The sequence below is a fragment of the Cavia porcellus genome, unplaced genomic scaffold, assembly GCF_034190915.1.
Source record: "Cavia porcellus strain 051 isolate PalLab524CR breed Dunkin Hartley unplaced genomic scaffold, mCavPor4.1 scaffold_21, whole genome shotgun sequence".
Lineage (NCBI taxonomy): Eukaryota > Metazoa > Chordata > Mammalia > Rodentia > Caviidae > Cavia > Cavia porcellus.
Genome location: NW_026947504.1, coordinates 16,068,072 through 16,208,724, shown reverse-complemented (window position 1 = coordinate 16,208,724; position 140,653 = coordinate 16,068,072). Strand labels below are relative to the sequence as shown.

Sequence of the window (140,653 nt, the reverse complement as noted above, 5' to 3'; positions counted from 1 at the left end):
AATTGGTATAATGACAGTACTTACCTTTAGGATTCTTGTGTATGTTAAAATAGTGTAATGCACGTCAAATGATGACTTGATGTTTGCTAATCAGTATTACCAGTGCCTCACACCTACCCTTAATTCTGTCATTTCCTGCTTAGGGAGTTCTGGGCTTTCCCACAGGATGGTGGCGTTAAAAATACACCTCTGAATTATCCAAATGTAAGAAACTGACCCGTTCTCCTCCTCTAGGGCTCTTTTTAATAATGCATCCTGCTGCTTGCCAGGGAATTTGGCTCTTAGGAGGGACTCCTGGCCTTGCACCACTTTAAAAGTTTCAAGTAACTTCCACTGGGGAAGCAACCTCATTTCCCTCACATAGTTATGTAAGGACTGGAAAAAAAGGGTTAAGGGAAACTTAAAAAGCTGTCCCCATGAGGATGTCTACAACAATCGGAGGGGAAGGATGCCGGAGGAAGCTGCGGGTGGGGCTGTGGGGTCTGGGCTGTGGAAATCATCAGGGGAGCTTCAAGCCTGGGTTCTCTCCTTGCAGGAGCGCACGGACTGAGACTGCAGGGCGGAAGGCCCCTTTGTTTGGAAGTTTGTTTTGGACTTTGAGACTCTAGATGGAGATAAGTAGTATCTACTCCAAAACAGGCAAATAATCCCATTTGTTGGAAGGCTGTGCGGTCCAAACATTGGGAGACAAATTCTCTACCTTCTTTGAGGGGAAAGAGGAAGGCTTTTGGGATGAGCTTCACTCTGTGTCCACTGCCACAGCCTGCCAGATTGCTGCTAGGTTGTCCCCCATGCCTCTTCTCTGCACGAACACGCCGCTCCCTCCTAAGGGACTCCCCACGCCTGACCATGGCGTCTCCTGTTCTCTGCACTTTGGGCCCCGCTGCATTGCTCACACTGACTGGCATAGCCTTGGGCCCTAACTTTTCTCTCTGTCCGTCTTGTCTCCTTCCCATCCGGCTGCATCCCACACTTTTCTCTGCCTCGTCAGCTGGGCTTCTCAGCCTGCCCTGTGCTGCTCCTGATGGTTGACATGTGTAGTTCTCATTCATCCTGATGATCATATGACTCCTTCCAGGCTCTCGGTGTGGGGACAGTGAATGGTGCTTGTGAAATTCCTCTTGTCATCTCTAGACTGTTCGAATTCCTCATCAAGAAGGAGGACTTCCAATTTTATTTTTGAAAGAGTATTTAGCTAACAACATAAGATGGATAGACATATGGCATAATAATCATGATGTGTGGTTATGTAAGAAAAGAAAACAACAGAAGAATGCATACAGTATCTTTTTAAGGGTAATTTATATGTTATATATAATGCAATACTGTGTATAGCATACATATGATATACAAAGTAATTAAATCATTTTTCTCACAAATGGAATTCGATATAGATACCATATGTGTAGATGTTTTTCTGTATCTAAGAGTTCCACATCTACTGATTCAACCAACTGGAGATTGAAAAAATTTGAAAAATATTGCATCTGTATTGAACAAATATGGACCTTCTTTCTTGCCATGATTCCTCAAACAGTGTAGTAAAAGAACAATTTGCATAACATTTAAAATGTATTCAATATTGTAAATATTCTAGAGATGATTCGAAGTATATATGATGACATGCCTAAGTAGTATGTAAACACTGTGCCATTTCATTTTATAAGGCGTTTAAGTACCAGTGGATTTGGGTGTTCAGGGGAAATGAATAGGTATTCAGGGCTAGACCCATGCCCTGCTCATGTTGAGGAATGACTGTCTATAACATGCAGTAAGAGACCCTGACAAACATATCTCTTATTACCAGACCCTGGGATCAAGGTAAATTTCTGGGATACAGATGTAAGGTTAACAAAATCACTTTTACAAGGACAAGATTGTGGTGATATTGGCAGACATCTGAGGAAGAGCTATGGTATTCCTTAATTTTTTTGTTTATCCTCCAGTCTTTAATTGAGCATCTTTTCTGTGCCAGGCTCTGTGTGCAAATGTGTGGAGAAAGAGACAGCGCATCAGTGAGCACACAGACCTAGGACTACCATCTGCACCGTAAGTGAAAAGAGACAGGGATAGATGCTAAGAGCAGAGTACCTGCCCTGAACAGGTGACGTGTGAGTTCAAATGATGAAGGAGAAGGAGCAGCCGTTTTCAGAGCTGGCTCAGGGCTAGGGATCAGCGAAGGAAGACGCCACGGAACTAAGGGACAAAAGAAAGATCCACAGGTCAGAGGGAAGGCAGGACCTGACGCCCTGATGGGTGATGGCTCTGTGTGGATTATGGTTGTGGAAAGCCACACGTAGGTTGATTGGGCTTGGGATCGAGATGGTTTACAGGCTGGGAGGTCTTACGGTCCCTGTGCTCAAGTGGAGAGGCAGCCCTGGCACAGCAGGATCAAATGGTCTGGATTAGAGCCCTGTCCGCTTCTTCCAGCTGTGTGACTTTAAGCAAGTGACCTAACCTCTCCAAACTATAGCTCCTCGCCTGTGAAAAAGGGATCTCAACAATACTTCCCTCCCTGTGAGTACCAAAAGCCTCAACAAGCACAGGGCTCAGCGCGATGTTAGGCCTCTGTTTGTCAATACAGCTACTCTTTGCAGTGGGACAGCCTAATGGATTACAAGGTGACCTTCTTTGGGCCTGAGTCTGCATAGAAATAAATGGAGGCTCAACTAGATGACTCCTGGGGCCCTGTTCTCTCCAGTGCTGGCTGTAAAAATCCATTAGCAGCAGCCCTGTGGCTGGAATTTGGCAGAAGAGCTGAGCACACTGCAGATTGTCTGGGGACCTGCGCTCCTCTGAGGGTTCCACTGGTTTCTGCAAAGACCCAGGCTCTGAGGCATTGGGCCCCCCAGGGGATGGTTTGCCTCATGCTTCCTAATTCCATGCTTCCCCCTCCTGCCAAGGCGAGCCTGGGATCTAGGTGGAATGGGCAGGGCCCACCCTCTTTTTTCTTCAGGAAATAACTTAGTGACAGAGCTCTGTTTTTCCTCTTGTTCCTCACATTGTTTGGTGGACAAATGTTGAAAAAACAAAATCAAAGTGGTTCCCAAGATGGTTGGGAGGCTGCTGGGGGTTAGGGGGAGGTGGACAAAGAAACTGGCTTTGAGATCAGAGAGAGTTGGGGGCTACCATAGGGTGCTTTGAGCAGACAGTCCTGCTGTGAGGTTCCGCTAAGGTCTCACACGTGTTGGTCCAGTGACTCAGCTCCCTTCCTGACAGCCCCTCATCTAGTGTGAGGAAGAAGCTGGGTGCCACCAGGTGGAGATAGAAATGTGCAAGTCCTGCCATTCCTTTAGCCCACAGTCTGCAGCTCAGATCCTTCTTGGTTGAGCCCCTCTGAAAGAATGTCAAGAATATTCTGTCCTAGTCATCTGGTTGACCAACTGAGAGATGAGTCCTCCTCCTCACTAGCTGACATCTTACTTTCTGCCTTCAGTTTTTATTTTTCTTTTCCTTTTTTTGAGGTAGGGTCTTCCTATAGAGTTCAAGGTGGCCCGAAACTGCCTATGCAGCCCGAGGTGACCTCGAATTCATGGCGATCCTCCTGTCTCAGTCTCCTGAGTGCTGGGATTACAGGCGTGTGCCACCACACCTGGCTCAGCCTTCAGTTCTTCTTGTACTGCTCTTGGCTGGTTTCCCTTGTGTAAAGCTGGGCATTTCCTTAAGTTCCCCCAAGTCCCACTTCTCCTTGAATCCCTCCTCGAGCTCCTCCAGCCCAGACTTGTAGGTTAGTCACTAAGGGTCCTCACTTTATCTCATGCCCATGCCCCTTGGCTCCCTGAACAGAGGAAATTCCTGGCTTTCAGTGACTTTGTCCCTCTTGGAAACTGCACACACCGTCTCTTATATGTGGTTTGGCCTTTTTCCTGTTTCTTTTTCAAGCTGGACTCTCCTCATCCCTAGGTCCTAGTTCAATTGCCACTTCACTAGAAAGACTTTGCATGACTGTTTAGTCACAGTTCCCTGCACAGACTCTTTAGTCAGTAGAGTACAAGCCTCGAAAGCATGTGGGCTCTCCCCATTACCTAATAGTTAATTAGTCCCATGCCCTTTTCTCCCAGGTCTGATTCTCTTCCCTTTTAGTCACTTGGATATTCTTTAAAACCAAAGTATTATCTCTAAATATCATCTTCCGTCAAATCTGTTAGAACTGCTGAGGGGACATCATGCCTCCTGGTTTTTCAGGGTTACAAGTGTGTCTCTAGAGCCACAAGGCAAGGAAGTTCAATATGGCCCTGTGCAAGAGACAAAAATCAGGTCCAGAAACTCTGGCTCCCAGCAGGCCCTCATGCATTAGCCATCTGACCTTGGGTGACTAGTGTGTCCTTTTTGTCGCAATCTACTTGACTGTGATGAATGACAGTACTTACTGCACATTGTTAAAATATCTGTTATAATTGTCCCTTTTCTGATATATCCCAAGGCTGATTCAGGAATTAAGTAATAAACTGTGGTTTGCAAACTAAAGTAGATGCCTTTCATCTCATTATATATCAACAATACAGGCTAAGGAATTTATAATTCATATAGAATTTCCAAAAGTTGACATCATACCCTCTAATAGTCAGGAAAGGCAATGAAAAGGGTGGGCAGATGTCATGGCTGGGTACAGGTAGTCATTTCCCAGGGACGTCCTAAAGACACATCCCTCTGATTGGAGTGGTGCATTGCGATCATGACATGTTGCATCATGCAGCGCTTCCCTCTCACAACTTCCCTCTAACCTCTGAAAGGGGATCAGCCCTCTGCTTGTGAGAGAACCCCACAGGTTGTAATACTCAAGAGTTTTAGGGTACAAGCACTGTAAGTGTTCCTGGAGTCCATCAAAACTAGGTTCTCCATTATACACAGCATCAAAGGAGTTAGGAAACGGCTAAAGTCACACTGTCAGCCCAGTGATAAGGACTAACATCTAGACAACTGGGAGGTGCTTAGAGAGTTTCATGGTCAATTCAACTTCTGTTTGAGAATTACATTGAAGATTGAATCTTCTACCTATTAGAGAGGAACTTTGTACTCACAGGGGTGTGCAAAGAGGAGATGCCATTGTAGCACTTTGTATAATATAAAAAGAACTAAAAACGGTTTGCATTGCAATTCCTGGGGAGATGAACTGAGAAATATTACCCAGCAGTTATAAAAACGAGATGGGTTTGATGTAGCTGGACAACCATTTGAGGCCTGTTGCCTGGTGAGGAGGAAGAACTGGTTGCAAAACCGTTGTGAATATTTGCTGCAGTGTATTAAAGCAAGCCCAGAAAAGTCAGATTATGTTTTCTAGGCGTGCACACGAATGCATTTTAAGGCATAAGAAATGGTCAGGAAAAGTATCCACCATGCTGATAACAATGGAGTTTAAGTCTAGGTAAGAGAGAGGGGTTGATTGGCAAGATGACCAAGGTTGGGGGAAAGGAATCTAAGGGGACATTAGGCACAGGGACCATATGTTGTTTTTATTTCTATTTTTTTCAACAAAGTGCACTCATAAACTCCTATGTAATTAAAATTAATTATAATGTTTGAAAATCAGCCTAGGCTGTACTGAGCCCTTCCCCAGGCTGCCAGGGCTGACTCACGGTTGATGAGTTGAGGTGGCCAAAGGGAAGGGAGGGGCCCTGTCCATCTCAGTTCAGCCTGTGTGCTCGATCTAGATTGGGGCGCCCTTGGCCTTGGAGGCTCTGTGAACACGATGTGTCCAGGGCTTGGTGTGGCACTTGCCAAATTCATCCTGGTGACTCAATGCTCTTTGTGACAGAAGGGCCTGCACAGAACAGTTGACACAAAACCATAAGGGCCCCAAAGCTCCAGTTCTCTCCAGGTCCCATTTTCCCCTACCAGGCCAGGGAAGGCCTGGGAGAGTATGCAAGACCCAGTAGCTTGCCTCTCTCCCGGCCTCCTCGCTTACTCTGTTCCACCAACGGGCTCCCCTTGAACTCATACTGCCTTCCATGCTGGCCTGTGGTGCCCACAGTCACCATTCATTCTGCCAGAATGTCCTCCCTCTGAGTTCCCGTAACTGGGTCCTTCTCCTTTGTCAGGTTTCAAGTCTGGGTGATGTCACCTCCCAGAGTGGCCTTCCTAGTCTTCTTTTCCCCATTGGTCCCCCGCTGTCACAATGCACTGTTTTGTTTCTCTGCGAACACAGGCACTGTCTGGAGTTGTGTTTATTCTGTTTTGCGTTTGCTTATTGACTGCGTTGTCCACGTCAGTGTAAGCGTAGAAGAATCAGGCCCCTGCCCTCTCCTTCTCTGTAGCCCAAATGCCAGGAGTGGTTGGTGGCAGGTAGTAAGTGCTCAGCAAATGGTACTTGAATGAACAGATGAACTTTACAAGTACAATAAGAGAAGTTCTCTTGGAGAGAATTCCAAGATTTCTTGTAGTCATGTAGGTTGGTAATGTAACCTATGTGTCAGGAAGGATTGGTGGGAGGGTCAATCCATGGCTCCTCTACCCAGCTTGGCCACTGTAGGCTGAAGGGATGGGCCCTGTCACTAAGTCATTAAATACTTTGATTTGCTGATCTGTAAAATGGAGGATGTGGACTAATGTTTCTTTTCAGCTCCAAACTTTTACTATGCTGTAAAGTACAAATGGTTTCAGTCCACATGTTCAAATTAAGGTACACTTTTGAGCTTACTTTTTTGAATACTGTACTAATATCAATTTGGATTTTTAAAGCCCATTTTTCTCTTTCTCATAAAAATGGAATGTGCAGTGTGTGGCAGTGTGGTCTCTGGTGCACTGTAACATGAAGGCTTTTATGCAGAATTCATTATTGAATCAAAGGCTGTGACTTCCTTTGCTCCTTCCTTTCTTTGCACTCCAAATAATTTTCAGCTCCGACACCTTGCAGCAGACACAAATATTAGGCCTCTTGTTGTTGGAGCCGCTCTCTGAATCTGACTGTGTGGCGTGTGGAAGAGAATATTTATTCCTGGACTCCTCGTTCTAGCATGCAGAGCAGAGACTGAAAGAGGTGAGCTCCTGATTTTCCATCCAGCACAAAAGAGTTGGGTCAGCTTGGTCTCTGGGGCCAGGTTCTGATTTCAGTTCTGCGTCTCCACCTCTCTTTGAGAGGTAACTGATCAAGTGTTGATCTGAGGGCCAGAGGCCAACAGCATAACACTGCCTTCTTTAGCTGAGAGCTTGCTATCTGCCAGACACTGGGCACAGGGCTTTGTGAACATTACCTCATTTAATTTTAGTTATTTTGGGAGCCCTGTGAGTCAGGAATTGTTACTGCCATTTTTCAGAGAAAGAAACAGAGGCTTGGAGAAGGAAATTCAAATGTCTTAGCTGGTATAGTGTTGGAGCCAAGATTTGAACCCAGGCTGCGGGATAAAGAGCTATCATTCTTCTACTATATACTAGTACTTGTACAGTTACCGGATGCCGTGTGTTTCCTGGAATGTGAGTCTGCCTCTGCCAGGAGATGACATAACTAGTAATAGCAATCCCTAATGTGCAAGTCTTTAATCAACATTTATAGTAGAATTCGCTATTAGATTTAAAAAGAATTATGCTGTAAGTTAAGCACTGTTCATTTCTTTGGTGAGTATGTGAGCTCTGGCTATATGCCAAGAGAATGTGTATACCTTGCTCCAATGGAGACGATCCCTTTCTTGGGACTTACAGTCATTTGATGTTTGAGAAAATTAAAGCTGAGAAAGTTTGAAACATATGCCCAGACCATCCAGCTTGAAGTGTCCAGTTTGTCAGTGTCCAAAATGACATTCAAACTCTTCCATTGAGGACCCCAGCTACTCAATTTTCCTGTCCTACAGAAAGCAAGAACCCTCAATGGTTTCCCTTTTGAATGGCTGGCCTATCTGTCATCTTTTTCTTGATCTGCAGAAATGTTTTTAAAAGTCATTCAGTACAGTGCCAAAGACACTGATGAGTATGAGGTAGACGGGGTACAGCGGGATGATTCCACAGTGGCTAATTCCTTGTCGTGGGCCTTGCCTTGTGTATTGTGGGATGCTTAGCAGAACATTTGGTTTCTTTGTCTATTAGAACCTAGCTGTGATAACCCGAAGATATTTTCAGATGTCCCAAGGAAGCCCTATCTTCCCTTGCCCAGGACTCCTGCAGTAGAGAGATTAGAACAAAGAAAAATGCTTATAAAAAACCTTCTCAGCTCCAAATCAATGATAGTTCTGTCTACATGTGACTCCTATTGTACTAGGGTTAGAAGCTTAAAATTTCTTTTTTTTTTAATTAAAAAAAAAGACAAAGCGAAACAAAAAAAATAGAAACAATACAGAACCTTAACATTTCAATTAGTAAAAATAATTCTTGGAAGGATTTAGGAGCCTGGAATTTTGGAATGGTCTTCAGGTGAGTATGAAATTAGGTGACAAGCTTGGTTTATGGTATGTACAAAAAAATGTGTCTTTAAATACAAGTTTCCTTCAGGAAAGAAGCTAAACAGTGAGAGGCAAAGAATTAAGAGTAATTACTTTTCTCTTATTGTTCTATTGCTGTTGTGACAAGTGCTGGATGCCCAATGTGAAGCAAGGGAAGGTTTATTTCCTACAATTTTGGAGGTGTCAGTCCATACTCAGCTGGCTCCAAGGCAGGGAGGCAGGGCAGGTCAGCCATTCATGGCCACCACAAACAGCAAGAGTGAACAGGGCAAAAGAGAGCAAAGCACATCTTCTTCCCACCCTTACACTGGCCAGCTCTACCCCTGGGCAAGTGCAGCACGCACACCACCAATCCCAGCACCAGACAATGAACCAATCATGAATGCCAGGCTCAGCCGTGTCCATGATTACATGAAGCTTGGGAGGGCCATTGGAACACAAACCATAACAAATCTACAGCTCCACTGCCCCATCTCATGCTAACGTAGGGCCTTCCTCCATGGAGAGGAATGGCAGAGGTTACACGGTGACACAGGCTATGCCCTCACTATTCAAAGTGTGATCCATGACCCAGTGGCCAGACATCTTACAGAGGAGCTTACTAAAAAAACATAGAAACTGAAACCCTGCCTCAATCCATAGAGATTCAGAATCTGCATTTTAATAAGTTACCCAACTAATATGTATACCATTTAAGGTTTGAGATGTAGCATGTGTGTTATTAAAATATACTTTAAGAGCTGATATGAACTCACCTAGGTATTTAATTGATCCTCTCTCACTTTCATTCTTGATGGGACATGTAAATGTGTGGATCGTAAATTTCTCTCACTTCTTTGCACGACCTCCATAAAATGTGGTTCCGTGTAGGTTAGAAATATCCTAGTCTTCCCTTTTAAGCAGAGTTGCTGAGGGTGGAGGTGAGTTGGGAGTTAATGGTGTGCTGTGCTCTGTGCGTGTGTTTCTGATTCATTCTCTCTATTAAATTTTCAGGGGTAAATTGCTGTGTGTGATTCCTCCTCAGTCTGCTCCCTCCTGGAATGTGTGGGACGCTCTATCTCTGCCAGTTATAGGATTAAAGGTTTAGGGAAGTTGCTTGACTTCTCTCAGACAGTGTGTTCTTCCCTTACACCAGGGTGGAACACCTCCTTCGCAGCCATGGGGCAAGGAGGTAGTGAATCACAACTGCAGGAGTTTCATGCACAGAGGCCTTCCCTGCAGAGGTGGGTGTTTATCTGTGACCACAGTACAGCAGTAGTTGTGAGGAGTCACAAAGATCTCTGTGGCTTTTCTGTGCCGCCCAATTGTCCTGCCTATGCTGTCCCCTGCTGGTAAAGTGTTTAATTAATTTCACTGGGGATCACGATATGAAAGGAAGCTGGCTTTGAAGACCCCTGAATTCAATACTATCTCTCCTCCCTGTGAAAGGAACCCCTGAGGTAATCTTTACTAATATTTCAGCTAATCAGAATCATGTGGGAAGTAGATAATAAAATTTCCAGGCACCCTTCCTCCGGGAATTCTGGTTCATGGGGTTTGGCAAGGTCTGGGAAGATGAATTTTAAAACACTGCACAGATAAGCTGGACGCGCAGCCAGTTTCAAGGGCAGAGCGCATGTGTGTTTCTCCACATCTTGGGGCCATCTCCCAACTCACAGGCGCTGGGAGTCACAGGTGACGGTGAGTGAAACAAGGGAGGCGCCAGTGGCCTCCAACTGTGTATTCAGTGCTCCACACGCGAGCCCCAGACCGCAGATCTGGGCACATTACTTGCAGAGGGACCTGGCCAACATCTTCCAAGCAGCAAGACCAGAATTGTGCAGAGACTCACAGGTATGTTGTATAAGGAAAGATGAATGGGAGGGGCCGAAGAGACATGTTTGAAATGCTCAGCGTCACCCATGGAAATTTATTGCTAAAACTCCAGGAAAGGAAGGAGACGCACCTATATTTTCCTTATCATTAAAATACATTGATTAGCCAAGTATGGTGGCACACACTTGTCAGCCCAGCACTTAGGAAGCTGAGGCAGGAGGATCTCCATGAATTTGAGGTCACCCTAGGTTAAAAAATGAGTTCAAGGTCAACCTGAACTGCATAGAGGATCCTTGTCTCAAAAGGACAAAAATCAAGAACCAAAAACTATCTAAAATACACTCATTAGTCTATGCAGTCTAATATCATAATGATGAAAAAAAATTGAGGATATAGTTTCAGTTTTACATTCCTAAAGTAACTTTCAGAACTCAAGCTTATGAAAATTGCCACCCAATTCAGGAGGAAGAGGAGAGAAATGTGGCTAGGCTGCCCTTGGTCTGAGGCAGCTGAAAGAAATCTTTCTGTCTCTGAGAACAGGCAGATCTGGTTTTACTTGGATGTGTTTCCGTGTAGGTTTTCTGGTTGGAACTGAGATTTTTTATCTCTGCCAGGGCTGCAGGCATATCCTGCTCATCTGGAAACCTTTTCCTCCTCACTGCCCTGTGTGTTCAGCAGTCACTGAAGCCAGCAGAAGGGGATGCATGTATGCAAACTCGTGTGCAATCTGTGCACAATTAACACATCCCAAGCATTTGCAACACTTCTTTGAATCCTCACACACATTCTCTGAGATATGCCTTTTTATTGGCTCCACTAAATAATAATAGCAATAATAACAGTATTTTTTATTTACACAGAAGTAAAGGACTGTAGCTTGAAACTGAGAGAGATAGCATTTGAATGGAGACTCTGACTCCAAAGTTTTTGACTCAGTTTATAGTAGTACGAGGAGGAAGTTGGGCCAGCGACAAGATTTTCACTAGCATATCAGCCAGAAGTTGACTTTGTAGAGTTTTCTGTGCTGTCTAGGACACAAATCCGTGGCCAAGGTGGGAATCAAGTTGGAGCGGTGACCCTCTGTGTAATCTGTGCTACTGCTTCTTGTCATCTGCTCCTGGATAGTCCGGGGTGGGGTTGGGGGGCTGAGTGCGGCTTCATGGAGTAACAACAAGGAGGGGTCCTATGGGTCGATCTCCGCAGAGGACTTGGCTGGAAGTGACATGTGGTCAAAGAGAGGGCAGCATGGAGGCCGGGCCTGCAGGTGACTCTGACCTTCCCGGAGGACAATGGGGACATTTCAGGAGATACGCCCACAGCGCCCCTCCACATTCTGTAAGGGTCAGCAGGAAACCGTGGGAGATGCTCATTCAGTACATGCTGATTCAGCGTGTACTTGTTGCAGAAAATATAGTGTCTTTTGATTTCCTTCCTCTTCCTTTTCAGATACCGTGGCCCTTGTGCTTAGGATGGGACATTGGCACTGGTCTATGGATGAAGCAACCTAGGAGGAGCCACTCGGTCACCCTGCCACCAGCACCTCTGACCCTCTGCGCCTGGCAGTGAAGTGCTTCTCCCCCTTCTCTTCTTCCAGCAACTTCTTATTTCCTTATACATTACATATTTATAAATCTGTAATGATGCATACACAAATAAATTACTATTGAAAAAATTCAGATAATCCAAAAAACCTTCTAAAAAATGATAGTGTCACTGAGCGTGCTGGTGTACCACTGTAATCCCAGGACTCTTGGGAGGCTGGGACAGGAGAATCACTAGTTTGAGTACTGCCTAGGAAACTTCTTAGCGAGACTTGGTCTCAAAAGACAAACAAACAGCAAAATGGCTGGGGATGTAGTTTGGTGTAGAAGCCCTGGGTTCAATTCGTAGAGGAAAAAAGCCACACACTGTATTTCTTTTCCCTCTCCTCCCTCACCAACCAGAGACAGCTGGGTGGTCCCGCAGCCCTCTTCCCAGCACCAGAGGCATAAGTGCATTGCTGTGATCAGGCCGAGACCATCCTACACACACATGCACGCACACACACACATGCTCAGTTAAGATTCACTGAGTGGATTCACTTCCTTTGTTCTTTATTTTCCTTTTCCTCCTCATTCATGTAATGATATGTCTTAGGATTCTCCGTGACCCGTTTCTGTGTAGCTCTAGGTAATCTCTTCCCACTGCAGGCGTCGCCATGCTTTGCCTCTCTCACTGTTCCCAGTGGTGCTGCCCTTGGCCCCCTGCACAGCCTCTGGTGCCCAGTGTGAGCGACTCTCCAACAGGTGCCGAGGGGGACTCACGGGCTGCATGGGCCGCGCCTGCTTATGCCATTTTCTAGGCCGGATGCCTGGAACCTCAGTTTCTCTGAGAGATCCACTGAGCTGAGAAGAAATTCCTTTGCCTGGGAGGGGTAGGGAGTGTCAGGCCTGGGCCTGGGTCATGAACTTGGCAAACACATACACACACCCTCCTATCCGGCCTGCTCACCGGGGAGCCTGACTCTAAGTCAGGAACTGATCAGCATCAGCGTGATGTGTGGATGGATACACACCAGCCTGAGTTCCCAAGGCTGAGCTCTGGTATGGGAGGGAGAGCTTTGCCCCAAGAATTGCCCAGAAGTGTTGAAGAAATGATATGGTTTATGGGCCTCAATTTCTCTATCTTTAAAATGGGGTTGGGAGAGGAAGAGGACTGGAGGGGGAGGCTGGCCACTGTTTCTGGACACTTTCAGTGCTAATCTTCCAGGGCGAGGCTTTGGCTGCATGTCCCTGACCCTGGCTTCACTGTGGGAGCCAAGACTGGGGACTGATGTTCTTGGGGAGGTCACAGACAGAGCTGGGTGCATTCTTCCTCTTAGGCAGCTCTGCTTCCTTGCTGGAGCTGCTGGTGCTGGGTCCTCAGTGATCCGGAGAGAGTACATGACCTGTTCCCTCAGAGGGAAGCCTATGGCTGTGGCTCAGCAGCCTGCATGGCTGCTGGTGGCTGGTTTTCATCCTCCAGATGTCCTTGTGCCCAAGGAGTAAAGCAGGGTGGCGAGGACTAAGCCCCTGAAGTCATGCTGCCCAGGTGTCCGGCCTCCTCTACTCTACCCTGGTGGCTCAGTCGGGTGGGCAGATCACTGACCTTTAGTTTCCTTTTCTTTAATCTGGGATCTTGTTAGTGTAGCTCTTACAGGTTAATGATTTTTTAATTGAGTGTATAAGTAGTGTTCAGTTAGGAGAAAACAGCTCCTAGACAAGCAAGTGGTCAATAAATATGTATGAGAAATGACAAATATGTGAATTAGGTGGAGAACTAGGTCCGGATTCTGCCAATACAAGCCAATGCCCTGATACTGGCTGACCATGCTTTCCACTCCAAATGCTGTCATTCTGACCTGTCTCCACGACTCTCCCATCCTGACAGTTCCCCTCTGCTTCTGTAGCTGCACTCTCCAGCTTTCTTTGCCTTGCTGGCTTCCCCAGTAGAGTGGCCACAGGAGCCTGTGAATGTTCACAGCCGGCAGGGATGGGGAGATGGTTTTTGAAAGAGTCCAGGCTATTTGTCCTCCAGTGCCTTCCCTGCCATTCCTGGTCATGGTATGCTGTGTTCTCTATTAAGAGCCATAGCTCTTCTACAGGCAGTATCTATCAGCACCCTCTCCTGCACCCAGCCTTTCAGTACCAGGAAGTTTGCTCTCTGCTGGCCCCTTCTGGCAGAACTGGCAGAGCTAAAGGCATCTGATGTCACCACTGTCAGCACCTAACCTGGTTGGACCAGCTCTCAGGTCCTGACTTACAGATCTACTACATTAGTTTCACTTTATGTACTATCAAGTATTATTATGTGGTGAAATATTTTCAAGTACATCTGGTAGTTTCACCCAGATAAATCCTATTCCAGACCAGAAAATTAATCTTTAGTAGTTTACAAGGATGAGAATAATACAGATACATTTTGACGATTATAGAATTAGAATAGAGACAAAATGCAGAAAAGATGCAGGAGAAAACTGAATAATTAGAAATCTTAACAAACAACAACATCAATAACCTATACTCTAACTAATTCATGGAAGATAAGGAAAATTCTAAATCATTTTGAGTTAAATGAATAAAAAGATAAAATATAAAAGTAAGTGTGACATAGCCAAAGATATGTTTAGAGGGAAATATGTAACATTAGTTACTTAGAAGAAAAATTTCCGAGTTATTATTTTAGTTTTCACCTGATGACATTACAAATACGATTAAAAACAAAGCATGAAAAAAAAGAGGTAAAGATAGGAACAGGAATCAATGAAATAGAAAATAAAAGCAACAGAGGAAAATTTTCTAGCTAATTTGACTAATTAAAAAGGAGAAGGCTGCAAAATAGAAAGATCTATAGATAGTCTAGAAATTAAAAGGATATGAAAGGAATTTACAAATAAGATTATGACAATAATTTGAGATAATAATAAAATGGACAAAACATTTGAAAGCCAAACTCCCAAAACTCACTAAAGAGAGAATAGCTCTTACAATCCTGTATATGTTGGAAAAATTAAATTTGTAGCTAAAAACTTTCCAACAAAGAAAACGCCTTGTCCTTAGGAGTTCACTGCTAAAGTTTACCAAACACAGCAGGAAATAATAATTCTATAGAAAAATTTTCGCAAAAATGGAATAGGTTAGAATATTTCCAAACTCACTTTATGAGGCCCGTATTAACCTGCTGCTAAATCTAGAAAAAGATGCTACGTGGAAAGAAAATGTCCCTTGTGAATGTAGAAAAAAAGTCCTTGATGAAATATGAGCAAATCAAATTTAGCAGTGTAGAAATGGATAACACGTACTGTGATGACCAACTAGGTTTAGTCTATAAATGCAAAGTTGGTTTAGCACTTGAAAATCAGACATTGTAACTCTTATCAGTGAATAAGAAAAGAAAAAACCCTTCATGATTACCTCATTAAATGCAAGAAAAGCATTTTAACAGAAATAAGCACCCATTTATAATAAAATCTCTCAGGAAACTAGAAGCTGTAGGGTGGTCTTACAACACAATAAAGATCAGCTGCCGCAAAGCATGTGTGCCCTCGTCGTAGGTAATGCTGGAAGCCTGGGTCCTTTATTTCTATGCCAGAACAAGGAAAAGACTGTTCACCACCCCTATTCAAAATTATGCTGAGGAAGAGAACAAGAAACAGGTGCCCTAAGATTGGAAAGGAAAGCATAAAAATAGCTATTATTTACAGATGACAAGATAATGTTTAGGAGATCCTAAAAACAATTTTACAATGTTCTTTACGACTCATCCAAAATATGAAATACAAAGACATAAGCCAAATAAGATACATTGCAAAACCCATGTGCTGATGAGACAGTAAGCAGAAATGAGAGAAATGGAGCTAGACTTTTAAAAAATCAAGAGGTACAGTATGTCTGTGACTTGGAAGCCAGGGCATTATGATGTTCGCGCTCCCCAATGATCTGTGAGGTCATTGTGATCCCAGTCAAAGCGTCAGCGTCTGAGTGTGAACCAGTGTGTGTTGGGAAAATCCTGATTCCTCTGGTGAGATCAGCCCCTGGGCCATCCTCAGCCCTGGAGTGGGCCTCCCAGAATTTGAGCAGAATCACCTTGGCGCCTGCTTTAAAATGCTCCTGAGGCTTTCAGGGAAGGTGGAGGTTCAGTCTCCAGGTGGCAGGTGCATGCATGACATAGCTCTCTACCTTCCTCCGAGGAGGGCTCCGGGTTTGTTGATAAAACTTCCATTAGATTAGATTAATAGAGAAAATTCTTTTTTTTCCCCCAAAAGCAGTTTTATGCCTGTAATTTTTGCCCTGGGTTAGGCTCCCAGACGCTGTGGTAGTACAATCTCTCACTGTGTTCAGATCACATAAGCAGGATTAGTTCCGCTGAGTTTCTCTTGTGTTTACCAACGTCCTCTGCTATCTTATCAGCTGATTTGCTGTCCTGTGTTATCAGCTGCCCTTTTCTCAGGTGATAATGTCTATTTTACTAACTGATACCAAGAGCTGAATGCGTGATTCCATCAGCTGGCCCAGGACTGAGCATCCCTAATCTCTAAATCTACAATGAGAGAAGCTCTAATATCTGAGACTTTCTGAGCACTGCTGTGATATTCAAACATATTTCGATTTTGTTTTATCTTGAATTTTCAAATACCCCATAGGTGAAGTCTAGGTACCTATATCAAAATCTGAAAAACTTCAAAGCCTGGAACACTCTGGTCTTGAGCTTTGTAGATAAGGGCACTTTCCCTGTCCAGCAAGGTTTGCTACCTTGCTTTCTTACACAGCCAGTCTCCTGTGGCCGAGGCTGCACCAACCTTTGGTGACCACATCTACTGCTTGGAGCTTGAGGCTGCCTACAGCCAACCTTGTGTTTGTTTTGGTCATTCATATGTGTGCGTAACATGGCATTTTATAATGCATTTTGAGTTAAGATTTCTGTATTTATTTCATCCTTTTTTATCTTAAAGTGTCATTTCCTTCAAGATTTTTGAGGTCATGGTGAATTCTGATGGTCTTCCAGTGTAGCCTTTGTCCTCTATCATCAATGGTTCTGATCATCTCCTGTCCAGAGAGCCTTCCCCAAGTTTCCTAGCGGTCTCTCAATAAGCTCACCTTGCTTTATGTATAATATTACAGATTAGATTACACTACCTTCATCTAGAAGTAGAATTCTCATCTTAGCTAATCCTACACACATTTTTTGCCTGACTCCTGTTTTTCTCTAAGCATAGTCTATTTTTACCCCTAGCCAATTGCCAAAAGCTTTACAAATTTCTATTGGTCATATCCTTTTGCTTGTTTGTTTTTGGTACCAGGGATCAAACTCACAACCTCGCACTTCTCAGGCAGGCACTTGTGCCACTGAGCTGTATCCATGGCCCTCATACTCTTTATGTAGCCCCAGCTCCATACGTTTGTCATTCATTCACTCATTCATTATTTCTGAGTATCTACTACATGCTCAAATTTTAGGTACTGGCGTGTGGCTAGGAACAAAAACAGTCACAAATCTGTTCTAGCTGTGAAGACCCTGTACCCTGAGCTTCTGGCCTTCTGTCCTCTACACAATGGTGCTCCCTTCAGCATCCAGTCCTCCTAGAGACACACTAGCTCCTTCTGAATTCACTCTCCTTCCACGTGGTCTATGAAAATTTCTGCTTCTTTCAGGCATTGTGTAGATGTCACTTCCATAGGGACCTGTTCTCAATTCCCCCTCCTGGATGCAGCTCCTATGTTATAAACCCTCTGGTACCACCCTTCTCCTTGTCTCTGACCCTGACTGCACAGAAATCAGCGTCCTAGTTGACCTCTAAGTCCCCAGGGGATTGTCAGGTGTCCTGTTTCTACTCTGCAGCCTCACTAGGACCAAGTACAAAGAAAACACTTATTCAACGTTATTTAAAAGAGTGAATTTGTGCCATCATCCAAGACTTTGTTCATTCCTAGAAAGGAATGACAGCTGAGACGAAGAATTTGCTCAGACAATAACATCAAGGAAGCATGAAGTAATGTATTAGTTTAAATCAGTCATCAATCTGTCTTGCTTTCTTTGCATTCAGCTCCTATTTTTTTCATATCATTTATGTGGTCTCATAGCTATCTGTTTTAAAGTTCAATTCCCCTTGTCAAACGCATTGCCCTGCTCTGCTGCCTGTGCAAAAAGCAAACGAGGTGACTTTAGTGTGACTAGAATCTACATCTACCTATAACCTTAAGTGGATTTGTTCTCCCAGCTCCTCTGTAAAGTGCGGGGTGATGCTGGGTGATATCCTGGAGTCCTCCTCATCAAGACTTAGGGAGGCAGAGCTGGGGACTGGCACATTTATCCAGGGGGAGCTGGCTTACTGGCGCAGCTGGGGTTGGGGGGAGATGCTGTGTTTGTAGCTCTAGCATCCATAAGCCATGGTGAGTGTTTGCGGAGAAGAGCTGAGGGTCAGTTTTCAAGGTGTGGCAGAATTGAAGGAAGCCAAGGCAGACTGTGGTGGTGGTGGGGAGTATGACCAGCTGCCTTGATTGCTGGCATGCGCTCTTCCCTCCTCTCCTGCCCTGACAGCCTCCATGAGAACCAAACTGTGTATCTCTAGCAAACTGGGCAGACTGCAAGGATGTGCCATAGCCTGACTGGCGTGAAGCAGTGTTCAGGGGGAAAAAGAGGACTGGGCCGCCAGGCAGAGGCCCGACTGCGCATGCGCTCTGCTGCCCTTCCGATTTGCTGGTCTCTGGGGCAACCTGGAGAATCCAAGGCTGGGTTTTGCACTGGGCCAGGCCTCGAGTCTTTCTGTGTCTCACAGGGACCCTGTTAGAAAGGCGTCCCCACCTAGGGTTATGCTGGCTTCTGTTCCACAGCTTTGAATCTTAGATGGACGATGGGAAGGTGCATGGTGCCCTGGGGAGCAGACTCTGCCTGGGGGCCCAGGTGACTTTTACTCAAAGACATCATGCTTTGGTTTCATTTATGTTCTCTACATTTTGTTTCATTTCTATTCGATTTCTGCTCTTATCTTTATTGTTTTCTTTCTTCTTTGTCCTCCTTTTGAGTTTAATTTGCTGTGTAGATTTTTGCTTTGAGATTTTCTTCCTTTCTAGCATTAGCATTTTTATGTTAGAAGCACTCTTTCTTTTGCATCACCCTAGTTTTGATGCACTATATTTTGATTTCATTGCATTCAAGCCGCTTTCTAGTTTCCCTTATCATTTGTCCCCATCCCATGAGTTATTTAGGAATCCTTTAATTTACATGTATTTGGAATTTTCCAGATATATTTTTTGTTATTAATTCTTAATTTAGCTGCCTTTGATTAGAACATGGTTTTCATGATTTCATCCTTTTTACAGTTATTGACATTTGTTGTTCACCTCAGAATATGCTTGATCTTGATGGCTGATTCTATGCATTTGAAAAGTGTCTATTGTGCTGTTTTTCTCTGAAGTGTTCTATAAACACCAACTTGTTCAAGTTGATTAAAGTTATGACTCAAATCTTCTGTATCCTTACTGATTTCTTTTGTCTACATGTTCTATTGATTACTGAGAGAGAAGTATTGAAATATCCAACCTAAATAATACATTTTTCTATTTCTTTCATTTCTTTTACTTACTGCTTCAAGTATTTGAAGTACATTAAAATATGCAAGAAGCAGTATTACAGTGCATTGCCAAAGGCTAAGTTTGGACAATAGAACAGAACAGGATGGAACAGAACAGAACAGGTACTTCCTTTTAGAAAGTAAGTCTAGACTCAGGCAAATATCAACAAGAAAACAGTGATCATAAGTATGATTAAAAACTACAAATTAATGGTTGTTATGGACAACAGTAGGGAGGTTCCTCAAAAAATTAAATTAAAAGTTGGGTGCGGTGGTATATGCCTATAATACTAACATTCTGGGAGGGTAAGGCAGGAGAATAGTAAGTCTGAGGCTGGCCTGGATAACTTAGTGAGACTGTTTTTCAAAATAATAGCATAACATAAATAGGCTGTGGATTTAGCTTAGTGCAAAAGCTCTTGGTTCGCTCCTCAGTACTAAAACCAAACAATGAACCAACTAACCAACCTAAAAATAGAACTACCATGTGGTCCAGCAATCCCATTGTTGGGTAGGTGTTCAGTGGAAAGGAAACCAGTATGCTGATGAAAAAGCACTCCTGTGTTCACTGCAGTATTATTCTCTGTAGCCAAGATGTGGCATCAACCTCCATGTCCACCAGTGAATGGGTGAAGAAACAAAAATGTCATACACAGACACAATGGGTGACTATTCAGTCTATAAAAGAATAAAATCCTATCATTTGGGACAACATTGGTGGAAATAGAGATCATTATGTTAAGGGTACAGAAACATAATACATACATACATAAACCAGGTATAGAAAGACTAGTACCACGTAATCTCATTCATTCACAGAACCCAAAGAAATTGGTCTTACAGAAGTTGCAAATAGAACAGTGGCTACCAGCGACTGAGAGGGAAGGGGGCGAGGAAATGTTGATCAGTGGGTTAAGGTTAAATAGGAATAAAAGACCTTGCATGATGCTTTGTAGTAGGGTAACTATAGGTGACCATAATGTATGTACATTTCAAGAAGCTAGAATAAAGTACGTTGAAAGTTTTCATCATATAAAAATAAATATCTGCAGAGATAACATAATTAACCTTGTTTAGACACTATATAATGTATACATGTATCAAAATGTGATATCCTATTAGTATAATTTTTATGTTTTTATATTTTATTAAAAGTAGATTTAATTTTAAAACAATCAATTATTTGAGCTCTGTGATATTAATCCTGACATGTCAATTATTAAGAAACATCTAGCAGATTAGTAAAACATGGACATGGGTGTTTCTGCTTGGGTCATGGAGAGGTGGGCTCGGATACTGTACATGGTCCCTTGTGTGATCCTCTTGCACCTGCTCTGCTTTCTGGCCACCATGAACTAAGCAACAATGCTCCATGTGCCTTTCTGCTTTGATGCTTCTATCTCGGAGCCTGCGGACCGTGGGCTGAATTAAACCTCTCTTTTCAATTGTGGGTATTGGGTACAGAGTCTTAGTGACTAGAACTAACTAGTCACTTAGTGACTAATATAAACCCCATGGCTTCCAGTCTGCTTTATAAATGAAGAAAGCTGTCAGGAATAGGAGGAGAAAGAAGGGAGGCCTGGGGGAGAGTTGAAGTAAATCCTGACTCGTATTCAGGCTGTACGTTATCCAGTGTATGGGAACCTGAGCCCATAGCAAGAGAACCTTAAGGGAGGTACTGGGAAATGGTGTTCAACCTTTTTTGGAAGATGCTTGTCTTGAATATTTCAAAAGAGAGTAAACTTTGTTTGGGCAGTTCCCTACAACATGTTGATAAACATAAGAATGATTTGAAGCAACTCCATAGCCAAACTAATGCTCAGGGAAGCATGTTGATTCTAGAAATGTTCTAGCTTCTCTCCCACCTGCAACTTTTGCAAGTTCTTCCAGGCCCATCAAGTGGGTCAGGCTGGGGTTGAGGTCTGGGAGAGTGGTAGGTCCTGGTATTCTCAGCCATCTGCCTCCAGGGGAGGCCCTGGCATGGGACTCCAGGGTGCAGCTGTCCAGCTGGCCTCCCTACACTTAATGCTTCCCATCAAGGCTACTCACTGTGGGAAGCTCACACAGAGACACTTGTAGTTGCCAGCTTGGTGGAGGGCGAGATCCAGTGATGCTGGTCCACCTGCAGAAAACTTAACATGAGGATCAATGTTGGCCAGGAGACCAAGGAAGGACTTTCTGTTCTTTCCTACTTCCAGGCCAGAAGGGCTGGTTTTGAGGCACAGAATCATCCACTGATCAATCAGTAGCAGACGGCCAGTCTGCTCCACCCACTTTGTCCTGGGAAGAGCGGAGCTTGGGAGCACAGCCCAGTCTCCCTAGTGTGACACCTGAATTAAGTTTTGCATAAAACAAGATATCTTAACAGACGTGAGAAGGAAAGTGACACTGAAGGAGTGACACTGGAAGGGAGACTGAGAGGTAGGTTCCAAGAGGCCCTGGTGCAGCAGAGCCCTGGGAGGACCCTCCCAACGAGGAAGATGGGGAGGCCATGCCAGGTCTTCCTTTGTCTTGCAGAGAATGGGAGCCACAGAATGTGTCTCCGCTAGGTGGGCAGATTATAGAGTGGGGTTCTCCAGGAGGCTAAACCTGGCTTGGGGGAGGCACGCAACATGGTGGAAGTGGTCACCGCAGGAGACGAGATCAGTGGTAGCAATGGAGAGGAAAGGCTGCTGCTGATCAGCCAACAGGAAGATCAAGATTCTGGGAGCTCTGTAAATATGAAAAGCTGTGCTCTGGCCCCAAGGGCCCTTATCTTACTGCTCTGGGTGAAGCCTGGGCTACACTATTTATAAAAGCTCCTCAGTAGAGGCTAATGGGCAGCAAAGTGAGAACCATTGCTTTGAATCAACCTTTTGTCTTATATTAGGGGAATGTGAGGGCCCCAGGAGGGAGAGAGCTAACTGTGGGTGCTGGGTCTAGAACACCGGACTCCTGCATTAAATCCAGCAAGTTCTATGACCAAGGTCCTAGTGAAAGAGAGAAAGAATAAAGAGAATGGCAAACAGGGGTGGTATGAGAGGACCTTGGAGGGAGTTTCTTTTTCCAGAGCAGAAGAAAGAGCATAGCAAAGGAGGCAGAGCCGCTCCCTGGAGGAAGGAACCGGCCATAAGGGACCGGGGTGGGCAGTTACCTGCTGTTGGCCTCGTAGGTAAAACAAGGCTCAGCCACTGGAAGGCTGTTGGGAGACAGCACAGCATAATTGTTTGCAGAGTGCAGGGGTCAGACCCCCCAAAGACATCTATAGCCCTGTGAGTGCCTCCTGTGTCTCCATTAGCTTGTCAGCTCTGTGACGTTAGCCAGGTTGATTTTGTTCCTTGTGCCTCAGTCTTTTCCTTAGTTAAATGTATGCAGTAAGTCCCCAGCTTACGAACATTCTAGTTGTGAACTTCCAGATATGAACAAACCTCGCATTATAAATGTCCACCATGCTAGTAAGTGGCGGAAGAAGCTCACGTGTCTGCCGGGCACTGTCACAGTCATGCTGCTGTGTGCTCACTGTGCCATGCGATAATGCACAGCAGCGTAGAGCTCATTCAGAGCCCAGGCTGTCCGGAAGCAAGAGAAAAAGCAATGGTGATGTGGCGGGAATGCTATGTCAAAGGTGTGTAAGACTTACTTCGACTGACTTAAGAATGAATTCGACTTACGAGCGCTGTCCTGGACTAGAACAGAACTCATCTGTGAGGCAGGGACTTACTGCCTGTGTAGTATTGTTACTTGCAGACAAGCTTGCCACAAGTTGAAACGAGCTATACATGTAAACCACATACAACAGTGTGTGCTCCAGGGTGTGCATGTATGTCAATATGCATTTGATTTTATTATTGTGGTTATTATTGGTAGTGTTCTTTGCAAGAACTATAACTGAAAGGTAGGGGAAGTCAGTTTTTGTAATGTTCTCACACCTGTGTTTCCTTGCAATACTGTTACTCTGTTTTTAAAAACCGTAACAAGAACATTTAATATGAACTCTATTCCTTTAACACTTGTGAATTCTGTCACTCCCTCATGTCCAACATTGATGTACTGGTTGATTCACTCTGCTGGTTTTGTTTCTCGATAGTCAAATTCTTGTGTGAATTATCTCTGTGGTTTGAACTACTCATCAGTGTATCGAACAATGGTTTCTTATGAATGTTGCACTGTGAAAGAGAGCCAGGAAGCAGGGAGAGGCGGAAGCAGGACAAGGTGGGGTGCTAGATCCTCACATAACCCTGAAGCACTCTCTGGACTGCGGGTGTCCCTGAACCCCAGTTACTGCACGGTGGACTTTGAGCTCAGAGGAATGACTGCCCAATAACTTGATCAAGCAAAGGGCAGGTGCTGAGATCTCCTGCGTATTGTCCCTGTGCATGGTTCCTGAGGCTGCCACTGGGTGTCACTCTGACTCTCTGCTCCTTTGTAGCATTTGCTGAAGTCTCTATCCCTTAACTGCAGGTTCCCTCTCTTGCAGGTACATTGTCTCTAGATGTTTCACTGAGCATGTGACTTACGTTGAGAATGAAATCATGCAGAAAGCTGACACATGAGAATAGCCTGCCTGTCAAGGAAGCCAGGAGAGTCCAGCCTCAGGACCTAGTGCTCCAGTGACAGCACCTTGGAAATGAGCCCTTCACAGAGTGACACAGACCTTGTGATATTAATAGGTAGAGTATGGAGTTTGGCTATGGTGGGCTTTTGAAGGTGACAGAACCTGACTTTTTTGGTCAACAGTTATAAATACTTGATATATAGTCAGATATGGAGGTGCACACCTGTAATTCCAACACTCAGGAAGCTGAGGAGGAGGTCTGTGAGTTGGAAGCTGGCCTGGGCTACACAGTGTGACACTGTCTCAAAAAATATTTGATAGACAAGTGTGTTTAAAATTTGTGTCTGTGTGTGTGTGAGCGAGGGGGTGTGTTTGCTTTTAACGTTCTCCTTGTTCATGTTCTCTTCCCCGCCCTCTGCAGATGCTCTTTCTTCCGGCAGTGGTGGTATCTTTCCAGTCCATGTTCTGATACTCTTGTTAAGTGTGTATGTGCCCCAAAGTAGTTAACAAAACTGCTTTGCATTTAAAAACATTTGCAAAAATGTTTATCTAATAATATTGAATAGTACTGAGTTGTGCTTTCTCATTTTTTATCCACTTTGCTGATCACTTTGCGCTCAACTTAACCATCATTTTGTGAGAGTTACTCTTTTCTTTTGGTACCGGGGATTGAACTCATGACCTCACCCTTGCTGGGCAGGCACTTAGCCTACTCCTTGCCTGCTGTTTGCATTGTATTCTGAGAGAAGGGTCACTTTTTGCCACTAGCTCCCCCTATGGGATTGCCCATGTGCTGGACAGATTCAGCTGTTGTCCCTTCTCAAGGAGCTGGCCCGGATAGTTGATACTCCCATGCATGCCTTAGACAGGTGCAGAACACCTTCCGTGCATCCTTGCGAGATGGACTAGTCTTCCAGTTTCTTTGTGATGGAATAGCAATTTCCCCACAAAGCTTCTGGCTTTAGGAAGGGAGCAAATTTCTGGCTCCTGGGTTCACATGGTCCCAGCATAGTAGCTAGTAGCTGAGTATTATGGGACTGGCTCCCAGCTCTGACTATTCAGGTTGAGAATCCAAAAGGTCCTTGGAGAAACTGCTCGTATCTTCAGAGTTTGCTTTTGTTTTCCAGTTAAATATTATAATGTGTCTCACAATACCTCAGCCTTAACCATTTAGTTTATTTTCTGACACGGTTATTTGGGCTGTGGGGGAGAAGGTAGGTGTAGGACTACAGGTTCTCTAGCTACAGCTTTGTACTCGACTGTTTAAACAGGGCAGCTCTCCTATGACAGTCCAGGTGTGCAACTCTGGCATGTACTTTATCTTTCTAAGCCTGAGTTTCTCCTCTTGTGATGGCTGGTCCTGTCTTGCAGGAGTGTTGCATGAAATGATGTGATCCACACAAGAACTCGGAGAACTGCATAGTTCCAAATAGACTCTTGGTTAGTGATTGGTTGTGGTCAATTTTTAAGCTTCTGTATTTCTTTCAAAAATGATTCCAAAATGAGTAACAGTGTCATTTTAGATTTAAAAATTGTTTTTAAAATCTATGGTCTTTAAACTGGATCCTTTCTAAAAGACTTAGTTTTAAAATTCTTTGTTATTGTACAATAGAAAACTTAGTTTCAAACTTGAAGTCCAACAGGGTGGCTATAAACATCTTTATTGTTTACGAATAATTTTTCCCCAACCCCGTGATATTTCTTCCATCCTGTTTCCCAGCTCTTAGCAATTATATGCTTTCCTTAACGGCTGACAGTGAACTTGTGGTGGGTCATGCAATCAGATCTTAATGTCTGTGCAAACTTTCTTCTAGTCAAAGTCAGGCTCATGTCCTGGTTTGTCCATGCTGTGTCATCTGTCCCTAGATTATTTTTGGTGATATCACTTAACTGTAAAGGGATTTAACTGAGTGGGCTGTCTCTAACTTCAATGTGGACAGTGACCTCTTCTGAATTTCCAATGAAAGTGGGGCCCCCGCACTCCCACAGGAAGGACAGGAGTAAGGAAGGTTTTGCTGTTCCATGACAGAAAGCAACTTTTATAGGGAGAAGCATTTCCACTCCGCTTTGACCTACTCCGCAGGTACTTAGCCCACTTTTGCACTGGTCACCTGGTGAGCTGGTGTGCAAGTTGGGAGTATGGCTACTACAAGCGTGTACGGGAAGAGAAGGTAAGTGGATTCTGCAATGGAGAATAAGCATTGATAATGATCCCCAGTTTTCACCACATCCCAGAGAGAAGAGCAAGTGAGGACAGCTCACAGGTCTGCACCTACTACCTTTCCCCATGCATGGCCTTTATTTGGGTGCAGAGATTCTGCTTTTCAGCGATAGTGTTAGATGACTTCTTTGGTTTAGAGAAGTGACAGGAAGAGTCGCCCCCTATCCAGGTGCTGCTTCTACAGACAATACCACCCAACCGCCTACTGCGTGTATGTTCCTAATATCTTCTGAAGGCCCAAGCCTCTCAAGGCCCATTGAAGATTTTTAATTATTCTCTTAGTTACATTCTTGGCGGTGAGACAAAATACTCAACACTACAAGGTAAAAGAGGATAGGTTTATTTCTGTTCAAAGTTTGTAGTTCAGTTCACAGTCAGCTGGTTCCAAGGCAGGCCAACGTGGTGGGAGGGGATCACACAGGAGAAACAATCCATGGCAAAGCAGGCAGGAGACAGCAAGCAGCAAGCCTTCTGCACTGTTATCCGCTCCGGTTACAAGCCCATTAGATGGTGCTACTCACACTCAGGGTGGGCCTTTCCATTATTCATACTCACATCTACACTAAACAAATCAGTGGAGTAATTTAGTTACCATACACCCTTAATCTACCTTCATGAGTGCATGAGACTGGGGGGACAGTTAGATAGAAACCATAATAACAGCACTCAGGTGTGAAGTGGTATTACACTGTGATTTTAATTTGCATTTCTTTGATGGCTAATGATGTTGAATATCTTTTCACAGACTTATTGGCTATTTGTATATTGTGTCAGCTCATTGTCTCAGTAATACAATACCATAGATTAGGTCAGATATAAAGAAAATATGCTTATTTTGGCTCATGGCTCTGGTCAAGGTTGATGGACTCATTAGCCAGTTGCTTTTCTGATAGCAGAGTCACAAGATGATGTAGAGCACCTCATGGCAAGAGACAGGGAGCGTGCATGTGCAGACTCCTCTTTTGTAGTCACCAGAACCAGTGACAGAGGCTCCCTCCTAATCGCCTCTCAGGGACTCCACCTAAACACCTAGTGGTATTAATACTTTACACTCAGGGCTAAACTTTAGCTTGAGTTTTACGGTATTAAAACTGTCTTTAAATCACAGCATATATGTTACTAGGAGAAACACCTATTCACATTCTTTTGTCCACTTTAAAATTAGTTGCTTTTTATTTATAGGGGTTTAAAAATACATTGTAGGTGCAAATCTCATATCAAATGTAAGACTTGCAAATATTTTCTTCCTTCCTTTGGGTTGTCTTTTCATTTTCTGGACAGTGTTCTATTTAAAGGACAAAAGTTTTAATGTGTCCCATATGTCCAGCTCTTCTTTTGCTGCTTGTGCTTTTGGCATCATAATGAGGAATAAACTGACAAATCTGAGTTCATGAATTCATTTGCCCCTATGTCTGCTTCCAAGAATCTTAACTATTATATTTAGGCTGTTGATTCCTTCTGAGTCAATGTATATACATGATACAAGGTAGAGATACAGCTTTACTTGGCATATGACCATCAAGTTCTCCCAGAACCATTTGTTGAAAGCCTGTTCTTTTCCCATTGAATCAGTTCCCATATCCGAACTGATCATTGATACATGCATTTATTTCCAAACTCACAATGCTTTTCCACTGATCTATCCTTTCTCATTACCAAATTAAGAGTGTGAGTTCTCCAATTTGCTCCTTTATTTTCAAGAACCATTCTGGGTTCCTAAGACTCCATATGAATTTTAATATCAGCTTGTAGATTTCTGAAGAAACAAAAAACAAAAACAAACAAACAAACAAACGATGCCAGGATTCTGATGAATTAGTACAGAAACTATAGATTAACTTGTGGAGCATTGACAGCTTAAATGTTGTCTTCTAATACACAAACTCGAGATGTCATCCCATTTATTTAAATCCTTCATTTTACCGTTTTCAGAGTACAAAATTTACACTCCTGTTAAATTTATTTCCAAACGTTCTATGTTTTTGGTTGCTACTGTAAATTGAGATGTTGATTTCAGATTGTTCACTGTTAGCGTAAAAAATGATGTAGGGCATCCCGTGCAAGTGACAGGGAGTGCATCTGCAGATATGTGTTCATTCTGTCTCCTCTCTTATAAACTCACCAGAACCCAGTGACAGACTCTCTCCTAATTGCCTAATACACATTTTTATGTGTGTGTTATTGTCTTGCAACTGTGACGAACTTTATTTTAACCCTTTTTTATTGGAGTCTTTAGGATTTTCACACCCATATTATGCCACCTGAGATTACAGGAAACTTTCCTCCTTTCTAACCTGAAGGGCATGCTCTCTCCCCGCGCCGTCCCCTCTCCGTCTGCATGGAGTCCCGGCCTTGAAGGCCACCGGACCCACGGCGCAGGTGAGGGCGGCCAGCAGGGAGGCGGGCGGCACGCGGCGCCCCGGGCTCCCCCTCCGGGCCCCGAACCCCGAACCCCGGCCGGCACGGCGGCAGCGCCCGCTCCGCGCTCCGCGCGCCCTGCAGCCCGGCGGCCCGACCGAAGGGGGTGTGGACCACGAGCGGGAGGCGGGGGCAGCGCGCGCGTCCCCGCCCGGCCTGGGAGCAGCCACCCGCCCCGGGACCCACCTCTCGGCCCGCGCCGGGCGCCAGAGGCCCCCGCCCCGGCCCCCGCGGGCGGCTCATGGATGCCGACGGCCGTCCGCGCTGCGGGGCTCCAGCGCGAGCGCCGCGCGCCGGCAGAGCTCGCCAGCCATGCTGAGGGCTCGCGGGGGCAGCGCGGGGGGCGCGGCCGCGCGCTGGCGCCACCTGCTGGACGCGCGGGCGCGAACCCCAGGCCCCGCCCCGCCCCGCCGGGCTTCTGCCTGGTCCTGGGTGTGGGGGAGGGAAGAGGGGACCCGGGGCCCAGGGCCACAAAGGGCTGCTTGGGCGCCCTTCTCCCTGCGAGGGTCTTGAGTGTCTGTGCCAGACGGTGACGGGAGAGAAAGTTGTGGCTGGGAGGAGCCGTGGAGGAAAGGTTGGCTTTGCAGGCAGAGAGTGCCCCCCAGGCCTGGTGCTGAGCAGGGGTGCTGTCTGGTCCCCCTGGACTGTGGAGGGCAGCGGCTGGGCCAGTGGGTGAGATACTGCGCATCCCTCTATCCCTTCATGTTCTATCATTTTGCTCTCCCATCACCAATTAATTTGTGGTTTATTATCTTTTTCTTCTGCTGGAATGTTAGCTCCATGCAAGTGTGTGAATTTTCCTACTGTTCTCCTTTTCCCCTTCCAACACAGAGAAATACCTGTCCAAGAGCTGGTGCTTAATAAATATTTATGGAATGAATGTATGGTGTCACCTTTGGAATTTCTTCCGAGGCTCTGTAAATGTGTATTGCATCATTCTTCGTGAAAAATCAATAATCAGGGAAACTTGATGGTTACCGGCTCAAGCATTTGATCTCCATCCCTGGGTAGGTGTTTGACTTCTAGAAGTTTACTCTGGTTCCCAGAAGTCAAATTTCTTCATGGGTGACGTGGATGTAATGATAGACAGTTGTATTTCAATGAGCAGCTCCATTGCAATTCTAGGTATAGAGGGGTCATAGAGAGCCCCGGATGTATGTTAATCGTCATTACTGATCACTTAACATCTGCCTTCTTTGGCTGACAAGCACATCATTTCTCTTTCTACTTGTGTGGCTGTTTAACCCTTTCTACTGCACAGTCCAGTGGGTCAGCATGTTCCTCTCTAGGATCACATGGTGCACTCTTGGATTTCAGAGCAAAGTCCTTCCTCTGGGTAGGACTGATTGCAACGATGCCAGGTACAGCAAGCCTGGGTTCTTCCTTGCTTCTCCTCCAAGAGAAGTTCTGGGGCTTCTGTTTGCTTCCTTTCTCAGTTTCCAGTTCAACCTTTACGAATGGAGTAAGAATTTAACTCTCCGTCCTTGCTTCACAAGCTTGTGGGAATGTGAACACAAGTGCTTTTAAAGCAGCACAAAGTCACATGTGAAGATGACTTAGTCTTGAACCCTTTCCCTTTGTTCTGGAAATATTTCTAGTGTTTTTCATTTAGTCCCTTGGCAAAGTACTTGGAACAGAGTTACATTCCATTTCCTAGTTGAGGAGAAGCTGCTCAGCTGTCCAGCCTCCCAGGGAGGCCAGGGCAGCATCTGGGCTTCATGTGGGCCTCGACCCTCTCTGTGTCTAAGGTTCTCTTCACCTTGTCCAGGTGGGTATTGATAGAGTCAGCTCTTGGGAGAGACCATTGAGTTTGGATCACATAGAAGCCTCCAACAACTTTTGTCAAGAAAAACAAAAGCAAAAACTTCTTTTCCATACATGATCATCAGGGCATGAAGAGAAAGTCAATAGACGTACAATGTTACACCCACGAGGGTGTCCACAACAATCGATGGCCAGCAGGAGAATGGAGAGGATGCTGGGGTGAATTCTTTGTGGGGCTTGTCTAAGCACAGTTAGGAGAATAGAATCTTGGCTTATTCTTCTCAAAGAGTTGGAGTTAATAATCAAGAACAGAGATTGTATAAAGTTTACATTGAACTTCTTTAGACTTTGGACTTTATCTGGAAAGAAGGAATTATTTTGAAATACTGAAAAACAATGTATCAAAAATAACTTTTTTGCTTTTACATAGATGGAAGTTTTCTGGGTCAGTGGGCTGGCTCTCCCTTGGGCAGTTGCCCCTGCAGCTGCCTTCTGATGGGCTCTTTTCTCCTCAGGAGCTCCTGTCTTTCTCACGTGCAGGCTTAGTAACAAATCAAGTTAAACAAGTGACAAGTGACAAGTCAAATCCATTGTCACTCTTACAATGTGGGGTAGCTTCAGTGCTAAAGATGAAGTGAGGAACTTTATATGTATCATAGTCTGATCATAGTATGATATTCTGTGTATATAACCTTATAGAAATGGGATCACATATATGTTGTAGAATGCAGACCTGAAAATCTGAAAGGACACTCAGAATTGCCTGCTGGTGCCTTCAGAGAGGGCACTGAGCTTTGGTCAGGCGTAAAATAGTTTGAAAGGGTCCTGATGTCTTTATTCAATATCTAGTTTCAAGCATATGTTACTACTTATGTAAGTCTATTTTTCAGTACTATGGCAAAATGCCTGGGGCAGGCTACTTTGTGAAGAAGCTTAGGTTGATGTATGGTTCTGTAGATGCAAAGGTGAGGAGCAGCATCTGGCGATGGTCTTCTTTCTGGCAGAGCTCAGAGGTAGCCCAGGGTATCCCATGGCAAGAGACAGGGTACATCCAGATGTCTGTCTGTTCTCTCTTCTTATAAAGTTATCAGGATTCATTTCTCTCTGCAATAGTGAGTTTATCTAAGTCTAATTACCTCCCAAAGACTCAACATGTTCAGTGGAATTGAGTTTCCATCCTCTTACTAGCTCCCAATGGAGATTAAATTTTGATACACCGAGTCTTGGGGAACATTCACACTGCATCCAGACCATAGTGTCTAATATACATGCACATTTGAACCAGTAGCATCTGTGGCCTTGGCCCCTGGCTTTCCTGCAGGAGGACCCTTTCCTCACCCGCTCGGCAGGGTCAGGGCTCCTCCTTGTGCTCCCCCGTCACAAACCTGATCTTAGACATTGCTTCTTCTTCCTTCAGCTTTCTGGCCCTGCCCCACTCCCAGCTGCTGAAGTCTTCCTGTGACCTTTAAACGTGGACTGTCCTTGTTCCATCCTCTGCCTTCTTACCCAGCTTGATTGTAGGTCAAGCCTTGCAGTGCTCTCACCAGCCCCTGGTTCCTCCCACTCATTGTCCACTGGCCACATCTGCTTTAGCAGCTGTTGACTGTCTGCTCCATTTCAGTGAGCCAGTGGAGCTTCATCTATGGGAGTCCCGGGACGCCTGTGAGTGGTGACAGAGTTATCTGTGGGTGCTAATCTACGAGGCACTAGAGACCCCTAAGATTATTTTCACCAACAACCAGAAAGTCCTACCTATGCTGTCCGTGCTGGTGAGTTTTTCATTACTCTGGTGGGACAAGAAGGTTAAGAAAACGATGTCTGGGAATTCTGACTCCTATAATCTATACTTGAGTCTGTCTTCATCCTTGAGAAAGAAACTTCTGGGACATGTTTGCTGGAATATGTTGGAATTATCTGGGATGAGTTTTAAAAAATATCTTCAAGGACTCTATCTCCAAAGACTTTGATTTAGTGAGGCTAGGAAAGATCTAGTCACCTGAATTCTATAAGTCTTTCTGAAGGAATAGGATATGAATTGTCTCTTGACCCATCAAGGTGATGTAAACTCGGGTCCATTAATGAAAGTATACTAAGTGTTATGTAGGAGACAGAACTTCCAAACTGTGTACTGAATTTAGTGTTCAGGAGTGACTGGATATGTATTTGGGCATTCCCAGAGAAACTTGAACAGTCTTCAAAAAAGTAAGACCTCAGTGGTATGAGGATTCAAAGTTTTATTTGTGTCACTATGAGGAAGAAAGAAAGCATCGCTGATGAAACATTTGACTTGCCCCCAAAAATTAACTAATGAAAACATCTAGAAGATCATCTATGGCCCTGGTACCTGGCTTTCCTGCAGGAGGAACATTTATTTAACACATCTCCCCTTGGGTTAAATAGATTTATTAGACCACAAAGCCAAATATCATCATGATGACCTGGCTTGCTGGGATGCATTGCCTTTGTTTGTTGATTGAACTGAGATTCTGTCTGTATTACAGCTGGCTCACCCATTCTACCTGTCTGTCCATCTCCTGCATAGTCCTGTAGTTCCCAAATGCTTGAAGAATATGTTTAGGGCAAGTACATGATTACAAACACACACACACACACACACACACACACACACACACACACACACACACACATGCCCGTGCATGATTTGCACAAGCAAAACCAGACATCTGTAAATATAGAATCCTCACAGCCATCTTGTGAGGGAGAGCATTTTTTTTTCTTTTGTACCAGGGATTGAACTCATGACCTTGGTTTGCCAAGCAGGCACTTACGCCACTGAGCTAAACCCCTGGGCTGGAAAAGCATTTTTGTTCTCTTCATTTAATTGTTATTGTTCTTATTGGAGAACATATGACAACTTGAAACTAGCAAAGCAAGGATTTGAATTCAGGTCTGGCCACAGATATAATGCTCAAATTGATCACTGGGAGCTGAAATACATCCAAGTGTATTTCTGTTGCAGCATTAGCCCAAAGTTTGTCTTGTCAGTTCCTCTTCCTGGAGAAGACAAGATTAAGGATGGGGAAGGTCCTTCCGTACAGTCACAAGACGCCTCCTCTGATGTCCTTTGGGGCCCAGAAAGAGCATGGACTTGGAACGGATTGTTGGCTATAATAATAAGTTTTGCATAACTGTAACAGAATGCTTACGTTAGGCTTCTGAGACAACAAAGAGGTTTATTTATCTCTTGGTCAAAATATCAAGCCCAAGACCAAGTGGCTTCATTTCTTTGGGCTTCTGGTGAGGACAGATGAGATAATGGTGGGAGCACTTGGTGGAATGAGCACCACCTTGAGCCAGGAGGCAAACTGACAGAAGGAGAGAATGAGGTTCCACAATGTCCTTTGAAGGCTCATCCCCAGTGACCTAGGAACCCCATCAGACCCCATATTTTAGAGGTCGAGAGTAGCTCCTAATAATTCTATCTGGGGGCCAAAACATTACATGCGGACCTTCGGGGGAACACTCAGATTTCACTGATGGGGAGAAGAGGGTGGAGGTCATGTCCGGAGGGCAGTTGCATTCATGGGAGCTGGCTCTGCTGCTTTCATAATCCTCATCCTAAAATGCTGCACCACCAGCTGCAGGCAGGGCGCTATGAAGCCTTGGCACACTGGGGACGATGGAGACACCAGCGGTGGCCGGCACATGCCTAACTCCAGAATGTTTCTTCACTGCGGTCCTGCTTCCATGATGCTGTGGGGATTGTGTTCGGCACTGGGGACTGGGATCATCCATCTGTGATGCTTGACACGAGGGACCATCCCTGGAGTCAGATCAGGAGAGTGACAGCCTGAGGAACACCCAGACCCCCCTTTCAAGTGTGTGTACCCCTTGCCTTCATGCTGACATGAATTTTGCCTTTTCTTCTTTTTCCACTTCTCCTTTGCCTTCAAATATTTTTGTATTTATGACACGATCACAAAACAGTGTGGTTGGAAAATGTTCACTACACAGAGGATCATAAAATAGTGAGTATCAGTGTCGTCCCTAACCCCATCCTACCTTGCGCCCTTGTGCAGCTATGAGAGGCAAGGTGCACTCGACACACGGTGAGCAGGATGTAAGTAAACCTGTGCACATGTGGGCACATGTGTACCCAGGGCTATTTTAGTTTTATGTGTGTTTTGCATTAATAGAGTCCTAGTATAGGCACAGTGCTGCAGGTTTCTTTATGTGTTGTATAACAGTATGTCTTAGGATTCTCCGTGACCCATTTCTGTGTAGCTCTAGGTAATCTCTTCCCACTGCAGGCGTCGCCATGCTTTGCCTCTCTCACTGTTCCCAGTGGTGCTGCCCTTGGCCCCCTGCACAGCCTCTGGTGCCCAGTGTGAGCGACTCTCCAACAGGTGCCGAGGGGGACTCACGGGCTGCATGGGCCGCGCCTGCTTACGCCATTTTCTAGGCCGGATGCCTGGAACCTCAGTTTCTCTGAGAGATCCACTGAGCTGAGAAGAAATTCCTTTGCCTGGGAGGGGTAGGGAGTGTCGGGCCTGGGCCTGGGTCATGAACTCAGCAAACATACACACACACACCCTCCTATCTGGCCTGCTCACTGGGGAGCCTGACTCTAAGTCAGAAACTGATCAGCATCAGCGTGATGTGTGGATGGATACACACCAGCCCGAGTGCCTGAGGCTGAGCTCTGGTATGGGAGGGAGAGCTTTGCCCCAAGAATTGCCCAGAAGTGTTGAAGAAATGATATGGTTTATGGGCCTCAATTTCTCTATCTTTAAAATGGGGTTGGGAGAGGAAGAGGACTGGAGGGGGAGGCTGGCCACTGTTTCTGGACACTTTCAGTGCTAATCTTCCAGGGCGAGGCTTTGGTTGCCTGCCCCTGATTCCAGCCTCACTGTGGGAGTCCAGACGGAACTGATGTTCTGGAGAGAGCAGAGGGCTGGTCTTGGAGAGGTCACAGCTGGAGCTGCTTGCGCTCTTCCCCTGTAGGCAGCTCTGCTTCCCTGCTGGAGCTGCTGGCGCTGGGACCTCAACGACCTGAAGAGAGTACGTGTCCTGTCCCCAAAGCGGGAAGCCTGGCTGACCCTGGGGCTGTGGCTCAGGAGCCTGCATGGCTGCTCGTGGTCAGGCCTTACCCTCCAGACGCCTGCTTGGGTCTTTGTGCCCGAGGAGTAAAGCAGGGTGGTGAAAGCAAAGTCCCTGAGTTCACAGTGCCCAGGTGCCCAGCCTGACTCTGCGCTACCCTTGTGTCTGAGTCATGTGGGCAGATCACCTTAGTTTCCCTATCTTTATATAAGTGTGTGTGTGTGTGTGGGGGGGGGGAACACGACAGTTTTTCAAGTGAACACATTGAAAAAGCTTGAAGGTATTTAATATAACTTTTTTTTTAGTATTTAATATAATCAATGTCCACGACAAAACAACTTTTAAGGCAAACAACAGTGTTAAATGAATAAGCAGACAAATATATGAATGAGTAGGAAATTAAGAGCTATATTGTGATCATATCTGTGCCACTGGCTCCCTTTAAAATCAGGCACACAGCTATTTCGAATGAAAAGATGATTCTGCCCCACACTCTCCTAGGGCAGGTCCTAGCTTGAGGCTAAAGGTTTAACCTTAATCAGGATTCTCTCACCTCCTCTTCTTTTTGCCTGTCAAAATTCTATCGTTCAGTCTCCTCCAATTCCCTGCTCCATGACGCTTCCCTATTTCCCCTTTGAGAAGTGCTAACCTGCTCCTCAGTCGCCACCGTATCTTTGAACTTTCCTAGTCCAGTGTGCTGTCATCTTAACCAATGGCATGTACGGCAACCATACTTTCAAAAACAGCCACATTCTGAGGTCCTAGGTAGGGATGAGAACTTAGTGTATACATAATTTTGGGAATAAAGTAGTGAGCAAAAAGCAATATGGCTTTCACTTAGTGGCGCTTGACAATCACTGGAGAGACAAAACTAGACATTAATGGAAGAAAAATGCCCATCAATCAATGCAGAAAGAATTAAGATAGATGGAGTTTTCGTAGCCTGAGCAGTCAGAATTTACTGGTGCATTGGCTATAGGGAATCTCTCTATATATAGTAATATATATTATATATTGTATTATGATAGGATCTTCTCAGTTCTATAGATCTATAGTTCTCAGTTCTCAGATCTATAGTTCCTAAAACTATAGTACTTAAATTATTACTACTTCAACTAGAGAGTACACTTTCCAAGAAAAAGTTACTTGTACATCTGAAGTGGCAAACCTGCCACTCTTGGACTAGATTTGATTTGCAGGCACGTTGTCTACCCTGTATAACAGCCGTATAGGACCATAGATCGTTTTTAAAATTAGTTTGTGAGCCTTTCAGAGTCGGGAGGTTTACGCACAGGCTGGATTTCTGGTTCACGGGACTCTAGTGTGCCCATCACCCCTGTTGTTGCCTCAGCCTTGGGACTGGCTGGCTTCACTCATTTCCATCAGTTGCTGACTCTTAGAGCGTTTAAGCACCGCCGAATGTTAAGGAAACAGAAACTATTCGGTGGCGATGGTGATGGTGTGAAATGAAGCCTGGCTGCATTTCCCCTTTTCTTGTAATATACACTGTGAAGTCTGTCTGCTCACTCTTCTCTGTGCGTGGCCTGGCCAAGACGTCTAGTAGTCAGTTCTCTACCTACAACACTGGCATAGCTGATTCCTTCCTTCTTTGAGATATTTTCTTCATTTGACTTCTGAGACACTCTCTGGGTTTACATCTTCCCACCAGCCACTGCTCAGTTTCTTCTGTTGGTTTTCCCCCCTCTCTTATTTCTATAAAGACTAGTGTGTTTACATAGTTGAGTCTTGAGACGTCCTCTATGATCTTTCCTTCTGACCCTCTCTTAGATAATCCCATCTAATCCCACGACTTTTAAAACTGTCCACACATTGATAAGCCCCCATGCAGCCACCTCTGGCTGACGAGTCCCCCTGAACTCCAGACTCCCTGGCCTCTATTCACTTGCATGTACTGAGGTCTCTGAATGTTCTAGGTAGAAAAGCAAACTCTTGGTTTCAACAGACAAAGCTTCTCTTTCTCAGAGTTCAACTTTTCAATAAAATAGATTAATTATTGGATCAGACAAAACTTAAAATCTCTTTCATTGGATTTTTCTCTGTCATACATTCTGTATATGAATATGTCTTTTGTGATGGTTCATTTTATGTGTCAAGTTCCCCAGGCCATGGTACCCAGCTGTTTGATCAAATACTAGTTTAGATGTTGCTGTGAAGGAATTTAGGAGGGAGCAGATCCACTGTGATATGACAATGTCATAAACAGGCTGGCGGTGTGGCTAGGTGTTACAGCATTCACCAAGCATGTGCAAGGCTCTAGGCTTGAACTCCAGTACCATTAAAGAACAAAGAAAGAAAGAAAGAAAGAAAGAAAGAAAGAAAGAAAGAAAGAAAAAAAGAACAAACTGTAATGCACTTAATACACCTAATCTGCTGCACAATCTAATTTAACCATACAGTGTCCCGTTGGGGATGGACTGTTAATCCTCGTGGTCCTGTGGCCGACAGGGAGCTATGGCTCACTGCTACTGCCAAGCATGGACACTGTCACAATTTGGCCTGCAGCTGCTGCTTTCACTGACCTCATCTCAATGTGCTTCCCTGGCTCACTAACCTCCTTCACACGCCAAGTGACTTCCTGCCGCAGGACCTTTGCTCTTGTTGCCTTCTCTGCCTGGAATTTGTTTATTTAAATAAATCAGTCTCAGTTATTTAAAAGCAGAGCTGCATTGGTTTCTTGCATCTCAAGGTGAGCAGTGATTTCCTCAGTAAGGAACTCTTTGTTTTAGACTTGCCCACATGTGCACGTCAATCCAGTAGCTCACACATAACATCCTCTATGGCAGCTGGCCTGCGGAATCCTTCCAAAGGTTGGCCTTGCCCATGTATAGTTTCTGACTGTCCCTGCCACCATAGATGACGCATGTGCAAACATATCAAGAGAAATGATAAGTCTGAGTACCTGTTTGCATGTGCAAGTTAGACCATGGTTTCTCATCTCATACATTTCTGAGTTTTGGGATGGTTCTAATGGAACACTTAGTCTTCCATCTGGGGCCCATGCTATTCAGCTGGGCTTTCATGAGGGAAGGCCAAGGGACATAATAAATAGATGTGCAAAGAGTAAACATCACACCATAGTGTGATCAGTGAGACCCCCAACCTTCCCTACTCGGATCTCTTCCCTAGGGCTCCACCCCCAGCCTTCCCTACTCAGGTCTACAAGTAGCCATGGGCTCTGAGGCCTCAGTAACGGACCACCCAGGCTTTCCATGTGCATCCTGGTAGTCGCAGGAAGGAACCCTTCTATGAGAAAGGTGATGTTCCTTGTCGTAGAGTCAACTAGATATCACTCAAGTGTTGAATCTGATATGTGTGTGCATGTACATGTGTGCATGCCTGTATGTGTGTGTCCCTGAGCCTGGTGTTCATAAGGAGAGGGGTGAGGGGTTCTGAAGCTGACATTGGTAAGTGTGTGTGTGGGGAGTCCCTGAACCTGACATCATAAATGGGAGAGTAAGATAAGTTAAGCCTTCATCCATTCCCTCAACCAAGAAGAAACCCTGCTGCCCACTGATGGGGCCATTATGCATTTACATAAAACATTGTATAAGGAGTGCCCGGCTTATGCTAAACACTACATGCCTGCAATTCAAGATCAGTCAGCATCAGAAACGTAAATCTATTTCTGATACCCAGCCCTGAGGCTGCACCAAAGTGAGCTGTGAATGCTGCTGACTCTTTGGATGAGTGTGACTCTCATCCCGTCCCTCTCATTGTGACCCAGTGCTCCTCACCGAGCATAACTCAACCAGACCACTGCCTTCCTTAATGCCTGTGAGACTGACCCAGGCTCTGCCTCCAGGGAGCCTGCAACCCAAGCTCATCAGCATCCCGCCTCCTCTGACCCTCACTTTATGTTGGGGCTGCTCTCCACCAACCTTTGCTCTGCACCTGCAGGGAACGCAGAGTGAGCAGGGATCCTTGAGCTTGGCTGTTGGATCGGACATGCCTCTGTGTAACCTTGTAAGGAATTGCTTGTCCTTTGAGTGATCTCCTTGGAGATTTTTCTGAAATTCAGCCACACTGTGTCAACTGCATTGCCTGCTTCATTGCCCGTCTGAAACAGAAAAGAGGTTAGTCTTGTGAGACCAGTTTTTCATACAAACCTGTGGCTTTAAATATATTTGGTTCTCCAGTCCCTTGTCTGTGCAGTGTTGAGCTATATCAGGTGATTTCTTGGATTTCTACCCACCAAGGCCTTTGGGAGCCAGCAGCAGGGGGACAGCGTGCTCTCCAATGCTGTGAGATGCTGTGCCCTAGCGTGATAGCCAGGAGAGGTGTTTGCAAGGAAGGGATGGGTGGAGATGACTTTCCAACTGCTCACATGGGAATCCACCTCTGGGCCAAGTCAGTCAGGGAGCAAGACCTTGATTTCTGGGATGCTCTCTGCCTTCCTCCCCCCTGCCCTGACAGCCCCCACAGAAAACAAACTATGTATCTCAACCCCAGAATGTAAGGAATGTGCCATAGCCTGATGGGGATAGAGCAGTCCACAAAGCAGCAGGGAGGAGCTCAGCTCCCCAGGCTGGGGCCTGACAGTGCAAGGACTATCAAGCCTGCAGGCTGGGCGGCCCCTCCCACTCTCCCTCTGCAGCCCGGATATCAAAGGCTGCATTGTGCACTGAGTGGCCTTGGTCCCTCGTGTGCCAGAGAGGAGGCGGGAGGAGGGACGCCTATGAGAGCCTCCTCAAGCTCTTTTGGCTGCTGTTCCCAGGGGCCTTGGCCCGGGGAGGATGGTGTACACATGGGTGGCTGCTTCTGCATCCCCGGGGAGCGGAGTCTGTCCTGGGGCTCAGGTGAGTTTCCTGCAAGGTTCTGGCCCGTGCCTTGGCTAAGCTGGTTGGGCTGAGGAAGAGGTCCTTCCAAAGATGAAGAGACCTCTGAGCTTTATGATGGCCTCTCTTCCTTCCCTAGGTTGGACGTGTTATCCTGGCTTTGTAAAGAGGGAGCGAAGTCTGGCTGGGAGGTGTCTACTTCTGAGGAAAGAGGCTTTGAGCTTGCTCTGCCAAGGGGGAGTGAGGCGGCCTTGGCTGCTGCTGTTAGGGTGTGACTAAGCCCTTCCTTCCTTTTCTCCCAAGATTCCCTAAAACAGGAAGAGGGTTTCAGCAGCGAGTTCCTCTGCGACCTATGGGTGGACATAAATCTGGCCTTAGTCACTCAAACCTATTTTTGTCGGTGTTACTCCTGCTGGAGAAAAATAGGCAGTTTCCTGCCTCCTGCCTTTTACAGTGGTTTTCGGCATGTCAAGCTGAAGGCGTAGGGGGCTTCTGCTCTGAGAAGCTATCAAGTCGTTTGAGACTGGACACAGGTGGTCAGCTACCCTTATTTGCCCAGGACAGGGGGCTTTCTTGTAATGCAGTCAGACTAAACTTGACAGTCACAAGCAGACTAGGATGATTTGCCACCTTGATCTAAACTCTGTGATTCTTTTCACAGCAGAACCAGGATGGGGTCTTATGGTCTCTTACAGGATGTTTATCAGGATGGGTGGTGGCTTTGGGGGAATGTGGGAATGGATTAGAACAGGACTTGCTAGGGAGATAGAGGAGTATTCCTCCACAGAATCACCCCACATCCTAGTTGGGATCCTGTGTCATGCTGGAGTGCCACCATAGTTCCTGAGAGCCAGCATAGGAGCACTCCCTGCCATGGGCTTTCACTGTCTGATGGTTGGCTTTGCCCTATAGACTCATAATCAGGGCTTTAGAAGGCATTTGCAGTCCTTACAGTAAACACCTTACAAGTACCTAGGCTGGAAGTCTCAGCCTGGGGACCTTGGCACCCACACAAGGATTGCCTTCCAGAGCAGCCCCATGCCTGGACCTAAACTATAAAGAAACCCCATATAACAACCTTGGCACAAAAGTTATGAAAAATATCTTAGCTGTTGTTTCTCTCATTTTCTGGGATTTACATGCTTTTCAGACCCTTTCTCTAAATCCTATTGTATCTGTACCTCACGAGACTGGACATAGTGTGGGGAGGGTGCAGGATCACTGGCCTGGAAGTCAAGGACTTGAATTGTGAATCTGGCTCAGTCTACCTGCAGGGTCATCAAAGTTAATAACCTGGTCTTTGGGGCCAAAATAATTGGGTTTGATCTCGGTCCTTTTACTTGCCTTGAGTCATTTATTTAACTTCTCTGTGCCTTTGTTTCTTTCTCTATAGATTTTACAAAATAATTACGCTTTCTTAATAGGATTGTGGTGAGGTTAAGTCTGCATGTGATATGCTTGAAGCAGCTTGACACACAGTTAATTAAGCACAATGAATGTTAAGCCTTGTTTTTCTATTTTTCTGACCCTAGCAAGCCACATTCTTTCTCAGCGCTTCATTTAGTCATCTGTTAAACTCAGGGTGGTTCACTGCTGGTGAGGCTGCCTCAGGGAGCTCTGCTCCGTCACCTCACCCCAGTGTGACAGAGACTGCATGGAGAGCACGGTTCTGCAATGCAACACAAAGGAACCAATATTAAAGATGATGTCTTCTAATTACTTTATTCTTTCATCTACGTTTTGCCACTGGCAACTGGTTGGCCCTCTAGATTCGCTTTGTCATGAAGAGTTGGCTTATTATTTATTTCTGTGGAAGCTTCTCACGCCGATCCCACGTTGCTGTCCAAGAGCATTAGGTCCTTTCTCACGGGGCTGGTAGAGGTGTCAGTGTTCTGAGGCCAAGTGACATCAGCTTCCCCAATCTAGCTCCTCCTGTGTGTTCCAGAGAAATGGGACAAAGTCTGAGCTGCCTGCTGGGGTGACTAAATAATTGTGTGATCTTGGGCAAGTCTCACACACGCTGTGAACCTGAGCTCCTATGGCTGTACATGGATGGGGTGATAGTCCTAGCGCAGGAAACTTTTGTGAAGATTAAATGCGAGAATTCATTTCATGGACTTGGCACAGTAATTGATGGCAGTTTTTTGGTAGCTGATAGAGACCACACCCACTTCCTTTCTTCCCAACTCCTGACTCCACTGGAGGAAGAGCTCCCGCTCATGCTCCTGTGGCTGCTTCTGGCACCGTGCCTGCTTAAGTGGGAGTTAGGAGTGCCGACCAAGCTGAGCATTCTCAGAGGGAGGCGGGACGGGGGAAGGCTCGGGACAGCCTGCAGCTGGGACAGCTGCCTGCCTGGCTTGTCATGGTGTGGCAAAGGTCAAGGTTGGCTCTGCCCACTCAGGCAGGCTGCATTCTCATGTGTGGACCCTGTTTGTGGCGTGTGTTCCTCTGGTATCTCTCGTTTGCTCGGAACCTCCCATTTGCACATAGTAAGAGGGTGGGTTTTTGGTCAATGGCCATTACCTCTGACTCCCCTTTGAGTTTCTTGCCATTGCTTTTGAACTAGAATTGGTCACCTCAGGTCACAAAGAAAGTCCTGTCAGAGTTCCTTGGACAAAGAACTCCTATCTTATCTGTAATACCTTCCTGAAGGTATTGGCAGAAATTCTTAAATAAAATATGTGAAGATTCATTTGTCTACATGGATCACTTATGTTCCTAACGTTCATTTTGGTGAGTGTAATTATTAGTAAAGTAAAGAAATCAAGGGCGATACTGACAAGTATGAGTGATGCATCACGTTTATAATTTAAAGGAATCTTGAAGCATTTTGAACCCAGTGGTAATACAGAATATTAGAATAATAAATCCACCATCTACTTTAATGGATTTCTGCTTTCTACCATCTTGGCTTGAAGAACTTGTTTTTTTTATCGTGCTTTTTGAAGGAAAAATTTACAGATAAATTAAGATAGTCTAGCTCATTACAATCTTTTTCCTCTTTCACCAAAGTTAATCTCTTTTATGAATTCAGTAATTCTGTGCTCTTGCTACATATTCATGTACTTAACAATCGTTTTAAAGAATTGTTTTACAGACTCTTTAACTTCAGGAAAATGATACCATTACACAGTTTGATTTTTCATCTCCTCAACATTATGATCTGAGATATATCCCTGCGGATAGATTTAGCAGTAGTTCTGATTTGATATTTGCCCCAGAAAGGAGAATGTGGGCTTACATTATAAAAACTTCTGTGGTATGCTTGTTGGGCCAAAGCAGAAGAAATCTGTAGGTGGAGAAAAAAAAGATAATGTTCACTGTTTAGTTTCCTTCTTTAAGTGGGGCGTGGAGGTGGACAAGTAGGAACAGAGAAGCCAAGAAAGGAGAAAAGAAAGCAAATTCTCACTTCCAGCAAGTTTCTCTATGTGGGATGCTGTCCTGACCTTAGTCCTTAGAATTCCTAGGTCAGATAGTGAGGTGGAGACAGCAGTCTGCACTCAATGATCTGGACGAGCTCTGATTCGTGCTCACTTGCTGTGTGGCCTGAGTAAAATAACACTCCTTTGTGGCTCTGAGTTTCTCAGCAGTGAAATTAGGAGTGGAACTGATGATCTCTTAATCCCTCCCAGTGGGCATTTTCTGTAATTATTATCTCCTTCCTACTTTTCTGTCATTTTCAGTATCAAGAAACTTTCTCTTTTCTTACTTGATTTTAAAAATTTTCTTGTTAGTATGTGTTTGCAGTGCATAGTGATGCACTTATCATGGGAAGTTGGTACATGAACATAACACATCTTAAGGCTTCTTTGGGGGGGCTCTTCTATTCCTCCCATATCTCCCTGCTCCTCCCATCTCCTGTACCCCTTTTCGTTTGAAAAAATATCTCTTTTGCTTTTTATATACATATTTTTCTAGTTTTTCATAGATGAGAAACCATGTGATATTTCAGATTGTGTATCTGATTTTTTTCTCTTACTATTGTGGTCTTCATGTGCACCCATTTATTTACAAACGCCTCAAGCTTATGCCTGTCTATGGCAGAGTAGTACTTTGTTGTCTGTGTCACACAGTATCGTTTACTCTGTTCCTCGCTTCTCATTGCTGAGATCACAGTCCACAGTAGCTTTGCAGTTGGCCTCTCCCATGTGTCCTGCTTCCCGACTGCCCCAGGCCAACCTAGAACACCCACTGTTACTGTGCCCTTCCTGGGCTCAAGAACAATTGCACTTGTTTGTAAAAATTTACCACTCGTACAAACAAGTGCTTGGAATCTCACAGCATGGTGAATTCTCACAAGGTGAATGTAGGCATCCATATTGTTTTATGCAGCTGTAATTAATTCATACTTCTTGAAGGATGTGTTTAGTTACATGTAGCATCATATGCTTGTCCTTTCTAGTGTAAATGGGCATTTGGGTAGTTGCCAGGGTTTGCCAGTGCTTTCTGAATATTTTGGTAGATGTTTTCTGAACATATGTATGTTATTTTGGGGGTATATATGTAGGAATGGAATTGCTGGGTTTTAATGTATGTACATTTTCAGCTTGAATTGATACTGCTGGTTTGCCAGTGAAAAAATTTTGAATTTGTTCTCTCACTTGCAGCATATGGGATTTCCAGTTGCTCTGGATCCTTACAAATATTTGTTATTACCTATTCTTTTCATTTTAGCTTGTCTGTGTGGCAATGTTTCATTGTGGTTTTAAATTTTATTTCTCTGAATTAAGCAAATTTTATATATTTATTGACTACTTGGGTACTGAGTTTCATGAAATATGTATTTAAGCTTTTAATTCCTTTTTCTAGAGGATAGTTTATCTGTTTCTTAAAGATTTTAGCATTGTTTATACGCTCTAGGTTCCAGTTCTTTAATGCCTATATGTATTGTTAATATTTTCTCCTATTCTGCCACTTGATTATTACTCTCTTAATTTCATCTTTTGATTAACAGAAGTTCCTAAGCTGAATGTATTATAATTTATTCATGATAATATTATTATTTATATATTTATAATTATTTATATAATTATTTATTTATTATAATATTATAATTTATTCATAATTTTTCCTGGTTAGGAAATCACTAGCAATTTCTAGTCATGCAGGTTGCCATCTGTACAAGTTCTCCAGGTTTCAAAGTAAATTCAAGCCCCTGGGTTATATAAAATATTTTGATTTTTAAGTGAGATTAAGCACTTCAAACTAAAATTTCACAGCGTGAGAGGAAACCCCCCCAGATGAATTTGCTGTAGCCTCTCATCAAATTCCCTCCTAGAGAAGGGAGCAAGGGAGTCTCCAACTCTGGGCCTGGAATCTGCAGCAGAAGCATCCTCTGAGAACACACTAGAAAAGCAGAACCTTGACTTTTAATTACTGATGCAGAGAACAAACAAACAAACAACTACCCCCCCAAAAAAAACCCGCTAAAAAACCAAACCAAATAAAGAAACCTATGATCACACTATACATTACAAAAATCAGAATATCTGGACATAAAGCCTAGGCATTGGTATTTTTAAAAATGCAACCTTGGCAATTCCAATAGGCAATGAAGGTTCAGTACCACTAAGTTAGGACAGTCTTTCATTTTTAAATAAATGAGTACATTTAAAACCCTTTAAGAAGCAAACAGGCGCAGTGTCTTGATTGAGGTCAGTTACTGTAGGAAGATCTCACTTGTTCACATTCTCCTCTCTCGTGGTGCCCAAGCCAGTGCTTTTTGCTTCAGTTGCTTCAGGTTCCTGGAGGGCAGAACTACAAACTGATGCTATTCAACCATAGCTCATGACTGCAGCTTTCCAGCTAAGCTGCTTAGCCCTCCGCCTTGCACATCTGGCACTCATTGGATCAAGATTCCATGAGCAGATGGGTCCCTCCTTCTGCCTATTCAAGCAGACATTTATTTCATTCTCCCTGTGTGCCTCCCTGCAAAGTGCTAACTCTTTTTACTTGAAGAATGGGAAGCACCTCCTCTCAGATGTCAAAATCCCCCTGCTTTGTCACAGTGGAGACTGAGCCTCCTGACAACAGGGTAAGGATTGGGCTCAGCACTAACCAGCAGTGAGGGCCACTGCTTCGTTCCTGAGGTGCTCTTGGGCTGCGTCACTAGAGCAGAGGTGCACAGGACCTGATCGTGCTACTTACCTCTGACCACAGTTTTCCCAGAAACTGGGGGAATTTAATTCTTGAGCAGCTTCATGATCAAAAGGACCAATTCCAGCAACCAGCATTAGTGTGTTCAGAAGCTGTGCTCTCTTATATGTCGGGGATAATGCGAAACTGTGTTCCCGTGTATTTTGGAGATAATATGAAAGAGGCCCACCTTCTATAGCTATCCTTGTGAAAGCTCCGCATTATTTTTTATCAACTTCCTTGAATTTTGGAGCCACATTCTTTTTTTTTTAAAATTTTTTTTTATCAGTACCGGGGATCGAACTCATGACCACCTGCTTGCAAGGCAGGTTCTTATGCCACTGAGCTAAATTCCTACCCTAGAAGCCATACTCTTGTTTTCAGCTTTCTATCATCAAAATTACACTGCCCTCAATCTCCCTCTCTAGCCTGTGTCTTAATCATCTTTCTTGTCCTTTTTTTATCTCTATGCCTGCAATGACAGGAACTTTTTGGAGAGATAGTAGTTGAAAAAAGCAGTCCAGAGTCAGTCACTCATGTCAGGGCCATTGCAACCCTGCCTGTTAGAGTCTCTCTAACAATGCCATTCCCCAAAATTCTTCTCTATGCCTCCTGTTGCTCAACCATTGGGCTTAGACCTTGTAGTCAGAACCATAAAGACCTGTGTAGGCTCCAGCTCCATGTACGCTGAACACCTTTTGGGTACTATACCATGAGGTTTGGTTTGGTCTGTAGATAGGAATTGACACCCAGGCTGCTGCATAGTTAAGAGACCATATAGGACAATGCTTTGAAAATAGCTGGCTATATGCATCGATTTAAGGCAATGATGATAAGCATGAGAACTTTTCACCCATCAGTCCTGGAAGAAACTGGCAATTGATCAAAACTTTGAGTCCATGTTTTCTCCTTGCTTAAACTCTTACAAATTGTCTTTCATCTCACCTTCTCCAGGCAAAGAAAGTCCTTCCAAGGATCCAACCATATCCAGTGAGTGTATAGCCTCTCCTGAATCTCGGGGAAAATGTTTCCTGCCACAGAACATGATACCAGGTATCTAAACACCAAAGATAAGTGCTACATGAACAAAAATACTTCTCTTGGAATATTTCAATAGCCTTATTATCTCTCCTATCTGTAGACTCCCTCTCTTTACCTTTGCAGGGTACTGTCACCAAATGTGTCTTTGTAACCACAGCTTTTTCTTTTTTATCAGTACCGGGGATTGAACTCATGACCACACACTTGCAAGGCAGGAGCTTATATACTTGCTAGCTTACAAATCTATTACTTTCCATACCCAACAATTTCAATTTAAACTTTCCCCAGCTTGTATTCAAAGCTTTTCACTGTCTGCCACATATTTTGAGTTCCATACAAGTTTTCCAGACTAGAGAAATTTATCATCATTCAATTTTAAGATGGTTGGATTAATTTTTAAAAATTATGTATTTAATATTGTACTTCAAGGAGTTGTTTATATTTAGTTGGTGCTCAGGAAATGTTTGATAGGTACATGGATGGTTGGATGAATATGTGGTAGTCACATTTATATTCTCTACAGTGTCTATACACTACCTTCCTTGTTGTAGGTCCTGAATAAATATTGCTATATAAATGAGTAAATGAACCAAGGGTTGAATATATAGGATGAGGCTTCCCGAGCAGAAAGGCATTTAAATGAATTTTTCAAAAACAGAAAAAGATTTGGAAGGCAATGAGGGAAAAATCTCATTTTCAGTATGTGTCTCACACGAGGTCCCCTTTAGAAAACTTCAGTGAATCTCATGAGAAGAGAGTTGTCATTAGAGAAAACCATGCCTGGGCTGAGTTCTGCACCAGAAATTCTGAGCACAACTCTGTAGAAGGTGTGGTTTCTGTCATCCAGCAGTGGGGACCATTTCTGAGGACAAATCATGTGTCCACCATTCGCTTCCATGTTCCTCCTACCTCGGGGGCTCACCTCTTGTGGAGGCACCTGGATCCTAGATAACAGGTGTGAACCAGAGACCCTGAGAGCGAAATGACTTAATTGTCACACAGGTAGTCTGTGATCAGCAAGAAAGGGGTTTGAATCTTGTTTGTAACCACCATGCACCGTTAAAGATAGGCTTTCATCTTCTAAGAATATACTTGTCCCTGCAATATAAAATATAGACTTGTGAAAAAACTGCTAGACTTTGAATCTTTAAGCAATACAAACCATGTAAACAGAGATGGTATAATTTTGTCATGCTAGGTTCTTTTAGTCCCAGTTTCAAATTCTGTCAAACTGCTTGGTTGATAATGAGAAAAATCATATGCTTTGCTCTTTTGCTATTGTGTCAGTCTGCTTCTCATCTGTCAGCTTGGGATATCCCTGAAAAAACCTAAATTGCCATCTGTTGTTTGATGAACGCAGAGGAGTCAGCGTTTTTTGCCTTATGAATGCATGAAAGCCAGTGAACACGGGACATCTTTAGGTGAAGCTAAACTGGCTGAAGGCTGAACTTGTTCCTCTCAGCATTTTCTGCCACGAGGCTGATTCCAGGATGGTCAGGGTGTGAGAAGGAGAGCCTGGGTGCTAACTGCCAACCTTTCCTTTATGCAGAACAGCAGGGACAGAATTAGGTAGATGCATTGTCATGAGTACCGGCTTCCAGAAGATTAAAATATGGTGCACTAAGTTCATACTAAAACTCAAAAGAGCCTGATTTCCTGCTGCATTTGGTGTTGAACGGGGTGGGTATGGTAAGGTCCTAGCTACACAGACAGAGGCTCTGCTCTGAGTGTCCATCTCACTGGCTGGGTTCTCAAAAGCAGTTTGTTTACCCACACAAGTCCTTTTGGTTTTGTTTATGTGGATTCACAGGCACAGCAGTGAGATTCATCCCATCAGGGCTACCAGGTAACGAGACTATTCCCAGAAAGACTCTAAGAGGGATTTGGATCGGATTTTAGGAGGAAAGAAAAATTTAGCTTGGCAGAAAGAAATCGCAGGGAAGTTATCATCAAGGTCATGATCAGTTGAGGACAGTCACAAGCAGTTTGAAAGCTGGGTTGGGATGGGGAGGAGAGAAACAGCCGATGCTCAATGTGCATACTGAATACTTAACATGTGCCACACACTTAGTAAAAAGTTTACATGCATATATGGCCGAGTAAACCATTTAAGCCCCTGTACGCTAAGCCCCAGCAAAGCCATTTTGCTATTAGAGAAAATCAGGTGCAGGGTGGTGGTTAATTGTTCTGGACATTATTGAGGGGCAGAGCCGAGACTTGAACTCAGGCCTGACTTCTCCCGGGGTTTGTGTTCATGATGGGCCTCTTCCTGAAGGTCAGTATGCAGTGATGCTACCAGATTGGGGCTGGGCAGGCGGCTGGAGATTGCGGAGGACCTGAGCTGGAGAAACAGCCACTGACTTGCACATCAAAGTCATTTGAGCAAGTTGTGGGGAGCTCCTGTATGCCATAGCCTTCTGGGCCCTCTAGATCACAGACAGGCCTTTAAAGGTGAGAGTTGGGGTGCTCTGTGGACCCCGACAGGGCCTGTTTCTAACAGCTCAGGAATTTGTGAAGTTCCCGGGCAGTAGGAACCAGAAGAGACCTCTGAAAAATCATCATGTCCAGTGTGTTCTCTGATTATTGTGTTGGATAGTTGCTAAGGAGATTGCTGTTTGTTGTCTGAAGAAGACACATGTGAACAGGGCAGTCCTGTGTAAGGTGAACTCCGCAGTGTGGCACTTTCTAGCACAACTCTAAAGGCATCTGCCCTCCCACAGCTGCTCTGTGACTGTTTCTTGACTCCGTATTTCTTATTCATAGCACTTTCTCTATCTGAAATGAATGTGCTTGTGGAATTAGTTATTTGCCAAGTAGAATTCAAACTATATGAGAGTGAAGTCCACGTCCACCTTGCTCCCTACTGTAACCTCAGCACCTAAAGCAGTTTCTGAATTTGGGGCTCTCAAATGAATATTTATTAAATGAATGTGCACTCTAAAGAAATTGAAGATAAAACTTTCACACATTAGACATTTATTCTGACAAACATCAGTAAATGAAACAAGTGCAAAAGCACGTAGGTGTTCAATGTTTGTGGGTGTGGCTCAGTGGTAGAGTGTGTGAGTGGGGCCCTGGACTGATCCCTACTGAGGTAAAAATGACAAAACCAGGTCAGGGAAAGTATATTTGTGTATGTATACGGAGTAAAATATGCAATTTCTATTACGTACTATATATTTGAAATATAAATGCATATTCTTAATTAAGGATAAAGTAGTGTTCATTCAAAACTTTCACAAATCGTCTGCTGGAAACAATATAGATATCCTAGTTGGTCCTTGTTAGCACCAAAGCGGAAATAACCGATACCAGTTAACTCCGGGCTTTCCTGAGCCCCAGCGGGGTCCATCGTGCCCCTCCCTGCACCTAGAGAAGGACAGTAAAGCTGTGCGTGGAGGCTCTTTAAGTCCACACCAGTCTGCGACTACTGAGGACAAGAAGTTAGGATTTAGCTAGACGTGGCGAAACGTGGAGGGGTTTTCTAATGCTCTCTCCTCTTGCGCTGCATGAGCGCGTGCAGTCTGCTGCTTCTCCTTGCTCTCTCTCAGATCTGACGCTGTCCTTCTGCGTGAAGAGCCGCTCCCGGAGGTGCGTCAACGGAGCCCTGCAGGAAGCTGCGTGCAGGCGGCTCTGGGCGCTGGAGAATGAGGACCAGGGCGCTCGCACGCTGTTCAAGGTGAGCGCGGAGCAGAGAGGGACCCTCAGCGCTGAGCTCCTGTCTGCCTGCTTTCCCTGAACCTAGGACAGGGCCTGCAACAGAGTGAGTCCTGGAGAGAAAACACTGGGCTGACAAGGCTGGCAGAGAGACCAAAGGATTGCCTACACGTCCTCTGAGCAAACAGGTGCTGTGCACTTCTTAACAGGAAGGACCAGAAACTGGGACCACCTGGAGTTGCTGGGTCAGAGTCAAATCTGCCACTGTTCGTTTATGACCGTTGCAAGTTATTTAAACTCTGTAGAATGAGACTCATAGAACCTCATAACGTGCTTTTTTCTAATGTAGTAATTTTGAATTTTATTTTTGTTACTGAGACACAATCTACGTAACATAAAATTTTCAGTTTAATCATCTAAGTCTACATTTCACTTATATTTGGTACACTCACAAACAATACACTCCAGAACTGTTATATCATCTCAAAGTCAAGCTTTGTACCCAAAAACAATAGAGTCCTACAGTCTCTATTTTCTCCAGACTCTGGTAACCACTAAGCATAGATTTTATTCCATTAAAAAACTGGTTTTGGTAGTGCCTGGAGCTTCACACATGGTATAACCAAGTGCTCTCTGCCTGAGCCACACTCTGGCCTGCGTTAACTGCTCTAACTGTTCCAAGGAAAATTCTGTCTCAAGACCCACCCCTGCCATCCAGCCCTGAGCTGCTGAGAGGACAGGGAGGGCCCAGCCAGATTCACATCAGGGATTCTGGTCCTTGGGGCCTCACTTGAGCAGGACGTTTTAACTCATTCCCTTTTGGATGTTTCAAAGGCCTCCTGAGCTTCCTCTGGGGCAACTCTCGGGGTGACAGAGGCTTTACATTGCCATTGCCATTGGCCACGAGTTGCAAGATGGAAACGCACCCTTAGTGTACACCTCTTCGATGGCTGTGTGCACAGAGGCACACCGGTCATCTCCAACTCCAGCCCCACAAGCACCAGGTCCGCGCTGAGGAGCGGTGCAGACACCCTCCTGGATGGTGCTCTCTGCCCCTGTGCACTTGATGGAGACTTCTGGTCTGCTCCCCAGCAGGACCTTTCAACTGGTCATTATCAAAGTGACCACCTGGCCTAGTCAAGGTCCTCCTTGAAGACCTTGTACCCCGGCGAGATCCCACTTGGCCAGCAGGCATGGATTCCCACAGAGTGGCTCCAGCAGGTCCCTTCTCAAGGGTGATACTGTCAGGAAGCTTGGAGCAGAAGTCAGTGTCACATTTGCAGAACATTTTCCATCATGGGGTGGGGGTGGCAGAGAAGATGGGGTGACAGATTTCATCTGCTGATGTTTCAGAATTCATTTGTTTCTTGGAGGTAGGGAAAGCCCAGGCTCTGTGGCAGTGGTTTTAGGTGCTTTACCAGCGACACCGCTTTCATGACTGTCCCCAAGCCTTCATGCTCCGGTGCCATCGGCTTCTTCCCAGTAAAGCCCTCAAATCCACCCACTGCCAGCAGAGCACATCTGAGTTGCAGATTCCGACAACGCACACCTCGTGTGGGCCTGGTTCAGGGCTGGGAGAGTTCTCCAGGCCCCTGCCCCTGGGTCAGTGCCCCACCAGGGGCAAGTTTTCAGCTCAGCTGCCACAGTCATGTAGCTCTGGGGCTCCAGGTGGTAGAAACTGGAGTAAGTGGGGCTCTGCAAGTACAGATTGACAGACTGATTGATTGCAGTACTAGAGATTGAATTCAAGGCCTTCATACTGAGCTACATATAAAGATCTATATTATATATAGATTTTTTACAGCAACAAAATTGCCAATCAAAATCCAATAACTACACATAGCAGGAAGGGAGGAGAAAAAAACCAATAAATTAAATGGTTTCCTCATTTTTCATAGTGGGTAGATAATATCTTTGATTGTTAAGCTGGGAAGAAAGTTATGACCAGTGTTTGCAGTTCAGGAGGTACTAACTAGAAGAACTAAAACCAGAAATGGGTAGAATTTGTTGCAACTAGCAGTGGGAGAAGGAGAATACTGCTTTACATAGTGAATTGATATGTTCTAGTTAATTTTATAGTGTCTGCATTAATTGTATAAAATGAAAAGAAAAAAAGTGCCACATCATGTAGCAAAAAATGTTTGATTTTTCAGGAAATGACAATGAGATAGTATTTATCAGGAGCTTGGTATTGTACTTGGGTGGTCAATATGTATACTATAAATAGTAGCTAGGAGTTTAATTTTTTATTTATGATGTTTAATCCCTGGAATCCAGGAATGTGAAGGCACTGGCTGCTGATCCATGCAATAGATTTTCCTTCATTTGGGCCACTCTGGGTGTGGGCGGGGCTTGACTGAGTCAGCCAACCCAATGGGCCAAGCCTTGAGCTGGGTGTGTGTGGGGATAGGGCTAAGGCCCAAAGTCAGCTTGACCTAAGAGATGGTCAGAGCTCCGCATTTTACTTATTGTAAGTCACACTGGGCAACCAACTTCATCTCTCTGTGACCTAGCGTTCTTGAGTATAACATTACAATCATGTCATTTTTCATTAGGTCTAGTACATCATTGATAATAAAATGCTTCATTATTTTGTGTATCTCCAAGAGAAAATAAATGTTGTGAGTTAGATACGATGCCATGCTTCTTTACTGTTTGTTTTAGAAGTGATTAAAATTACAAAACATATATATAGTTACAAAAGCATATATATAGAATGCATTAACTACTATAATAGTATTCTCTTCATAGGATTATTGTGGGAGTTAAAGGAGGTATTTCTTTAAAACTCTTGGCAAAGTGACTGGCATGTAGTAAATTGTTTGCATATAAATTTTTACCCAGCAACCCAGCACTCCCAGCACATCCCAGATACAGGATGATAACACCTGTATCAGCCAAAGGTTTGGGACCTTCTAGGATCTGGTATGAAGGAAACTGATACTGGAGTTTGCTCTTTTTTTTTTTTTTTTTTTTGTCTTTTTCCTTTTTATCGGTACCGGGGATGAACTCACGACTGCCTGCTTACAAGGCAGGTGCTTATGCTGCTGAGCTAAACCCCCCTTGTTTTGGGTCTTTCTATCCCTTCCTTTCCTCCCTAAGTTTCCCTCAGGATAAGGGTCTGGGATTGATTTTGACTGGAGAACCTGGTCTTGGGGATTTTCTTTTTCCTTTTTAAGTAAGAAAGGGTTGTTATTATCATTTAGCCAATAAATAATTAATTAATTAATTAATTAAAAATAAAAATAAATAAAAAAGTACCTTTTTGAGGGACCTAAAAGATTTGGATAAGTGCTTGTCATTTGAGTTGACTACTGGGAAGTAAATCCTCATACCCAATAAATTAAAATATCAATCTTTTGTTATCTTACCAGACTTGGTGGGGCTTATTTTTCTCTAAGAAGGCCTTAAACCCTAAGGGCTCAGAGTTTAAGAAACCTTTACTGATTCCTTTCATTCTTTTTTTAAAATTTTATTTTAAAGAGGATAAAACCAAAGAAAATAAAACAATAAAATCAATCAAAATAAACTAGTGTAAGTGATACAGGACTTCAAACGCTTATGAAATCAGCAATAGTTACCATAATGCCTTTTGATGTCTTCAAAATAGCTACAAATACCTTCGGACATAACAAAAATCGAACAGAACAGAAGTACAGTAGAGTAGAGTAGAAATAATAATTTAAAAATAATTTAATAATTTAAAAAACAATGACTGCAATAAAGAACTTCAAAATAAGCTAATAGTAAATCCATAGTGGCTATCATAATATGTCTTGCTATCTTTTAAAAAGTTGTTCCTGCCATCAGATTTAACATAATCAAACAAAACAAAAGAGAATAAAACCTAACCCAAGAAAACAATGAAAATGATATAGTTTCCAGGCGGGGATCACCTCCTGGGAAGGCCTGGCACCCCACCCCACTGCAGTCCACAAATGGTGCTGACTCAGGGAGAAAGGCTTGGGTGTGGCTGTCCCCACTCCCGCATGCACATGGCACTGGTTTGGGGGGGTGTATCACCTCCTTGTGGACCTGGTTCTCTACCCCTTACAGTCTGTTAAACCTGATTCCTTTCTTTAGCAGCCTCCAAGAACCCTAGAGTCAGTACTTTTGTGAGGTGGGTTCTGACTGTCGTAATTTGATCATTCAATTCCCATGGAGAACAGAGAAGAGTTTAGGGAAAATCAAGACTGGGCAGTGATTCAGGCCTGTTTTTTCAAGTATTAAAAAAACAACAGACTTGTGGTCCTCTTTCTTTGCTTGTGACTGGAAGAAGTTTTCTGGTCGGGAAGGCCAGTGGACGCCTGTATTTTGGGGTGGAAAATGTACATGTCTTTGCATTTTCAATTGCATTCCCTGCAATTACTTACGTCAAAATAGTTAAGGAAATGCACAAAGATTTAACTACAAGGATGTTCATCCAATGCCATTTAAGATATTAAAAAATGCAAAAAGATCCAAAAGTGAAATCACCAGAATATGATAAGAACTCATTATGTTAATGCAACAATGGCAAATAAGTAGCTACCGAACATACCTGAAACCATCAGTGACATAGGCAGTGGTTCACAGTATTTAGTTTAACAGAAAAAAGAAGATTGTGAAAACAATTATGTACTTTGTTTCCATTTATATCAAACAGTTAAATGGAAACTCATGAAGAAAGAGTCACAGTTCACAAATGAAGACATTAACACTGATAATCTCTAGGAGGAAAGATTATGGATGATTTTGCTTTTCATGTACTTTGGTTTTCTGACATGTCTGCTTTATAAAAATAACCAGCAGTCATAGATCCACAGTCAGATTTGCTTGCAAGTTTCTTCTATGATTTATCCTCTGCTCTCCTAAGTATACCTTTTTCGAAGCATAAAATGCATCATCTTCTGCATATAGTTTCATATTCTGGCTTCTTTTTCTTACATGTAACTGTGTTGATTTGGAGCCTCTGTCAGTACACAAAGGTCTCCTTTATTCTTTTTAATACTGTGTAATGTTATAATATTTCACTGCATAAATGCACCATACTCTATTTTAACTAGTTTCTTAATGATTACTATTTAGGATGTGTGTGTTAGAGTTTTATTTCTTATTTTGTGGGGTAAAATCAATACCAGAACCAAGAAGTTCATCTAATGTGCTGGGTCCTTAGGTAAAGTAAGCTTGTTAACATGACGCTGTTCTAGGCTGACTTCTTGCTCTTTGTTCAGGATCTCTCTGCAAGGTTGGTGATGATCCAGTCCCAGAGAGCACAGTTCCTGATCACGTTTAAGACCATGGAGGAAATCTGGAAGTTCTCTACCTACCTGGATTTAGGTATAGCATGGATGGGGTGTGAAGTTGGGGAGGGACTCACCTTGCAGTTCAGCCAGGTTGTAGGGGTTGATTCTAAAGCACTGGTCAAGTCCTGATAATGAAAAGAAATAGAACTCTAAAGGGAAGACTTAACTTTTGAAATATCACAAACTTCCTTAAACTAAATCTAAAGCAAATAGTAACTACTACTGTAAAAAGTCATGTGGGGAATTAGTTTTCTTTTGTTCAAGGAGAGATCTAATTATTCATTGACTAATCAATCAGTTGACAAGTAATTTAGCCATCTATTAATATTGAAAGTATTGAGATAGATATGAAGTTGATTTTTTTTTTAAAAGGGAACTTGTCAAATAGGATCAAATAAGTGCTCAAAATATTAAGGTTCTAGGTTTCTTAGCTCATGTATTTTTAAAGCAAGGAAAAGGGCGGGGACTCATCCACTACGGTGGTATCAAGACAGCAGAACTTTCTGAAAGGCAGGGAAAGATGTCTGAGTGGAGTGGAGGAGCCACTGTGGTGGCACATAGTTCAGAAGAAAAACTCACAGTAGGAATCTGATGGCTTCAAAGCCAACTGAAGCCAAGCCAAGGGAAACGCTCAATTTGATGAACATCTGATGTACCCCAGAAAAATGCTGGGTTCCGTGCAGATGTCCATAGGGAGAGATGTTGGGCAAGGTTGGAGGGGTAAGGCTAGAAGTGGGGTGGCTTTCTGCTCTCCCTATTATATACCTTCTTTGGACGCTAGAGAGCCTTAGTATTCAGACTGTGCTCCGAGGATTAGCTGTACTAGCATCACCTATGACCTGCAGAAAAGTAGAATCTCAGACTCCAAATCAGCGTGTATGTTTCAATAAGATCTCCAGGTGTGTGCTTAGAAGGTCAAGAAGTACCATGGTAGAAGCAGCCAGGCCTAAATCAGTATTATAGGCCTTTCAGAAAGGAAAGAGGGTTTTGCAGTGTTAAGAAACCTCAAGAGAAGCAAAATTTTAATATGAACAACTCATGTTTCAAAGCATGTTGAGGTACTACACATAATTATTTAAATTTTATTATTTTCATATTTTTAAAAAGGCAGAGCTTACTGAGCACTCACTGGACAAACCTCAGCGTCAGTGCAGGGAAAATGGAAGTAGATCCTACATCTTGTGACTGTGGAGAATCCCTTTAGTCACTCTCTTGTTTGGGACACATGAATTTGAATTACAGGTCGAGAGAACTTAAGGGGGAGACCAAGAAGCCCTGGAGAAAACACGTTAAACTTAAGAGCTTCCAAAGCTCAAAGGAAAGAAATTTAGGTTTGGTCAGTTCATTATGCACTTACAGAGATGCACAAGATGTTACAAATGGTAAATGTCATTTAAACACAACTTATATTTTTAAAAGTATTCTGAAAATATGTCTGTGGTCCTCCAAGAGCAGAACCTTCTGTGATCTGAGGGTGGAGCCTACCTCGTTCAGGAACCTTGTTGGCTTAAATTCTAGGCTATGTGTCCACATGTCTAGAGCATCTCCTCTTTGACCACAAGTACTGGCTTAACTGCAGATTGGTAGAGGATACGGAGATTCAAGTTTCTGTAGATGAGAAACATCTGGAAACCATGTATCTGAGTCTCCTGATACAGGAAGGTAAGCATGGCTAGAGGTGGGGGTGGGGGCTCATCTGAATATTCACCAGAATGCCTGGACTCATCAAGACACACAGGGAAGCAGAAAGCATTTAAACATGCAGCATTCCAAATGAGCCTACCTGTCAGTTATAACAGTGCCTGAAACCTCTCACTTCAGACTGACATCGCATGAATACCTGGGCCAGTTTGCCTCACTCATTGATATTAGAGCTGCTTGGGCAGTTTTAAAAAGATGTCCATGTCAGGGATCCATATTGGCCAATGAAATTCCTAAAGGTGGGACATTCCTGCCTTTTTAAAAGTTTTCCACATAATTCAGATGATATCCAAGATTGAGAAAGGCACATATAAACAAGCGACATAATTTGATTGTAAAATAAAGTTGCAAATCTTACAAAACCTGAGGTATTTCCTGAGAGTGAGCAAAGTGATGTTGATATGCACCCCAAGTGAGGATGCGCTTAGACTGACCTAAAAGATGCATTGGATTTGCATAACATATTTTCACAAAAATGATTCTTTTTGTGATAGCTTTGCATGAATCATATATGAAAGAAGGAGTTTCCTGATCACTTCTTGGCCTTTTGGCTAAGATCAAGTGTAAAAGGAGTTTCATGTTGTGCTATGATAAAGCTTACGGTACTTACATTCACCCAAATCAATTTATTTTTTTGTTGGTTCTAGAATTAAGTGTGAGGTTGCAATTATAACTGAAGTTCTGTTAAATGCAAACATATTCTCTTCACTTTTTATATAATATCTTCTTCAAGATAAAGTTCCAAGTATGCTTTTTGTTCACAAATTGCTCAGAAATGTTGGTGTCTATTTTAAGCGAATTCCCTCTCAGTGGCTTTTTCTTGCTGGTTTTCCTGGGATCCTAAGGACTTGGTGGAGTGCCTCCTCCTGGACAGTCTGCTTTACTCCTAGGAATAAGTGTCTCAGGATGCTGGAGAGAAACATTACCTTGTGTGATCATTCCTTTTCACTTCCCACTACACCTCGGAAAGGGTTTTTCTCATTATCTGCAGGTCACTTCTTCTGCAGAGCCACGTGCTCCGTGGCTCAGCCAGCTGAGAAGGAAGGGGAGTGTTTGGGGCTTTGCAAGAATGAATTAATTTCCGTGAAGACCTCGGAAGGGGAATCGGCGTGGGAAGGCGTGTCCTTAGTGAGTGGCCAACGGGGCTTGGTTCCGGTGTCGGCCCTGGAGCCCCTGCCCGTCCCTTTCCATCAGTGAGTAGCCACCATTTCCTGCAGAGGGTCCTAGAGCCGGATAGGTCTGCACAGAGCAGAGCAGGCTTGCTGTCCGATACCCGCCCAGGCACCTGCATGAGAACAAAATGCAGGTGCTTTTTAAAAATTTATTGTTTTTTTTTAACAGCCAAGATTTGTACAATTAATATGGAGTGAATTAATTTGTACAATTAATTTGGAGTAAATTTCAGATGGATATTTTACCCAGGCAGAAATTCACCATGTGAATACCAGTGCAGCGTTTCTTAGGATAGTGACCTGAAATTCGTATCACTTAGGATTTTACCAAAAATCCAAATGCTCTGGCATTTCTCAGATGCTCTTGAGGCTGGGCCCAGGAATATGGGCTTTAAATAGGTTCCCCAGAGTTTTTTCTTTTTTAAGTTTGAGAATCCCTGCTGGAAAACATTGTAAATTCAAATATGTAGAGTGACAGTAAACATTACCGCAGAGCCTATGTTTGGTGCTGGCAGAGACTCTGAGGGATAAGGATTTGCAGTGATCTTTTGTGGATCATTTAACTGAGAAAACCCAGCTGCAGAGCCAGCATACACCCCAGGTCTGCCGAACTCTTCTTTTTACAGTGTCTAGCATAAAATAAGTTTTCACCAAGTGTCTGATATCATGAAAATAAGCTAAATAAATCCTTACTGTAATCATCCTAGGTATTCATCATTTTTATAACAGACTGTTTTCATTGTTTTAAGCTTTTGAAATTCATGTTTGCAAACGTTCTGTTTCCACTGGCAGATGGTTCCTAAAGAATTATCCAGGAAGCTGTGGTCTTTCCAGGAAGAGGGATTGGACAGGCTCTTATCAGATCGGTATGGCTGGGTTGAAAATGTAGTTAGGGAGATAATGTTGTCCTGCCTCCTAATTTTATCTGCAGGCTTGGAGTCGGTTGATGGGAATTTCTGCCTTGCCTGTGCTACTGACTGGATTTGGGGAAGTCATTCGCTGTCTGTAACTGTGATGTGAGAGGTCTCAGTCCAGACTGCAGATTCAGGTTCCTGAAGGGGCAGACAGGGCACTCAGATATGTGCCGGGCTCTGTGGGAGGGCCCGAGGCCACAGCAGGGATTTAAAGATAGGTGAGAAAAAAGCCCAGTGTGGGCCAAATTAAACCTTTTGTGAGCCAAATGGGCCTGCAGGCTGCCTGTTTTAATTTCTGGCCAAAATATTTTCTCATTTCCCTTAAAGCACTGTGTAACTAGACTTGAATTTAAGAAGAATATGAATATTTGACACAAGGACAAACAGTAAAAGTTTTTGACCAAATGAGTGAAGTTTATACACACACACACAGACACCTATATGTATGTCTACATATTCATGTATATGAATGCCTACATTTGAGATGTTTTCCATCTGAATAATAATGTGTACGTATGTGCACACACACCTGTATGTACACATGTATCTACTGGATAATAAAGGATCTAGAGTATGCCTGCCTTCTTCATCCTTAGCGCCCTCCCCATATCCCTATACCCTGACACAGAGCCTTCAAAAAAGTGTAACTTTACCTCTAAGTTCAAGTGGCATTTTAAAAAAAGAGCTAGAAAGAATTATGGAACCCAGACACGAGAACTAATCAAAATTGATGGTTAACAAGATATTTTGCTTTGTAAGGTGATGTAACCTGATGGGAACAGGGCTTTGAAGTCCATTTTGGTTCAGATGCTGCCTTCACAATTTAACACCTGTGTGACCTTGGTCACCCCCCTGCCCTCACTGTGCCACAACTTCCTCATTAATAAAATGATAATAAAGCTGACTTTAAATCTTGTCGAGAGAACTAGACACTATGAGATCTAGAAGTCTCCTAGTACTATTCTTCTCAGTGTAGATTTCTAATGTGTGGTCCCATAAACCTACAAAACAATGGGAATTTTTGCTCATGAAGACATAATCGAGAGAAATTTGGTAAAAATGTTTGAAAAAAATTGAACCAAAAGTATGAACAGAGGAGCAAAAGTAAATATAAAAACAGAGACACATAAAAGACATTATTTCCACCAGCACAGAATTAGTGGGAAGAAGGGTTAGTGAGAAGACCTAAGTTCGGGGTTCAGTTTTACTGACTACAAGCTCCTGGGTCAGCTCTTAGTGGTTCTTCTCACTCCTAATCTATGCAAAGAGGATTCTGATGGCTGCCCTGCCTGCGAGTTAGCGTTCTCGGAAAAATCTGAGGAAAGGGCTAATTTGTAAACTACACAGAACAACATTATAAATGTCATTATTAGATCTTAGGCAACTTATCAAACTGAATAATTACCATAGACAGAAGCAGGCTCTTGTAGATCCCTCTGGGGCAGCAGCAGCTTCCATTCTGCTAATGCTGACCAGGCACCACCTATGGAGGGCTGACTAGGTTCTGGGCATTGTCAGTTTTGTCCCTTTGATTCCTGTAAGTTATGAACATCAAACATTGTGGTTATTCCCTCTGTACCGTTGGGGAGGCTGAAGGTCACAGTGGTCCAAAGCAGATGGAAAGACACGTAGGGATCTTTTGGTGGAGAATGGCTCATCTCACATGCTGGTCTGTGGATTTGTGCCAACCAGGACCAAACATTTGTATAACAGTGGCAGAATCAAGCTAGGACAATACTGAGCTCTCCAGTTTTCCATAATCTTCATTTATTAAATTTTGAGACATAGTCTATATTCTGGGAATATCTTTCTTAGGCCTTTAAAACATCTTTTCTATTACAAAAGGATGATGAAAGTGGGTTGCAGTTCCTTTTTTTTGGAATGTCCCAGTTTGACAATGTGAGAAGCCCATTACTCTATCTCATTTCAGATGGTTTACTTTTTCAGGCCAGGAGGGGATCTCGCTGGCCTTTAGTATGAAAGCCTGGGATGCCCTCCGTCTTTATTACACTGGCAGGTGGGGATGCTCAGCGGACGCTGCTGTCTGCGTTTGACCTATGTGCTGTTTCCCACAGGCAGAGGAAGATGTAAGGCCTCGAGGGATTATGAACAGGAAGAAAAGGATGAACTGAGTTTCCACCAGGGAGAAAGCATCGAGATCATCGGCTTTGTCATACCTGGACTTCAGTGGTTCATTGGGAAGTCAGTGAGCTCAGGAGCAGTAGGCTTTGTCCCCACCAGGAGCATAGATCCTGATTCCTACTCCCCAGTGTGAGTACGGCAGTGAGTCTCTCCTGGAGCTGGGCTGCCTCTGCCCAGCTGTGTGCATGAGCTGTGCATAGGAATGCTCTAGTTATGACAGCCAAGGCACACGGAATGGGAGGGAGGACGGGTGGGTGGTGAGAGAACAAATGAGCTTGTTTCATACAACAGTGGATCATTGAAACTTTCCTCCGTGCAGGGAGAGTTAGCAGTGCCTCAAGAAAAAAGGTCTACTGTTAGGCACCAAGGGTGTGTCTTTGGTGTTTGGATCCTTCCATGCACCCGTCCAACCCAAAGCCTCATTAAGGGATGAAAACACACGAGGAGCACAGATTACCAGCTTGGTTCATGGACAGTCCCCTCCCTTGTTGGTCAGAGAAACAGGTTCCGTGTAGGTTACAGATTTGCCATTAATGCTAAGCATTGAATGTGGGAGATCAATATTGGCTAGGGGAGCAAAGTGCATCTTTTACCTTTTTCCTCCCTAACTCTAGGAAGGCTGCTTGTAAGAAGCAGCTTGGTCCTCTGGACCCACTGGCAGATGTCCAGCTTGCTCCGCCCATTGTGTCAGTCATAGGAAGGGAATCTCAGCCTTGCACAGTCCCTCTGGGGAGAGCTTCTTGCAGATGTTAGAAAACAGTAGAAAGCCTGGGTCTAGAAAGTGTGAGGCGAGGCAGAAAGTTTGTGCCTCATGTTAGACATACAGAGAAGTTGTGGCTCAAGGAGTATATGAGGCTCCCAACATTCAGACTGGGATTCCTCTTCCTATGGGAAAGAGTCAGTGAAGAGTGAACTGAGGAATAGAAGCTTCCTCTATGTGTTACTCTTCATGAGGAGAGCAGATAGAGGACCATCTTCCCTCTGCAGAAATGTACCACCCAAATCCCACAGAACAGGGAGACCACTCACTGAGCTCCTGAGAGGTGTGGAGGGCTACGGGGACTTGTAAGGAAGACGAGAGTATGGAGAAAACATTCACAAAGGGCGATGAGTTAAGTTTTGCACAATGTAAGATTTTAACTGATGCAAGAGGGAAGGTGAGAGCTACTGACTCATGACCCTTGGAGGCAGGTTTCAGGAGGTACAGAAGGGTGGCTGCTGGACACTAGAGACTGATGGTGGGGTTAAGGGCAGCACCTCGTGGGAGGAGCAGGAGCAGAGGGGAAAGGCTGCTGCTGGAAGATAAAGATTTGGGGAGCTCTGCAAATGTGGAGAGCCGAGTTCTGCTCCAGAGGCTCTTATCTTGTCTAGGTGGATCCTGGGCTATGATATTTATTAAAGCTCCCTAGCAAAGGCTGTGGCTATCAAGGTGAAAACCAGAGCCCCTTATTTTTTTGCAGTGGGAAATGAGGACCTGGGAGTGAAGGGGCTGAACTAAGTCTTTGGGTCTGGAAGCCTAGAATCTTAATGTTAAATGTGCAGGTCCTTCAACTGGTTATAAACAGAACGGAGTTTGTGGGGAAGAGCCCATTCCAGAGCAGAGGAAGGACAAACATAGCGAAGGATACAGAGAAGTTTACTGAGAGGAAAGAGCCAGCCTTGGAGGAGGTGGGAGGTAGATAATATTGTCACTGGCCTCAGTAGGGAAAGCAGGGCCACCTAATAAGGAAAGGGTGGGCCACTGGAAGGTCATGGGAGGAACACAGCTTAGTGGTTTGCAGAGTTCTGGGGTTAGATATCACCCAAAGCATTTATGACCATGTGAGTACATCCCATATCACCATTAGCTTATCATCCATGTGACTTTGGACACGTTGAGTTTCCTCTGTGCCTCGGTTTTCTTCTCTGTGAAATGTGTATAATGTGATGCCTGCCTAACAGGACTGTCATGAGTGTAAATGAGCTGATACACAAGGCACTTAGAATGGTGCTGGCATGGGTACATCAGTGTACCTTGGCTCTGATTCCATTCTTGTCATCACTGTGAGTATTTTTGACAGCTGATTTTAATATAATATTAGAAAGGGAATTAAAGTTTACAAATTATATTTAGAATTTTTTCTTCAGTCAAATTTTATTGGTACATTTGAGATATACAAAATGATCACATTCATCATAGAGTCCGTGATCTTTGGACTTTTACACCTCACACATTGTTCCAAATGGCAAAACTCAGTACCACTAAGTCAATTTAGCCATAATGCTTGAATAGCTTAGTTGCACGATCTTACACTGAAGAGCAGCATCATGTGAGGTAGTGATGCCACTTTCTCCTTATCCACAGTGGAATCGATAAACCTGCACCGGTGGGACTCATTGCAGCAGGGGCTGTACAGTTGGTAAGGAACAGGAAAGAGAGCCAGGAAGCAAGGAGGGGCGGAATCAGGAGAAGTGGGAGCAGGGTCCTTGTGTACCCTAGCACTCTCTGGACTGCAGCTATTCTTAAACTATGGCAATTTAGGAGCAGATGCAGAGCTCCCAGCACTCAGCAGGCAGGGACTGAGGTTTCCCAGGTCCTTCTGCACTGTGCCCGGGACTGGCCACTGGGTGTCGCCCTGAGTCTGTGTTCCTTTGCTATTGGGTTCCTGAGGAAGGCCTCAGCCTTTGCTGAAATCTCCATCCTCCTCCTGTGAGTTCTCTCCCTGTGCTGATAAATTCTTCCAAGAAGTGCATGAGTGTGAACATGTGTCTGTGTAGGTGCACATGCGTGTGTGCCTTCAAAACTACACTCACAGTATCCGATGGAACTTCTCCAGAGGCTGCTTCGTGCAGCTGATTTAGCCTGTGCTTAGTAACACACAAGAAGGTCTTGCCCAAGGAGCAAATTTATGATTTCTTTTCTTTGGCACAGATTTTAATGCCAGCTACCTAGTTTAACACAAACTTTTTAGCAATGCAGCTGCAAAGCTAGTTCTTGAAACTTTCAGAAAGCATTTTGTGCAAATAGATATAGTGCTGTTTGGGGTTAGCCTGAATGATTTTGGGATCTCAGAGATTTTGAGTTTTGATGTTCAAACTAGTGTGTGTGTGTGTGTGTGTGTGCACACATACACACTATGTCTATTCGCACAAAATGCTTTGGTATTTATCTTTCTAATTCTTATTCTGATACATTTTAAAGACAATTTTTATTTATAAACAAATGACAATGATGTTATGTATTTAAAATTATATATATTTCTTTCATAACTGGCTTTTTTGGTGAACATTGTAAATTTGGATTTATTCACATTATCGCAGATATAGTAAATTTTAATAATGTGTTACTTAAAAGAAACTTGTACATGTCTAAATTAAATAACTAAATTAAAAATAGGCATGGCCGGGGGCTGGGGATTTAGCTCAGTGGCATAAGCACCTGCCTGGCAAGTGCAAGGTCATGAGTTCGATCCCTGGTACCAAAAAAAAAAAAAAAAAAAAAAAAAAAAATAGGCATGGCTGATTAGTGCCCTGCAAAGCAGAAAAAAAGCAACATAGGAGAAAACAGTATTTCATAGTATTAAAAGTTTTAAAACTCTTTTGCTATACCCTTTTTATTCTTCATATTGTTCCCATGTCTTCTTTATAATTTTATTTCTTATTATGACATCTATTTTTGCTGATGAGAATTTTGCTGTTAGTTTTGTGCCTATTTCTTTGCAGGTTGGCAGTCTCTTTTTGCTTTTTTAGCTGTTCCCTTTTTCATGGGTGTTTTACAATTATAACATCTAGATGTGACAATGTATTATGTATTTGTAGCATATTATCCTCCTCTTTCTTTAAAAAGTATATTTTATAGTAGTCACGTATTTTAGTGAAGACCTGCGAATTGTAAATACAGCATTTAGAGCTTGTTTTAAGAAAATTTTATTTAAAATACACCCTTGAATAATTTAGCTATGCATATAGCAACATCTTCAAAGTGTGAAGAAAAGGCACTATTAATATAAAATAGGAAGCCTATTTTGCCAGAATTTTATACTTGTCAATATTATTTTTTCAAAGAAATTATTTTTGTAATTATTACATTAATTAAAACATTCTTTGAATTATTTTCTATTTCTTTGTTTTTATTTCATCGGTTTATGTTTTTATCATGATACTTAATTCTTTCACACCATGAATTTTAACAGTGAAGTCATCTGAACCTAGCAAGCAGAACATAGGCGAGACAGACAGCTTGCAAAGACCTGCGACCTTAAGAAGTGGGCATCTTGTTAACAGCGACACTCTTTCTATTTTGCTCAGGGCTTGATGTGCTTCCTCAGTCTGAAGACTCAGGTCTTTCTCCAGTTCTGGAAAATTCTCACTCTCTTCTGAATACTGCCTTTCTCTTACCTTCTTAGTCTCTCTTCTGGAACTCCTGTCAGGTATGTTGGACGTGTTCTATCCTTAACTTTGCTTCATAACGTCTTCCTGCTGTTCATGCTTTTGTCCCCCTGGGTCACATTCTAGATGATCTCCTCAGGATGATCTTCATTTCACTGAGTGTCTCATCTGCCGTGACTAAACGTGTGGCTTGACTCCTTCACCTCATCCTCAATTTCCATGCCTTTATTTTCCATTTCTTGAATTTATATTTTCTTTTTTAAATGTGTGATTACTTCTGTCACAGTGTCATCTTTTCATTGCATGTTCTATTTCTATTTTTTATTTCATTGTTTTAATCATGATCGTTCTTCAGTTTATTGTTATCAATAGAATTGGATTAATTTACCAGCTTATGCATCTGCTGGACTTCTTTGTGGCTGGTTCCTTTTCTGAGTTCTTATTTTTGGTTTGTATTTTTTGTTATGTGAATTAAGTTTCAACATTTTAAAAGACAGGCATTGCACAAATCCTGGCTTGAAGGAAATCTTTTGCAAAGTAGGTTTTTTTGGGGGATTGAATTTATGACCTCATGCTTGCCAAGCAGATGTTGTGCTTCTGAGCTATGTTATGTCCCTGGTCCTGCAGAGCAGGTTTTATATTAGCTTCTCCCAGAATCTTAGAAGTTCATGATTGAGGATATATATATAAATAATTGGGAGTTGAATCCAGGGCCTTTGCACTGAAGTGTACCCATGAATACATTTTTTAACTTTGATAGAGGAGGTCTCACTAAGTCACCCAGGCTGGACTTCAACTTACAATCCTACTTCGGCTCCTAGAATGCAGGGATTACAGGTGTGCACCTGTCTCTGGGACTGTATTATGGTGTAAGTTCTCTGAATGTGGTAACCTACATTGTGCATGTAAATTCAGATCCCCACCTTCTGATGGTGTAGGCATATGCTTTTATTCCTACAGACTCGAGACAGATTAAAAGTGACTTCTTGGCAAGTAATAAGATGTTTTGCGCCCAGCCCTTTAAGGAAGTTCCAGCCTCCAGGCTTTATGAAGGGAGCTTTATCTCTCCGAGTTTCACATAGGTCCATGCTCACATCTCTGGTTCCTAGGGCTCACCTCAAGGACCAGGTCTGAGGGCCAGTATTTCAGCTAAAACTTTCAGGATCTCTGAGGCATCTGCTCTCCTTCATCAATCTGGGTTTGGTTTCTGCTTTCATTTCTGTGTCTCATGTATTTCCTTTTATTTCTTTAAAAATTAAGCGTGTGTTAAAATATTTATCTTTGCTACGTCATCCAAGTTCTTGTGTGTGTGCATGCATGTGTGTGTGGGGAGAGAAGCCCTTTAGAACTCTTTAGCCTGCCAGAGTGCTTGAATCTGTGTCATATCATTCTAACCCAGTTTGCATGTTTGGAAACCCATAATGTAGTTTTCAAGCTTCTGGACTCTCTAAATACCTGAAAGTTATGAGCTTAGCAAATCAGCTCTGTGGCACTGGATACTGAGGTACAAGACCTTAGATTAAGCCTAAGTTTCACTATTTTCTAGCTGTGAAATTCTAAACATGTCACTAAACATTTCTGAACCGTTTTCTTCATTTACAAACATGGATTTAAAATCTTTATCATAGAATTATTGTAACAGATAGTAAAGGGAATAAATGGTATGTTTAGGAACACTTTGAAATTTAAGGTTCCAGAAAAATTTGGGAATATCCAAATCTGGCAATATGCCAGCATTCAACTGAGTTTAGTTGTGATGTTTTGAGGTTGGAAGCTTTCATGGTACTGTGGAGAATCTAGAGATCAGGCCAGAGGGGAGGACGATCAGGACATATTTGGGGGAAAAGCCCTGGGCCAGACATGGGGACTTCTTTCTAGTGTCAGTTCTGCCACTAGTTAGGGTGTTACCTTGAGCAGCACTTACAGATGCCAGTTCTCCATCACTGGCTTTCACAGTGCTCATACTGAGCTATGGGGACAAATGACAAGAACCTGACTACAGTATCCCCTTCCTAGTCTTTTCCTGGCTTGTGCTATAACTAGGGACATGCTCTTGTTTCTTGCTGTACTGCTTCCTAAACATCCACTTCCTTCCCCTTAACAATTCCTTTCCTCTCTTAAGGCTACATGATGCTGTTTTGGGACATTCCATTAAGCCTCAAGAATTCTGGTCACTGTGAAACTTTCTTCACTGTTCCTCTAGATTGTACCACTTGTTTCCTAACGTTTTTCTAAAATAATTTAAGGAAAAAGACACTTAATGATTCCTTTCCTTTTATATTTAAGGCAACTAGTTCTGTTTCTTCAGTTATAAATGGTAACCAGGTGGCCTCAAAGCATGGGCAGGGATCAAGAAGGGGTTTCAGTTTTCTTGGGAAATGGTGTTTTAGTGGGGAGGGATGCTTTTATCTGTATTTTCCTCTACTTGGAAATCACACAGATCAGTTTTCTATGCATGAAGTAGGTGCGAATAGTCCTTCTTCTCTGACAGTAGAAATATACTGTTTGCAGCTCTAGGATGAGGAGTCTGATTTCGGCAAATGGGTTGATGGTTTTTCAATTCTTCACTGTACCCTACTGTGCAGAGGAGAGATGGAATCTGGAGCCTTCCACTGATCTGTCTCTGTCTTTTGCCCAATGCAGAAGCAAGAGCTCTGCCTTTTTCAGTGATGAAGAGAGATGCTCTCTGTGGCCCCTGGGAAGCGAAAGAAAAGCTGAGTGTGCCAGCTTCCTCCGCACACTGGCTCAAACTGACATCACATCTGTCTATCGTCTTAGTGAGTATTGGATCCTTACCCCACTAAAACACCAAGCTCCTCGAGGCTAGGACAGCATCCCTAACCAAAGATAAATTATTTCTAAATCTTAATCCCATTCTGGAATTTGAGGCCATGAGCACTGTTTATTTAATTAACCAGATCATGTTTGATGAATAGCATTTTGCTTTAGATTTCAGATAATTCTGGGTTTGTGTAGACCATGTTACCAAGAAATTATGAGGGTGTGATGAAACCAGATTACCTGTACCATAAGTGGTTAGTTGTATTGGTCCATCTACTCTGTCTTGGAAAAGAACTTCTGAGTTGTGGCTGAAATTTGTTGTTTCAGGGTTGAACCACGCACCTAATAGCAAAGGTGGGACCATAGAATGTCACAATTTGGAAGAACCCTAAAAGTTGATTTCTCCCCTTATTTAATAGAGACCCATGTGAATGAATACCTGAGCCAGGCTGAGAACAGCTCATCAGAACAATTCATTTCACCATATTGTCCCAGCCAGAAAAGTGACACTGGGAAGTTAGGAGCATTAATCTTGGGGGAACAGTGGACCCAGTGCCTACCACAGATTTTGGCAATGCCTGACTGACTGACTGAATGAATGAATGATACTAATTTCCTTTATGTTTAGAAAGGTCCACTGCTCTGGCTTGAGAAGTACATCTACTCTCTGATGGTGGTTTGAGGAAGAAGTCTTTGTCCTCTTCCTTTGGTGACATTTCCACTCTTGTGTGACCAGATTAAAAGGGCCACATTTCATGGATATAGTCAGAGGTGGTGGGCAGCATGTCCCCAGCCCACAGGAGCTGGGAGCTCTCTTAGGCGCAAGGTTAGGAGGTAAAAGTTTTCTCCATACACAAGATGCCTTTGTGAGGAGAATGTACCCTAGAGAGCGTCTCTCAACCCTAGCAGAGCTTTGTTTGTTTGTTTATTTATTTACATCTTGATCGGATCAGATCACTGTGTGAGTCTGAGCCAGGAAGCTGAAGTTATGGGCAGTTTGTGTAGTAGACAAGGGCAGACACCCTTAGGCAGGAATAGAGATCTAAGAATCAAGGAATAGTTGGCATGTACATTGGAAGATGTCTTGTTTACTTGGTTACTTTTCTCTATTTGCTGAGACAAAATACCTGACACTCAAAATGAAGGAAGGAAAGGTTTATTTAGCTTACAGTTTTTGGAGGTTTCAGTCCATACTCAGCTGGCTCCAAGGCAGGGTGGCATGGCTGAAGGGCAGCCATTCAGGGTGACCCCAAGCTAGAGGAACCAAAGGGCAAAAAAGGCAAGAAGAGCAAAGCGTGCCTCCTTACCTCCCTTACGCTGCATGCCAGCTCCCCGCCCCTGGGCGGGTGCAGCACTCCCTCCACCAATCCCAGCGCTAGACAAGGAACCAATCACAAACGTCAGATTCAGAGGCCCCCACCTGAGGTTTTGCGCAGGGGGCATTTAAACAAACCGCAACAGAGTCCCAGAAGTGGTTGGCGGACTTGGATCAAAGCTTAATCTGTCTGCTGGTCCATTGGTTGGGCTATGTAAGAACAGGACCCCGGTAGTGCGCTGTGTAAAGAGCAGCAGCGCATTCTGCTGGGTGCAGGTTATATTTTAGGGCTGTGCACTCTGCCCCAGACCAGGGAATCCTAGAGAGGGCTGTGCTCTTTGTAAATGCCAGTTCTCCCAAGGCCTATGCCCTGAGCAGGAGAGCCTCCAGTTCTTCCTCTCATTTGGTAACTCGTGCACTCTTTGTGCTCTCAGTGACTTGGCACTGAGAGAAACACCTGCAGTGAGCCTGGCACGTACCCCTCAGCACTGAAGAGCCCTGGGGGCATGGATGGCTCTCCTAGCAGAATTCTTTAGCTGTCCCATCTTTGGCTGTGGAGACTCCTACCCTTCACCTATGAGTGTCTGCCATGACCATCCCAGAAGCCGCCTCCACAGAGATCACAGAAGGGGCTGGATGGACGAGGGGCCTGCTGGTCCTCAGAGTCCACTGGAGACCTCATAGGGCTGCACAGACAAATATTGCTTTTCCCTGAGGAAGAGCTGGAGCCTTTTCTCTGGTGTCCCTTGTCCTGTGGGCTGGGAGTCTGGCCTTTACCTGCACAGCTCCTGTTGCTATTTCACTCAGAACATACATTTATTTACAGCCAAACTCAAGACACTTTCTCTGTCATTATCTAATATTGTATTACATTTTTTTTTGTGGTGGTGGTAGGGATCAAGTTTTCCAGGACCTTTTCACTGCACTATACTCCTTATTTTGAGACAGGATCTTGCTAAATTACCCAGGCTGGTCTTGAACCTGTAATCCTCCTGCATCACTCTCCCAACTAGCTGGGATTATGTCAGCATGCCCTGCTCATTTTACTTCTGTGTCATTAGGAGGCTGCATCACAGTCACCTGGGTTTCTCTGACTCTGCTTTTCTTTCTGCCATCCTAATTTTCTTTCCACTAACAGCTCTCAGCCAGGATATGCTGAGAGCCTCAGCCTCACTAAAGCATTTCCTCTCTGCTCGCCCTTCTGCTTCCTGCCAGATGTTACACCTGTGCAGCCGTGTTCAGTCCTGGAACGTTAGCCAGCTCCTGATAGCCTGCTCTGAACTATAAATCTGTATTTTCACACCCTGCTTTTCTCTTTGTCTTTAGACCATTCTTAGACTAGAGCTCTTAACTCAAACTCAATGTCTAAAACTCTACTTAAGACTCTCCTGTCCAGGCTGGGAATTTAGCTCGCTGGTGTAAGCACCTGCCTGCCAAGCATGAGGCTGTGAGTTTGATCCCCGCTATCCCATCGCATCAGGCAACAAAACTGGGTCCTTCAAGGACATTTTTGCTCCTTTACTTTATCATGTTTCTGCACATTTGTTTTTCCATCTTCAGAAAGCAAATGCCCAGCACATTGTATGTGTCACACTAACGATCAAGTAGATGGATGAGAGGTGAATGGAAGAAAAAGAAAGGAAGGATGTGGTACACATGGAAAAGGAGGCAGTGCCACATGCCACCAAGTTCCCACCCTACGAGGGCCACCCCATTCTGTAGTAAACTCGCTGAGAGATTTGGGCACAACGTCTCTCCTGTCCTCATATTTTATCAATCCTTATCTGCACCCCTTTTGATAGGTACTGTTTTCAGATTTTTTTCTTTGACTCTGAGTCTTGCCCTGTCTCAGTTCCCAACTGCGAAGTGTGTGGCTTATACAGGATGGTTAGTTCATGCCATGCAGCTCTCAAACTGATGCTGAAAGGGCAGATTCTGCCCATTCTCTAGTGATAACTGATGATCTGAAACTAGACCACAAAGCCTCCTAGAATTACTGGCCTGGGCCCCTGGTTGACATTGGTATGGTGGCCCAATTGAACCTAATACCACTTCTATCCTTTATCCCTACCTAGGTGGCTTTGAATCCATCCAGAATCTTCCCAGTGACTTGAGTGGTGAGTAGAAATCATGCTGAACCTGATCTCTCAGCCTTCGGGTCAGCACCCTTGTCCTCTGGCCAGGAGCTCATGGCTTAGTTGCAGGTGCTTAGGGATGCCCAACTCTGCCTATCCTTACAGCAACTCAGCCCGAAGGCTTCAAGGAGGCCAGGCCCGGCACAGTCAGGGAGGAGCATCAGGCTGTGGACTCCAGATGGTCCAGCAGCTCTGGGGACTCCAGCCTGGAGGAGGAGCTCCTTTCACTTGCCTCAGACAGCTATCACCTGCCGGAGCCCGATGACCTTGATGACCCGGAACTGTTCATGAACCTACACACTGGTCAGGATGAGGAGGAAGCTGAGAATTTTGCCCCCATATTGGCTTTTCTGGATCATGAGGGTTACACTGACCATTTCAAGAGCCTCTATGATTTCTCCTTCTCTTTCCTCACTTCTTCCTTTTACTGCTTCTCTGAGGAGGATGAGCTTATGGTCTACCTGGAGAACTCAAGGAAGTGGGCCAAGAGAAGCCACATGACCTGGGCCCATGCGCGGCTCTGCTTCCTCCTGGGTCGTCTGAGTGTCAGAAAACTCAAACTCTCCCAGGCCAGGGTATACTTTGAAGAAGCCATTGACATTCTCCAGGGGGCATTTGAGGACTTAGCCCTGGTTGCTGCTTTGTATATCAATTTGGCTGCCATCTATCTGAGGCAGAGGCTAACACATAAAGGGCCGGCCCTGCTGGAAAAAGCGGGTACCCTGCTGGCTTGCCTGCCTGACCGGGAGTCCAGTGCCAAGAATGAACTTGACGTGGTGGCCTACGTGCTACGCCAGAGCATTGTGGTAGGCAGCTGCCCTCTGGAGTCCAGGGCCTGCTTTCTGGCTGTCCGACTGCTCCTGAGCCTAGGCCGGCTTGAGGAGGTCCTGCCTTTTGCTGAGCGCCTGCAAATCCTCTCTGGACACCCTCCTGCCTCTGATGCTACAGCCACCATCTTGAGTTTTCTGTATGACAAGAAATACCTTCCATACCTTGCAGTGGCCTCGGTCCAGCACTGTGGTTCTCAGAATACTCATGGTTTGCCTCATCTAGTTTGGCAGGTCTGCTTGGTCCTCCAGAACACCACCAAGCTCCTTGGTAGCCCCTGCTCAAGCTGGGGTGAAGTTTCTGCACTGGCTTGCCCAACTCTCAGGCAGGCATTGGCTGCCTGTGAACAACAGACTGATTGGAGCACTCAGAGGACCTTGTGCCTCATCTTGTCCAAAATGTACCTCCAATATAGGTCTCCTGATGTTGCCATCTACTACCTGAGCCAGGCCCTAGTGCTAGGGCAGCTGCTGGGTGAACAGGAAGCCTTTGAGTCTTCCCTCTGTCTAGCATGGGCCTATCTCTTAGCCAGCCAGGCAAAGAAGGCTTTGGAGATCCTTGAGCCACTGTTATGCTCCATGAAGGAGCCAGAGAGTGTCACCCACAAGGGAGTGATCCATAACCTCCTGGGACTTGCACTTCAAGATGAAGGCCGGGTGAACAGGGCAGCCAGGAGCTATCTCCGGGCCTTGAGCAGAGCACAGGATGCAGGAGATGTGCATAATCAGGCGGTGACTATGGCCAATCTTGGCCACCTGAGTCTTAAGGCTCAGCAGTCAGCCAAGAACTATCTTCTGCAAGCAGTTCGACTCTATTCTGAACTTCAGGCCAGCAAGGACACAGATATGGAATTGGTACAGGTGCTCCTCTGGCTGGCCCAAGTTCTTGTGTCTGGACACCAGCTGACCCAGGGCCAGCTTTGTTATGAAATGGCACTGCTGTTTGGCTTAAGGCATCAACACCTAAAGAGTGAGTATGTCCCGTGCTGCTGGGAGCTTCAGAGAAAAGTGTTGGGGCATGCTTCACCTGTGTCCTATCTTAAGACCATCTCATTCATGTCCCCGCTTTATGTTCAGGTCAGCTTCAGGTCACCAAATCCCTCTGCCATTTCTATAGCTCTGTGTCCCCAAATCCTGAGGCATGCATTACCTACCACGAACACTGGCTGGCTTTGGCCCAACAGCTCCGGGACCGGGAGATGGAAGGAAGCCTGCTGGAGTCCCTTGGGCAGCTCTATCGGAACCTGAACACAGCCAAGTGAGTTCATCCTGGGGACAGTCCTAGAAGCCCTGTGTCTTGTTTAAGGAGAGATAGTGCTCTTCCCCTTAGGGTGTCAAGTCCAAATGCACATGGTACAGCGTGGACCCTACAGCCGGCACACAGTGCTGCCCATTATTTGTTAGCTGTGTGGCCTTGGACAAGTTACTTAATTTCTCCAGGCCTCAGTTTTCTCATCGGTCAAGGGAGATAATAATGACATGTATCTTAGAGTGTTATTGTGAGAAATGAATGTGCTAAAGCTCACGGAACACTTGGAAAAATGCTTGAAATATGGAAAGGCTCAGTGATGTTAACCATGTCACTATTACTGTGTTTCCATAACAACCCACCACCTGACTAGGGCTGAGGGTGCATAACTCAGGACAAGAGGCAGTTATACTTTAGGAGGTGTTTGTTATCTAAAAACAATTGAGATTTGAGAAATCACATGCACACGCACATGCACGCACATGTGCGCATGCACGCACGCACACACACACACACACACACACACACGCGCACACACACACACACACACACACACACACGCCCCTGAAAGCAGGAGTGTCAAATTTTACGATAAAGGAAGGCTTGATTGGTTCGTTACCTTTAGAATGAAATGGAAAATTATGGGATAAAGTTTATTTGCACCTTTATAGTACATCTTAGCAAAAACATACAATAAAAGAAGTGTTGATTTTTCAGCTTAATTGTGTTGACACAATTATATAGTAGCACAATAAGACAGCTTTTGTTTTGTGATTGACTTTTTGGTGCTATTTTAAAAATGCTTCCTTTTTGCAAAATTGCACTAAAATTTAAGGGTGAAATCCCGAAACATCTGTTGACCCTTTGATAGTCAAATTATTCTCACTTGAATTATCATATCTTCTGCCCAATGTTCACTTTGTTCCTTCGCTGGTCTAAGGCTTTCCCCACTTGCCGCTGGGTAGCTTGCAGTTCAGTCTTCTTTCAAGGATTTAATGGATTCCAGGAAATTCTGCAGGATTTGCAAGATTTTCAGTTTCACTTTATAACAGATTTTACATTATAATATGGTATTCATAGTTAGGAATGACTTCAGAAATTGAGTGGAGTGTTTGTTAGTGTTGAGCAGAGAAAGCATTTGAGAAGCAACTAATTAAATTAGAACTTTTGGTTTTTAGGCAGCATGGTAACCTTGGCAGCCTGGAGAACCCAGTACTGAATAATCACACAGCGAGCTAACTAGCTAACTCTCTCGCTGATGTATACATGTGGTGTGTGTGTGTATGTGTATGTTTCATTCCTCATCTCCCTCGCCCTCATCCATTCTTTCTCTTACAAGAATCAAGTGTCCTCTAAACCGCCCACTCTCTCCACATTCAGTGCTAAGCTGCAGTATTTAAGGGAGCAGGAGGGAGCTTGCCCTTGCCTGCCCTACTCTCACTCCCAAACGCCTTCGGGGTTTAGATGGCCCTGGAGCACCTCCAAAAGTGAGGCTCCAGTGAACTTTTGTGATCAGTCACATGCTGCCAGAGGCATCTTGGAATGAAGCTTTGGGAAAGTTGGATTTTAAGGGATTTTAATGTGTGTCAGACTTACTGCCGCCTCTTGCTGCTGTGCAAACTCAGTCTTAGGTTAATCCTGTCCCCAGCTGTCATCTGCCATCCTTCACTCACCAGCGCCCGCTCCAACCCTAGTTGTCAAATACCTTTGAAATCCTGAAGGGGGAGCTAGAGAGAAAGCCCTGGACACTGCCAGCGTGAGTGTGGAGGCCTTCCTTAAGACTGTTGAAAAGTTCTTGCAGGCAGATAGTGTGTCTAGACACCTAGACATTCACTGTGTTTGTTTGGGCAGCCAGGTATTAAACTGACACTCGCTCATGGCTCTGGAGCTGTGCCTGAGATGGTACCTGATGGTTAAGATGGGGATGTTTTCCCAGAGGAGTCCCTGGCACCTTTGCACAGGGCTCAGGTAAGGAAAGAAAGGTGCTTCAGCTTGGAGGCAGATAGTCTGGTCCTTAATGACAAGGACAGTGATCAGAGTGCCATCAGTGGAAGCTAAGATGCCTTTTGAGAACACTGTAAGTAGTATCAGCCACAAAGCATAGAGCATCATAACAAATGTTCACCAATAAGAACCCAAACAGTGGATAATGAGTTAGTATATAGGGGTTTGCAGCTAAATGAGCAATACAGGATTTTTTTTCCTAAAATTAAATGGTTGCTTATGGTAAAAAATATTAAAGCAGCATTGATGGTTGTAACTTGAAAGATAAAGGCCTCCTTCTAGCTTTTCTTTTCCCTAGAAGTAACTCTTAGGAAGGAAATAGTTCATGCCCTTAAAGCCTTGTATTAGATGCATATTTTTGTTAAATATTGGATATCTTAAACATAATATACACATATTATAAGTGGGATCATGATGAAAGTTCTGTTCCAGTATATACTGTTCTGTTGCTTGTTTTTTTTGTTTAAAAGCATCACCGTGAAATAATACAGTGTTGACTTAGCATTTGATGACACCAGGGGAGCCCTTATGTTGCATTAGGTAGTGTTGCCATAGCTCAGAAATCTGCTGGTTAGGTTAAAAGACAAAAGCAGTTATTTGAAAACAGAACGACCTATCCCATGCGAATGAGCATGCTGTTGTTACAAGTAATCAAGCAGAGACTGACCACTTAGGAACTTATAGAAGAGTTTCCTTAAGTGGACTGAACTTAGATCTTAGAAATAGCTTTAGTGAGGTATACTCACATGCCATGAAAGTATAATTTAGTTTCCAGTTCGGCATACAACTTGGTGTTTAGCATGTTCCCTCAGTTGCGTACCCATCACCACTGTCTAACTGCAGACAGTCTTCCTGGCCTTTCCTCAAAACCCTGCACCGGGCAGCAGTTACTTCCTGTTACCAATTCTCACCCCAGTTCTGGAAGCCACTGACTTGCTGACTGTTTCTATCGTTTTTCCTACTCTGGGAATTTGGTATTCATAGATTCATTCAACATCATTCGATATGCGGCTGGCTTCTTTCATTGGTATGGCATTTTCCAGGTTTATCCATGTTGTCTATGTATTGGTATTTCATTATTTATGGCTGCTGAACAGCATTCCATGGTGTGGTTAGGCCAAACTCATTTACTTATTCCATACTTGATTTAGTTGATGAATAGTTAGGTGATTTTCATTTAGTCTCTATGATGAAAAAAGTACTGCTAAATACTGCTGTGAACAAGTTTGTTGCGTGAAGATGCATTTTCTGTTATTGAAAATTTGTATGTAGATGTGTGAGTTGATTGAAATACCACCTTGACTGGAATAAGAGTTTCCTGGAGAGTTGTCAGTATCTGTCTGTGTATTGGAACGCTTAATCCATTTATATTTAATTAATTACTGGGAAGTTATAATTTACGTAATTATTTTGGTACTTCTTTTTGCTACCTCTCTGTGTCTCTTTGTCTGTCTCTCTCTGTCTCTCTCTTTCATACGCTGGGCAGTGAACGCAGGGCTTCTCTGTGCTTGTTAGGCAAATACCACTGAGCTACACTGCTAACCCTGTTTGTTCTCTGTGTGGGTCACATCCTTTTCATTATTCAGTCCCACCCCTGCTTTCTTTTGTGTGAAGTGGATATTTTCTAGCCTACTAGAAATTACTGTTGTAATTTTCTTGCCGTTTCTCTTACTATATTTTCTTCTGCTATTTTCTTGGTGTGTCCTCTTGGTTACATCCTGACCTGTAGGAGTCTCAGTGCTCAGAGCCCTGCGCGCTATAGACTCCTTGATCCCTGGGAGTACCTGGGAGTATTTCAAGACCTTTTATGGAATCCCCACCTGTTTTTCCTTCTGTATTTTCTTTTGTCACCTTCATGTTTCCTCCAAGTGTTTTCACTACCCTAAGGAAAGACAGTGTTCAAAATTACTGTGTATCTTTTTGGACAAACACAGTAGGAAAAAAGTGCTCTTCACTGAGTGAATTCTAAGTCACGTCAAATGAAAACATTTTTTGAGGAGAGACACTTGAAAAGGTCAAATGGTGACATCCAGGTTAGTCAAATAGGGACAGTTCCCTTTTATGGAACTTTAAGGAATTACAAACTCATGATGACCCCAGTGTGGCTGCTTGGATGTGGCTTTTTCCAGCTCCTGTGATTGTGGGATTTGGTCTTTAAGGCCACTGCAGACCTGGAGCAAGCAGAATGGGTCCAGGGTAAGTTAGAAACCCAAAATATAAATAAATTGAAGAAAAATAAAGGATAGATGATAGGAAACGGGAAGGCAGACTTTCTGGAAATAGGAATGGTCACAGGAAGGGGAAGAAGGAACAGAAGGTGGTGGCTAGAAGGCTTGAAAATGATGAAGACAAGGGCTGGGGATTTAGCTCAGTTGCATAAGCACCTGCCTTGCAAGTACGTGGTCGTGAGTTCGATCCCTGGTACCGGTAAAAATACAAAAATACAAAAAAAAAAAAAAAAAAAAAAAGAAAATGATGAAGACAGACATGCACACCAAGTCCTCCAGACTGAATGTAACTGCTGTGTGTCGCACGCGTGCACTAAAACAAACACGCACAACAGAACAAAAACTGAAAACAGAAAAGCAACAAAGCTCACCATTCTAAACAAAATTCAGTCATTTGACAAAAATGCACACTCCTTGGATTGTCGTGTATCGTTAGTTAGTTTTTAAAGTTTGAGAGGCTTTGTTTGATAGTTTTTATTGCCAGTGTTCCCGTTCCTTTTGTAGAGGATGGATCTTTTGGAGATCTGTACCCCATTTTCCATAAGTTAACTCAGGTTAAGATGGTTTGATTTTAATATTTAATAATTTTAACTTATTTTTATTGGTATCATTTAACTAATTTTTATTGGTATCATGGGAGGAAATAAACCTCACTTTCTTGGCTTAAAGGGAAACTTGGAAAGTACTGCAGGTGTCAGAGCAAACTTCTACGGACAGAAGGTCATTGTTCCATTGCCAAATGGCCATTTCATCAAACAGAACGACATGCTGTAATGTTATGCTTACTTAGCATGAATAAATCAATTACTTCTATAGGTGTCTCAGAAAAAACCCCATGAAACAAAACAAAACAAGGATTAGCTAACAGACATGGATAAACAGTGTCTACACACTTGGGTGTGATTGTCATTTTTTCCTGAACTTCCTGGTACCCAAGGTAAAGAGGGGCAAACCAGGTGAAGTTTTCAGTCTGGTAAAAGAACATCACACATGCATCTATCAGAGCACATTGTTTTCCTGACACTGATATCCAGGAGGAATTTATTAAGTGGGTCTCAGTGTAACAGAAGAATTTCTTCTATGCAGCTCCCATCAAGAGATTTCCATTCTCACAAAGCTCAAGGTCAGGAAGTGCTATGGGGGAAGTGGTAGGCAACTGCAAGGACAGGCGTGGAGGAAAGAAGAGAGAACTTCCAGCCAGGGGTGTGGGGAATCTTTCAGGGAAGAATTCTTCTAGGGGAGCCCCTGAAAGATTTGAGGACAGTCCTGAAGGATAAACAGATGTTGGGAAGTAAAGAAAGGTCGGAAACAGTACATGGAAAACTAGAGGCCCATTTAAAAGATTCTGTGGATATTGGTGATCATTTGAATATGAGTAGATGAAGCCCCATGTTTGTCACTCAGGAGGAGCTGTGGAGGCTGGATGGGGTGAAGACTCTGGACCTGTACACTAAATATCCATAATGAAGATGATGGTGTAACAGAAAGTGCTCAGAGAACATGCAAAGTTTGCTAAGCAATGTGTAAATCTCAGTGAGGTAGAAAGTCTTGTAGAAATTGGGAATTAAAGAAACCAAATGACTCGCATGATATCACTGCTAGGGATTGATATCCAGACAGTGTGGTCTGCTGCAGGATTAGCAAACTTTTCTTGTATAGGGAAGGTATAAATGGATTAGGCTTTGTGGGCCCTGCGGCCTGTGTTACAACTACTCGACTCTGCAATGCACTGCTGTAGGTATAAATGACACATGACTGAATGGGTGTGGCTGAGTTCCAATAAAACTTTATTTATAAGAGCAAGTAGAAGGCTGTGCTTAATTTGAATTATGGGCCATCGTTTGCCAACAACTGGTCCAAGGTACATATTCTTAAGTACTTTTTTATGTACTCTGCTTGACCAGCCAATAGTCCCCACCCTAGATAAATAATACGATGTGCTGATGACTGTGTAGTGAAAGCTTACAAGGAGAATGGCTTTGCTTTTCATCAAGCCTTCTCTCTCTGCTACAGAGTGTAGCCTGGTGTTGTCCCTTTGTTTCATTGGTATTAGCTTAGATCCCCAACTTTCCAAATTAAGGTGGTGTTTAGTTTTTCATGTTGACTTTCTGCTGCTTTTAATTTTTTATATTTGAAATATTTGCCCTAGAGTGTGAAAGCCAGAGGTGGTGGTGGGGGGAGGACAAGAAGGTGCTGACAACTTTGGACCAGCCTTGAGGTTTTCACCTTGGGACACTCTGCTATCTTTTATTCAAATACCTTCAGAATCATGTTCTTCCTGCCTTGTAGGTGACAGTTACAGAATCTGGCTTGATAGTTTTTCTGTCTCCCAGTGGGAGGTGTCTCTGTCTGTCTTGTCTTCTGTCTTGAGTGACGTGCACAGGCTGACTCCCTACTCTAGAGCTCAGCTAGGTGGGTACTGAGACACTTGGGGACACATCCAATCACTTTAACAAATCTTTCTGAGCACTTATTATGGCCTCTGTACCATGCTAGGAAGGAGCCAGAGTTAGTCTCTGAGCTTGCAAAGCTCAAAGAATTTTATAGGAAATAGACATTCTATGAAAAATCAAAGTTTTCATATAAATTGTAGTAGGTTCCACAAAAAATGTACATAGTATGTTTTCTAAAAAGAGGGAATGCCTTGCACACATAGTGCAAGAATAATAATTCTTTGCATGTGAATGCAATAGCAGTGTACTATCTTTTACTTCTGTCTTTTATCCTTATTCTTATCTTGTTTCCATGGAACTGAAAAAATACCTTGACATTTGGTCTTTCAGTGTAACTAATACTACTAATCCCTGACACTTCTATAATCTTAAACAAGGAAACAATTTTTTTTACTTATATTCTTATATGCTCTCAGGCTGTGATGTAAACTACCATCCCACTTTTTAAAAAATTTACGGTGCTCGGGATCAAACCCAGGGGTAGTGTACCACTGAGTTACATCTCTAGCACTTTTAAATTTTTATTTTTTGACAAGGATTTGCTACATTACCCTCAAACTTGTGATTCTTCTGCCTCAGCTTCCGTTGGGGCTTGGATTACAGGTGTGCACCCCAGAACCTGAAGCCTTCTGCTTTTGCAGATGAGGAAACTTTGTTTAAGATTTAAAATCACATATGTCCTCTAGGGCTTTTATAAAATGGTATAAGAAAGCAAGTCTCCTCCTACACCTGGTTATGTGAGCCAGAAATTGAGTACTGTTTGAGTGTGAACTCAAACTTCTATGGTTATATACTGATTTGAACAGGACTTATTTCTTGGTTCAAGTCACTTACATTTTCTGATCTTAGCTCATGCTGGTTGCCCAGTAAATTCAGGTAATAATACTGCCCACTATTACTATGGGTCACATAGAGAGAGTTCAAAATAAACCTTTTGCAATGAGTGGGAAAATTTGGGTAAGCTAAATAAGTAAAACCCATCGGTCCTCTTTATTTACAAAATGAGCTCAGAACCCTCTCAGCTGAGAATTTCCATGGTGACTGTAGGAGCGAATGTGCCTCGAAAGTTCATGCCCTCACACCTGGCAGTGAGTCAGCCCTCAGAAGAGGCTAGTCCTTACTGTCGGTGGAGGCAGGATGTTGGACAGAGGTCAGTCACACAGACTCATTCAGGTAGGGCAGGTGGCTGGAAAGTCCTGCAGTGTTGGTAAGAGGGTGTCTGGGAATACCAGTGTGGCCACAGGTTCGTGGCTGCTATTCAGGCAGGCAGGAGGAAGTGAGAATGGAACCTCAGGGACTGGCTTGGAGACAAGAAGAAGGAGAAACTGAGAAGAGTGAGGATTGGGAAGCAGAGGCGATACTCTGGTGGAGGGAGTATAGGAGAACCAGGAGTACGTATGACTGAGTTGATGCTGACCTGGTGGCTCCTCTCACTTCTTTTGGTTGGGAAGCCACACCACAGTTAGAGCTGCAGGGGGTGGCTGGAGGAATTGGGACCCTCAGCCAGGTGGACCCTCCCCAGGTGGAGCCTGTGGCTCAGGTGCTGAATGACACAGCAGAACCACTGGCAGATATAAAATAATGGATGAAGAGTGGTAGTGAGAAGAAATCAGGAAAACTGGAGGCCACCTCCCGATTTTAGACCACAAAGGCACTTATTTTTTATGGGCTATCATGGATCAGATATATCCACGATATATCGTGGATCAGATATATCCACGATATATCGTGGATCAGATATCAGTCTTGGTGAGAAGGAATTCCTTTAGGAAACCCACTTCTGGCTTGGAATCTGGATGGTGCAGTGTGAGTAGCTAGTTCTCCGTCAGTCTTGCCTTCTCCCACAATGAGGTGTTTCTTAGAGAGAAATGATCTGTGTTCCACAGTCAAAAAAGCAAATACCTGCTCTGTGAATTGGCCTCTCTGCAAGCATTCAAAGTTTTCTCTCTGAATGTCTGGACAAAATAACTTCAGTCCAAGGACATGCTAGATAGCAGATGGTAATAAACAAAAATACAGCAGGAAGTTAGATCAAGATGAGGTTCATGGGTTCTGTCTCCATCAGCTGTCCAGTGAGATCCAGGAGAGCAGGACAGGGCAGGCCCGCCAGACCTCTTAGCTCCACACAGCACTGAGGGTGCAGGGCAGGAAGTAGGACAGGGCCGTCTGCTGTGAGGGGGGCCTGTGGTTATTGTAGTCCAGCCAGGGAGGTTACTGACCTCCTCAGCATTGCATGGGCTTTTCGGTTCACTACACAGCCTTAGCAGCAAATCTGATCGAAACTCTAATACCTGAGATACACCAGTTGCTACCCTGGATATCAGTAACTTTTTTTTCAGCACTGGAGATTGAACTCCGGTCCTTTGCATCCAGCTTTGTCCCCAGGCTTATTTTATTCTTTATTTTGACACAGGGTCCCATTAGGTTGCCTAAGTAGGACTCAAACTTGTCTCAATCCTCCTGCCTCAGTTTCTTGAACTATTGCAATACGAGTGTGTGCCACTGTGGTTTGACAATAAACTTATGTCCGGGGTAAGCCAGTGAGGAGAGCCTGAGTTCATTCTTCCCAGTTCTTGTGCCGCCAAAAGCCTGACACCCTCTCCAGTAAGCCAACAGCTGTCTCACTGCCAGGGATTCGTCAGTAAAAAGCAATGTTTACCTCTGTCTCTTGTGAAGAAGGGGGCTTGGTGGCCAAGTTGTGGTGGGTTGAGGTGCATGTCAATTCATTTCCCATTATTATAATGACATATGTGAGGTTGTGTGGTGAGTAAAAATGCATCTTTAGCTCATAATTTTGGAAGTCCCAGAGAGTGGTATTACCAGTGGCCCAGCTCTGGTGAAGGCCCCATGGCCGATGACATCACAACAGTGAGATCCACGGTGAGACAGGAAGCCAGAGGATGAGGAATGGGGCGGCCCTGCTCTTTATAATAGCAATGGGATTAATGCTAATCCCATGGGAATTAACGGAGGTCCCATGAAGATGGCATGATTTCCTAGGAGGACAATTGATGTCCCCTTGACTCAATTACCTTGACCCAATTATCCAATTACTAAGCCTCACCTCTTAAAAGCCTCTCTCTGCCTCTCAACATCACCACATTGAAGATCAAGTCTCCCACATAGAGAGCAAATCACTTCAAAACCATAGCAGGTGGTAACCACATTGGGTGGCTCACATGGATGTAGTTCACACTGATGAGTGTTTCTAGTAGGCTATGTCTTTCTAGGATAGGTCTGGTGCTGGGGTTCTCACACTGAGTGTGCATGAGCATAACTGGGTGTATCCGAGAATTCAGATTCTGAGATTGCAGCCCTAATGATTCTGATTCAGGCAGTTGGAAGTGACTCTGGGAATCCGGCTTTAAGATGCTCCCTGGGTAATGCTGACACAGGTGGGCCATAAATCATGCTGTGGGAAACGTGGGCAGTGTGGGGTGAATCTTAGGCTGGAACTCGGGAGAAGGAAGTTCCAGCTTTGGGTTTCCCCTTGCTTATACATGATCCTGAGAAAGTCATTTTCCATCCCTGAGCCTGTTCACTTTATAAAATGAAAGAGTTGGACTAAATCAGCAAGTCTCAACCAGGAGTTAAGCAGGAGCTTTCACAAAATGCTCCCCGAGAAGCCAAGCCTCAGGCTCCCCCGACGTTTCAACACATGGAGGTGAACTGCATGCTCTGACTGTGTGGTTTAAAATGCTTCTGGTGACTAATTGCTGCTGGCTTTGAGAACTGCTGTCCAGAAGATGCCCAAGGCTCCTTCTGTTCTCAAATTCTGAGTCTGCACAAGACCACATAACTCACGCCTCATTTCTTTATTAATCCATGTCATGAGGGAAAGGCTTTCTGTGTATTATGATTTTCCAAATAATTAAAGAGTTTCCAAATAACTAAAGAGGAATTGTTCAAGCACCATTTTAAAAAACTTTCACCCTTCTTTAATTTTTCTTCTTAGAAAAATATTCAAACCTTTTTGATGATTTAAGGTTATCACTGTGGCCACCCATTCATGCATTTGCTCCATAAATGTGCACTTGGTGTCTATTGTGTGTTAGGTGCTTTATGGGAAAAAAAAATGTTACAGTGCAGTCTAAAGACAGGGACCAAACCAATACTTATTCATCAGTGGTTAGTTTTATTGTCCCATTCAGCACGTACAACAACCCCCTCAGGCAGATACAATTACAGTCTCATTCAACAGATGGGGAAAGTGAGGTACAGAGAAGTCTGTATTTTTTCAAGGTCACACAACCAGCAGACCTGGGATTTGGCTCAGGTCTGACCTTTCTGTGTGGTTTGGGAGAAGACTTCCTTCCCAGGGCTCAGCTGTCTTGGGTACCCGGTGATCTCTGGGTACCCAAGAGATCCCTCCCGCCTCACAGGTCCATGTCCCCCCCCCCCCCCCACTCCAGGTCCCTCAGGAGGTCTCTCACCTGCATCAAGGAGAGCCTGCGCATATTCATCGACCTGGAGGAGAGAGACAAGGCAGCAGAGGCCTGGCTCGGGGCTGGACGACTCTACTACCTCCTGCAGGAGGACGAGCTGGTGGAGCTCTACTTCCAGGTGGGTAAAGATGCGCTGACGAGGGCCATGTGAGGAGGCAGCTGAACCCTCCAAACGGACTGGCTGGCGCCAGAGTGGGTTGATGTCCATTCCAAGAGGTTGTGGGGCTGGGAGAAGGGTGTTAGGTGGAGGATACTCACATGCGTCTGTCACTTACTATTGGTGTGACCTTGGAGAGCTTCCACATCCTTTCAGAGTCTCACTGTCTCCATCTGGGAAGAGCAGGTGTTGGATTACATCTGACTTCTGATCATTTGCACATTAAGTTCCTGGCTTTGGTATATCCGTGTGCCTTCTATACCAGGATTTACTTCATTTTCTTTGACTCAACTTCACATCAACTGACGTTTTTAACATTTAGCTCTGCTACAAGCAGTGTTACCTGAAGTCACTGGTTTGAGGCATCAGTAATCTTTTCCCTGAAGTACATTGCATGCTTAACTATGAAAACATAAGGTGTTTCTTTTTGTACCGCTAGAAATCACTTTAGTATCACCAAATGGTGCACACTATGATAGGGAAATACTAGATGCAGAATCTCTGGGTCTTTCTGTCATCGTGTACGTGTGCAGGCCAGTTGGAGATGTTGGAGACAGAGGATTGAACTGGCAGATCTGGATCTTACTTTGGCCAGTACTGTGGAGCCCTAGAGGCCCTTCTCCCTGCCTTTGACAGCTGTCTCTTTTCACCCAGGCAGCCATCCAGGCAGCCTTGAAGTTAGAGGAGTCCTCCTTGGCTCTCAAACTTTACGAAGAAGCAGGTGATGTGTTCTTCAATGGGACCCGCCACAGGCATCGCGCGGTGGAGTATTACCGGGTAAGTCCTGGCCTGCGCAGTAGGCTGAGCCGCACTGCACCACAGATGTGGGCAGGCTCACCCCAGAGCTTAGCCCTGGTCCCTTTCTGCCTTTCTTATTTGTGTTTCTTTTTCTTCCCTTCCTTTTCCCACACTAATGTACTCACCCTGTGTTCAGGGAAGGATCTGATAAACTCCATCAGTCTCAGGCTTGATGTATCACCCTTCTTGGGACACTATACCCTAGTACTAGACCTCACGCATGTATGTATGGTACTTTTTAAAAAATCATACTTCAATGCTTACTAGTCTTACCCACTTATTACTGGTGTCATAGTGGATTGTTTTAAAGAATTTATTAAAATGTATAATTTTACGATGATTTCACAGATATTGCAAAGGATGAGGCAAAAAAAGTTGATTTAAAAAATAACACTGAATAAGTGTCCAGATATTCGGAGACTGGGAAACTTCATCTTATTTGACCCTAACATTTTATTTATCCAGATGTTTATTTCTTTGTTCAGTTTAAATATTATCAGGCAAGCATAATATGTCAGGCACTGAATTTGAGTCAGGAAAATAAGAAACACATTCCTGACTATTTATTTTCACATGCATTTTATAAGTAAGGTGACACTCAGGGGGTGAAGTGACCTGCCTAAAATTTCAGTATAATGAAAATAGTAGAAGTGACCATTTATTGAACACTGTGCGTGTACTCATAGGAATGTTTCACAGATCAGCACTGTGGGCACGGAGAGACAACATCCGAGATGTGAATTACTTCCCAGGTGGTTTTAGGAGAAGCAACCTCCCTGTCCTGCTCTCAGTTGTCCCGGATTTAGGAGACCTGCTGACCTCTTGCTCTTCAGTCTCTACACCCTAGGCATGTTACTAAGAGCAAGGAGCAGGAGCATAAGCTGAGGAAAGGCATTGATTGGAAACGTGGTGATGACCCCCAACCCTCCCAGGAAAGGACAAGCCTCTTAGTCTGTGGCCAGTGCCGTAGACTAAGGTCCCTGTGCTTGTGTCCTCAGGCTGGGGCTGTTCCTTTAGCAAGGAGGCTGAAAGCACTCAGAACTGAGCTTCGGCTTTTCAACAAACTGACGGAGCTGCAGATCGGCCTTGAGGGCTATGAGAAGGCTTTGGAGTTCGCCACGCTTGCTGCCAGGCTGAGCATAGTCACAGGTAGGCAGTCCGAGCTGTCAGCTGTGTCTTCAGGAGGGACAGTGCTACTTAGGAATAGATAACAGCAGCTTGCAGTGCTCTGCATTCAGACTTTGTGGGTTCAGATCCCAGGGCTAACTGACAGGGAGAATTTAATTAAGTAAATTACCTAACTGCCATAAACCCCATGTTTGTCATGAGCAAATCAGGGTTAAGAATCGTGCCCACCTCAACAGTTGTTATGAAGACCAACGTTGTTCACATAAAGGCCACAGCACAGTGCTAGACGTGTAAGTCTTTGGTCACATATATCCTTTGTCAGTGTGACCTGTGCCACACTAATTATTAATATGACAGTTGCTGTTATTCTCTCAGTACTTTTATCCGATGCAAACACAATGCTTCCATTACATAAGCACTTTGCCCTTGGTTTTTAATTGGTTGATTGGTACCAGAAAGACATTTTCCCATGAAATGAAAATGTAAATGAAGGTCAGTTTCCTATTAGCGTAACTCACAACATAGTTGGAATAGATTGCATTTACAGCAAAAGCAATGGGAAACAATCTAAGTCATTCAGAAAAAAAAACCAGAATAAAAAAGATTAAAAAAAGAAAAGAGACAACCCTGCTCTTCACTTGGTGCTGAGGAAAAGCAGGGGTGATTAGCAAAGCCTTCATTAGACATAGGGATAAATAAAATCTTTTGCAATGGTTCTAAAAGGGACCTCTGGTCATTTTCAAGGGTATCTGATGCAGATGGCACTGGACTTCATTTTGTCTAATTGCCCTCTCAGTCTCTCTGTCTTTTTCCTGCTCTTTTATTTATTGCAGAAGCCCCCATCTGAGAAAGGCCTTCAGGGCCCTGTGCCCCTGGGAGGTAAAAGGACACTGTATTCACCCCTTAGAAATACGCTTGTCTGTGGCTGGCTTTTTCTGTATCAGAGTTTCTCTCCTTTGGAATTCTTCTATTTTGGCTTTCTGCTCTTTGAAATTTAAAAATGATATTTTTAGATGACATCTAATAGTTACCTTACACATATTCCAAAATATGCTTGTAAACCTTTGTTTCCCGTAAGAGGTCAAATTGTATTACAGTAGTTATATAGTTATTAAAACAATAATCCCACCAAAACCCCACTTGGCAGGTCAGACCCCCCCTTAAAAGCCAAAGTTTCAGAGCCTGATTTAAAAGTGAATGGGTCTGGGTAGGTAGGTCAAACAGAGTTTGTAAAGGAGCACTCTGAAGAGACTTTTGTGCTGAGACCACACTTGTTATGCTGAGCTATTCCTTGTAAGGAATTCTCAGCTGTTCATTCAAGCTAATCTTGTCACCAGGCCCCAGTACAGGGGTTTGGAGATAACTCTTTCCCAGAATTCTGAATTCCAGTGTCATCTACAATAGGAGAACATGTCTTCAGAAATGATTGATCATAGATACTACTTAGTCATTCATAGAGAGCCCTGCATTTTCTTTGGTAGGACTGTGCACAGGTAAAAATACACATTTGTTGGTGGGACTATTGAGGGATGTCAGTGTCCCATAAGAACACCGACTCGGGACAGGAACCTCTGCTGTGTTGTTTCCTGTGCTCAGGCATAGTCCCCGCCATTCAGTAGACTTTCAGAAGATTTTGGAATGAATGGGTGAATGAGTGACGCAAAGTGCCGGCCACAAGGTATCTCTCTCAGCCTTCCAATTCCTAGGAGACCAGAAGCAGAAGCTGGTGGCCTTTCACCGCCTGGCTACAGTGTACTACTTACTGCATATGTACGAGATGGCCGAGGACTGCTACTTGAAGGCTCTTTCCCTTTGCCCACCATGGCTGCAGAGTCCCAAGGAGGTGCTGTATCATGCTAAGGTGTATTATCGCCTAGGCCGACTCACCTTCTACCAACTGAAGGTAAAAAACAGACATCCAAGGTTGTGTGAGAGCTGCTGTCCAGCCGTATGCTCTCCTCACATAGGCAATGGTGGTGAGGAGGTTTTGGGGGCAGAACTGAGAGGACCTGAGGACCAGGATGAGGAGTCTGGATTCACAGAGTGGGGAGGGGCCCTGCAGGGGACACTGTGGTCTTTTCTGCTAAGCACCCCTGGAGACTTCAAAGATATCCCACATCCACTGAGAACACAGCTCATAGTTCTTTATTTTCAACTCTGCTGTATTTCCTGTAGTGGCTTTATCTATCAGACACCCTGGGGACATTTCCTAGTGCTGTGAATTCCTTAAGAGCCCACAGAAATGTGTCATTTTCTTCCTACTCCTACCCCAAAGGACCATAAGCTCAAAAATCAAAATCAAAATGAATCCTTGATTGTACATCCACAGAATGTTACAGCCCAGCTGTCAATCATTTCTTAGAAAGTTTCACGAACCTATATTTCGTGAGACACATGGGTGTATATCAATATTTTTGTGATAATGAAGTGTGGAACCTTTGCGTGTAAGTATGCCTAGGTCTTAAGAAGGTTCTAGCTCTGCTTTTCCTGCTTGCTAGGGTGGGGGTGTCTAGAGTTTATTTTTTGGTCACTTCTAGAGCTGTATTGGTGGTCTTCAGTTCTATGTTACAACTCTGATTCTGGAACAGAGTCCCAAAGTTTGCCTCCCTTTACACAGGTCCCCTGTCCTTCCCAGCACAACCCTTAATTTCTGAGTGCAGTGACTTCTGAGTCTCTTCTTTGTTGGAGCCCCAGGGGAGTCTCAGGGCAGTTTTACCATTCTTTTTTCACTGGCTAGACTTTGTCTCTGGCCTGAATTAATTATTGACTTCTGAGGGTTAATGAGAACCAGACATCTTTTTTGAGTCTCACCCAAAGGAGCATCTGTTTCTCATCCCTGCCATGTAGGAAGCAATGGGGAGGTATAGGATTCCTTGGCCATCTTGCTGCAGCTCCACAGATCCCAGGAAGGTGTTTATGGATACAGTGTGCAAGGACTGACCGCACCAGCCAAGGGTTCTAGCAGTTGCAAAGGAAAAGCAACTCAAAGAATCTTAGGTAGAGTAGGTAGTATACTGGCTCCAGTACCTGGGAACCTGGGTATAGATTTTGTTCCAGGTAATTTTGGCTCATGGTCCTCCAACACTGTAGATTTCCTCACCTTCCTCTGTATTTCTTGACCCTTTATGTTTATACTTGTCTGTGTTTCTTGGCTTCCTTCCCTCCAGCCACCGGGAGGCTTTAGGCATGTCCAAAAGGACGAGAGACTATTTTCCCTGCTGGGTCACACTGAAGAGTCCTAGCATGTGATGGATAGGTCAGGTTTGGTCATACACATCCCTGAAGCACTGTGTCCAGGGCATTGATGTGTCATGATTGGCCAAACCTGGCTAAAATGCTACCTGAGAGTGATGCTGTGGGGTGGGGCAGGGCAGGAGCTCCCCTGAAGAACCAGGATGCGGGCTTGGGCACGTGAGGCAGATAGAAGCTAGGCTACTTAGCACTGCCTCCCAGGGTATCCTGCAAGTGTTTGCTAACACTGTGTCCTTTTCTTTTCTCCTCTGGGGGATTAGGATGCTCACGGTGCCACTGAATACTTCTTGCTGGCCCTGGCAGCCGCGGTCCTACTCGATGATGAGGAGCTGCAGGACACCATTAGGAGCAGGCTGGACGATATCCGCCAGAGCCCTCTGTGGCACAGCAGCCCCTTGGGGTGCTCCTCAGAGCGGGCGAGGTGGCTAAGCAGTGGGGGCCTGGCGCTCTGAGGGGAGCCCGCCCACCTAGGACCATTTGCCGTGGCTGGACGCTGCCTCCCTGCCTAGGATCTCAGATGCTGAGGGGAGGCTCTGAGTCCTCTCCTGACCCAGCCTGCTCATGTCACTGGGAGAAGTCCAGAGGGAGAGGGGCTCATCCTGGGCCACACAAGGAGTTGATGGTGGAGCCACAGTGGGACATCCTGGCTCGGGGCCTTATCTCCAGGTATCGGTGGCCTTTCCACACAAGCAGCCCGAGAAACACACCTTCTCATCATGTAGTTCTGGAGGAAATGAGGAAACTTTACCCCAGCGAGGAAATCAGGTGCTGTGCTGTCAAGGCAGGCAGATCAAAGTTCATGCCCTTCCCCCATTTTCTCAGGGAAAGATCCTACCACTTGTCAGGGAAGAACCCATGGTTTCTTTCTTCAAAACCAAAGGAGGTGCCACTCCTCATGCTCATGAGGGGACTGACAGGAGAGAATTCATCATGTTCTTAGCTAAAAGGCCAGCCTCAGGATGGCCAGAGGGAGCACAGGACATGAGGTTGGTGCTGACTGGGATTCATGTTTCTGTCCTGGCCCCAGCCGTGCTCCCACATGACTTTCCCTAAAGTCCAGTGAAGGAGTCCAAAGCTTGTCAATGACCAAAGCTTGAAATAGAGTGTCATTACGATATTATGACATAAATTACATGTAAATAGTGTACATCATTAAATATTGACCTTTGACATCCACACACAGATTCTGTCTCCTTTATGTTGGGGACATGAGAGATCAGAGACTTGAAAGATGGGTTACCTACACGATTCTCACTTGGGTCAGGGCAGCTCCTTCACAAAGCACCTCTGTTGGTAATCATTCACTGCAGGACACAAGGGATGGCTTGAACAGCAGGTATTTATTATCTCACAGCCTCTTTGGGGGCAGGAATCCAAGTGTGGCTTAACCAAGTTGCCTGGCTCACAGGGTTTCAGTCGAGGTGGCAGCAAGGTCAGCTAGAGAAGGTTCTGTGGCCAGCAGGTTGGCAGGAGTTGGTTCTTTGCTGGCCATTGGGCATCACGTGGGTCCCTCCGTTAGACAGTTCCCAGCGTGGCTGCTCACTTCCCCAGAGTGAGGAGCAAGTGAGCAAAGCAAGCAGGAGAGAGGAAACAGTCACTGCCTTATCACCATGGATGCCAGAAGTGACATCCCTTAGCTTTACCTGTTCTATTCAGTGTGAGTGCATCACCAGGCCCAGCCTGCACAAGGAGTTTAAGGGGTACCAAGTGAACATCAGGAGATGGGGATCATTTCTGGAGTTATCTACCACTGCGGGAATCACTTGGGAATGGAATCAGGAATTCTTAGGAGCAGCAACTCACTTGTGAGATAGTTTGGAATGCAAATTCTTGAACTCTACCTAAGATCTCTGAATTGCAATCTCCACACCTCAGAGCCCTAACTCTAGCAAACTCCTGGGGTGATTCTGAATAGAATTTGGAGAGCACTACTCTACAACAGGGTTTCTCTGGTAGTTTGCCCAAGAATTACCTAGGAAAACTTATTGAACATGAACTTCCTGGTTCTTACTGCTAATAGTTAGTATGTCAAAGGTCTATCCCAGAAGTATGCATGTTTCATGAAAATGTTCATTCTTTTTTTTTTTTTTTAACTTTTTATTGGTAACAGGGATCAAACTTATGACTGCCTGCTTGCAAGGCAGGTGCTTATGCTGCTGAGCTAAATCTTCAGCCCCAAAAATGTTCATTCTTGCTCAGAGATGTGTGCACACACATCAAACAAGTGTCCTTTCCACCTGATGCCCACCAGCTTAGATTTGACTGTCAAATCATCTGTCCTTTGTTTCTAGCTTTTTAGGACTATTAGATGTTGTTTGTGTGGTGGGAGAGGAAGGGAGGAATACACTGAGTCAAGGCATCTTCCTGTCACAAAGATTAGCTGCACATCAGCTCCTCTCCTCTCTTAGGGGCTTGGTTAGCATGTGATCTTCACTCTATGAACTATTCTTTCCCAGGAAGGAAATGAAATGATTTAATGCTCTGCACTGTAAAATAAATGCAGTTTTGTTCCCACCACAAGTTACAAAATCCCCAAGCTGGGAGGAATGTTGTGGTTGATGCTAGTCTGTCTAATCTCCATGTAGAGTCCTTTCAACAACATTCCTTGGAGATGGTCAGGGGCACACACATTCCAGAACAGTTACACATCTTATATTTGAAGAGGGCTTGCTTGGCCCTAGAACCCATGCCATGAGCCATGCCTCATCTGACTCGGGTTACAGATTATCTCCCCTTTCCCAGTAACTGATCGTTATCTTCTGGTCAGATTTGATGTTTGCTGTTTCTCTGAAAGTGTGATTCCCAGGACTGCACCAAGCTGTTGACATGGGCTGGTGGGTGAAGAGTACAGAGGAATGTAACTGTAATGAATGTAATTCAGTGGTGCTTCTTTACTTTGTGTTAAGGTTTTGCTTCTTCCCAGCATTGACATCTTAACCTTGGCTCACATTGTGTTTTGTAATCACTTGAAACTTCTATGTCTTCTCACATGAACGTTTTGTTTGCTCGGAGCTTTCTTAATAGCTGCAAGTACACATGTGCATATGTACACATTTACATTCGTTCATACACAGCCAGACACATGTGCAAAGGGTAATGTCTCTATCCACTTTACATTTTATTGGAAGCTTTGGACAAAATTTTGTAGATCTATGCATTTTGATATACTTGTAAATATGGTAGATTTGTCTCTAATTAGGTCACATATGAATGTTCAGATGCTCCTCCGAACAAGGATAAGGCTATTTTTTTTAGATGAGCAAGGTACTGTATCATGTAATTACATTCCTACACTCTGGATATAAATTCCTAGTTACAATAGTCTTTAAAAGTGTTTGCAAAGCTCAATGAAAAAATGTGGGCTAACTGTTCTTTATGGACTTGTGCTGATGCTCTTTTTTTCTCATGATCCACACTGAGTGAAGTGATGGTTTTACTGGTTCTCCATGTAAGCGGGTCTTGTTATCTGTATATCATAGCCCAAACTGAATTAGTTACCTATTTATTTTAACCTTCCTCCCCAAATTTCCACCTGCTGCTTGCCTGCTGGTTGCTTGTGTCTCATCTAAATGAAAGGTGAGGACAGCCGAGTGTGGTGGAGCACACCTGTGCATCCAGCACTCCGGGAAGCTGAAGCCAGAGGAGCACAAGTTGGAGTCCATCCTGGGCAACTGTTTCAAAATTTAAAAAGTGGAGCTGGGGATGCAGCTAATGCAAAGGCCCCAGCACCACAAAAACAAAATGAAACAAAAAATGCAAAAATCAAACAAAAACCCAGCGTCAGAACTACAAAACTGTGGAAAAGCCTGTGATGTGTTTTCAGCATTCCAGTGCATGACTTCCCTAACTAATAGTGTTAATATTCTGAAATCTGAGCACCACTTTTTCTCCTTTTCTTATTGGTTTTCCATTAGTTTGGGGTATCTTTTATTTTTTGTGTGTTGATTTGTGTAACTCATTTGGCCAGAGTTTCTTTGGGGAGAGAAGAGGCAGGGGAGAAGTGTCAGAATGGGGCTGCGGAGTGGATCTCCAGGGATGGGAGACAGGGATTTTGTTGTCAAGTCACAGGTGATTTTGGGACATCATTTGACCTCCCTGTACCTCAGACCTTTGGTCTCTAAGGGAGGCTCACCTTTGGATTGCTTTACTGCAGTGCTATATTCACATTGTATGACTAGAACGAGAATTGGTGTCTGGGTGAAGAAATTACATATTCTTGCTTCCCAATTTTATTCTGGCCAGTTTATAAGTGCGTAAACAGAAAGACAGAAAAGCAGCCCCCACGCCAGCTGGATAGTTAGTTAGTGGCAAACACAGCAGTACTTACTCCAAGTCTCATGACTTAGTTCTGTCATTCTGAGCTAACGTAACAGTTGTGCAGTGCATGTATGTGTGCATGTATCTGTGCATGCATTTGTCACCATGGCGCTGCTCTGAGAACCTTTTGCCAAAATTTTAGAAAGTGAGGTTACTTTCTTACTCATATAATTCATTTTTTAAGAAAACTTGAGTCATTTTCCATAAATGGAGTTTCATAAATAATGGAAACACTGCAGTCAATTAAAGCGAGGTCCTGTTGCTTAGTGAAAGCACAAAGCCTTGGCTTGACCTAATGTTTGAAAATAGAGGTTCACAAGCATGGGGTACAGAAAAATAGACTAGGCCATCACTTTTTAGTTTGGACAACTGGAGAAGTGGAGAAAGCAGCAAAAAGGACTGGCCTCTTCACAGTGACAGTCATACAAGTTGTGTTTGGGCACATACCCTCCACTTCAGGGAAGTGGGGATCCCATTGGCTGAAAGGAAAGGGGCAAGCAATGAAATATGTAATATGATTCAGGATCAGAAGCTGTGTGATGAGAATCAATTACAGGGTGTTAGGGAGACTCAAAGGAAGGGCTTTATCAGTCACAGGAGCAGGGGTACCAGAGAGCGCTTTCTGGAGGAGCCATATCTAAATTGAGTCCTGAATAGAAATACTTAATTCTAACTGCAGGCTGGTGTTGGCAGAGACAGGCATATGTCAAGCAAAGGTCCAGAGGTGGGAGAAGCCTTGATAAGTCCACTGAGACTGGAGCAGGGACAGTGGAGGAAAGTGAGAGGGGAGGTTGGAGAGCAGCATGGAGACTGACCAAAGAGGTCCAGGGTGAGTGTGAGCCCTAGAACAAAGGTTATAAGCACTCAGAAGATATGATATGAGAATGAAGTCCAGGGAACTACAAGGGAAGAGTCCTGGCTGTGGAGTGCACATTCTAGCTTCATTTGAGTTTGACCAGGTTCTCCAATAGTGTTCTTTTTCTGATCCAGGACCCAGCCTCGGGTGCTATGTTGCTTTTACTTCTCACATTTCCCTAGCAAGCTTAGGTCTATGGCTTTCTCACAGTGTTTCCTTGGCTACCATGATCTCCATGGTTTTGACCTCCTTTATTTTGATATTGAGTTGCACAGACCAAGGGCAGAGGAGGAAGAAATTCAAGGAAATGAGCTCTGTATTTACCCAGGTGGTGGCATAGCAATGGGTATTTCTATTAGTCATACCTGGGTTAGAGTCTGCTTCTGTGCAACTGTGTAGTCTTCAGCAAATGAATTAACTTCTCTGAGCCAAGTGCTGTCAAAATTATGTCAGCACCTGTGAAAGTACCAAGTACACACAGTGCCTGGCACAGAAGGTAAACATTAGATGATCTGATAAAGATTTTGTTTACCTTTTTTATCTTGCAGACAAGGAAATGGTTGAAGCAGATCTATCTTTGGGAACAGTCTTTTACCCAAGGAAGAAAGGACTCAAAACAAATGAGGCTATTTTTAAAAGGAGTTAATAAAATAGTTTATGTTCTAAAAAAAAAAATGCCTACAATGTTCCCACCCATCAGTTTGTTTATTTTAACGTTAGCTTTAAAATTTTTTTCATATTAGGTTTTAGGTGGTACTTTGCAATCCATTACATTTTTTTGGCATAAATCTTGATGTTAAGAAATGCAACAAATGTATCAGCTGATGCTGGGGCTCCTGTCTTGCATCCAGGGACATTCAGGTTTGCAGCAGGTCCCGCTGGGGTACCAGAGCAAATTAACGTACTTCTTAGCCTCAGGTATTCCTCTCCTGGACTTTTAAGCAAGATAACATGGTGGTGGTTTGGTATGAGCACTCATTTCATGGTAGTGGTCACAGGGTCTGGGACCCTCTATCTGGTGGCAGTGTTAGGCTCCTCCTTGTGCCTGAATTTAACCTGGACAAGATTTCCCTGTTGGGCAGGAGAGAATGTTATTACCAGTGTGTCCCACCCTGCTTCTCCAACCTAGCCAGCATTTTTGAGCTCGATATGATGGACAAGGGCTTTGAGACCTTGCAGTTGGCTTGCATTCCTGGGAGGGGTGTCTTCTGCCCAGAGAAGCAGAGGCAGGTGCTGGCTTGTGGGTAGAGACTCTGCCCAGCAGTGATGGTCAGGGTGGGACCAACAATAATATGTGAGGCTTAGATTTCCCAAGGGTGGCTCAGTTTAGTTTCTTAGGCGATATAGGCAGGTGGGTGGGAGGAGATGACACTGCTCTCAAAGCTGTTTGAAAGCCAGTTCCCACTTCAGGAGCTGTTCCTGTCTCTATCTAGGACATCAAGGTAGAGCAAAGGCTGAGTTCCTTCCAGGTGAGTCCAGATGGGCCGGTGTGGGGAGGATGGCTCAGTTCTGTGGGATGGATGACCAAAAGACAGGTTCATTTGTTGTTCTTTGCTGAGAAACCAAGAGCTCCAGCAGGGGGCAGTGATGTCTCTCTTGAACAGTACATGTATATTGCCAGCCTACAACAGCAGCTTCAAATCTTTTTCTCTTTTTACGGTGACTCAGAGTGAGAAAGACACTTTTGTGTTGCATTCTAGTACACATACGCATAAAGATACATATATGTTTGACCAGCAACATTTATTCCTTACAACATATAATGCATTCTAATCTATTCATTTTAAAAACACTCTATTCTAGTTTAAAAATATACAGCATGACTCACAAAATGGATTTCTGCTTCCCTAATTTGATGTTTGAGAAGTGCTGCCCTAAAGAGAGATCTCTGAAAAAGTGCAGGAAGGCTCTGGCTTTGTTCTTTCTTCTTTATCATTCGATGGACTTTTTGTGAACAGAGAATATGTACATCTTGAAATAAATAATTGTTGACTTGAATGCATGGTAGGCATAAGGTCTTATGCAAAACCTTTGTGAGGTGTTCTCATCATACAATGCTGTTTAAGTTAGAGAATATCACTTTTAGTATCTTTGAGATTTATGGAAAGGAGAAAGTTTGTCTAAGTCCAACTCAGTAAGCAATCACAGTGAACTCATGTCTGTCTGTCTGGCTGATGTTGACATCAGAGCCCAGAACCCTTACATTATATTGCATAAATATGACAGGGGATGCGTCCCTGGGAAAGACTCTATCCCTCATATCATCACGAATAGAAGTTGGATTAAAGCTTACTTTAGCAGCTTGTAATAGTGGGCCTGAGGTCAACATATTTTTTTCTGGTGGGTCAAAAATTGATGACTTTAGTGTGGGAGACCAAATGTTCCAGATCTTGAAAAAAATGAATTATAGTCAGGTAACTTAGGCTAGTTTCCCAAATGGAAAATGGAAGGAGGAACAGAAATGCCACAATGGCAAAGTAGAGAGAAATGTAAATAAAGTGTAAACGAGATTCTAAGTGGACTCTAGGTGAGGAGCAGGGTGAGCAAAGCAGCAGGAGCTACAGAGCCATTAGCAGAAGATGATGAACACCTGAGCAGGGGAGGTCGGCAGCCAGGTGCAGCCTCGTGGGTGTCACTGGTCATGGGACCAGAAGGTGAATGTGGCCCAAGAAGGAGATCACAGGCAGGAGAGAACAACCTGCTTCTGATGGAAGTGCTGCCCGGGACATCGTCCTTCTCCAAGTGTGCATCATGAAATGGAGAGGCTGGGTGCAGCCCGCACACATGCTGAGATGCTTAAATTCTGTACATAAGTAGTGGAAAAGCAGTTTTTCATACACTCGGTGTGTTTTAGCAATGTTGTATTCTATCTTTTCTTAACCTTCCATTTTATTTGATTTGTGATTGCAAACTTTTACTGTCATTCATCCAAAGGATTTTTAAAATAAGCACTCTCTTCTGCCAGTTTAATCCTTCTGATCTAGAGAGATCATACTTAAATTAATAAATGTGAGTCTCAGTTACTTTGCCTTCCTTAGGTGGCTCACATATTACATGTGGAGATGAATTTTTGTTCTTGAACTTTCTTAGAAATTGAGAACTTTTGATATTTGTGCATCTGGGGATCTGTTGGACGTCTGCCTCACGGAGATGCCTTAGGAATGTCTCTAAATTTTCCCAATATCGTCCCATCTGCTTGCCTCCTCAGGGGAGTAGCTGCGGACCAGGCCACAATAACAGCTGTGTGGTGATTCTGGTAACCAAACAACTCATTATTCATCAGGCTGAACAAAACTACTTCTTTGTCATAGAACATGTGGATTGGGATGCTGGTGGGTGGAGGGAGAGAGAGCCAAATGAACAAATGACTTGGAGGATTTACGTTTTGGGTTATCTCATAGTCCTAAGAGTTACACAGACTGACATCCTGTCCCTTTTCTGAGTTCTGTGCTTGTTTCTCTCTCTCCAGTGGTATAATGTCTCTCTGTCTTTCAATTCCCTGACATTCTTAGACTACGTTTTGCTTTTATGTATGTGCTTACGGATCCTTGTACTTTTGTTTGAGGACACTTATCATAATTCAAATTATTGTTTTTGTGGCTCAGTTTTGTTTTTGGTTTCCACTGCTGTTGGAAGCTCCAGGAGAGGAGGGCTCTGGTCAGGGTCATTACCACTGCATTTTCAGAGTCTAGCCCTGGGGCTGACACACAGATAGACTCGTATCCAAGATTTGTGGTGCTGGAGAATAAAATATGAGTGAATGAAGCTTCACATTCATTTTTAAATCCACTCATCATTTATGAGAGGGAGAAAGTATTAAAAACATGATGTACTGCTTATTGCTCATGAGTTATCGTGATATTGTATAATAGAGCTTGTTATATAGATGCTCAAAAAGTTTATTGGGAATTATAAGCATAATCTCCATCTGTTTAATATGAGTTGTTGCAGATGCAGTGGGTCTCTTTCTAATTTTCAATAGGTAGTAGAATAAGTTATGATCTTTTACTGAGCCTGTACCAGGCATTACACTAAATAACTCACCAGTTGTATAGGATATGATCCTCCAATTGACTCTATAAAGAAGGTAGTTTCCCCATATATCTGAGCGTATCTGAAGTAATCAAGGTTCAAAGTGGTTAGGACATGTACAGAGATTTGGGCTGATCTGAAAACCAATGCTTTTAATAGCTATATAATTTTGGTTACATGGTGACACATTCTCTCTCTCTCTCTCTCTCTCTCTCTCTCTCTCTCTGAGACAAGGTTTTGCTATATAGTTCAGACTGGCCTTGAACTCACTTTGTAGCTCTGGCTGGTCTCAAACTTGCAATGATCCTTCTGCCTCAGCCTCCTGAATGCTGGGATTACAGGCAGCCACTACCATGCCTGGCCACGTATTTTCTCTTTAAGAACTTAGCATCTTGAAGAGAAATATTTTCCTAAGAACTTATGATAGCTTTACTTTGTTCTCAGGAAGACAGATGACCAGGAAGTCTAGTAGCAGGGAACTCGGTTTGTATAATTCTCACTGTAACAAATACCCCAGAAAATCCCTTCAGTTGTGAAATTTTCTAGAGAATGAAGAGGATTTAGCAACAAGTGACATCTTTGGTGTGTTTAGGCTTAAATGGCCAGAGTATTGTTTTTGAATCCTAAATGTCCTTCTTTGGGAATCATAGGTTGAGAGTATGGTAACACTCAGGAAAAATATCTGGTCCCTGCCTCCGAGTACCTGTCAGTCTGCTCAGAGGAGGCAGGATGCATCTGTGATGTGAGAATGGGGAGGAGGAAAAGTCTGAGTTTAGGTCTGTGAGACACAGACCTCTGTCTGCATTCCTTTGTCCATCTGTCCATGCAAACATTCATTCATTGATTCATCTGTGCAGCAAGTCATCCAGTCAACTAACTAGTCAACCAACCACCCAACCAACCATCAACCCATCCACCTAACGAACCAACCAACAAATTGGCAACACCTTTTACGGGCTAGCTTCCCACACCAGTAAGCAAGGTAATGACAGTCCTTGACCATATGAAACCTGTGAATTCCTTAGAATACTGGGATCCTCTGATAACTTCATCATTCTCATGCCAACAGCTTAGATTTAAGTCTACACAGACCAGACACTGTGCTAAGTGTTGCAATTTTGTTATATCACTGACTTCTCTTAACATTCTTTCCAAGAATTAACACATAGTTATACTAATTGCAGATTGTTCATATAACATATATGAAGAAACAAGTTTAAAAAAAACAGGTCGTGAACTCTTGCCCAAAGTCCCACAGCAGAAAAATTATACAATCAAGATATGTATCCCAGCCTCATCTATATTGCAAGCATTGCGTGAAACATCAACTGGGCTTTTGCTAAATCTCATAGAACTTTGGCCAGATAGGCCTTGTGCATTTGACTGCTCATCAAATGTGTGACCTCAGACAAGTGTTTAAACACTCAGTGTCTCATCTTCACCACTGGTAAACAGGGGTGACAATAGAACTTAGGATCAAGTGATTTAACGTATATGAAATGCATGGCACACGCTACACAAGTGTTGGCTGCTGTTGTTACTGTTGTATAGGCAGATATTTCTGAACGTCTGATTTTGGGGAAAAAAGACAATTCAACTTGCAATATGTACAGAAAATACTTACAATGTGCATCCAACTGAATGTGAAATAAGTGTAGTGCTCATATTGTCCACTTGATTATATGTCGTAAGGTCAGAGATTGTCTATCTGGGTCATCACTATACTCACAGCACTAAACAATGCCTGACCCATGGAAGGTGCTCAACATTAATTATTGGATAAATAAATGAATGGTTTCAAGCATTATTTGTGCAGTTATTTATGCATGTATATAATAATAAAATAAATAAATATGCTCCTTATGAACATAAGAGTGACCTGAAATAGGTATATCAATGTGGGCTTCCTGTAAACTCCCAGGAAATGAGCTTCTAGGAAGAAGTTGGGAATCATACTCTTTTAGTTTTGACATGAACTATCTCATCCAGGGTTGGGGGCTGTCCTGGGCCAGGTCTTCACAGCAACCCAGCCAACTTTGTGACCAGTCTTCATGGAAGAAAAGGACTTTTCTGCCAAGCATGGTGGCGCACCCTTGTCATCCCAGCACTTGGGAGGCTGAGGCAGCGGGCCTGGGCTACAAAGTGAGTTCAAGGCCAGCTCAAACTGCATAGCGTCTCAAGAAAAAAAAAAAGAAAAGAAAAGGACTTTTCTTCCTGTCCTTTAACTTCAAACTGGGGTCAAAGGCCTTAGGCTCTTTTGAAAATAAATAAAGGTTCTGAGCAGACAAAAGCCGTTCTGGAGCCAACCGTCAGGTCACTATAAACACTGGCCTTCCTTCCCTCTGGCCGGAAGCTTCTAGCTACTTCCTTGGCCCCTGAGCCTGCCATGACCTCACTTAGCCTAAATGCCTGGTGGCTGTGACAGTTCCTAGCAGTATTTTAGGGAAAGATGGAGAGGCTTCTGAAGGAAGCCAAGGTTCCGATTCTCATAACCAGCTCTCAGAAAAATAAAATATGTATATATGCATTCTCAAATGTACCATAAATCTTACTTTTATAAATACTACACAGCACACAGTTCACAAATAACAATGACATCAATATTCTGCAGTGTAAATTTCATACAGGCAGTTGGTTTTCAGACAATGTGCTCACTAATTTATGCAGAACTCTTACAGCTAGAGACACTGTGCTGTAACCAGGTTAGTGTCGTTTTGACATGAATGTTGGTTTATATTTTTGTAAACAAGTAAGGTGAAAGTGAAGGAACAAAGATTTTGGGAAATCACTGACTTACTTGTCAAAGATGTGGGTGATGTTTTGTTACATTGGAAAGAATTTTGCCTCAGTTTTTGTGCTCATTCTCATGTAACAGCTATGGAGTCAACACAGCTTTCAGTGAAATCTACATTATTAGCCTTGCTTCCTTAAGTCTCAACAATTGACAGACCTGCAGGCCTTGCCAAAGACTTCCACCGTGGCTGATGTCAAGGTGCTAAGGTGATGGCATTGAATATGAAGCTGTGAAACATTCCTTGGAGCTCAGCACTAGAGAGCATTCCCACCATACAGATTCCATAGGTGTAGGTAACCCAAGATGGATAAAAGCAAACTCAATTCATTAGGAATAATAAATTTTGAATATTTATTATCTCTTACCAATGTGATAAAATCAAACTAGTTATATTCTTTATGAATGTGCTTAACAATCACATGAATGTGTTCAACATGGTTGAAAATTTAACAGTTTATTCTCAGGAGTGTGTATGAGTGGGCAGTAGCATCCCATAGCCCCTAGTTTAGTCAAAGAAAATGAGGCTCAGATGGTCAGTGGGCCCCAGGTCTGGTAGAAGAGCCGGTGCCTATTTCCGGAGGTGACATGGGCAAGTAATTCCTGGGGCCCCTTGGAAATGGAAGGCAAAGAGAAGGCGCTCTTGCACACCCAAGGACCCGCCTGCCGCTCTGAACAGTTCTTCACCTGACACCCATGACTTTCACACTAAGAGTTAAGACATGGCTACTTGCTTGGCAACTCAAGTGAGCATACAAGTCAGCCTTTGCCTCAGCTGGCCTCCCCTTTAACATTGCCTGCAAATAGCTGCATCCATTGCTCACCAAACAACAGAATTGTGACCCCCTGGTACAAATGCAGCCATTCTGAATCTACTGTTTAAGCTGGTAGATGTTTTGGCCTCCATGATTTAACTTTGAGGGTCCATGTTTTAAAACTCCCAAGGCGAGAGAATAAACAACAGCAGATTTTTTGTCAAGAAATTATTTTCTTTATTATTGTTTATTGAACAATTTTATCCCAAAATAATGTTCAGTCAATTTCTACTTTTTATACTTTTCACAATTTATCAAAATAATATTATAAAGATTTTTTGTATGTAAAATTTTATGGACGGGTTAATTGGATGTAATTTATTAATTTCAAATTTTATATTTTGCCACTGTGAATTTTCTATCATGGCCTTATTTCCACTAAGTCCTTTTTTCCTGGTTTGAATTTAGTTGATCTAAGTAGCATCAGGATATTTGATTCCTCTGTCAATATTTAGCCATTAACTCATTTTACTAGGTTAGCTGTTTTCTGTTATATTGCGGCCAATTATTTTCAACTAAAGTGATGAGGTCCAAAGCCCAAGCACCTTGAGTATCTATGGAAGGTAGGAGCGAGACCAAGTAGACGGAGGACTAGAATAATTCTTAATAAAATATCATAGGTTAAGTTTTCATTCACACAGATGACAAGTAAGAAAATTAGCATAATTACCAATGACAGGAACTACAAAATAATGATCAGATGCAGAGATTCAGCATTAAATTGAAAGATCTACATGAAGCATGATAATTTCCCAAACACACCCAAAGCTCTGCATGTTACCCTACTAATGTATTTCTACCCCAGCTGGCCCTCAGGCCCTGTTGGAGGAATGGAAGTTAAGTCATTGTGAGGGAGCCCCTGGGCCCTGGGTTTGGGAGCCAGTTATCCAAGGCTGTTCCGTGACTTCTTTTTGTGTGTTTTTGGGCAACACCATTTCCCACTTAAAATCAGTTTTACTAATGGTCAAAAGATGAGTTGGTGTTGACCTCTTTTAGAATCGGAGAAAAATCTTTGAAATATCCCTTCAGAATGATATACATGCACATTTCCACATAATTCCAGAGGGACCCTGTAACGCTGCACAAGGAGGATGAGTTAGGGACACTCAGCCCAGGGGAGCTGTTAGCACTTGTCCAGAGTTAGCACGCTAATGATATATATATATATATATATATATATATATATATATATATATTAAGTATTCCTGAGAGCTGGCACACACACACCATTTATGGCTAAAGTGGAGACATCTCTAAAAGCAAGATCTGGAATCCTTGTAGCATGTATGGTCTATTTACTAGTGTTTTCATTATTATTATTCTTATTGGTTAAAAGTGTAGAACTTGGGCTTATATAGCCTGGTTAAACATCCTCACTCTTGAGCATGATTTTGGTTAACACATTTAGTCATTCTGGGCCTCCATTTCTGCATCTATAATATGGGAATATTAATGGTACCAATTTCATAGGGCTGTTGTATGAAATAGGTAAGTCATGTAAGTTACCTCTTACTATCTCTTGTATTTTCCCTGGTGCTGGGGATTGAACCCAGAACCTTGTGCATGGTAGGCAAACACATGACCACTGAGATACATCCCCAGCCACCCTTATTACCAATGAATGAACAGATGTTCAGGTAATTTTATATAAGCCAAAATAGTAACTACTTAAGTGGTTACTTAGGCAGTAAGCCACCTAAGCTGCTGGGATTAGGTGGCCATGTAGTTTAACTCTGTTATTTTACAAAGAAGTTATCAGGAAAGGGAAAGCATTACCTGAGTTCACCCAAGGTTGCCCATTTCACCTGTGTCAGGAATGCTCTCTGATACTTCCCTTAGATACCAGAAAATCTGACAACTCACCTAATGTCTTCTGCACACCACTTTCCAGTACAAGAGGAAGCCTGTCTCCATGGATCAGGTCACATGCATTTATCTGCCTTATTTGTAGAGTTCTCTGACTCCAACTCTTTCTGCTATGAGTAGCAAGTGATTCAGGGCAGGCTGGACATTAGTGGGTGTAATTTCTAGAAAAGCAAACTGAAAGAGCCTCTGATTTACCTGGAAATTAGTCACCCTAATTCTAATTATAAGGCTATTGTGATCCCAGCTGACTGCCACTCCCAGAGCAGGCATTTTTGCCATCCAGTTGCAATGTTCACGGACTGCTTGATGTCATTACTGCTGTGTGATAGAAAGCCTCTAGGGGAAACCCTTCAGATAGGACTACATTTCCTGAATCAACACTAGCAGAGGAGAAGTCCTGCTAGGGAAATGTCCAAAGACCCTTGGCCTTGAGAAATACTGTACAAGATGATCTCTTAAATCTAGTCTTAGCTTTGATGTAGAGGGAAGAATGGGTACATAGCTGGGTGGAATGGGCGTGCTTCTGCTCTCTAAAAAGAAATTGGTTCCCTTTCTCAGAGCACAGATGAGATGCATGTCACCCATCTGTGAGCAGCTCCCTGCTCTGCTGTGCCAGCGGCTGGTGGGTAGTTATGGAAACTGACCTGGGCCCATTGCCAGCCCTGAGCCCTGAGCTCAGGGCCCTGTAGAGCCCTGAGCAAGAGAAGACTTGGTTCTAGTCTTAATAGCATAACTATTTCAGAATGAAATATTGAGAATATTAAGAACTGAATGTTAATAATAAAATTTAATGAATGTTATGAGGAATAGTATTTGAATGCTTATTAATCATAGTAATAGAGTATCTATCAAGAACTTGGTGTGTGTCTTGCACTGGGTCATGTGCTTCGTAGGGGTGACCTCATTAAATAACCAAAAACATCTTTGGAGGAAATATGCATTTGTTGATCCCAGTAGGGGTGAGGAAATTCTTTTAGTTGATTTCTATCACTGTAACAAAATATCCACTTGTTCTTGGCAAATAGAGACCAATTCATGACCTTTTAGGGGACACAAACCCTAGCAAAACCAAAGCCCAGAGGGATTAAAATTTAGTGAACTGGGGGCGGGCGTGTAGTTCAGTGGTAGAACATTTGGTTAGCGTGTTTCAACCCTGGTGCTGCAAAATAATTAAAAAGCTAATAAGGGCTTTCTCGGGACTCAAACTCACTCAAGATTAATAATTAAAAAGCTAATAAGGGCTTTCTCGGGACTCAAACTCTGAGCACATGGCCTTTGTGTTCTGATGCCTGTCTTGCTTTCTGCCATATTTATTGGATGTCAGGCCTTATGGATATCTCACAAATATTTATAACACATATATCCTCACACCAAAATAGGGAACTAGTGAAAGTTCACAGAGGAGAAAAAGTTCTCTCCATGTGTTAATTTTTATCCCTCCTGGAGTTTCCAGGCTTTTGTGGTGATTGTCTCTGGTATTTCAAAAGGATTGGGGGACCTAAAAGACCCATGGGAAGAGTTGACAAATTTGACAACTAGCTCTAACTCCATATTTTGGGAATCAAAGTGTGCGTGAAGACTTCCCTACAGTCTCACAGGTTAGAGCCAGAAGGATTCTGACACTTGGTAGCTTGGGTCATGGAGACATAATTTAAGCTCTCTGAGAGATACAACTTTATCTCTGTCTTAGTCTCACTTATTCTAGACTGAACCTTTTAGTATTACTGTGAACACTTAAAAAATAATATGCATAAGTACTGAGTCCAAGGTCTGTATATAACAAGTATCCAATGAACAGCCTCTATTATGATTTTTACTGTGTGTACTGTATAATAAATGATAGCAGCTAACATTTACTGAGCACTTCTTGCATGACAGGTATTGAGTAAGTGCTTTGCATGCATGACCTCATTTCATTCTCATAGCAGCTCTTGGGTGGTGCTGTTCTATACATTCTATAGCTGGTCTATAGTGGGAAAACCACAGCCTGGAAAAGTTCCATAATTTGCTTGAAATTCAGCAGTTTGTAAGCAGCCGGGCAGGATTTTGACTCAGTTATCTGGCTTCAGGGCCCATACTCTTTACCACCTACAAGTTCCGATCCTTTTCTGCTCCTGTTTAGGGTTCTGCAGCAGAACTGTCTCCAGGTTAACGTGACCACCACCCAGGTTGCCCTATCAGCCAATCAGTAGAGTCACATTGTGTTTGTATGAGACTGAGCCAGTGGGTCTGTGTGTTGAGGAGGACCCACTTGCTGGTGAGGGGAGCTATGTACATTTATTCTTGAGAAACACGAAGCTCAGAGAACTATCTGTTTGTATTTCCAAAGAGAAAGTAATCTCTCTATGAGTATATTTTACATGGGCAGTGTACTAGAAGGATAAAGGATTGTAGGTGAACAGAGGAGGGAATAAGTCAGAGGAAGAACAAAGCAAAGAAACTAATCCAACCCTATGGACACCCCCATGAAATCTCTTCTAAGAGCTGTTTTCTTTAGGGCTCTTTGCCTTTGAATCAGTGCAGGGAAATCCAGTTTAAATGAAATACATTTTGAGTGAGACGTATGATTTGGAATAATCTAATGGAAGAGAAACTACACACACACTTTCATATGCATGTGAACACATACTCACCCACAAGAAATCATTCTTTTCTGTTATTTCCCAGGCACAGATGAATTAACCTGTAGTGACAGTCCTCAAGTGTCTTGATTACTACTCAATTCTTCCATACTGATTCATATCAGCCACTCTCAGTTTGGAATTGTTCAGGGTCTTGGCTCTCTCCATGACTTTCTTCTGGTACCTACACACCCAGGAATGGGTAATCACATAACCAGTGCACTGAAAGAATATCACAAAATTGTATGAGACAGAGAAGCCACCAATGCCACTTGAGTAGTAAAGAATTATTCCATTGAGTGTACCAATATAAATAAGCAATCTAAGACATCAACGTTTTGCTGTCCCCAAATCTCAGAGGTAAGTCCTTCTTTAGGATTATTTCCAAGGGTACACAGTTCTTCTGGCTGGGCTATGGCTTCTGTCCAATGATTCAACAACTGTGGTTTGATTTCTGGGTGTGTGTATTCAGAGATTTTCCTTAGCTGCATTTATGATGTTTGAGAGATAGAACTAAACTCACGAAACAGTGAAAGTGATACAGAACTTCAAAACAGGATAGCGGGAAATCAATAATGGCAACCATAATGCCTCTTGTCATCTCCAAAATTGCTACCCAGTCCATCAGACATAAAATCAAACAAAAAAGAACAGAAGAAAACCAATCACAATGGAACATTGAATAAAACAGAACAATAACATGGAACAAAACAAAACAGAGCAATACTGGATTTTAAAACAAGACTGAAGGAAATCTCCTGTATTTGCATATTGTTTTCCTCTTAATAGATGCTCAGACTACTGACTTGAAGCCTGCAAAATCAATCAAACAACACAAACATTAAATTGTTTTTGTACCTCTGTTGCTAGCAACTCAGCTGTGTTACTCCAATTCAGCCAGTTGCTCATAAAGGGTAGAGAGTGGCAGTGTTGTCTCCCAACCCGAGTACCAGTTGTCTCATGGGAAGGGTGAATTGGCTTCTTGTTTCTCCTATGACCACCAAACCAATCCTACAAAGAGTAATGAAAGATATTCTAAACAGAGATAAAAATGACCACAATTCCAAAAACAATAACAGAAAGAAACCACCATGCAGGGCAAGCAATTAAACAGAGGGAAAAATCAGGGAACCAACTGCTGGAAAATACCATGACAAAGATAAGCCAATACATATCAATTTTAACCATCATGTAAATGGCCTCAATTCACCAATCAAAATAAAGAGACTGGCAGAATGGATAAAAACAAGATCCAACAATACACTGTATACAACAAACATTTAACTCAAAAAAGAAACTCATAGACTGAAAGCCAAAGGATGGAGAACAATCTTCCATGCAACAGGAACCCAGGAAAAAACAGGGATAGCTATTTCGTTTTCAGACTTGAACTTGAAACCATGAATGATCAAAACAGATAAAGTAGGTCACTACATACTTGTCAGGGAAAAACTTCAAGAGGAAGAGATAACAATCATAAATATGTATGCAACGAATGCAGGGGCACCCAACTATATAAGACAAATATTAATAGACATAAAAAATTAGATAAGCAATAATACAGTTATAATGGGAGACCTTAATACCCCATTGTCCCAAAGAGATAGATCAACTAGACAAAAAAAAAATCAGCAATGAAATATTAGAACTGAGCCAAGCCTGTGAACAAATGGATTTAGCAGATGTTTTCAGTGTCCCCACCCCAAATCATCAGAATATACATTTTTTTCTCAGCTGCACACAAGACACTCTCTAAAACAGACTGTGTACTAGCCCATAGAACATGCTCAAGTAAATGCAAAGAAAATGCAGTTATGCCACGCATATCACCTAACTACAGTGCAATGAAATTTGAAATTAATGGCAAAACAAACTGCAAAAACTCTACAAATTCATGGAAATTAAACAACCAATGTGAGACAGGTAAAATAAAGCCAGAAATTAATATCTACACTAAACAGGAATGCAGATATCACATACCAGAACTTACGGGTTGCAATGAAAGCAGTCTAAAAGGGAAATTTATAGCAGTGAATTCTCACATCAGGAAAGCAGAACGAGCACAAATAAACAACCTAATGTTACACCTCAAGTTTCTAGAAGTGGACAGATTCCTAGCTACGTATGAATTACCAAAACTGAATTGAGAAGATATAAAAATTTGGAATAACCTGACATCAGTTAATGCAATTGAAAATGTAATTAAAAACATACCAACAAAAATATCCCAGGACCTGATAGATTCCCTGGTGAATTCTACAAGAATTTAGAGAGGATTTAATGCAATACTCCTCATACTCTTTAATGAAATTTAAAGGGAAGCAAGACTCCCTAACTCATTACTGGAGGCAAGTATTACTCTCATACTAAAATCAGAGAAAGAACCTACCAAAAAAACCCAAAAAAAACCAAAAAAACAAAAACCTACAGGTCAGTCTTTCTAATGAAGGTAGATGCAAAAATCCTTAGTAAGATATTACTGAACAGAATGTAGCAAATCATAAAGAAATTATATATCATGAGAAAATGGGATTTATCTCAGGAATCCAGAGATGGTTCAACATATGCAAATCAATAATAAATGTAATACATCGTATCAACAGAACCAAAGACAAAAATCACATTATCATCTTAATATATGCAGAAAAAACTTCTGATAAATTTCAGCAATCATTCATGATTAAAACTCTACAGAAAAATTGGAAGAGATGATTTTACCTCAATCTGATAGAAGCCATCTATGGCAAACCAACAGCCAACATTACATTAAGTGGACAAAAACTGAAAGCTTTCACTGTAAAATCAGGAGCAAGACAAGAATGTCCACTAACACCACTCCTATTCAATGTAGTTCTGGAAACATTAGCCAGAGCAATTAGATAAGGCAGAGAAATAAAAGGAATAAGGATAGGAAAGGAAGAAGTCAAGTTGCCTTTATTCATAGATAACATGATACTCTACAGAGAAGACCCCAAAAACTCCACCAAAAGTCTCCTAGAGTTAATAACAAAGTCAGCACTCAAAAACCAGTGGCATTCCTATACACAAAAAACAAACTCACTGAGAGAGAAATTAGGGGAGCCACATCCTTCTCAAAAGCATCTAAAAATAATACTTAAGCATCTATCTAACAAAGGAAATAAAGAATCCATACAATGAAAATTACAGTAAGTACTCTGAAAAAGGAGATCAAAGAGGATACAGAAAATGGAAAGATATTCCTTGCTCATGGGTAGGAAGAATCAACATGGTAAAAATGGCCATACTTCCAAAATTGTTATACAGATTTAATGAAATCCCAGATCAAAATATCATTAACATACCTCACAGAGCTAGAGAAATCATTCCTAGAATTCATCTGGAAGCATAAGAAATCTAGAATAGCAAAGACAATCCTGGGCAAAGCAGGAGGTATCATAATCCTTGCTCTGATAAAGTCAGCATTCCAAACAAAACAAAAAAACGACCCCACCCCCCAAACAGACCTGAGGATCAGTGGAACAATTTAGAAGATGCAGACATAATTATGAGTACATTCAACCACCTTATCTTTCACAGAGGTCCCAGGCATGTTCACTAGAAGAAAAATAGCCTTTTAAATAAATGGTGCTGGAAAACTGGCTCTCTACATACTGAAGATTAAAACTAGACCCTGTCTATTACCATGCACTAAAGTCAAAATGGATCAAAGATCTAAATATTAAAACAGAAGCACTAAATCTACTGGGAGACAAAGTAGGTAGAAATCTTGAAGACATAGGGGTAGGCAGAGGCTTCAGGAACAAAACCCAAACAGCATGGAAAACACTGCAAAGAATCAACACTGGACCCTCATCTTATTAACAAGCTTTTGCACATCAAAAGAAATCATCAACAGAGTGAAAAGACAACCCATGGAGTGGGAAAAAATTTTAGCCAACTGTACCTCAGCCAAAATACTTCTATCTAGAACATATTAAGAACTGAAAAAAAATCAGATCTCCCAAATCCAAACACCCAATCCAAAAATGGGAAGCTGAGATAAACACACATTTCTTAGATGAAGAAATGCAAATAGCAAATAATTATATGGAAAAACGTTCAACAGTATTAGTCATTTGAGAAATGCAAATTAAAGTAACACTGAGATTTTATCTTGCTCCAGATATCAAATGCTGGAGGGACTGTGGGGGAAACCCTTCCCTGCTACAGTTTGGAATGTAGACTAGTGCACCCACTATGGAAATCAGTGTGGAGAGTCCACAAAAAAATAGGATTAGAGATTTCATTTGATCCAGCTGGGTATTTCCCCAGAGGAATTAAAACATCATACCATGGGGATATATGTGCACCCACGTTTATAGCAGCACAATTTATAATAGTTAAATCTTGGAAATAGCCCAAATGTCCATTAACCAAGGAATGGATAAAAAAGATGTTGTATTTTTATACAATAGAGTCTACTGAGCTGTAAAAAAGGATAAACTCGAGACATTTATAGGGAAACGGGTACAACTTGAGACCATACTCATAAGTAAAATAAATCAGACTCACATGTGTAAACATTGTGTATATAGTTAAGATAGTTATATTATTAATTGCCATTAGTTCATTGAAGAGAAAGGTTTGTGCCTATATTGTTTGGTCAATTTTTCTAACCTATATCTTGTAATATGAGCAACTACTTTGAAGATAACAATATGCATTGGACTAACTATTGTTACTCTCCTTCAATCTTGTCTTGAAATTTTGTACCATTTTTTCTTTAAAATAAAAAAAGAAACTGAGAAATACAAGAAAATAATTTACATAACAGTGATAACAGATTCTCTCAATAATTTTTCAAAACATGGTTATGCATGCGTAGTATGTGTCTGCATAGTATGGGGATGGTGGTTACAGTGAGTTCCTCCTGTTTGGACTTAGTAGCGGACAACTAGACCAAAGGGTCAGCATCTCAAATCTGAGGAAGTAAATAAAGTGACATTCTTTGAATATTAGAGGGGAGTGATTTTTGAGTCATAAAATAAACAGGTGACCTGATTCAGGATTTCTACACTTTTCTTTGGGTGACAGGCGGTTTGTAAGATGTAGTTTAAATGCAGAAGTGTAACTTCCAAAGTATTTCGGTGGTTTATGGTTAAGAGTATATAAAAGTGGCTTGATTTTGAAAAAACATGATCACAAGGACTATAGAGTTATAGTCACAGGCCTGTATTTGGAGTCAACAAATTTTACAGTATATTTTTAAAAACTCAACCTCCGTGTTTCACAGTCTGTAAAAACCTATCCAAATTCAATTGGAAAAATCCTAACTTCAAAATTTAATTTTGAGCTAATTTAAGCAAAATGTGCTATTTGTGAGCTTCAGCCAAGAAAGGGTGAAGTCTTGCACATGTGACTATAAATGGCTTGTGAAAGCAGCTTAGTTCTCGGGATCTGTCACTTAGCTTCAGTCTCATGGCAGCTGGGGCTGGGATGCTATCCTCAGGGAGCTGGGGTTCATGCAGGTTGTTGGCTGGGTGATTGGTGGGGGCTGTGGCTGTGGTCAGATGATGGGGCTTGAGCTTCTAAAAGAGAAGCTTGTGTCTGAGAGAGAGTATTTCAAGAAGTAGCATTCCAGGGGACTAAAGTGGGAACTTTTCATGACTTTTCCTTGGATGTCACGCAGTGTCATCACTGGCACATTCCATCAGTTACACAGGGTCAGTGAGGATTTGCTAAAGGAGGAGACTGACTGTTCAATAGCATGAATATCAGGGAAGTACAGTTTATTGGATTCATCTTGAATTTAGTTACTAAAGAGGGACTTACCAGATCAGAAAGTACTCTTGTCTAGAGTAGAAGTTTTGAAAATTACTTTCATTTCCATGGCAAAGGAGTAAGGATACTTTGTCATTGCTTTTCATAAAATCGAGCCAGGCTGTAATGCAATTCCTAGCACAGACACACAGGGTTTGTGAGACCAATGGAATCAACTTGGTATCTGAGAAATACAGGAAAGTTAGTAGAGAAGTCACCTTCTGTGTCCCCAAGTGGACAGGGACAACTCAGTTCTGGCTAGAAACACACCTATAGCGATGTCAGAACCTTCCTGTAGGCATTAGTAGGAGCAGCCAAACTGGAGACAGGCTCGCCTCTGGGTGGGCTCACCTTTGGGCAATCATCATCCAAACTTACTCTGGGGCACAGGGTAGAAATCTTTAGATGAGAGAACCTGTGATCTAGGAACCCCCTTAGCTTTAGGATGAGGCTTTGAGTGAGAATGTGACTTGGTGAGCTTCTCGTTAAATTGTGTCACAGTGACCAGCCCATAGTCACTCCCGGCACTTAATTATTTCATTAGTGGTACATAGAGAGGCTCTCAGAAAAACACTGTAAATTTGCTTGGGTGGGAAGCACAGCCATACACAGGGGAGGTGTCATGGTTTATATTTGGAACTCTAGATATAAGATAATGTAGTTCGGTTCCAAGATGGGCCATTACCTAGTTGCCATGCCTGCTCTGTCCTTGGGTAAGTCATGGGAGGTTTCCATTCATTTCCCAAGTTTATTTATGCAATCAGAAAATGCTTTTTAGATTCTTTCTATGTGCCTGTCATTGCCTCAATCTCTACAAATAGACCAGTGAACAAACCTGGTATCTCTGTCCTCTTGGAAATTAGACTGCCATGAGATTATTCTTAAAATTGCCAATGGTGGAAAGTAGAAACAATCTTTGTCCAGAACAAAGATGGCTGGCAAATATATGATTTTTGTCCCTCTACACAGATGAATGACAGCAGTTAAAATTTAATTGAAATAAAATTAAATTTAGAAGCATTTATCTCATACCAATTCCTTTTTAAAAGTTAGACTAGTAAAGTGATTATAGAATGGATCTAGAATAAAGGATTTTAAACTAGAGAATTAGGCACAATAAAATGCTGTGAGAGAGATTAGTTACCAAGTCAATTTTTAATTTTCCAAAAATCCTTTCAGAAACAATAGCACCCTGGCATTGAACTGGAGTCTTTTGAAAATCCTGCTTTTCCTTGGAACTCTTGATATGACCTCATATTATTGCTTTGTTGAATAATCTCAACATTTTTGGGTGTGACCAATTTAACAAGTTAACACTTGGTGCTGTTCGTACAATGTGTCCCTTAGCAAAGCAAGACAGAACAGGACTGGGAGATTACAGCAAGGTAATGGGATTTGGGCACCTCACACTTCGTTGCCTGAGTAGTTCCCATGCTCGGATTTGGCCTGTGATGCCTACAAGTTATCTGAATAAGTGATGTATGGCATAGCAAAGAAAGTACCTTTAATTTAGTCAAAGCTGTGGAGTGTGAATAATTTGATTAAAGTCCATTTTTTTAATCATCACTCTGCAAATATTTATTAAGGATCTATTCTGTGCCAGGCAATAGAGATAATCAAGATTGCATTTTAGGCAGAGCGTATCTCCAGTGGAGCTGACAGACAGTAGAGGAGAGTTCAGGTGAGAATTAGTGCTAGGACACAGGTGAGACAGGGAGGCAGGATAGGAGGTGGCCAGAATTACACTAGGCTGGGAGGCAGTTCCACTGTGGCCTGCCGCAGCTGTTTAAACTGGCTGTGTCTGATGTTTAAACTCTCTATCAGAAAAATATTGCACACAATGATAGACAACAGGGAAGATATCCTCTAACTTTGTGTGTCCTTGGCTTTTCAGGGCCTGTCTCTCCTCACCAAGATCATCAGTAAGAAACAGAATTTATGGAAGACATTTACGTTTCTCTAATCTAGGAGCTGTGCCTTTAGGTTTTAAGAGTACCTAGACTTGGTGAGGTTGCCCACAGAGAGCTAAAATCACCAGCAATATCTTACTAAGACTGGCTGTTTCATTGTTTTCTTTTCCACATATTTCTCTCTTCATCTTCATGAGAAACCCTGTAGATGAAGAAACTAAAATTCAAAGTAGCTAAGTCATCAAATTTCACAGAGGCAGTAAATAGGTTTATTCCACAGGGCCTTAGCAAATGACAGTTGATTATCATTAGAGTAAAACTGCCCTGTGCAAAGATATTGAACTAGGGGGCTCTAATTTCCTTCTAAACACCACAGTTCTTTGTGTCTTTTTCAAGTGCATCCTCCAGTTAATACTGTGTGGGTCCCACTTCAGACACATGATCCAGTCCAGTGACATCTCTGGGTCATTTTGCTCAACACCAGACATGAAGTTTTTGAGTCTTGAGGGCAGGACAATGTAGCTAAACCTATGCAAATTGATGCTGCTCTCATTTAAGAATTAAGGTGGGTAAACTGCATCTGGGAATACAAAATGAAAAGCTACTGTGGAAGTTTCTTATCTGCTTACCAAATGCCTCCCAAATTACACTTACAGGTATTTATTCACATGCAAGAAATAAAAATCTGAACACACATATTTATATTGTTTTTTCATAGTTGCAAAGAACTGGAAAACTCTAGCATCCTTCAGTTGGTGAACAGATGAACAATCTAGTATATCCATACAATAGAATGCTGCTGGGAATGGAGTCTCAATACATGGGCAGCTTGGATGAATCACCAATGTATTTTTGCTAACTGAAGGGAAACTAAATTGAAAGGTTATTTGTTGCGTGATTCCATCAGTATGGCAGGTTGGAAAACTATAGGATCAGAAAATAGATCTATGTCTCTGGAAGTCAAAAAAGGGATTAATGATAAAGTGGCACAAGAGACTATTTTGAAGTAATGGCAGTGTTCTATATCTTGATTGTGGTAATGGCTGACAAAAATGAATATGTTTGTCAAAACTCATAGAACTATGAGAACTAAGAAGGATAAGTTTGACTATATGTAATTTATCAATTTATCACCTGATTCTCTCAAAAAAGTAGTAATAGGCACTGTGTTTTGGTTTTAAAATATTTCAGGTGAATGAATGACTTTTTCTTTATCAGAAAAATACTCCATTCTTATTCGGGATTTATTTTCGGTTGGTGTCAAGTGGAGTCAGAACCAGTAAGTCCCTTCAAGAGGAATCTCAATTAACCAGATCAGTGTGTCTCCCTGTGGAGAACCGTGAACACCAGAATAAAAGTAATGAGTGTAACCTTCCACTGCTTGAATCCCTAGGACTCATTTACTGTATCATGAATCATAATGTATCATGAATTTTAAAAAGTTAACTCTAATCCGTTGTTTCTAGCATCAGCACTCACTTTGACTATTTACAAATTGCAGAACACTTGAGATCAATGTAATACAAATGATTCAAGATCACATAAGAAGTAGAATTTTCCTTTAGAGTATAAATTCTTTGAGTTCAGGTACTGGGCAAGAATCAGGCTGGCATCAAACACTTGTTTTCTTCCCTGATACCTGGGACCAAACTCTCAGGGAATTTTCAGTGAGCTACAATCTCAATCATTTGTTTATTTATTTAGACAGAGTCTCTTTAGGTCACCAATCATCCCAAGCTGGACTTGAATTGTGATTCTTCTGCCTCAGCCTTCCAGAGCAGTAGAATTATAGGAATACGCCACCAAGGGCTGAAACACTCTTTAACCTCTAAGGAAATGGGCATACATGTCCTTTTGGGACACGTGCTGATGGAGTCCTTCTCATATTCCAACCTGAGAGACCAACCCATGGAAAATATGAAACCCTGCCCAGTCCAGAGTGACACAGAAGACTGAGTCAAGGGTTTCTTCTTAGTCAAGAGATTTTTACATCTCTTCTGTCTTCGGTCATACCTTCCTTAGGAGTCATGAGCCCAAATCAGGCCTCAGGCTCCTTCTCAGTAGAGCTTATTAGGAAGCCATTATTAATCATCTGGAGGTGGCAATTGTACGCAAGCTTCTTCTAACTGGCAAATGCTAGTTGTATGTATTTTTGAGATACAATACATGAACTGAAAAAATTTAGTAGAAAGCATCAGTGATAGACTTCATCAAGCAAAAGAATCAGTGATCTTGAAGAGATCATTGAAATTACCCAGAAAATAATTTCTGAAGATCAAAATAAAAAAATATGAAGAAAGTTTATGAAATGTATGTTACATCATCAAGAAAGCTACCATTTGCATAATACATATTTCAGAAGTAGAGAACAAAAAACATAGAGTCCATTTAAAGAAAGAATGAAAGAAAAATTTCTAAGTCTAGGGAAAGATATGAACGTTCAGGTACAAGATGTATGTAGGTTCTGACTTTAAGATGAAACACAGCCCGGCTTAAGTAAGTAAAGAAATGAAGAAACATACTAGTTCATGTGACTTAAAAGCCAGGCTGTTTCCACGAGTACAGTGTCTGTATCATACCACTTGGACGTGGTTGCCATCCTGTGGTTCTTTTTTCTTCCTGTTTCTAAGCTCCATGAAGCCACAGGGCAGTTGGCGACCACAGCTTCTTATCTTAAGTCTCCCTCCCACGTCTCTCTCATGTTTGGTCACAGCAGAAAAGAGCAGCCTGCTCTCCAGCACTTTGGACAGAAGCCCCAGCGCCAGTGATCATCTGGTAGGAAGGTAGAATTCTACCGGTGAGCCAGCCTGGGACACTGGGCCCAGGGACGGGGCACAGGGACAAGTGGAAGTGGTGAGAAGCAGGAAAGTCCACGATCAGAAACAGAACATTTCACTGAAAGGTAATATTCACTTCCAGAGGATGGACCCAATGAGTCTCACCTCATCTAAAATCCAGAGCAATTCAGCTCCTGGGTATGGCAGAAATGTGAAGAGGGAGCTGCATTTTGCTTCTTGGAACGTTCAGCTTAGTAAATCTAGGAGTTCAGCATGCATCTAAGAGGATGTTCTCAGATCTGCTGAACTTGTGTTTTGTGCCCCTTGCTTTCTGTCTCCTGTTGAGCCATTGCTATCTGCTTGTGATCCTTCACCATGCCCAAATCATAGGCTTCTTCCAGTTCCCCTCTCCAGCAGAGCCAATGAAGAAATTCACTACAAAAGGTAAATGGCAATCACTCCTCCCATCAAATAAACAAATAATACAAAATAACATGAAATGTGCTCTGAAAATGCTTCAGCAAGATATAATTTACAGTGCATATGATTTAATCAAAATTAGATAAAGCCTAGCCATAGAGTGGATGCCAGAAGATAAGAATAGTAAGAAATATTAAAAATCCCTAAGTTCTTTCTGTTAACCTATAGATGGGCACAGTAAAGACCAGACAAGGGAACAATTAACCGAGTGTAAACATCAGCATCAGCATCAATGTCAACGTCAATGTCAACGTCAACGTCAATGTCAATGTCAGAGTCAGTTCGAGGGCCCACATCTCTTGCTTTACCCTCTGCTGTAGCTTGGGTCTGGACAGTGTCCCCACCAAGGCCCAGGTGTCGAAAGCTATGTCTCCAGCTTGGTGCACGGGCTGGGTGCAGCCTTGAAGAAGATTGAGGGACACTGGTCTCTTCCTTTTTCTTGTTTCTTTTTGACCCCCACGAGGTGAGTAACTTTGCTCTACCATGTGCTCCCTACTTTCCGTGCTGCTTCACCATAGGCACTGGTCTGTCTGATCATGGGTTGAAACCTGTAAAATTATAAACCCAAACTTTCTGTCTTTATAAGTTATCTTGATCTTGCTATGGCTACAGAAACTTCCTCAAATCATCTTTCAGAGTCCACGCACTGAAACAGCTCAAAGTATTTTAAGTAGTCTATATGAACAGATATGCATTATAATGATTCCCAGATTAAAATAAAACAAAAAGCATCCTCCTCTCTTGTCCCAATTTTATCCTTCTGTAGCCTGATGTTGTAGTCAGGGTTTGCAAGAGAATAGATTTAATATAGGTGTCAGCCTGCTCAGTGGGGCCCAAGGGAGATTTTTGCAGGTGAGGTCTCCAGGTTACAGAACACATGCATGCAAGACATCAGCAATAACAGCAGGCAGCACAGAGCAGAGCAGAGCACAAGAGCAAGAGCAAGTGCCACCTGCATCTTTAGTGTATAATTCTTATACAGGTTGTTATCTCGTGTTTACATTCTTACATAGTGCTGTAACCAGCACACACGTGTTTACCTGTGCTAAGTCATGGTTACATAACTGTATCCCACTGTGCTCCTGCACTAGACAAGCAGGGGTCATGTCCTCAACTGTCATTTAGATGTCCGTGAGCTTTGAAGCAGTCCGAGTGGTTTCCTACAATAGGACACATAATTTACAGAATCACTTTGTAATATTAACCCAAAGAATCAAATGCAGAAGAGTAGAGGAGATCTGTCCACACATTAGAGACCCAAGAATCCAGCCAAGAGCCTGGATCCCATGGCAATGTGCTATAAGAGTTCAGCTAAAGACCTACACACAATGTGCCCACAGGTCCAACTGGAGGTCTAGGGCCCACAACAATGTCTCAGGCAAGTCTGAATTAAGGATCTGCACTGGGAAGGCCCAAAAGCCAGTGGTGGAAACTAGAAAGTCTGAACCAGAGAGATGAAAGATCTGTGCCAGCAGACTGAGAAATCTGCACTGGAGCCAGGAAGCATAGCCCAAGATAAGTACCAGAGCTCCTCAGGAGAAAAGCATGGCCATTCCTCAGTGACAGCGAAGACCCAAGCTCCTCTGATAATGGGAACAGCTGATTTCATATCAGGAAAATCAGTGTGATAAGCTCCTGCAGAAGGATCAACAGCGAACCATCTTCCATTCCAGTTCTCCATTCACGCTGTTTGCAGCAATCCTCAGATGGGCCTGCTCAGATCCACACTGACTCAGCTCAGCTGGTTGTTACAAGCGGACCATTAGTTAATCCGCTGCACTCGTTATTAATTTCCCATATATTCTTCCAGGGGTATTTTGGGCATGTACAAATACTTCATTGACATACTCTCCTAACATTTAAAACATTATAGCATACTGCCCACTCTGTTTTGCACCATAGTTTTCCACACAGGTATTTATCTTGGAAAAATCTTTTCTTATGAATATACAAAGAGTATCCTCATTCATTTTTACAGCTGTAAAGTCTTCCATTGCATGATGAGACTCATAGTTTATTTAGCTGGTAGCAATTTTGATAGTTTCCAATATCTTGCTGTTATAAACAACGCCGTAACAGCTTCACAATTCTGTCATTTTGCATGTCTGCGATCCTCTATCTGTCTATCTATCTATCATCCATCTATACTGACTTTCACAAAGGCAGGGTGCTGAGGGTATATATGCTGTTGACTTAGGTGGTGGTGAACTTCCCTCCACATGGTTGTGTCTAAATCTAGTCTTGCAGTGTTTGGAAGTTTCTTTTTTTTCCCAGGATTTACCCCAGAGCAGTCTGCTACCAAATTTTGCAACTTTGCATATTCAATTGTAGTAATGTGGTAAGTCAGCATTTTAAATTCAAGTTTTAGAGATATAAAAGAATTAAGAACTAAGTTTCTCTTCTTCATGCCTTTTGAATTGTTCGAGAATAATTTCAATTATCATTCCAATGAGAGTGATAACATTTGTACTGTTTTTTCACTTAAACTAAATTGTCACTTACTCAGACATAAGATGCCCTTTTTGTCCTTGATTCAGCAGATATTTTCTGAGTCCTTTATCGGGTTTTAGATTCCAGAGATAAAGCTCTAAGCGAGACAGGCACATATTGTGTTTTGTTGGCTTATATTCTAGGTGGGGAGATATTTTTTTTAAAAGATAACTAAATAGACTATTAATAAGAGAGACAGTACTATATCCTAGAGGGATGTAGATTCCAGAGAGATGTAGTAGAGGGGAATAAAATGGGGGCAGAAGAAGCTGTAAGTCTTCCCTCCCAAAAGAGTTCTTAGGATCAAAAAGGATAGTATGCGAAGTAAGCAATCATTAATAGCTATTTTTATAATTTATTGTTTTTGAACTACATTGGTGCTTTGGTATTACACAGACAGAACTTTAAGATCACCAATATGACTGCTCCAGAGGTGCTCAGCTAGAGGCAGAAAAAAATCGTTCTAGCTCTTTAATGGGCTGGTATTAAGAACACAAAGTCAGTCTAATTCCTGAGGACAGGAGCTGGAACTCAGTTAAGAGCAACAATGCTTTCATCCACTTCAATGGTTTTACACTGACTTGACATGTTTGATGCTATAGTATATGAAGTTATATTCAGATATTTCAAGGAAAAAGACACTATGGTAACTACTATTAAGTCGGGTTATTTGGTGGTGAAACACTAGGTTGCTGAAACAGTCAGGCTTTGACCTGCATTGTAATGTTGTTATGTCCACTTTTATCTCAATCTCTCCCTTATTCATTAAAAAAATTATTTAGTTATTTTTTATGATTTTTTTAACTAAGGGGAAAAAATTTGAAAAATTAGCAGGACATATTATAGTAACTTTTTTGATTTCCTATTAACTTGATTTGAAGTCCTGTAATACTCCCACTATCTTGTTTTGACTGATTAGACTCTGTTCCATTCTGTATGATAGTATCAAGTTCGAGGGTATAGGCAACTATTTTGAAGGCAATAGGCACTATGATGCCCATTCTGGTTTGACTATTGTCTTCTTTTGAAGTCCTGTAATGTTTACAGTACTTACTGTTTTGTTCAACTTTATAATACCTAATGAGATAGACAATTCTTTTTAAGGAAGCAAGAGGCATTATGGTAACCATTGTTGATAACCTTGTACTCTGTTTTTACATCATGTGCTATGTCTATCCTTGGTTTTGACTGACAGCTTTGTTTTGCCATATTTGACTTTATTCTCTTCCAAAAAAAGTAATAAGAACTATGGAGTAATAAAACCCAAAATGTGTAAATTTTGTTGTAAATAAGAGAGGGAAAAAAAGTGCTCTAAAGGATACAACAGCAAGTGTGTTTAGGGGTGTTAAATAGCTGACCATATTAATGTTTTTGTTTGGTTCATTGAACACAACTGTTTGCAGTCTCTCTGTTTGAATGTCCACTTTGTATGCTGTGATACTGTGACTTGAGCAACTATCTCTAAGATGATAATGTGTAATCTATTAACTGGTGATTTCTTACTTTTTTTTTTTTGTAGTTCTGTATTACTTGTACCCTTACACTGTTTTGTTTTGTTTTTTTCTCTTTTTCCTTTTAAATAAAAAAAGGAGCAACTTACGTTCTTCCTTTTGTAACAGGAAATGCCTCTTCCCACCAGCCAGTATACTTTAATTTCTTAGTTTTCCTGCTAATAATTCCTATTGCAGTTCCAGTGGCTTCTGTCTGCTAGAAACAGCTGGTCACTGTGATGCAATGCTATATGAACCAATCCCCAGTTTACACGTCATTCTGCCTCTGTGCTTGCTGCTTGCTTATCCCTAGAAAAGCCCTAGACCACCAGAGATCAGGGCCTCATACTTTGGGAATGATCCTAATCAATGCCCATTGACATAAAATAAATCTGCTTCCAAATCCTGAGTGTCATTTAGTGTTTCTGTTTGCCATAGTACTTTCAATGAACACTCACTAAATAGCTCATTATCTGCTTCAGGTTTAGGAAATGCCATTTGGATTTGGAATTTAGCCCACTTTGCCAGGATTAGGTAAGGGACAGACCACTGCTCAGAATTTCTGATGCTTGTCTATTGCTGGCCATGTTACCTTGGCTGAGGCTTCTGGACAGCTTAATTGGAAGCATAAGGTATCTTCTGCTATTCTGACTCTGACCTTATTTGTAGGCCATGGCTCCCTGTTCGGAAATCAACCATTTGCCACTTAGAATTTCAGTTCTGGAAAAATCTTGTCTCTTTCTGTGTTTAAGTCTCAAGACCGGGACCCTGCTCACCTCCTCCCATCTCTCCCCAAGGCTCTGATCCTGAAACTCGCTCTTAGACCTCCCAGAGCTTTACCTCATCTGCCAGGGCCTCTTCCAGCCACCAGGCATGCAGTTTTGTGTCCCTAGAGCCTGGCTACTGTCTGCTTCCATCTCTTCTCACTGGGCCTCAGTTAGGCTACTTTCCGTCTCTGGCTGACACCCCAACACTGCTTTCTCAGATATCACCTTCTGCTTCCCAGAATGTCTTTCTGCCACTTCCACTGGGCTGCTTCTCTGCCAACTGGAGCTTTTATGCAAGAAATTTGTAGCGAAATCAACTCAGAAAGCAGCAGTTTTATTAGCTTACTTAGATTCTTGAAATCTTCCCGGACCGAGCTCATTGTTTTTTGAATGTAGGAAATGTAACAGAAGCTCAGGATTTCTCAAAAGGAAATGCAGAGCTTGAAACCAGGCAATTTAGTTTATCACTCTCTATTTCCTAGGAGCTAAGACAAGAATGAGACAGAGAAGATCCAGTCTCTACAATGTATTGTTTCATCTGCAACATGAATGCCACGTTATGCCTTTTTCTGTGGCTCGCTGTAGAGTACAATGCTTGGCACATGGTAGGTACTTGTACAACCCCGAGCGAATTAATGAGTGTTCTGGATCATCACCTAACAACACTCAACAACTTTAACTGATGACTTTTTATGTGCCAGGCTTTCAATGCATAAGGCCGACCCCTGGAGCAAATGATCCCAAGAGGCTAATGAGATACTCAAAACACGCAAAGTGCTCTGCAGGGGGAAACGGGGCTGCATTTGAGAAGCTGTCAGGTTTGCTTAGTGATGTGACTGGTAAGGAAGAACTAGAGAGAAGGGAGGACAGAGAGAGAGAGAGAGACAGAGAGAGGCAGAGAGAGAGAGAGACAGAGAGAGAGAGAGACAGAGGGAAAGAGACAGACAGACACACAGACAGACAGAGGGGTCATAATTTATAGAAGCCTTAAACTCTTTTAGAGGAATGGAGCCTGAGTGGAAAGCATCAGGAGGCCGCGACAGGAGGCTGCCCAGGTAGAAACAGGTCAGGTCCTGAAGGGCCATTGGGTTTCAAGACTGCCAGGAATTCCGTAAACTAAAACACAGGCCCGCTGCTTGCTTTAGTAAACAAGGGTCTGATTGGAACATCCATCTGCTCCGCACCAGCTACAGCTGCCTGCATGCCACAGTGGCATGACTAGTCACAACAATTACAGTTGCCACAAGAGACCACATAGCTCACAAACCTAAAATTTTCACGATCTGACCTTTTACAGAAGACAATTTTCCCACCCTCAAACTAAAGGAATGGCGGAGGCAGGAGGACAGGGACCAGGAGGCTTCGGAATTAGCTACTGGGTGGGGTGGGGCTGAGCCTTGACCCTAGGCCAACTTGTCTTCCCCTAATGCCGTGTCCCCCTCTAGGAACTCCGGGGTCCTCTTGACTGAGGGTGTGGGCAGGACTGTTACAGAAGGGGCGGTGGCCTCAGCTGTTCAGCGGCAGAAGCCTGCCAGGCTCTGTCACCCCTACAGAGAAGGTTGGCTCTGCGTGGAGGCATGGACTGGGCAGAGCCAGGGACTGAGTGTCCATCTGACAGATGTGTGTGCTCTTTCACAAGCCTCCCACACTTGCCAGCCTCGGCACCTCTGCCTTAGCTGTTCTTTCTCCTACGGTGGTTTTTCCCTTTCATCATTGCTTGGAAAGTCATTTAGTGAAGTTGTACAATTCTTCCTTTAGAGAGCCTGCACTAATCATCCCCCTCACTTCTGCATCCAGGAAGAATGATCTCCCTTCGGGTCTCCCATAATACGTAATTAGTCCTCATCTCTTCTTGCAATGATAGGAAATTATAGGTTCCCTGAGATGTGTCAGATCAGTCAGCCATTCACTCTACCAGTATTAATTGAGAACCTACTATGTAACAGCATTGTAGGACAAGGTCTCTATTTTCGCAAGGAATTAGGATGTGTGTGGGGAAACAAACAGTAAGTAAATAAACAAGTGGGATAGTTTTCAGTTGATAAGGGCTAAGAAAAATGTTGGATGGTGGAGAGTTTTGGGGTGGGGTGTGGGTATACCAGGTTAGACAGGTCAATCAGGGACGGCCTCGCTGAGCAGGTGAAATTTGAGCTGAGGTATGAATGACAAGACGAAGCCAGCTATGGAAAGAGCTGGAGGAAGGGCATTTCAGGTCGAGGGGAGAGCAGATGCCAAGACCCTGAGGCGGTTAAAAGCTTGTGTGTTTGAGAAACAGAAAGGCCAGGTGGTGGGTGTGGGTGGAGGGGGAGGATACAGGAAGGGGTCAGGAGGGCAGTCAGGGCAAGGCCAGGTCAGGGTTGAGGGCCATGTGACAAGGTGGGGTTTCTGGAGTAGTTGCACCCGTGAGGACTGACAGCTGTCCACTCACCCAGTGCGGACACGTGACTCCTTTGCGATGAGCAGCCAGTCAGAGGCGAGGACTCACAGGGCTGCAGAAGTCCCTGCCCTTGGGAATGTCCTCCTCACAGAGGAGGCTTCCCGACCACAGCCATCTAAGTGAAGGTCTGGTTTCATGTTTTGCATATTCACACATTCGGTCTTTCAGGTTCCTTGAGCTCCTCACAGAGAGTGTGGCCCATGGCCCCAGCAGAAATGCAGATTCAGGAGGCCCAGCTCAGCCCTGCTGAATCATTGCATCAAAATGCCTTGTTGCTCTGTAGCCTAATTACAATTTCAAAAGAGCTGGCCTAGGACTAATCAAAGTACAAAGTCATAGACTTCCTTCAACCAGTTTAAGCAATGAGTCTGATGCCAACTCCACAATTTGTAGCCCTCACACTAAGAATCTCTTACATCAGAGCCTCTCAAAACGTGAATGTGCATCCGTATCATCCGTGGGTCTTGTTAAAATGCAGATTCTGGCTGGGGATTTAGCTCAGTGGCATAAGCGCCTGTCTTGCAAGCAGGCAGTCGTGAGTTCGATCCCTGGTACCGATAAAAAGGAAAAAGACAAAAAATAAATAAATAAAATAAAATGCAGGTTCTGACACAGTATGTTTGGAATGGGATCCCATATTCTGCTTTGCTTACAAGCTTTAAAGAGGTGTCAACAACACTAGAGTAAAGAACTCAGACTTGCATGATGTTTATGACATCCCTCCACTCTGTTGCCATGGCTACCCTGCTGTGAGATGCCTGCATTCTATGGCTAGGCAAACAAGGCTGAGCTGTGTGGCCCTGGGCAGGCATCAGCTTCATTTCTTCATCTGCAGTATGGCGTGGTGGTCTTCCTGCCTATGCCAGAGGACTGTTCAGAGGAATATGTGATACAAAGCCAGCTGTGTGCTTGCCCAAGGCTGGGGATACCTCAGGGACTAAATACAGGATGCTTTTTATTTTCTAGAATTTGAGCCTTGGTGTTCAATTTCCAAAGCTGGGGTTCTCTCCACCAGCATATTAAAAGTGAGGTTTGTCTCTGTTAGAAGATGAGGTTAGGAATTAAATCATTTAATCACTTCTTTCTCTGCATGCCCTCACCTGCCAAGAGGGAAGATAAGATCTCTTCTAACACTGTTGTCAAGATCAAACAAGATGGCACCTATGAAATGATTGGCACACGGTAAGTGCTAGGCAAGTGGAAGTAATAGCACTAATGAAGGTGCTGGCACCGAACCTGAGACATTTCACACACAATTCCCGTTCCCTCAAATGTTGGCAGAAGCCACTGTGAAACATGACTAGCTAACCCTGCAGGTTAGTCAGCAACTTCGTCACTGCCTATTTAACTCGTGATTCTATAGGCTAGGTAATTCAAGAGCATGGTGCCAACATCCACGCAACATCTGGTGAGGGTCTTTTAGCTGCATTCTGACATGGAGGATGGCATCCCTGGGGAGACAGAGCAAGTACCTTTCAGCTCAAATCCTCTTCTTCTTCTTATAAAAGTCGAAGAGTTCCATCGTGAGAGCTCTGTCCTGATGACCTTGTCTATTCCCAATTACCTCCCCTAAAACTGTACTTCCGAATCCATCAACATATGAATTTAGGGATTAAGTTTCAATCTGAGTTTTGCAGGAATGTTCAAAATATGGCACTTCCCTTGTACAAGAGAATAAAACTTGAGTGGTTGGCAACCAAAGGTAATCTCTACAGGGATCCTCCTGCTTGTTAAGGCTCCATTTAGATTTCTCCACTTTGCATCTCACAGTCTCCTCACCGTTCCCAGAAGGCCTCCCGCTCCTGCTGTTCACCGGGAAGCCTCCTAAGCCTGCCTCCTTCTGATCCTTTCCTGAGTTCCCTGCATATACTATTCCTTTATTTTCTTGTTTTAGGAACTGAGGCTATAGTGACAAAACATGAAAGTCCCTGCTCTTGTGGAGATTACATTTTGTTTTGGGGAAACAAGCAATATGAAACATCCAAATAAGCCAGGCTATGCTTCGGGGTGGGGATAAGGTGGTGTGCTAAGGTGTAGGTGGGGAGGCTGTGGGAGACGCCTGATGAGACGCAAGGGATGACTTCTTTGAGTCTGGCAGATTGGGGGCATCAAGCTGAGTGAAGAGATGAGAAACGATCATTGCAGGCAGGAGACAGAGAAGGGCGAAAGCAAAGTTAGGAGGAGAGAATGCTGTGAGCTGAGCTAGAGGGTTTGGTGGGGGCTGAATCATGCTGCCCGTCCCTGAGACTTCCTTGGTGCTTGAGAAGAACCATCACAGTTTATTCTGTCCTGGAGGGTGGTGGAGCATGAGGGACCAACCTTCTTTGTATCGTTAGCCCATACAAGTGCCCAGCTCAGTCATAGCTCACTGAATATGGAGTGGCTAAGAGCCAATCAGAGACCGAGGTGGAGAATGTGGGAATGGATTCTAGGTGATGCATTCTTTGCTGAATCAGTAGCTTTAATACACTTTTGCTCAATACTAGCAACTAATTCTAACAGTAACTGGGCAGAAGGCCAAAATTTGTAAGTAGTTCTAGAAGCCCTGTCTGGTTCAGATAAACATAAATTATCATCTGTCCCACAGGGAGAGGAAGCAGGATGAGAGACACTCCGGAAACGAACTCTGAGTTGTTGATCAAGAGCTAATGAATTTCAAAATAGAAAACTGGCACACAATATGAATAATCTAAGAGGAAAGAAAGATGGAGGTGGGGCCTCCCCAGAGCTGGAATAGGCTGCTAGGATCTGGAGCGTTGGTAAAGCGGATCCTAGGGGAGGGACTCTGACAGCCTGAGGACTGGAAAGCAGACCTAAGCAGGATGATCGACACCAAGTGAGGGTCTGAGTCACCAACCACTAACAAGCTCTCAAGCCACAGTCAGTTCTCTTTGCCTGCCCAGGGAAAGCAATTTGCCCAACTCCTGCTCTGTTTCAAGAGCTGCCCTGAAGGGAGTCCTGCTCTTTCCACACTGGGAATGAGGTTGCTTAGTCTTTGCATTTGTGTGCTCAGGGAGGCAGCTATGGGGCTCAGAGCTATGGGGTTCTGCTGCTCACACGAGGTCTAACCTGGGAGACTGAGCCAACTTCCCACCTTCAGGCTGGCAAACACTGGACTCGGGTCCCCATACACCATGCATTCAGCCCCTCTGAAGTACCCTAAAATGTTCCTGTATCAGACCCAAAGGAAAAAGCACGCAGTAGCCAGGCTTCATTCTCCATTATGTAACTCTTTACTTACTTCTTTTTCCGCCTGGGAGAAGAGTCTGGCCTTAACTTGCTTGAGAGAGAAATGGATAAGTCCCCAGGCCAAGTCCTTGCTAGGCTGATGGCTGTTGGGGCTCTGACCTCCAGTCACTACCTAGGACCAAGGTGGAGGCAGATGGGCAGGCAGACTGCAAGTGACCTCAGAGAGGTAAAAAATGTCACCCTCCTCTGTCTGCTCAGCGTGATTCAAAGACTCATGGTGACCATGCAGTGAGGATTGCTAAGTAGAGAGAATACACTGAGGGTTTCGTGGGGCTAAGGGCATCCTGGTGTGTGGTCAGGTATTTCTGTCCTCCAGCTACTGTGTCATACTGGGTTATCTAGGCATCTTACTTAATCTTTGAGACATTCAGAAGCCCCCACACATTTCCTAGATTTATTTGGGATCTCAGTGGATATTTCTGCTACAAGATTTTCCATAACATGTTGACAATGAGTGGAGAAACAAGGTAGAACATCTTCTTCTTTGGTAATCAGAGAAATCTCCACATCTGCCACTTTGAAATTGACTGTGGTTTGTTCTCATCTACACCTAGTCTTCCATCATGGTAAAAAGCAAATATAACAGTTTATACAGACATTAATGGGTGACCTGTAACTTACTACAGCAGAACATTCAAGATTGGTGTAAGCACAGAACCTGGGCTTTTCCCCTGTTATTTGTGTTGCTGTCTGACTTGGTCAAGTAACAGCTTGACTCAGCATTCTTCATGATGTCCTAAATCCTCTGACTATTTGATAGAACATTAAAAATAACTAAATCACACAGTAAAAAGTTGTGCCTGATTGAATTCTCCCAATTAAGACCATCTGTATGGAGTTTTACATTTTCAACAGTTTTTAACAAAATATTTTGATGCTTGGCATCTTGGATTTTTTTCTGAAAATAGCCAAGGTTTAAGTAACAAATTGATGAGTGGAAAATGAATAAAGGGATCTATTTATCTTTTATTTTCAATTTCTTTGTTTTCAAATCTCATTGGCTTTCTGTTTGGAGTATTTTTTAAATTGATTGGCTGTTTGGTTCATATGATGTTTTAAACAAGTTTTGGCGCGGGCTGGATAGGTTGGAGTTTGGGCGTGCCATCAGGCAGCATTGGCTGGGTGACAGCTTAAACACTGCCAAACAGCTGGCCCTGCCAGGACACTCCTTAGTGGGAGTTTTCACAGAAACAATGCCTTGTCTCAAGTATCCCTGGCTCTGGGGGTGCTCAGGGGCCAGGCAGTCTTTTTAGGACCTGGGGAGACTGATGCATTCAGGAGCAGTACGAATCCTCATGGTGACCTTCTAACTTGCAGCAGCAATTAGGAGCTGCTATCTTTGAAAGCAGAGCTGCTAAAAAAGAGAAGCAGAAATTGAACTTCCTCCCCAGCCTCCCTCATGTTTCAGAAAAAGCCTTGTCTGTGCAGTGGGGGAGAAGGGTTTGAGAACGCCTTTCAGTGGAGGCCAGCCCTGTCCCCTGACCAATTGCCAATGGTTTGGTTCCACTTATTAACGTTTCTGAGGAGCATCACGGGAAACGTAAATGGAAGCTTATTTCTGTCCAGTGTAATGAAAAACTTTGCTATGACTCAGCAGCATAAAGAGTTATTACAAAAAGAGGAAGCGACAGGTCTGCTGTGGTAACAAATTGAGATATAGTGGGGTTAAAGCATTGAAAGCTCTGTCCCAGCCCTGGGGAGGCACCACGGTAATAGCACTGCTATTAGCTAGTGTGGTAACTGGTTCCTGGTAGGTCTCAATGTGTGTCTGGCAAAAGAGCAAAAGTGGTTACCTGGGAGAGAGGAAGCCAGAGCAGTCTCAACTGAAGATGAGCGTTTTGAGTTGTATTGAGTTGTAGTATCAAAATAGAGGAGGAAAGGAGCTCAAAGACCATGCTTCACATCTGCCCTCCAGCAGCCCAGAGGATGTCCTTTAAGGCAAGGTGGCTTTGACTGGCCCAGAAACTGCAGACTGACTTCTCATTGCTCTTCCATTTCTGTGGGAGACAACTCCAATGACTCCCTTTGAATCCAAACAATTGCTGTGACTTTGATTACTTGGAGACTCATTTCCTTATACTGATATGTAGAAGGCTGGCTAGGGTATTTCTTTCTCTTCAGTTGGCTCTGAGTTTTGCAAATAAGGCTAGTTGAGGTGCTAATATGCAAAATCTATAGCCATCAGACAGTCCTGTTTCCTGGCAGGTGTTCTCCACAATACAGGATTGAGCATGCGAGATGTTAGAGCAAATAGCTCTGGGAATGTCAACTGGGTAAGCCTCAAGATTGGAGGCTATGACTCCCCAGGGAACAAGAGTTTGCATATCAAAAACTGAATCGATAGCCCCCCAAAACAATTCCACTGCTACCTTAATTGGGTTATATAAATTGACCTTTCTGCATATCTTTATGTCTGCAAATTACAGAGATGCCAATCTTGCACCTCGCCATCCAGCTCAAGTTACTCAGTAATTCCCGGCATCCTCACTGTCACTTATCCCTGAGGCACCCCCCCGTTTCTTCACAAGATAATAAATTCTGGGACAGGCCTAGGATTAAGGCCTTTGTCCTCATGACCTCACAAGGATTGGACTCAGGACCCCTTGGCTGCCTTTAACTTGGAACATGTCTTGGTGTCTTTACTCTCACTGTGGGTTGCATTGGTTGTGGTACATTGGAATTAACTTGCTAGGATTCCAATAATGTCTCAATGGGATTACAAATATAACTTTTTGGATTGTGAGCAAAACTAGAAAGAAGATTACAATACTTTGATGGTTGAACTCGATATTTTGGGTTTGCGATACCTTTCCACATACTTGATTTTGAAGTCAGTGCGTGTTGTACACGAAGCAGATATGCATGTCCTCAGATCCCAGATTTTCGAAGGAGCCTTTTCATTGTGCTGTACCTAGTAAGGGTGGAGCAAACAAGTGGCCCCTTTTGGGCATGCATTTTTAGAATTTTTGAGTTTTGGCATGAGGGTCTAATGCACCTGCTCCTTGAAAGGATTTTGGCCCAGACAGGACACTGTAGCTGGTAAAGCCTTGGAGGCAGAACCAAGGGGCTCTATCTTCCCTGCCCCTAGGAATTTACCTGTGGCACAAAATGAATACCAATGGGCTACCTGTGCATCACGAATGCCCCTTAAGCACCACCCCAAACCTAAGCTACATGTATGACTCCACTCCACGTGTCTGACGGAGAGAATGCCAGACCCTGGAGGGTCGGGGGGGGGTCTCTCCCCACATTCTTAAAATAAAGGTCTCTTTTATTTCTGTTAGGGCCTAGCACTAACCAATATGCCTCCTTCCTGTTCTGTATGTGATGTTTTTGATAGGATTAAAATTCCATTTCCAGTAAAGACTTAAGTTTCAGCTTCTTGTAAATCCCACCCCAACTCCACTTCTGTATGTTTCTGCAAGGTGTGCTGTTTCCGGGAAAATGTTTAACTGCAGAGAGCAATGGAATGTACCAAGAATCCCAGAAGTTAATAGGTCAACAGCTTTGCGTTTTTTTTTTTTAGCTTTAAAAACCCCGCCCTTAGTCTGTTAGGTGTGCAGTCTTCCATATTGGCTACCAGAAGCTACGTCACAGGCCTGGCCTAAAATAAAGCCTTTGCTCCAAATTTCTTAATTTCTTGCTTCCTTGGATTTTATTCCAGGGTCTGACCTATCACAATTTATCTTATATCAATCTTATATCAATACTTATCTTTTCAGCTGCGCCAAAATTCTATCACTCCTGACTTAGTGAAATATTAAAAGAGAGAAGGTCTCTGACACTGTGTTTCTTCTCCTGACCTAAGGTTATAGGCAAGCAAAACCTCAAAACTTTACTCAATTTGATGAGGCTGGAGGGGACTCCACTGAGGACCCTGGAATAGATGAGTGAAATCCACATGGAAGTCTTTTCCCGAACCAGACTTGTTCTCAGATATTTATTGTTGGCCTCTCAGTGGCATGTGCTATACAAGTGATCAATACAATTTCCTGGAGCTCTCCTGGCAAAAGGTGTCCATCTCAATGTGGCTTAGGAGCCATGATCTCCAAAGGAAAGGAGTCTCAAAAGTACTGTTTCAACAGGCCCACGGTACAGGGAATCTCACTTTCTGTAGGAGCAGGAATTATAATTAAAGGCACAGATGCTTAGAGGGGACTTCGTCTGTGCCAGGCAGCACACTAAGATCATTTGGGGGATCATTCCCAGATTGCCTGGAAAGCTTGTGTTAGGTATGCAATAGGAGATCACTGCTGATTTTGGTCCCAGGCAGTCACGCCATCTCCTTACTGGTTTCCCTTTGGGAATCTCTCTCAGCCTGCCTGGTTTTGTTGGCACGACTAAACAAGATATCTTTCCCTGCCATGTTGATGTGTGAAGCATTCTTAAACCCTCATGGGGAGGCAAGGGAAAGCCCACTGAAATCCTTCTCGGGACTTGGAATCCTGAACTTGTTGCTACCCCTCTGGTTCCTGGGCCAGATCGCCTAGCAACTTTGGCTGCCTGCTTTCAGTTTAGGCTAAGCCTTTCCTTCCCTCTTGTGAGTAGTTCCGTGTCCTCTAGTAAGTTCCTTTCAGCTGGAGTCTTTGAACGCTCCCTGGTTCAGTTCTGTCTGACCCCAAGCCTATGAACTTAACCATGATGCAACAGTGGATTCTCCTGATTTCTTTCCAAGCCTGGGGGTCAAAGAGATTCTAATCTTGAAAGTCTGAGAATGCTTGATTCCAGGATGATAGAGTTCATTCATTTTTCTTGTCCTTCAGAGCCCGTCAGTGTTTACACTTCCACGGCTTCCCCCAAAGTGAGCTGTCTGCCTGCACTGCATGTTGAGTCAACAGCAGGGTACACGAGGGCTTTTAGCCTTTGGACTCAGCTGAGAGAAGACACCTTTCTACGGCACTTGCCTCTGAAGAGTCTACACTGCTCAGCTCCTGCCAGTCTGTGCTGCTCTCTGGTGCAGAAGATTATCCTAGAAGGATTCTACACATTACACAGAAGAAATACAAACCGGAATGATTAGCCCAAGAAAACAAGGTGCCTCTTTAAGAGGGTTTGCCCCACTTAGGACCCCTTGAAAGGTGCTGTATGCAAGTGAGGAACAGGGCCCTGTGACAGTTTTGAGAAACACTTCACTGTTTAATTTCAGATCGGGAGATGAGAAATAGTCCCCAACACTGCTACTAGGCAGCTAAAACCCTGAGGTCACTTCCTCTGTGCTTTTCCTTTGAGTAACAGAATAGATCAATTTGGATGAGACTTAATAAAAGTGTTTTTTTAAACAGATAAAAATTTAGCCCACCCCTATCTGGACTGCTTCCTGACAAAAACATTGCTTCCCTCAAGCCATCCTCAGGGGCCTGCAGCGTGTGGCCTCCGCTTCCTTCACCTGTAGTTATGGTGGCTGGTATGTATATGAGCTTTCAAAATTTTGTTTTTTTTTAATAAAATTGTTTTTTCCCCAAACATAGTTTTATGCCAGACTATAAGGTACAAAGTGATAAGAAGGAGCTTCTTCCAGGAAGGCCTCCCAGATTTATGGGATCTCCCTTAATCCTCCTCCCCAAGTTCCTGGGACAGCTCTGAAGAATTAGGGAGGTCCGGGCACCACTGATGAGCTGTCAGCCTAGTGCTTGGTTTTAACTGACTTGGAATCATAGGGACACAGGGATGCAAATATGTGATGGAAAATTTGCCTTGTTCTGTCTGCTGTCCTCTCTAACCCTCCAGTATGAATGAAAGAATCAAGAGGTTTACTTTTAGTGAACCACAGGGAGCAGGGGAGAGGGGAGATTGGTGACCGAAGTAGGTGACAGCCAGGTGAGTGTCTTCACCAGCAAGACATAAATATAGGGTGAAAGTTCCAGGCAAAAGGAATGGACATTGAACTATCTAAGGAAGGCTGGGCTGGGTTTGGGAAGCCTGGGGCACTGGTGGCCCTGGCAGAATTGGGCATCTGCAGGCAGGGCACAGGCAGAGAGGTCAGAAAGGTAGGGAGCACTGTCTTTAAGGCTGACAAATCATAGAGCAGAGGGTTAGGGTGATGGGGAGCTAAGCCAGATGAGACGGCAGCTCTAGGCAGGACCAAGAGTGCTTGCTGAGTTACAGGAGCTGCCGGGAGGGCCAAGGAAGCCATGCAACAGATGAGGACACCGGCCAGAAGGCAGCCAAGGACAGGTGCGCCACACTGAGCTGTGTGCAGCCCTGGGTTCCTGCTGGCATCTGAGGTTCTTTACAACAAGGCTGGACATTTGAATGGGGGAACACCTAGCTGGGGGCCCTTTTGCTTTGTGTTTGTCCTGCTTGTCATCATGCTAAGGATTGCTGCTTCCTAAAGAATGAAGTCAGCGCTTTGGATCCTGGTTTTGCTTCTGTGGATTCAGCCAATTAGGGATCAAAAGTACTCAGAAAAAATATTGCATCTGATGTGCAATCCTCTTTATCTTGCAATTATTTTCTAAACAATAGCATATAGTAGCTATTTACGTACCATTTGTGCGTACCATTTAAAGCGTGTGGGAGAACATGTGCAGGACCTGGAATATCTTAGATTTCATTATATGCAGTGGAGGCTGGAACTAATCTTCCACAGATGCCACAGAATGACTGTACTCAATATGGGAGGCTTTGAGTTAACTTTTGGGCTGAGGAAGCCATAAATTGGACAAGCTGCTGTTTCTGTGGTTTTACAGTTTGCAGATTCCGTGATCTAATTGCTCTCTGAGTGATATCAGGAAAGTCCCCATGATGAGTTTTATACAGTATCTGATGTCACAGTACAGACAGGGCCATTGCTCCATATAGAAAACTGAGTCCTAGCAAGGCAGGAAATCCCGGGCACAGGCTTGGTGTCCGTGAACGCGAGGCTGGTGTGAAAGGCTTCTCACACGTGCCTGGCCACGAGGCAGAACGGTGGCAGTTATGCATTCCATGAGCAATAGGTCAGACTGGCTGTGTGCTAAGTTTCCTGGACCGTGCCACCCAAACGTGTCATGTGTACACCGTTGTCATAGCATGTTGCTTAGGAAGGGTGATCTTCAAGGCCAGAGGTCACAAACTGCCTGCCCCCAAGCTGGACAGAGCTTCCCATGGTTTTCTTTTTTCTTTCTTTCTTTTTTTTTTTTTTTTTTAACTTGGTCTGTACCAGATTTAAAAATCTGAATTGCTAACGCATTAAAAAATGAGAAGATGCTTTAAACATTTGCATTTCTGGTTTTCGTGAAAAGTGGTGAGATCAACAACATTGAATTCGCAACTGTCTCCTTTCCATGAGTCACAGACTTTCCACATCCCACAGCTCCCGCCCAGCCCACTTCACTTCTTTACACTACCTGTCAAGCCCCGTGGGCAGCTGACGAGTCCTAGGGCTTAGGTGGCTGTGTTATGTAAGCTGCCGTTCAGGACAGGGGCTGGTGAACAATCACCTATGGGCCAAGTCCAGCCATGCCTGTCTGTGTATAAAGTTTTATTGGAACGTGGCTACACTCATCTGCTAATAAATTGTTTCTGGCTGCTCTCATACAGCTCACCGAGGAGTGGGAGCTGGGCAGAGACCACACTGCCTGAACCCTAAAACATTTACTAGTTGGCTTTTTATAGAAAAAGAGCTGATCCCTGATCTAGACCAAGGTTGGAGGGCTATCACTAGGGGCTCGAACTCATGACCATGAGCTTGCAAGGCAGGTGCTTATGCCGCTGAACTAAATCCCCAGCCCCCTAGCAAGGGATTTTCTAAACCAAGAATTGCATCCTTCCAGAGGCATTCTACGCTGACTTTCCTAAGCTGGTTTCATTTTCTTTTCTCTAGGCTTTATTTGTTACCAACGAAGCTGGGAGGTTGTTAACTGTAGCCTTTCAGCCCTCAGTTATTGGGAGATTGTATGAGTCAGTTTTACTGGTCATGATCATGCAAAGTTGCTTCTTTTATTTTTACCCTGCCTGACAGAGTTTTCTAGGATTATCAGCTTCTGGTATTCCTTTATTCCACTGCAGTGCGGAGGGTGGAACTGACTAGAGCGTTTTACTGCTGAGCTCTCCCCAGCCCAGCATCCTGCATTTCTCTGGACTGTGCTTATGACCTGGAGGCATTTGTTTGTTCCATTATCACTTATGTTAACAATGTCTTAAGTATGCTGGTGGAAGTGGTTAACTCTTTCATGCTCTTGCTACATATTTTCTTATTCTCCGTTTTAAGACTCTCCTGCAAGGCAGGACTGCTGCCATCCCTCAGGTGTTCTTTCCACCTTCCTCCTCCAGACTGCAGCTCCCCACAGTGATGGAGCTGTTCCGGATCCTGCTTTTCTAGTTTCCTGTAGTGGTTGTGAGAGAGGAGACCACCTCCTGGAGTGAAGCTGAACAAGGATGGGTTAACCATGCAGCTACACTGCCTTGGGACATTGATGTAGCTGAGCCCCCAGAAAAGACTGATGGTTCTGATTCTAGCCTGTGCAGGTTCAGCAGTGAGGCTAACCTGGACAGTGCCCAGCAGACTTGGAAAGGCCTGTATGAAGGGTTCCATGGAGCTGCTTCTGTTGGAGATTTCAGGCTAATAGAAAAAGGTATCTGTGAGATTCTTAGGCAATCTTTTCCTCACTTATAAGGCAGCAGTATAGATAGAGGAGAGATTCCTCTGATCCCTCCTTTTTGTTTTAGGTATGGCTTTGTGGGAATGTGATGCTTGGAGCTGCTGCAGCCATCTTGGGACAGGAGGGTAGATGTAGATGATATGCAAAAAAATAGCCAGAGAAAGAATGAGAGGTTCCTGAGTTCCTAGTAGACATTGTTAAGCCTGGAACCACTTGTAGTGAGATAGAAAAAGCTAATAAACTCATTTTATGTAAGCCAGATTGGGTGAGGTATTCTGATACTTTGTGACCAAAAGCATTGTAATTCTAAAAACCAGGTTATATTACTGCTAGCTACATAATTTAAAGAATTTAGCAAAGGTACCTTCACATATTAACTCATTTAGTTCTCATAATAATACAATAGAAGAGGAATTATGCCCATTTTATAGAAGAGGAAACTGTCAGTCAGTGAATCCTAGGCTTGCGTAGTCATCTATCTGATAAGCAGTGGAGCTGGATTCTAATCCTGGGCAGTCAGGATTCACAGGCCACAGGCACTGCTCCCTCTAACAGAGGAAATGATTTGCTGTCAGAGCGCTTGGGGTCACGCTTAGCTGTCATAGCACTTGGGGTCACCACACACAGAACATTTGTACACCGGTCCCTCTGCTTCCAGACAGCCAGGAATGCACGCGACCCACCTTCATCCCCGCTGAGTTTGTCCTGGTTCTGGGTCTTAGTGGCTGCTCAGTTCTAAGCCTAGCTTTGAAGCCTCTTTGCTGCCCATCTGCCTTCCTCCTTTCTGGCTTCAAGCATCAAACCTTTGCCAGCCTGGGCAAACTGTGGAGGAGGATGTGGAGCACTGATCTGCTTCTTATACTGCAGGGTGGGCACCGGTGCAGGGTTTGAGTCAGATAGAGTTAAGTTCAGTTATGACCCTGCAGCTTCTAACCATGTTACTCCAAGAAAAGCCCATTTTTATTCTAAGCCTCAGTGTTCCCTTCTGTAAAGTGGGATGAAAATAACTTACCCCAGAAGGTTGTTTTCAAATACTAAATGACATATGCATATCAAGTATTTAATGAAATAGCCAGCATCAAGGGATCACTCATAAAGGTAGCTATCGTTCTTAGTGACACTGCTTTTCTATTCCTGCTATCTTTGTCTGAGGTGGCTTTTGCAGAACCCACTGCTGGGTGAGGAGAGTATGATCTCAGGGCATGCAGGAATAAGAGACAGGGCTCTCTGGAGAGGCTCTTCCAAGTCAGGAGAGTGGGATCTGAACTCATTTTCTCCTGTCTCTCTCTGGGCTCCCGTTTTTCCCACCTCTGAAATGTCTGTGCCATCTGAGATGAGCCCAGAAGACCTCCAGCTGGGACAGGCTACAACCTAATAGACACCAAACACACAGGCCTGCATCTGTTCTAGCTCTCAGGCACGTCACTCCCCTGAGGCCCTTGATTCAACGATGTCTTCCAAATCAGCACAAGTTACCCCAGTTTCCATCCAGCCACCCAGCAGTGTGAGCAGTGCCCAGGGCCTGGCACCTGAGTTGGTGAATCAATGAGCTCCACTGAGTGAGGGAGAGGCGCCTGTGACCCCTGAAGGTCGGGCAGGTTTGGTTTCTTGTGGTATAAATATTTAGGATATGACCAAGATTATAGTTTTAGCAAGAATGGATCAATGGTCATGATCTTGGACCTAACCAAACCATGAGCCCAAACCAGAATAAACTGCACTGACCTGGTGGCTTCAGAGCCAAAAGGAAGCTGTCTTTCCACGACCCAGGATGGCAAAAGTTTGGTGCCTGAAGCCGGGAAGGAGGAAGGCAGATGGCCAGAAAGTCTGTTTTCTTCTTTAAAAAAAATGTGTTTTATAAGAAACTCCATGTCTAGTAAACTGATCAAACACGATGCTGCCTTTCAATTTTTTCCTCTAAAGTTTTTGAACTGGAATTAGTGCCTAAATAATCTGTTTATAGATTGCTTAATACACACGAATAGTAATAAAGTGCTAAATGCATTATCTCATTTATTCCTCAAACAAACCTATGAAGTGGGCACTATTTTAATTCCTGTCTTACAAGTGAGGAAAGTTTGACATCTCAGTAACCTTTGCCAAGGTCGTATGACTGTTAGGACTAGCGGACCCACCGAC

The 140,653-nt window shown here is 43.4% G+C and overlaps 1 protein-coding gene and 1 long non-coding RNA gene across 6 annotated transcripts; one reads left to right on the top strand and one right to left on the bottom strand.

Annotated features, from left to right (window-relative positions):
* Nucleotides 1-33,266: 33,266 nt before the first annotated feature.
* Nucleotides 33,267-39,789, bottom strand: LOC134471924 (uncharacterized). 2 transcript variants are annotated; one of them, XR_010041671.1, is made up of 3 exons: nucleotides 39,484-39,789; nucleotides 39,170-39,348; nucleotides 33,267-33,993 (listed from the first exon to the last, which is right to left on the bottom strand). It is a non-coding gene; the product is annotated as an uncharacterized LOC134471924 (long non-coding RNA). The 2 variants fall into 2 exon arrangements; XR_010041670.1 differs by lacking the exon at nucleotides 33,267-33,993 and having other exon boundaries at nucleotides 35,554-39,348.
* A 117-nt stretch (nucleotides 39,790-39,906) lies between these two features.
* On the top strand, nucleotides 39,907-102,262 carry Sh3tc2 (SH3 domain and tetratricopeptide repeats 2). 4 transcript variants are annotated; one of them, XM_003477336.5, is made up of 17 exons: nucleotides 39,909-40,087; nucleotides 47,156-47,254; nucleotides 50,794-50,921; nucleotides 56,113-56,218; nucleotides 57,703-57,846; nucleotides 58,877-59,078; nucleotides 59,850-59,923; nucleotides 62,047-62,242; nucleotides 69,125-69,258; nucleotides 72,653-72,694; nucleotides 72,818-74,509; nucleotides 74,617-74,797; nucleotides 85,886-86,036; nucleotides 86,730-86,852; nucleotides 87,872-88,022; nucleotides 89,708-89,904; nucleotides 91,514-102,262. In XM_003477336.5, exons 1-17 carry the CDS (start codon nucleotides 39,967-39,969, stop codon nucleotides 91,703-91,705), a joined length of 3,933 nt encoding a protein of 1,310 aa, XP_003477384.2. In that variant the 5' UTR covers nucleotides 39,909-39,966; the 3' UTR covers nucleotides 91,706-102,262. The 4 variants fall into 4 exon arrangements, 3 of the variants coding, with proteins under 3 accessions (XP_003477384.2, XP_063088404.1, XP_063088405.1); XM_063232334.1 differs by having other exon boundaries at nucleotides 89,693-89,904; XM_063232335.1 differs by having other exon boundaries at nucleotides 50,766-50,921; nucleotides 89,693-89,904.
* The last annotated feature ends 38,391 nt before the right edge of the window (nucleotides 102,263-140,653 follow it).

Bases quoted from the DNA above. Each gene is read 5' to 3' on its own strand.
- Sh3tc2 (XM_063232334.1), top strand. From the start codon at position 39,967: ATGAGAGCCTCCTCAAGCTCTTTTGGCTGCTGTTCCCAGGGGCCTTGG. The intron at 40,088-47,155 runs GTGAGTTTCCTG...CACCTTCTCCAG, and splicing joins GAGTCTGTCCTGGGGCTCAG to GCAAAGAAAGTCCTTCCAAG. The intron at 47,255-50,793 runs GTATCTAAACAC...GCTCTCTCTCAG, and splicing joins GCCACAGAACATGATACCAG to ATCTGACGCTGTCCTTCTGC.